General features: G+C 44.3%; 8 protein-coding genes across 10 annotated transcripts; 3 read left to right on the forward strand and 5 right to left on the reverse strand.

The window, feature by feature from the left end:
• Positions 1 to 13171: 13171 nt before the first annotated feature.
• On the forward strand, positions 13172 to 19221 carry med27 (mediator complex subunit 27). The gene is made up of 8 exons (XM_079565018.1): positions 13172 to 13389; positions 14973 to 15117; positions 15702 to 15832; positions 15970 to 16063; positions 18091 to 18198; positions 18532 to 18573; positions 18649 to 18726; positions 18927 to 19221. The coding sequence occupies exons 1-8, from the start codon at positions 13187 to 13189 to the stop codon at positions 19059 to 19061; spliced, it is 936 nt and encodes a 311-aa protein (XP_079421144.1). The 5' UTR covers positions 13172 to 13186; the 3' UTR covers positions 19062 to 19221.
• A 1147-nt stretch (positions 19222 to 20368) lies between these two features.
• On the forward strand, positions 20369 to 22692 carry pierce1 (piercer of microtubule wall 1). 2 transcript variants are annotated; one of them, XM_079572978.1, is made up of 4 exons: positions 20369 to 20450; positions 21865 to 21938; positions 22012 to 22090; positions 22375 to 22692. In XM_079572978.1, exons 1-4 carry the CDS (start codon positions 20370 to 20372, stop codon positions 22537 to 22539), a joined length of 399 nt encoding a protein of 132 aa, XP_079429104.1. In that variant the 5' UTR covers position 20369; the 3' UTR covers positions 22540 to 22692. The 2 variants fall into 2 exon arrangements, with proteins under 2 accessions (XP_079429104.1, XP_079429105.1); XM_079572979.1 differs by having other exon boundaries at positions 21865 to 21929.
• A 1634-nt stretch (positions 22693 to 24326) lies between these two features.
• Positions 24327 to 35687, reverse strand: LOC306972032 (transcription termination factor 1-like). Its single transcript, XM_079568475.1, has 9 exons — positions 35532 to 35687; positions 35278 to 35463; positions 34669 to 34747; positions 33490 to 33614; positions 33210 to 33402; positions 29967 to 30053; positions 27080 to 27145; positions 24911 to 24996; positions 24327 to 24758 (listed from the first exon to the last, which is right to left on the reverse strand). Exons 1-9 carry the CDS (start codon positions 35650 to 35652, stop codon positions 24583 to 24585), a joined length of 1119 nt encoding a protein of 372 aa, XP_079424601.1. The 5' UTR covers positions 35653 to 35687; the 3' UTR covers positions 24327 to 24582.
• A 329-nt stretch (positions 35688 to 36016) lies between these two features.
• LOC306973760 (uncharacterized protein) lies at positions 36017 to 38265 on the reverse strand (the record flags this gene model as incomplete). Its single annotated transcript, XM_079570757.1, has 3 exons — positions 38179 to 38265; positions 36235 to 36651; positions 36017 to 36154 (listed from the first exon to the last, which is right to left on the reverse strand). Exons 2-3 carry the CDS (start codon positions 36640 to 36642, stop codon positions 36017 to 36019), a joined length of 546 nt encoding a protein of 181 aa, XP_079426883.1. The 5' UTR covers positions 36643 to 36651; positions 38179 to 38265.
• Positions 38266 to 39831: 1566 nt separating this feature from the next.
• On the reverse strand, positions 39832 to 46128 carry LOC306972846 (uncharacterized protein). The gene is made up of 4 exons (XM_079569553.1): positions 45954 to 46128; positions 41064 to 41198; positions 40099 to 40236; positions 39832 to 39953 (listed from the first exon to the last, which is right to left on the reverse strand). The coding sequence occupies exons 2-4, from the start codon at positions 41187 to 41189 to the stop codon at positions 39873 to 39875; spliced, it is 345 nt and encodes a 114-aa protein (XP_079425679.1). The 5' UTR covers positions 41190 to 41198; positions 45954 to 46128; the 3' UTR covers positions 39832 to 39872.
• Positions 46129 to 49965: 3837 nt separating this feature from the next.
• dab2ipa (DAB2 interacting protein a) lies at positions 49966 to 75998 on the forward strand. 2 transcript variants are annotated; one of them, XM_079580421.1, is made up of 20 exons: positions 49966 to 50205; positions 52984 to 53119; positions 55167 to 55339; positions 57116 to 57300; positions 58184 to 58270; positions 60279 to 60484; positions 61003 to 61147; positions 61510 to 61654; positions 64020 to 64256; positions 65100 to 65289; positions 65372 to 65604; positions 67114 to 67205; positions 67694 to 68161; positions 68942 to 69159; positions 71224 to 71331; positions 74458 to 74580; positions 74693 to 74772; positions 74999 to 75086; positions 75598 to 75779; positions 75868 to 75998. In XM_079580421.1, exons 2-19 carry the CDS (start codon positions 52991 to 52993, stop codon positions 75772 to 75774), a joined length of 3084 nt encoding a protein of 1027 aa, XP_079436547.1. In that variant the 5' UTR covers positions 49966 to 50205; positions 52984 to 52990; the 3' UTR covers positions 75775 to 75779; positions 75868 to 75998. The 2 variants fall into 2 exon arrangements, with proteins under 2 accessions (XP_079436547.1, XP_079436546.1); XM_079580420.1 differs by having other exon boundaries at positions 75598 to 75998.
• Positions 75999 to 79909: 3911 nt separating this feature from the next.
• ppm1f (protein phosphatase, Mg2+/Mn2+ dependent, 1F) lies at positions 79910 to 89290 on the reverse strand. Its single transcript, XM_079570596.1, has 7 exons — positions 89097 to 89290; positions 84705 to 84814; positions 84444 to 84640; positions 83838 to 84026; positions 82245 to 82388; positions 80410 to 80503; positions 79910 to 80314 (listed from the first exon to the last, which is right to left on the reverse strand). The coding sequence occupies exons 1-7, from the start codon at positions 89285 to 89287 to the stop codon at positions 79965 to 79967; spliced, it is 1275 nt and encodes a 424-aa protein (XP_079426722.1). The 5' UTR covers positions 89288 to 89290; the 3' UTR covers positions 79910 to 79964.
• Positions 89291 to 94695: 5405 nt separating this feature from the next.
• LOC306973771 (uncharacterized protein) lies at positions 94696 to 96707 on the reverse strand (the record flags this gene model as incomplete). Its single annotated transcript, XM_079570764.1, has 4 exons — positions 96417 to 96707; positions 95470 to 95667; positions 95003 to 95088; positions 94696 to 94752 (listed from the first exon to the last, which is right to left on the reverse strand). Exons 1-4 carry the CDS (start codon positions 96667 to 96669, stop codon positions 94696 to 94698), a joined length of 594 nt encoding a protein of 197 aa, XP_079426890.1. The 5' UTR covers positions 96670 to 96707.
• Between the last annotated feature and the right edge of the window lie 38643 nt (positions 96708 to 135350).

Below are 135350 nucleotides of genomic sequence, written 5' to 3' on the forward strand. Positions count from 1 at the left end.
ATTTTCTGCCAGACAAATACATCAGATTAATAGAACAGCTGCTACAAAGCAGCAGACAGGTATTTGAAGCTGCTGGTGCCTCTGGAGTCTCCCCAACATTAAGGTGTAGGACCCTCCAGAGGCTGCAGTTGTGCATAAACCTTCTATCCGGGCCTCCCCTAAACTGTTAATTGAAGCTGATGAACAGAAACGGCTGCAGTGGCTCAGAAATACATGAGGACTCATTTTCAAACAGTCTTGTTCACTGATGAGGCCGTGTAACCCTGGATGGTCAGATGGATGGAGTAGTGGATAGTTGGTGAATGACCACCATGTCCCAACAAGGCTGCGATGTCAGTGAGGAGAGAGCTGGTCGGCCCCTTTAGGCTCCCTGAAAGTGTAAAAATTATCACTGAAAAATATGTGGAGTTTCTGACTGACCACTGTCTTCTATGCTACAAAAAGAAGAGCCATGTTTTCCCGAACAAAATCATCTTCATCATGACAACGCACCATGTCCTGCTGTAAAGAAAACCTCTGCATCATTGGCTGCGATGGGCATAAAAGGAGAGAAACTCATGATGTGGACCCCCTCCTCCCCTGTATTTTACCAATGAATGTTTGGTAAACAATCACTTATTGAATGGAGGAAAAATTCACAGTTTGTGTCAATCTTGATGCAGCCCCAAGATACATAGGACGCTGCTCCAGAGCCTGCAGTGGTGTGCAACTACTACGGCAAAATGGTTCCATTTGGGTAATGCAATGTGCATCGAGAGGCGAGAAGCTCCAGAAACTACTTCTCATAATACACTGTAAATTAGGGATGTCCCGATCAGGTTTTTTTGCCCCCGATCCGAGTCATTTGATTTTGAGAATTGCCCGATACCGAGTCCCGATCCGATATCTAGTCCCGATCCGATACCTAATACATTGTTTTAAAAATTAAGAAAAAAAAAAATATTATTCCACTTGTTTACATTAATGGTTTTGGATGTAGAGAGTAACTCTACTTTGTCCGTTTTTTCTCAAGTAAGCAAGACTATTAGTCTTTACAGTGTAATATAGTTTTACACAGAGAGGCTGATCTAAAATCCCATTTGTTATTAAATGTGTTTGTTGATTGGCAATGAAAACAAAACTTGGGCAATACATTTTTTATGCACTGCAATGTAAAAAACTGTCTGGCAGCACAGAAAAAAACACTGCAGTAATGTGGCAACAGTTAAATAACACATATTTGGCCAAAAGCTAAATGTGACATGTTAACTTGATTACAGTCTCTTTAATAAGTAGATATACGGTGACTACATTTCCCAGCCTGAAAACCGGGACAGGGTCGAGGTCCGCGCGCGCAGTGCACCATCCACCGAGCTGTGCACGTGCACCGTTCACCGAGCTGTGCACGTGCACCGTCCACCGAACTGTGCACGTGCACCGTCCACCGAACTGTGCACGCGCGCCGTTCACCGTGGCTTGAGCGCGTGTCATCTACTGTGGGCGTGCACAGGGTGCGTGTGTTTTACTAAAGGCTTAAGACAACCAGGAGTGACAACAAGTGCTTCTTCCTCCGTTCACCTCCTGAACATAGCGCGGGGATAAGCGAAGTGAGGAGGCAGCGGTTATCAGGTTATAGAGACGAAGATTCCCCTCGTCTTTCAGCGTTTGCGCACGTATGAGCGCAGCGGGCCGCGCTCTCGTCTCTGTCCACTCACTTTTAAACATCTCCGCGGAAATGCGAGGAGGGTTTCTCTGCTCAGTGCGGGTCTGAGTAGGCCTGGTTTAATCACATGTAGCGGTGTAATAGCGATAAAAACAGCTGTTTGCTACTTCTTACCGCTCTCCCCGTCCTGTCTTCCCGTCCGTTCTCACTCCTCTCTCCTCTTAGCCCACAGTAAACTCTGCACGGGTTATCGGAGATGTTGTTATTGTTCTCCTGGCACTTGTGTGGATTTGGGGATTTCTCAGATGAAGGGGGGACACGGACTGAGCGATGGTGCGAGCGGTTTGACGCAGCAGGTGGAGTGAGTGACAGAGGCGCTGGGCCAGGTGAGGGACAGAGGCGCTGGGCCAGGTGAGTGACAGAGGCGCTGGGCCAGGTGAGTGACAGAGGCGCTGGGCCAGGTGAGTGACAGAGGCGCTGGGCCAGGTGAGGGACAGAGGCGCTGGGCCAGGTGAGTGACAGAGGCGCTGGGCCAGGTGAGGGACAGAGGCGCTGGGCCAGGTGAGTGACAGAGGCGCTGGGCCAGGTGAGGGACAGAGGCGCTGGGCCAGGTGAGTGACAGAGGTGCTGGGCCAGGTGAGGGACAGAGGCGCTGGGCCAGGTGAGTGACAGAGGTGCTGGGCCAGGTGAGTGACAGAGGTGCTGGGCCAGGTGAGGGACAGAGGCGCTGGGCCAGGTGAGTGACAGAGGTGCTGGGCCAGGTGAGTGACAGAGGCGCTGGGCCAGGGGGAGAGGACAGAGGCGCTGGGCCAGGTGAGTGACAGAGGCGCTGGGCCAGGTGAGTGACAGAGGCGCTGGGCCAGGGGGAGAGGACAGAGGCGCTGGGCCAGGGGGAGGGGACAGAAAGTGGTTCGCGGTAGCTCGAAATCTGATCAAAAGTAACGAGAATGGACACGCATAAATATCCGAGTCCTGATCGGGAGGTGTTGTCCGATTCCGATCGAGTCTGTAACCACGTGATTGGGCCCGATTTCCGATCACGTGATCGGATCGGGACATCCCTACTGTAAATACACTAAACCTGACTGTGACACTAACGCTACACGTCTCAGAAAAAACACCATCGCTACAAAACTCTCCTCATGAAACAGGGCAGTGCTTTATTCTCCATCATATGTTTTCTTCATGTTGAACATTCACTGCCTGTGCCATGGATTCTTGGTGGTTTGGTTTGGGAGAGATGTTGTGTGCAGTGCAGTTGTCGTCTCTTTTTTGCCTGTTGTTTGTAGATTTTTGTCTTATTCTTTTTTGTGTGTGTGTTTTTTTGTCTGCTTTTGTGTCGCTTTTTAATTGTCTAACTGTTGTTTTTCCGGCACGTTTTTGCTCCTTCTTTGACGCTTTTTTGTTTCTTTTTTGTGGCTCATTTTTTTTTGCTTTTTCATAACTTTTTATTCGTGTTTTTGTCACTCTTTTGTTGCTTTCCCCACTTTTTGGTTATATTTTCCTCCTCGTTTTTGTTGCTTTTTTCAAGAAGCTTTTAGATTTGGGTAAAGCCAAACTGGAGAAAACATGCTCCGTTCAGGTGGGGGTGAAGAGGTTGAGGGCAGGTCTGAATGTTTAAAGTGCTGAATGCTGACGTGTGTGTTGGCGCATACCTCGGTCCAGAGACTTGTCGAGCACCAGGGCCGACGGCCGCCCGGACTCGAAGGTGACGACGATGTCATCGGTCGCCTCGAGCGTTTTGTTCCACGACAGAGTGACGTTGGCCAACAGCGGCTCAGGGAAGCGCGACCATGTGATCGTCTGCCAATAGGAGACGAGCCCGCCCCGCTCGCGGTCGCCCATCAGCTGAGGGGGGTGAGAGAGGTCCGGGCTGGAGGCGTCGCACTCGTCGCTGCACAGGTATGGGTTGTCCTGCGGAATCAGGAGGGTCAGAGGTCACAAAGCGCGGCTCACTGACACAGATCAACACACTCACTGCCTGGAGGAACGAGAGCCCAGTTTACACGGACAGTAATCTGATTATCACGGACAGTAATCTGATTACCACCGACAGTAATCTGATTATCCCCAACTTCTGTGGAGAAATGAGTGTCATGACTGCTTGGATCAACTTCTGTTTACAATGGGCAGCAGGAGTTGTAAGTAGGAGTGTGGTTATGGTTAATGTCTCTGTAACGGCTGGACCTAACCACATGAAACAAAAACACATGAACTAAGGTCACATGACTGTCTCATGTTCCAAATGGACGAATGTGGCAGTCACTTCCAATAATGATCAGGGAAAACATTTGGACATTGAGCTGTATCGGCCCCTGCTCTGACTCACATTATCAAGTCTGGGATGGCGTTAATGCGACCTTGGAGAAGATATTTACATTTTATTATGAATCAATTTGGTTTGTTTCCTTCTGAAATTATGACTCAGTTTGATGGATATTATCTGGGAAGTTTGAATCATGATAATATTTCAGGGAAGAGGTGATTTAATGAGGAAAAATCGGGAAAGGGTTGTGTCTAATTTGTCATATGCACTTTATGATGAATGTATTTTGGCAGAAGCTAAAGGTCCAGTACCAGGTTGCAGAAGCTAAAGGTCCAGTACCAGATTGCAGAAGCTAAAGGTCCAGTACCAGTCTGTAGAAGCTAAAGGTCCAGTACCAGGTTGCAGAAGCTAAAGGTCCAGTACAAGGCTGCAGAAGCTAAAGGTCCAGGACCAGTCTGTAGAAGCTAAAAGTCCAGTACAAGGCTGTAGAAGCTAAAGGTCCAGTACAAGGCTGCAGAAGCTAAAGGTCCAGTACAAGGCTGCAGAAGCTAAAGGTCCAGTACAAGGCTGCAGAAGCTAAAGGTCCAGGACCAGTCTGTAGAAGCTAAAAGTCCAGTACAAGGCTGTAGAAGCTAAAGGTCCAGCGCCAGGTTGAAGAAGCTAAAGGTCCAGGACCAGTCTGTAGAAGCTAAAAGTCCAGTGCCAGGCTGCAGAAGCTATAGGTCCAGTATCAGTCTGTAGAAGCTAAAAGTCCAGTGCCAGGCTGCAGAAGCTAAAAGTCCAGTACAAGGCTGTAGAAGCTAAAGGTCCAGCGCCAGGTTGAAGAAGCTAAAGGTCCAGTACAAGGCTGTAGAAGCTAAAAGTCCAGTGCCAGGCTGTAGAAGCTAAAGGTCCAGCGCCAGGTTGAAGAAGCTAAAGGTCCAGTACAAGGCTGTAGAAGCTAAAGGTCCAGCGCCAGGTTGAAGAAGCTAAAGGTCCAGTACAAGGCTGTAGAAGCTAAAGGTCCAGGACCAGTCTGTAGAAGCTAAAAGTCCAGTGCCAGGCTGCAGAAGCTATAGGTCCAGTATCAGTCTGTAGAAGCTAAAAGTCCAGTGCCAGGCTGCAGAAGCTAAAAGTCCAGTACAAGGCTGTAGAAGCTAAAGGTCCAGCGCCAGGTTGAAGAAGCTAAAGGTCCAGTACAAGGCTGTAGAAGCTAAAGGTCCAGTACCAGGTTGAAGAAGCTAAAGGTCCAGTACAAGGCTGTAGAAGCTAAAAGTCCAGTGCCAGGCTGTAGAAGCTAAAGGTCCAGCGCCAGGTTGAAGAAGCTAAAGGTCCAGTACAAGGCTGTAGAAGCTAAAGGTCCAGTACCAGTCTGTAGAAGCTAAAGGTCCAGTACCAGGCTGCAGAAGCTAAAGGTCCAGCGCCAGGTTGCAGAAGCTAAAGGTCCAGTACAAGGCTGCAGAAGCTAAAGGTCCAGTACCAGGCTGCAGAAGCTAAAGGTCCAGGACCAGTCTGTAGAAGCTAAAAGTTCAGTGCCAGGCTGCAGAAGCTAAAAGTCCAGTACAAGGCTGTAGAAGCTAAAAGTCCAGTGCCAGGTTGCAGAAGCTAAAGGTCCAGTACAAGGCTGCAGAAGCTAAAGGTCCTGTACAAGGCTGCAGAAGCTAAAGGTCCTGTACAAGGCTGCAGAAGCTAAAGGTCCTGTACAAGGCTGCAGAAGCTAAAGGTCCTGTACAAGGCTGCAGAAGCTAAAGGTCCTGTACAAGGCTGCAGAAGCTAAAGGTCCAGTACAAGGCTGCAGAAGCTAAAGGTCCAGTACAAGGCTGCAGAAGCTAAAGGTCCAGTACCAGGCTGCAGAAGCTAAAGGTCCAGTACAAGGCTGCAGAAGCTAAAGGTCCAGTACCAGGCTGTAGAAGCTAAAGGTCCAGTACAAGGCTGCAGAAGCTAAAGGTCCAGTACAAGGCTGCAGAAGCTAAAGGTCCAGTACCAGGCTGTAGAAGCTAAAGGTCCAGTACCAGGTTGCAGAAGCTAAAGGTCCAGTACCAGGCTGCAGAAGATAAAGGTCCAGTACCAGGCTGTAGAAGCTAAAGGTCCAGTACCAGGCTGCAGAAGCTAAAGGTCCAGTACCAGGCTGTAGAAGCTAAAGGTCCAGTACCAGGCTGCAGAAGCTAAAGGTCCAGTACAAGGCTGTAGAAGCTAAAGGTCCAGTACTAGGCTGTAGAAGCTAAAGGTCCAGTACCAGGCTGTAGAAGCTAAAGGTCCAGGCTGTAGAAGCTAAAGGTCCAGTACAAGGCTGTAGAAGCTAAAGGTCCAGTACAAGGCTGTAGAAGCTAAAGGTCCAGCGCCAGGTTGCAGAAGCTAAAGGTCCAGTACCAGGCTGCAGAAGCTAAAGGTCCAGTACCAGGCTGCAGAAGCTAAAGGTCCAGCGCCAGGTTGCAGAACCTAAAGGTCCAGTACAAGGCTGCAGAAGCTAAAGGTCCAGTACCAGGCTGTAGAAGCTAAAGGTCCAGGCTGCAGAAGCTAAAGGTCCAGGCTGCAGAAGCTAAAGGTCCAGGCTGCAGAAGCTAAAGGTCCAGTCTGTAGAAGCTAAAAGTCCAGTGCCAGGTTGCAGAACCTAAAGGTCCAGTACAAGGCTGCAGAAGCTAAAGGTCCAGTACAAGGCTGCAGAAGCTAAAGGTCCAGTACCAGGCTGTAGAAGCTAAAGGTCCAGTACCAGGTTGCAGAAGCTAAAGGTCCAGTACCAGGCTGCAGAAGATAAAGGTCCAGTACCAGGCTGTAGAAGCTAAAGGTCCAGTACCAGGCTGCAGAAGCTAAAGGTCCAGTACCAGGCTGTAGAAGCTAAAGGTCCAGTACCAGGCTGCAGAAGCTAAAGGTCCAGTACAAGGCTGTAGAAGCTAAAGGTCCAGTACTAGGCTGTAGAAGCTAAAGGTCCAGTACCAGGCTGTAGAAGCTAAAGGTCCAGGCTGTAGAAGCTAAAGGTCCAGTACAAGGCTGTAGAAGCTAAAGGTCCAGTACAAGGCTGTAGAAGCTAAAGGTCCAGCGCCAGGTTGCAGAAGCTAAAGGTCCAGTACCAGGCTGCAGAAGCTAAAGGTCCAGTACCAGGCTGCAGAAGCTAAAGGTCCAGCGCCAGGTTGCAGAACCTAAAGGTCCAGTACAAGGCTGCAGAAGCTAAAGGTCCAGTACCAGGCTGTAGAAGCTAAAGGTCCAGGCTGCAGAAGCTAAAGGTCCAGGCTGCAGAAGCTAAAGGTCCAGGCTGCAGAAGCTAAAGGTCCAGTCTGTAGAAGCTAAAAGTCCAGTGCCAGGTTGCAGAACCTAAAGGTCCAGTACAAGGCTGCAGAAGCTAAAGGTCCAGGACCAGTCTGTAGAAGCTAAAAGTCCAGTGCCAGGCTGCAGAAGCTAAAGGTCCAGTAAAAGGCTGTAGAAGATAAAGGTCCAGTACCAGGCTGTAGAAGCTAAAGGTCCAGTACCAGGCTGCAGAAGGTAAAGGTCCTGTACCAGGCTGTAGAAGCTAAAGGTCCAGTACCAGGTTGCAGAAGCTAAAGGTCCTGTACAAGGTTGCAGAAGCTAAAGGTCCAGTACCAGGCTGTAGAAGCTAAAGGTCCAGTACCAGGTTGCAGAAGCTAAAGGTCCAGTGCCAGGCTGTAGAAGCTAAAGGTCCAGTACCAGGTTGCAGAAGCTAAAGGTCCAGTGCCAGGCTGTAGAAGCTAAAGGTCCAGTACCAGGCTGCAGAAGCTAAAGGTCCAGTACCAGGCTGTGGAAGCTAAAGGTCCAGTACCAGGCTGTAGAGGCTAAAGGTCCAGTACCAGGCTGCAGAAGCTAAAGGTCCAGTACAAGGCTGTAGAAGCTAAAAGTCCAGTACAAGGCTGCAGAAGCTAAAGGTCCAGTACCAGGCTGTAGAAGCTAAAGGTCCAGTACCAGGCTGCAGAAGCTAAAGGTCCAGTACCAGGCTGTAGAAGCTAAAGGTCCAGTACCAGGCTGCAGAAGCTAAAGGTCCAGTACCAGGCTGCAGAAGCTAAAGGTCCAGTACCAGGCTGCAGAAGCGTTCTGGCGGGTCTCCACAGGTGATCCCAGGAGGCTCCACTCGGATTTTCATCAGCTCCTTCATGTTGCGGCTCGGAGGTTCACAGGGTCCAAACTCCACCCAGGGCCCGGACTCTGATGAGCGGAGTGCGCTGCACCACGAGAACGGACCTGCGCCTCAGCAGAGAGTTTGTGTTAGGACGTTTTTTATAATATCAGTTACAATTACCGAGATGCAGGTAAGGACCTAACATGTAACACACAATTCTGCGTTTGAGGGGTTTAATAGTACAAATACTCAGAGCCCAATACAGACACACTTTTCCAAAACAGCTGAAACTAAATACTCAGGAGTTTAACTTCCTGGTTTTCAAGCAATCTCCCGTTAAGCCCCTCCTTCTCCTCTGCTTACCCCCTTCACTGCGCAGCTGTTTCATTGTATATATTAAAAAAAATAGCCCACTTGGCCCGTATGGCGATGAAGGGATGAAGCTTATCCAGAGATGGAGAGGTGATGAAAGCATTTCCTGGATTCATAGGAGCTCAGGAAGAGCTTTCTCTGAGCTGTCATCGTGTTGCACAGAACAGAAACTGGGAAGATTTAACAATCGCTCACAGAAACACAGCTCCAGGTTTGTTTTGAGGAGAACAAGTTTGGGACATGGAAAAAGCTGAGGTGACTTAGCAGGATACCCCCCATTTAAGGGTGTCTAGTTTTCTAAAACACTTTCCAAAGCAGCCCATGACACATCGCTCTGCTCCAACAGATCACACATGGTGCTAAATAGGTGCAGCCATCTTTTTAATGCATACAAAAAAGTTTATTTATTTATTTGTCCTTCAAATAAATAAATAAAACTAGCTAAACTAAACTAAACCTTTGCTTAATTAAGAGTAGAAGCTAATGGCTAATGGCAACACCAAAACACTTAAACAGCAGCATGATTCGAACAAATTGACATAACAGTAATAAGTCAGACTTGATGCTCAAACTGCAAACTCAGAGATGATCAGAGTGGTCCGAGTTCAGACACCAACTCCAGTGAAGAAGTGCAGCTAGTGATAAAACTGTAACACAACCACTGCATCAGTGAACATAAACATGAAATGATTCAGCATGTTGTTAATTATATCTGCTGTGAAGAAACGTTTATACAATGTTAGCATCTCATTCGCTAACTGTTGCAGCATTAGCCGTTTGTTCACATACGACTTATTCCGCTGAACGCTCTGAGGTCGTAATGTTCACGTGGGAAAAATCACTGTTGCCTAATTACTTTTTTTCCCCCAAAGTTTTTCATTCACTAGTGTTAGCCGTTAGCTTCATGACTTGCAGTAAATATTTATGCTTATCGGTTTGTAGCACATACCCGGCGTTTGGGCAGATACTGGTGAAAGGGGGAGGAGCCAGATGCCAAGAGGGAGGAGCCAGAGCATTGTGACGTCACAGGCTGAGATGTTCCAATGGTAGCGCGGAGCTGAGCCACATGATCACAGTCTGCAAAACAAGGGTTTACAATACAATAAAGGAGAAGGCACTTCAGTGAAAGTCTGATCCTACACCTGAACCATGAATACTACGGAGAATAATTACACGACGAATGAAAGATCAGGAGGTTCTGTCTCTCCTGATCTTGTCCCTGTTGTACTTGTTACAACAGCTCTGAAGAAACAGTCGGCACAGTCAAGATAGCTGCAAGTTACAGCGGCTCCATCCCTTCTTTTACTACTTTTTTGATTTATTATTACTGGACGTCTTTTTATATTTTCTCTTGAACCAGGGGAGTCATTCTGCAATTGTGTGCGCATTGGACGTCTACTTTTGTTACACTTTTGATATTTTATTCTCTATTTCTATTTCTATTCTATTTTATTCTTTTTAAAGTTGTTTATTCATTCAACATAAGAAATCTATTTATCATTACTCGTTTGCACATTATCCTGTTCTACTATCTGCACCCCCTGAGTGTTTCTTGAGAGCTGATGTAACAGGTGAATTACTCCAATGTGAGACCAATAAAGTCCTAATAATAATAACATTTTCTCTAAATGATGGTACAATATCTTATGTACAATGGCGGGACAGCAAAAAAATCAATAATCAAATCTGAACAGAAAATAAAATATGTCAAAGTTGTCAATACAACAGTATTTGCAGAAGTTATTGCACATGATTTTGAGTTGACGTTATTTCACATCAATTACTGTTAGGGTTTAGCCACCAGTTCATTTTCTCGTTGGAGAGGTGTGGTTTACGATCGTCCATAGCCGTTTATTGGGCGATACGAATGTCTATCATGCGTCTGCACGAGGCCACAGCCAATCGTATCATCGTATCCGATGACGTATGACGCACCTGCTGTAAACTTTCGAGCTAAACTATTTAGAACACGGCCTAAAGCTTGATCGAAGAATAGCGTCGCGTCTGCTGCTGTCATGTTCAATCCGTAAATAAACTTTTTTATTTTTTTATCCGTAAACAAACTACAAGCTTCCGTATATCGAATAGCTCGTCATCATCTTGCCGTCCCTCCTCGTTCTGTGATTGGTCCCAAATCCATGCGAAAATTTCGACCATGGTCCCCAGGCTGCTGTGCAGTTCCAAATGATTCGAGCGCACACAGCAGTCTGGCGTTAGCCAGGTTAGTTAGGGTCGCAAAATTCTAGGAATTTTCAACGTGAGAAATTTTCCAATGGAGTTAACGCAAATTAATGGGAATAAACAGAGAATGAACACAACTGAAGGATGATTCTTTACAGACAGATATAAACTGAAGCATAAAATTTGATTTCAAATATCTATCACAGGGAGATGAAAAGTGAAGAGGACATTGTTTTACGTTGTGGCCGATACAAAGAAGAGCTTTTGGAAACGGAACAGGTTCATTCCTCGATAGTACCCATCTCTTCATCAAGTGTGCACAGTATAATATATTATAACTTAGGTCTGTCCTATTGGGAAGAGGCCTCGTGGAAGGCCCAGGGCACACTGGTGGGACTATGTCTCCGAGTCCGAGCTGGTCTGGTGTCGCCTAGGGGTCCCCCCAGAACAGCTGAAGGAGGTCGGGGTCCCCCCAGAGCAGCTGGAGGAGGTGTGTGTGGATCGGGAAGTCTGGGCGTCTCTGCTGAGACTGCTCAGATGGATGGATGGATGGATGGAAATGAGGTCTGTTCTGTAAATGCAGCTCGGTGTAAAACACAGGCCCCGCCCACTCCTCATACAGTAGCCTATTGGTCACCGTCTGTCATGATCTGAGTAAATGACAGGTGAATTTAACCAATCATAGTGGGTGGGACGGTAACGCAGCAGTTAGTGCTTGTGCTTCACAGCTAGGAGGTCCTGGGTTTCGATTCCCACCAGGGAAGTAGCCTTTCTGTGTGGAGTTTGCATGTTCTCCACGTGTCTGCTTAGGTTTCCTCTGGGTACTCCGGTTTCCCCTACCACCAAAAACATGTACAATCGGCCAGGATGACTGAGGTTTGAGAGTGTGCATGGGGGACGATGGATTGAAATTAGCCCAAGGCATCCTGTGTGGCGTGTTTACATGTATGTTCATTAACAAGCACTGTCCCGACCAAATAAACCAATAAAAAAATTGTGTGATAAAATAACATATAACTTTGCCGTTTGTCCCACCTCTCATTAGAAAGAGGATTAAGCAGAAATTTGGTTGTTATGTTTTCACGAAATGGTCCTCACCTCTGAAGTGTGACATCACTCCAGTGCATGTTTTATGGTAAGTAAAAAACATCATTAATGAGGAGCTCATTGTTCATCAATTGCGTATTCAACAAGAAAACATTTTCATTTAAGCATTTTTTATTTTATTTTCGAGAATTCCCAAAATTCCCCAGCTAAAGTTACCAGTGAAAGTTTCCGGTAAGTTTCTGGAAATTGATCATGAATTTTCCGCCCGTCTGCAACCTTCATTTCTGTACATTAGAGTTGTACAGTCAGTGCATTTGGCAAGTGTTTAATCATACATAACAAGTAACACATGCTAAAGGATCAGCAAACGAGTCATTTATGCATTTGTCCATTCGATTTGTCCATCATAACAGATTTAGAGCCCTAATACAACAACACATGCAATTTCAAATGGTGATTCAGGTGCAATATCCCCCTACACAACTACAAACCATTTTCCAGCCCGCACTGGCTATTTAGCACCTATGTGGATAAATGATCCCCTCTGACACTCTGGAATCAAGCCTTTCAAACTCACCTCTGACGGGCACTGGTCATCTCCTCGTCTCCTCTGTCTTTGTCTCCTCGTCTCCTCCGGCCTCGGTTTGAACCATCAGAGCTGCGACTCTCCTCTGAACCTATCCATGGGTTTCAAACAGTAGTTTAAATGACTGTGAGTCCCTGGTTGCCTGTGTGACACTTCAGCCTAATCTTTATCCTCTGTCCTGCTGTCACTCCTCCTCCACCTCCTCCTCCGCAGTAACAGTAGTGCGGACAGTACAGTAGTAGTAGTAGCAGTAGTAGTAGCAGTAGTACATGTTGTACACAGTAGAGAGCAGAGAACAACTTATTAGCTTCATATAGCTTCTGGAAGAGTCCCTTTTCACACAAAAAGAAGTCTGAAATGTAAACAATACACATTTTGTAGCCATGTTTCGTACAATAAATGAATACATAAAAAATGGTTTTGGACACAGATTCTTGTTTCTACCTTTAGTTATAAAAGTTGTTCCTGTCCTGGTCCACTTTTTTTTAAATGTGCTATAAATACATTTGATTTCAAGAGGTACTGCCTGGGATTTGCTATTGTCAGATTATTATACTAATGAATGCATTGATTTAACCTATGACCCCCCCGCCTTAACCCAGCACACCTTCTCCAGTTCAGCATTACCCAAATCTAAAAGCTTCTTAACAGGAGCTTACAGCCTCTTGAAAGCTAAGACCTACAAAACTGATATATAACTTTTTTTGTTGCATTGTTTGTCGGCGCATTTTGCAACATTTTCCCAGTGCGTTTTCATCTCTTTTGACGCTCTTTTAAAGAAACTTTTAGATTTGGGTAAAGCCAAATGTGCTCGGGTTTAGGCGGGGGTTATTCCGTTTTTGCCTTGTAATTAATATAAACTTTTTTTTTTTTTTTTTAAGAAATGTAGTTAATAGAATTTGACATATATGACATACCAACATAAATCACACCAACATAAATAAAACATACTAACCATTCATATTGGACTTTGATCCACGTGACACCTTTATGAACCCGTGCCGTCACTTCCTGTAGCACCGGAAGAGAAGCCCGCGGAGAGCGAAGATGGCGGACGCGGTGAACGTCGGCGTGAATCTGGACGCTTTTTCTCACGCGATCAGCGGAGTGCACGCGCTCCGGTCCAGTGTCACGCGGGTGTTCGAGTGTCTCCGGGACGGACTCAAGTACCGGGACTCTATCGAGACCCGCGAGAAGCAGTTTCTTCACGAGTTTCAGGAGCATCTGCAGGCGGTCAACCGGGACCTCAAGTAAGCTAATGCTAACGGCTAACAACCAAAACAATAACATCAAACTGTCCAATAAGCTAACGTCAGACCCGATAATGGCAGTTTATTCATGGGTTTCAGGGGCATTGAGCGATAGAATAAATGTCAGTATTTATTCCCAAGTAGACCTCACCCTAACTAAACCTATTTCCTAACCAAATCCAAACCGTTTTCCTGACCTCAACCTTAAAGGAACAGGCCACCGTTTTTCCATACTGAGATATGTTCTTACCTTAGCTTAGACGAGTTCTTTAGGACCTGTCAGATCTTCCCCCGTGCCTTCAGTCACGTAAAAACAGCGCAGACGGCGTTAGCATTTAGCCTCTCCCTCTCTCCTCTATAGCTCCAAAACAGGTCAAGATAGAAGCTACCAAGCTCTTCCACGTTTTCCCTATTTAAATATGGTTACGTGAAGTGTTCCACTACAAAGTATATTTACACAAAATTAAACAATGTGGATTTTCTAAGCGGATAAAAGGGGGAACTATATTGTAAGGTGTAATAATACCAGGAGTAGTTAGGCATCCGCACAGTAAAGTGAAGATTACTGCGCCGTAAAGTGAAGATTACTGCGCGGTATTATTACGCCTTACAATATAGTTCCCCCTTTTATCCGCTTAGAAAATCCACATTGTTTAATTTTGTGTAATTATACTTTGTAGTGTAACACTTCACGTAACCATATTTAAATAGGGAAAACGTGGAAGAGCTTGGTAGCTTCTATCTTGACCTGTTTTGGAGCTATAGAGGAGAGAGGGAGAGGCTAAATGCTAACGCCGTCTGCGCTGTGTTTACGTGACTGAAGGCACGGGGGAAGATCAGACAGGTCCTAAAGAACTCATCAAAGCTAAGGTAAGAACATATCTCAGTGTGGAAAAACGGTGGCCTGTTCCTTTAATTATCCATATCCAACATGTGACGGGAAAATAGCCGGAAACTGTCCGAGAGCATCGTAGACACTTTGTTTATTGTAAACATAACTCTAAAAAATACTATTGTTACTAATTTGTGACTTTTACAAGAAACCTTTTTTTTTATGAATGCCATTTTACAGGAGTCAGACAAGCCATTATTTCTTGTTTCTTACAAAAACTTAGAATAATTCTTTTTCTGTTGCCTCAATAAGAAGTCTTAGAGCTGTCAAAACTATCTAGCAACAAACGGCTAACATGGCATTACTTCTGATTACACCAAGTCACTGTCAGACTAACTAATGTTAGGAGAATTGAAACCTTTCTTGACCTGAGAGAAGCAGCTTATTCATGGGTTTCAGGAGTTGGAGTTAGGGATACAGAGAAAACCTGCTCCATGATCTTTAAACGACAAGTTAAAATAAAAAAATCCTTGTCAAACTAGGAGGAGGAATCTTCAAGAAACGTTACTCTGGTAGATTGAAAAATCGACTGTAAACATGATGTTTGGGACTATTTCATATTTTTCTTTTAAATATTCACACTGTGGTCTATGGGAAAACAAATATTTTAACTTCCTGAACTGGCGGGGGTTTATAGGTGGACGGGACTGATGTTTTTTTAACCGCAGTGTTCTCTCCTCTGATTGGTCAGTGAGCTGGAGCGGCTCAGCGGCTTGGTCGGCCGGCCCTCGGAGTCCCACCCCCTTCACAACAGCGGCCTCCTGAGCCTTGACCCGGTCCAAGACAAGACGCCGCTGTACTCCCAGCTCCTGCAGGCCTACAAGTGGTCTAATAAGGTAAACGTAGGCTTATAAGTGATCAAATGATCACGATTATTGTGAGAGAAAATATTACGGTTTTATGATTATTCAGGATTATTGACCGAATGAAAAGAAAACGACAAATATATTATTTGATATTAAATGCCTTTTCAAAGGCCCTATATCATGCTAAATCGACTTTTTGGAGCTTTTAACCATGTTTTTATGCTATTTCTTTATAAAAACACCTCAGAGTTTTTTTTCCCTTTAACGGGACTTGCTTGAACAGCTGATTCTCACGTGTGTGTTTGCACTTTCACGTTCCTTTTTGTTTATTTCGCTAAAGCCGAGTGGAGCGAGTTAGCTTTTTGTTTGCACCCAGAGCCAGTTGTGGCTATTCCCAAACATTTGGACAAGCTTTATTGGGAATCATGCAGTTTGTTACATTGATTTGGACATTTACAGCAAAGGATTATCTCCAAGATGTTGTTTCAGCGCCTTTTACTGCAAGTTTCCGACGACAGGATTTGCATGACAGATGTCCATCAGCAACAACAACAACCAATTCAACTATTTTGTCAACATTGGAAATAAAGATTTTATTCCCCTCTCTCTCTCAGCTCCAGTTCCACGCCGGCTTGGCCTCCAGTTTGTTGAACCAGCAGTCACTCAAGCGATCGGCCAATCAGATGGGAGCATCAGCCAAGAGGCGGCCGAAAGTCCAGCCCTCCACCTTAGTCCTGCCCCCACAGTGAGTTACATGACTGCAGCATGGCCTCAGCACGGCCTCAGCACGGCCTCGGCGTGGCCTCGGCGTGGCCTCAGCACGGCCTCAGCATGGCCTCAGCGAGTCCACATGACCAGTCTGTTCTTAATCATGTGTTGTAGATACGTGGACGATGTGATCTCCAGAATCGGCCGCATGTTTCCGGACCTGTCCATAGAACTGTTCAGACCCAACGGCACCTCTGCAGTTCTCCTGGTAACTACCCCTTAGCCAGGCCCAACCCTACCAAACCAGACCAAACCAGGTCAAACTAGACCACACCACGTACATCACACTTCTGCCGTCCTACTCTGAACTACCTAGCTCCACACACAGTGGTTAGCACTCTCCTCACATCAGGAGGTCCCTGGTTCGATTCCCAGACTGTGAGGTTTTGAGTTTTCTACAGGTCATCCATGTTTGATGTGACCCTCAGACTCTTTTGGTGATTGTTGGGTGGTGTTTTGGTTGTGATTGTGGTTGGGTGGTGTTTTGGTTTTGATTGTGGACGGGTGATGTTTTGGTTGTGATTGTGATTGGGTGGTGTTTTGGTTTTGATTGTGGACGGGTGGTGTTTTGGTTGTGATTGTGGTTGGGTGGTGTTTTGGTTTTGATTGTGGACGGGTGGTGTTTTGGTTGTGATTGTGGACGGGTGGTGTTTTGGTTGTGATTGTGATTGGGTGGTGTTTTGGTTTTGATTGTGGACGGGTGATGTTTTGGTTGTGATTGGGTGATGTTTTGATTGTGGACGGGTGATGTTTTGGTTGTGGTTGGGTGATGTTTTGGTTGTGGTTGGGTGATGTTTTGGTTGTGATTGGGTGATGTTTTGGTTGTGGTTGGGTGATGTTTTGGTTGTGGTTGGGTGATGTTGTGGTTGGGTGGTGTTGTGGTTGGGTGGTGTTTTGGTTGTGATTGGGTGGTGTTTTGGGTGGTGTTTTGGTTGTGATTGGGTGATGTTTTGGTTGTGATTGGGTGATGTTTTGGTTGTGATTGGGTGATGTTTTGGTTGTGATTGGGTGATGTTTTGGTTGTGATTGGGTGGTGTTTTGGTTGTGATTGGGTGATGTTTTGGTTGTGATTGGGTGATGTTTTGGTTGTGATTGGGTGATGTTTTGGTTGTGATTGGGTGATGTTTTGGTTGTGATTGGGTGATGTTTTGGTTGTGATTGGGTGATGTTTTGGTTGTGATTGGGTGATGTTTTGGTTGTGATTGGGTGATGTTTTGGTTGTGATTGGGTGATGTTTTGGTTGTGATTGGGTGATGTTTTGGTTGTGATTGGGCGACGTATTGGTTGTGATTGGGTGATGTTTTGGTTGTGATTGGGTGATGTTTTGGTTGTGATTGGGTGATGTTTTGGTTGTGATTGGGCGACGTATTGGTTGTGATTGGGTGATGTTTTGGTTGTGATTGGGCGACGTATTGGTTGTGATTGGGTGATGTTTTGGTTGTGATTGGGTGATGTTTTGGTTGTGATTGGGTGATGTTTTGGTTGTGATTGGGTGATGTTTTGGTTGTGATTGGGTGATGTTTTGGTTGTGATTGGGTGATGTTTTGGTTGTGATTGGGCGACGTATTGGTTGTGATTGGGTGATGTTTTGGTTGTGATTGGGTGATGTTTTGGTTGTGATTGGGTGATGTTTTGGTTGTGATTGGGTGATGTTTTGGTTGTGATTGGGTGATGTTTTGGTTGTGATTGGGCGACGTATTGGTTGTGATTGGGTGATGTTTTGGTTGTGATTGGGTGATGTTTTGGTTGTGATTGGGTGATGTTTTGGTTGTGATTGGGTGATGTTTTGGTTGTGATTGGGTGATGTTTTGGTTGTGATTGGGCGACGTATTGGTTGTGATTGGGTGATGTTTTGGTTGTGATTGGGTGATGTTTTGGTTGTGGTTGTGATTGGGTGATGTTTTGGTTGTGATTGGGTGATGTTTTGGTTGTGGTTGTGATTGGGCGACGTATTGGTTGTGATTGGGTGATGTTTTGGTTGTGGTTGTGATTGGGTGATGTTTTGGTTGTGATTGGGTGATGTTTTGGTGGTGAATTTGCAGGTGACTGGGGAAGGGCTGTTTTGGTCATGGTTTTGTGATATCTTGACAGGTGACTCTGGGGAAAGTGCTCAGGGGGGTGTTTTGGTGATGTTTTGGTCATGGTTTTCTGATATCTTGACCGGTGACTCTGGGGAAATTGCTAAGGGGGGTGTTTTGGTGATGTTTTGGTCATGGTTTTCTGATATCTTGACAGGTGACTCTGGGGAAAGTGCTGAAGGCTGTGGTGGTGATGCGGTCACTGTTCATCGACAGAACCATCGTCAGAGGCTTCAATGAGAACCACTACAGCCAGGACGGGAAGGTAGCCATGGCACCCGCACATGCACAGCCCTAACACCGGCCAAACACAAAGAGAATCACCAATCTACAATCCTGTCAAAAATAATCAATACCTTGTTTAAAGGATGGTTTGGACAACCTACTTCACAAAAGACGTAGCTGACACATTTATAATCATCGGATCATGTTTTGTGGCCCACATCACCTGTAACTAACTCCACATAATTAAAACCATAAAAGCTAATTGTTTATTAGAGCGGCATTAAAATTCAAGTCTAAGTAAATGTGAGAGCGCCTTAAAGGAACAGGCCAGCGTTTTTCCATCTCACACCAGTCTCTCACCCTTCTGTTTTAGCTGGACATTTGGACCAAGTCCCAGTACCAGGTGTTTCAGAAGGTAAGGCCCGCCCCCTCCTCTCTGCTGATTGGCCCTCACTCCTCTCCTCTGATTGGCCATGTGTGTGACTGACAGGTGACGGACCACGCGACCACGGCCCTGCTGCACTATCAGCTCCCACAGATGCCCGACGTGGTGGTGCGCTCCTTCATGGTCAGTGTCCTTCAACACTCATGGTAGCAGGAGCAGCTCTTAAGTGAAACAGCTGCATAGCAAAGGTTCAGCTCCGTCTGTTTTGGATCAGTAGAGTGATAAAGATGTGTTTGAGATGATTCAAAATACTCGCAGAATACACCTCTCTAAAGGTTTTCATCGTTTTCACACAGTTTGATCGGAGTCCTTGTTGTTTTCAGACGTGGCTGCGCAGTTACGTGAAGCTGTTCCAGTCGCCGTGCCAACGCTGTGGGCGGTTCCTCCAGGAGGGACTGCCCCCGACCTGGAGGGACTTCAGGACGTTAGAGGCTTTCCACGACACCTGCCGAATGTAGCGCCGCCCCCTGCACCTGTGACTCCACCCTTTTCCCTGACCACTCCCGAAGCTCCGCCCTCTCTCTCCCAGATGAACAGTTGTTTTTCATATTTGATGGTTTTGTTTGTTTGAAGTTTGTAAAATAATGTGAATAAACGGTTTTGTACTTTGGACTAACTGCTGTTTATTTCCACAGTGAGGGAATATGTAAAATGCCTCGATCCCTTAGACTTATTTTCATAACCACCTGTTCATTGATAGGCGGGTCGCTTGTTTCTGTTTTAAATTACATCATTTATACAAAACTAGTGTTTAGTGCTCTTTAGCCGGTCTTAAATGTTGTAATTCCTAAAAAGTGAGACCTGAATGTGGGAAATGCCTTTACGTCTGCAGAAACAGTTGGGCTTCGTTCAGTGTTAATTTTGAAAACACATTTTATTTTAGTTTTAGTCTTAGTCTTTTGACTAAAATGTAATGTAATTTTAGTCGAGATTTAGTCAAAAAAAAACTTTTCAATTTTAGTCTAGTTTTAGTTGACTAAAATTGCATGTCAATTTAGTCGACTAAATTCAAGACTAATTTAGTGGACTTTGCATTTATAGTATTCATTATAATCATATTTAATCAAGGCCCTCGACTTAATGGAGCTGCTCCACATGAACAAAGCTCAGAGCTGTTCATTTGGCAGTGAATCTATATGATATGAGGCTTTTTCAGACGGTCAATAGACGTTTGGATGATTTTAGTCTCTCCTTTTCATTTTTATTTAGTCTTATTTTAGTCGACTAAAATATCTGGACATTTTAGTCACAGTTTTAGTCTCATGAGAAACTTTTCATTTAGTTTTAGTCCAATTTTAGTCGTCAAAAATATCACTTTGACTAAAATTAAGACTAAATATTTTAGTCGACGAAATGAACACTGGCTTCGTTTTTATCTGAATCTGACACCCACAAATATGTGTTAGTGTTGTTTTATGACGAAACAAAAACGCAACAATGATCAGACAAACATGTCATAAAAAAAACTCTTTTAAACGTTTATATGTGGTTTCATTTAAAATAATCCATTGGACAATGAATAGCTGCACAGTCTTACACTGCAGCGCCCTCTGCTGTCCACTCACGGCGAGTCATCGAAAATACAATCTTGTTTGGAAAATATCAAGTATAAAATAAAATAAGTTATTGTTGTAAAGATGGAATTAAGGGCAAAACAAAACTCCCAGTAAATAATAATAATAAAAAAAAAAAAGAAACTCTGGGATATTTGCACTTTTGCCTTTGCAGACATTCTGGTCATGTGATCTATCTGTTGCCCCGTCTCCATGACAACGGCTTTCGTCCACAGTCGTGGTCTGACTCGAGACAAAACCAAAAGCGTCACAATAAAGTCAACAAAAACAACGGTGAGTACTGCACTTCATCACAGTATTTTTTTCTTCACTTCTACTGCATTAATATCTGAAGTAACAGAACAGTATCAAGTCTTATGTAAAGTACCAGTATATGGAGTCATATTTAAAGTACCAGTATATGGAGTCATATTTAAAGTACCAGTATATGGAGTCATATTTAAAGTACCAGTATATGGAGTCATATTTAAAGTACCAGTATATGGAGTCATATTTAAAGTACCAGTATATGGAGTCATATTTAAAGTGCCAGTATATGGAGTCATATTTAAAGTGCCAGTATATGGAGTCATATTTAAAGTACCAGTATATGGAGTCATATTTAAAGTGCCAGTATATGGAGTCATATTTAAAGTGCCAGTATATGGAGTCATATTTAAAGTACCAGTAATACAGTGTGGAGTCATATTTAAAGTACCAGTATATGGAGTCATATTTAAAGTACCAGTATATGGAGTCATATTTAAAGTACCAGTATATGGAGTCATATTTAAAGTACCAGTATATGGAGTCATATTTAAAGTACCAGTATATGGAGTCATATTTAAAGTACCAGTATATGGAGTCATATATAAAGTAACTGACTTTTTATACTGTTTTTAGCAAATATTAGTCTGCGGAATATTCCATGGTAACAGTGAATTTTCCCAAACTCTTTTGCGATCTGATATTTTGTGTAAAAAAGGAGATCACCTGTAGGCTCTGTGCTCAGCAGTTTCTTCAGCCTGAAGCAGCCGACACACCTGCACATACAGGATCTCCTGTTTTCCACTGCATTGTTTTGGTTGAGAACTGTGGATGTGCGTGTCTATTAGGGCTGGGACGATCCACTTTTGTCACGATCCAATACGTATCACGATACTCAGGGGCCGATCCGATACGTATTGCGATACAATAAGTAATTATGATTTGTAATATGTTAACCTTAAACATTGTAAAAAGAAAAGTCATGTGTCCAAAGTTTAAAAAACCCAATGCCATTTGACAGGTTTTGAAATGTTAAGATTGAAAAGCACATTAGCATAAAATGTAACAAAGTGCTGGAAAACAGAGGAGTGTAGAAAATGCCTCCAAACACAAGTATTGAAAGTATTGAAAGTATTGCGATACTTGAAAAACTATCAATACTTGGTATTGTGATCCAAGTCCGATCGGATATTTTGTACCAGCTCTTTTATAGACTTTAAGTTACAAAAACATTTGTAGATCTGAGTTGAATATCAATATAAGGCTTCCAATACGATACACATATCACAACAGACATATTGCAATATATTACCAAACATGATTGTGTCCCAGCTCTAATGTTTATGTTTGTCCACAATGTTCTGCAGCGTCTTTAATGTTATGATATCTGAGATACTTCAAGTACTGACAGTGAAGTGATCCCTTCTGTTTCCTGTCTGAGCTGATGGAGGGAGAGACTGACCCCGCCCTCCCGGAGCGAGTCACCCGCCCGGACTGTGGGCGCGGGTACGGAAGGTACTAGGACCAGGACCATACCGGTTCTAAAACAGGACTAAAAAAATCGACTAAACTGACGTCTGTGTTGCAGCTCGGCTCAGGTCCATCCTCTCTATAGGACGAGCAACCAGATCTACGGAAGCTCCGCCCCCACGCCCCACCACCTGCCTGTGAGTACCTCCTCCTAACTGTTAATTCATGTGTAATTATGCGTCACCTGTTAATTCATGCTTAATTATGCATCACCTGTTAATTCATGCGTAATTATGCGTCACCTGTTAATTTATGCGTAATTATGCGTCACCTGTTAATTCATGCGTAATTATGCGTCACCTGTTAATTTATGCGTAATTATGCGTCACCTGTTAATTTATGCGTAATTATGCGTCACCTGTTAATTCATGCGTGATTATGCGTCACCTGTTAATTCATGCTTAATTACATGTACTTTCAGACTCGCCTCGCGCTCTCCTCGCGTTTCTCCGAGGCGCAGTCTCATGGAGGGATGTTCGTTGACAGTGGCCTCAACACCTCATTGGACAAGAGCCGCGCCGCCATGGCGACGGCCCGCCCCCGGGCACACGCCCACCTGTTGTATCGCCATGGAAACGACGAATAACCAACATAAGGACTACAATTATGGCCGACTTTATTCACCAATGAAAACTACAAACATGGCCGTCTTCATTCTCTGACAAATGCAACATTCAGCTGAACTTTAATTACAAATATTACAGAGATATTAACAGTAGAAAATAACCAAAACCGACAAATAAAAAATACAAATATTGCATGTTTTCTTCCATCTGTAATTAAGGCATTTTAGGAGGAAAACAAACAACAAAAACAGGTTGAATGTCATGTGTGGAGGAGATGAATTACTATATATTATATATTATTGTGGAGTGTCGGACAGTTTGTGGCTGATTATGACGCACACTGATTCCAGCGGTACAGGGCTGATGTCACTGGAGGAAAAATAACATTTTTCAGCCTGTAGGGGGTGCAGTAACAGGCGTCCTCGGTTTGTTCAGTATTTTTTTTTTTTTAAAGAGAACCAGTTTAGAGACCAAATTAGTGAAATGACTTTAAAGAAACTCGAAATGTAATATATTAATAAAACATTTGAGTTTCTACATAAAAATAATAAAAAAATATCAAAACAATAAAATCACATCACGTGTCCAGCGGGGGGCCTCGGCTGTAACCGACTGTGTCCAGCAGGGGGCCTCGGCTGTAGCTCAGACTGTGTCCAGCAGGGGGCCTCGGCTGTAGCTCAGACTGTGTCCAGCAGGGGCCTCGGCTGTAGCTCAGACTGTGTCCAGCAGGGGCCTCGGCTGTAGCTCAGACTGTGTCCAGCAGGGGCCTCGGCTGTAACAGAGTGTGTCCAGCAGGGGGCCTCGGCTGTAGCTCAGAGTGTGTCCAGCAGGGGCCTCGGCTGTAGCTCAGACTGTGTCCAGCAGGGGGCCTCGGCTGTAGCTCAGACTGTGTCCAGCAGGGGGCCTCGGCTGTAGCTCAGACTGTGTCCAGCAGGGGGCCTCGGCTGTAACAGACTGTGTCCAGCAGGGGGCCTCGGCTGTAGCTCAGACTGTGTCCAGCAGGGGGCCTCGGCTGTAGCTCAGACTGTGTCCAGCAGGGGGCCTCGGCTGTAGCTCAGACTGTGTCCAGCAGGGGCCTCGGCTGTAGCTCAGACTGTGTCCAGCAGGGGGCCTCGGCTGTAGCTCAGAGTGTGTCCAGCAGGGGGCCTCGGCTGTAGCTCAGAGTGTGTCCAGCAGGGGGCCTCGGCTGTAGCTCAGACTGTGTCCAGCAGGGGGCCTCGGCTGTAGCTCAGACTGTGTCCAGCAGGGGGCCTCGGCTGTAGCTCAGACTGTGTCCAGCAGGGGGCCTCGGCTGTAGCAGAGTGTGTCCAGCAGGGGGCCTCGGCTGTAGCTCAGACTGTGTCCAGCAGGGGCCTTGGCTGTAGCTCAGACTGTGTCCAGCAGGGGGCCTCGGCTGTAGCTCAGACTGTGTCCAGCAGGGGGCCTCGGCTGTAGCTCAGACTGTGTCCAGCAGGGGGCCTCGGCTGTAGCAGAGTGTGTCCAGCAGGGGGCCTCGGCTGTAACAGACTGTGTCCAGCAGGGGGCCTCGGCTGTAACAGACTGTGTCCAGCAGGGGGCCTCGGCTGTAGCTCAGACTGTGTCCAGCAGGGGCCTCGGCTGTAACAGACTGTGTCCAGCAGGGGGCCTCGGCTGTAACAGACTGTGTCCAGCAGGGGGCCTCGGCTGTAACAGACTGTGTCCAGCAGGGGGCCTCGGCTGTAGCTCAGACTGTGTCCAGCAGGGGCCTCGGCTGTAACAGACTGTGTCCAGCAGGGGGCCTCGGCTGTAACAGAGTGTGTCCAGCAGGGGGCCTCGGCTGTAACAGACTGTGTCCAGCAGGGGGCCTCGGCTGTAGCTCAGAGTGTGTCCAGCAGGGGGCCTCGGCTGTAGCTCAGACTGTGTCCAGCAGGGGGCCTCGGCTGTAACAGAGTGTGTCCAGCAGGGGGCCTCGGCTGTAGCTCAGACTGTGTCCAGCAGGGGGCCTCGGCTGTAACAGAGTGTGTCCAGCAGGGGGCCTCGGCTGTAGCTCAGACTGTGTCCAGCAGGGGGCCTCGGCTGTAGCAGAGTATGTCCAGCATTGAGCCTCAGCTATTGTCCAGCTCTGTGAACTCCTCCTCGTTCTTTGGGAAGATCTGGTCCAGACTGAAGTTTTCTGGTGTTGGTTCTTGTTCGGGGGCGGGGTTGTGGGCGTGGTTCTTGTTGGACGCGAGTTTCATCTGAAGCCCCGGAATCTCGTTCTGAAACAGATCGTCCACGATTTCTGAGACGAAGACAAAAACATCGTCAGAAAAACACCTTAGTTTAAAGTGACACTTTTAAGCTACTAAAGCTGGAAAAGTGGAATGAAAACCATGAAGAGTTTAGGACACAGCCTTTGTCTAAACTAAATGTAACTTTGTAAAAATGTCCAACCTGCGAAAGACAGCGTGTTCCATCCCGCGACACGAGACACTTTTAACCTGTGGAACAACCTCTGCGCACACATCGGAGTCAGGCCCCTGAAGGCAACACATAAACAGAAAAACATCAACACATAAACAGACAGTCTCTTTCCATCTGCACTGGATTATCTACATGACAGTTTATTCAGATTTACCACGTTGTTCAAAAATCATTGTAGGTCTAATTTAGCAGTGTCTATAGAGCCGTCCGCCGGCTACAAACTCTGCTATTTTATTCCGTATGATTTTTGCAGAGAAAACGGTTTGATATCCAATGCTAATGCTGCTATGCTAAACTACACCATAGTCCAGGGGTTGGCAAGTTTGCGTTGTGGAGGGCCAATTTTCATCATTGCCAAAACACCCAAGGGCCAAAGCTCAACATTGTAGCCTAAAGTAAAGAACTATTATCTGCAAATGCCAATGTTTTCATCAGCTGTTCCGAAGTGGCAGGGCTTTGGAACCCACCATTACCCTTGGATAACAAATAAAACTGTAATTTGTCATATTTCGTATAAAATATTGTATTTTCCACACAGGTTTTTGTTGAACAAGCAGTAGATATCCCTTTAAGACTGAAATTATGATCAAAACAACCCAATAACATTCATATTAACAGACACAGTTAGTGTTTCCGTGCAGTTTCAATTGGAAAATATTGAATAAAATATAGCCTATAGACGCCGTGATCCACTTTTGGGTCCTGACCCACCAGTAGAGAATCACTATTTAACATTATATGACCAAGAGGGACGTTCTGACAGGACATTTTAAAAATACTGACACTATTTGTCACATTTTTAGACTACTTTAACAGGTATTTGTTTTTTTATCCGCACAATATTATTTCTCGAAATCATCTTGGGGGCCAGAGGTTCTGTGCTTGATGGCCGGATTTGGCCCCCGGGCCTGACGTTGCCTACCCCTGCCATAGTCGAATACGAGCGCTCCTGATGTCGTCACATCTGGGGGCCGTGATAAGCATTTTACGATTTTTTAAACAAATGAAAAGAATTCTATGATGGGTAAAAAAGCGATGTTCATAAACAGGGCATTGCTTCTGATGCGCTGTAACAGATCTATCATTTTATATATTTTTTATTTATTTTAACCCCGTTAGAGGCCTGGATGTATCAGCTGTTGCCGACCATTCACCAAAACATCCGGCCAAAATTGCTGAAGTAAACAATAACAGAGATCGCTCGTATGGGCGCTAAGCTGACTTCTAAATTCTAGTTAATTTCAAAAAGCAGTAATCCCACCCTGCACTTCAACAATGAATGCATTTACTTTAAAGGGATATTTCAGGATTTTTGACATAGGGCCTCATTTCCTAGTTATCCAGAGTGTTGCTGATTTCTGGAGATTTTTTTTTCTAATTCATGCAGTTCTTATATTTGAAGAGTTTCGTGGCGCTAGGCTAGTGCTAGGCTAGCGCATTTCTATGGTATCAGCTAGCCTGCATTAAAAACAGTGTGACCCGCTCCACAGAGCACCTGAGGCAAATCACTTATAACACCAGACTAACCATATAAATGTCTGTGTCCATAGAATCATTTTAACCATTTTGTATTAAAAAGAACTTATATTTGAGCATCAGCTTCGTGGTTGTATAAGCTACGCGGCGGCGGAGTGATCTGCTAGAAAATAGTCCCTCAAAATGCGATCTTTCATGTGATGCAAGGTCAGTTATATTCCAAACATGATTCTACGGACACAGACATTTATATGGTTAGTCTCTCTCTCTCTCTGCTGCTGTGTCATGTTTTTGTCCATGTCTGGTTTGTTGTTATGGATGTTCTCCTGCCGGTGTACAATCGAAACGGACGGCTTTTCGTTGCTGCGCATGTACTATCGAGTCACTTTACATTCAGCAAATAACATGATTTCATTAATTTTACTGTTGAATTAGGCAGTCTATTCTACATGTAATTAGTAAATGACGTAGCTGCTAAAACAATTTGCCTTTAAATATCCGTCTGTTGTAAATATAGGCTTTAAAAACAAACAAAAAAGTACAAGTTTTGTCAATAATCATAAAGCAAGACCATTCAGTGCATCTCGACGTTACACCGGTTCCCGACGATTAGTTCTCAAACATTTGACCCGGTTAAATAAAGGTGAATTAAACAGGACTGACCCGACAGATTTGGAGATTTCGATCCAGTCGATGTCACATACCTCCTCGACCTGCTGCTGGAACAGACTGGACAACAGCACAGGGTTACGGCAGCAAGAGTACCATGGTACAAGCAGTTAGCCAGAGGTCGACCGATAGGGGTTTTGCTGAGGCTCATTCCAATATGCACGTGCAATATTTTTGTAAAACGCCTCGGGCTGGGTCTACTGGTATAGAAAAATCAAAAAGGAGGTACTGAATAAAATGTGTACTGTACTATATTGTACGCACTTCGACATCAAAGTGCTCCAAAGGTGTTATTACGCCTTACAATATAGTTCCCCTTTTTATCCGCTTAGAAAATCCACATGTTTAATTTTGTGTGACTATACTTGGATCGTGGAACTACTCATGTAACTGTATTTACAAAGGGAAAACGTGGAAGAGCTTGGTCGCTTCTAACTTTACCCCGTTTGACACTATAGAGGAGAGGCTAGATGCGAACATCATCTTTGGTCTACTTGTGTGACTGAGCGCACGCACAAAAAACAGACAGGCACACATCAACTCGTCTAAGGTAAGAACATATCTCAGTATGGAAAAACGGTGGCCTGTTCCTTTAAAGACACACCAGCGGTGAGGAACAGTTTCTACCACCAAGCTGTTAGCTCCATCACACCTTAAAGGGATATTTCAGGATTTTTGACATAGGGCCTCATTTCCAAGTTATCCAGTGTTGCTGATTTCTGGAGATCTTTTTTTTTTGTAATTCATGCAGTTCTTATATTTGAAGAGTTTCGTGGCACTAGGCTAGTGCATTTCTATGGTATCAGCTAGCCTGCATTAAAAACAGTGTGACCCGCTCCACAGTGCACCTGAGGCAAATCACTTATAACACCAGACTAACCATATAAATGTCTGTGTCCATAAGAGTAATTTTTGGAATATAACTGACCTTGAATCACATGAATGATCGCATTTTGAGGGACTATTTTTCAGCAGATCACTCCACCGCTGCGGAGCTTATACAACCACGAAGCTGATGCTGCGCAAATATAAGGTCTTTTAAATACAAAATGGCTAAAATTATTCTATTGACACAGACTGTTTTTTAATGCAGGCTAGCTCATACCATAGAAATGCACTAGCCTTGCACTAGCCTAGCGCCACGTAACTCTTCAAACATAAGAACTGCTTGAATTACAAAAAAAATATCTCCAGAAATCAGCAACACTCTGGACAACTAGGAAATGAGGCCCTATGTCAAATATCCTGAAATATCCCTTTAATAGCACTTTAGCACCACATTGTAGCCGCTACTACTGTTTTAGTCTGTGAGTGCTTCTGTTATTATTCATTATTGAGACTTTGAATAGAAGAAGAGCCTTATTTGTAGAGCATCTTTCACAGACATGGTCACAAAGCCACAAGACAATTTTACATTCACTCCATACTCAGTGGTGGTAAGTTGTTTATGCCATACAGGTTTCATTATACTTGTGTATAATGACAATTAAAGCATTCTATTCTATTCTAAATAGAATAGAATGCCTCTCTCTGAAGCTAACACCAGTTAACTAACAACAGTAGCTATAACTTAGTGTTTGTATGAAAACTAAGGCTGCACCTCCTTAACCTTTGAGGCCGACGTCATGAGGTCGACCTTGAGGAGCCATTTGCAGTTAAGGCAAGGCATGTTTATTTGTTCCTGCACAGGGCAACTCAATGTGCAGGATCAGGAGCTTCAGCTGCTCTTTCTGTGAGGACAATCCGGACAATCTGAACCTTCTTAACACAGAACAACCAGGAAGTTACGTCGTACAATATACGCTCCATATCCTCTAGCAACGAATTTAAACATCACTGTCCAATTATCACAGACTCAACATGAACCACGGTGATATGAAACAACACAGACTGATGATGAATAAAGTGCTTCATCCTAATGTCTGCTGCTACTGCTGTCACAGAAATAAGACAAAGTCAAATATTTGCTATAATATTATGGAATAATTATCATTGTGTCTTGAATATGTTGAATATAATCATCTAAGTGAACTTTAACACACTAAAGTACTGACCTGAACCCCGACTTCTCCAGGTTGAGACTTTGGATAAACACTGGTGAAGAGATCATGACCTGTCCGATCTGTTTACCTCTTCAGAAACAGAACACTACCGTAAAACTGCCACCTCAAGTACTTTATTATTTCCTTAGGAACGTTGCTAATCTCATTGATGTTCCGTTGTCCATCTGTTGGCATGACTATATACTTGGGGTGAAGAGAAGAACACCTCAGACTTGACTTGAGATTTCGGTGTGATCACACATTGTCTGTCAGTCTCACTCATATGTTTACATGTGTTTGATCATTTATTCATTTGCTTTTCACAAATTATCATTTTTTTTACCGCTCTTAATAAATCACCAAAAGACAACTGTTTGATTTCCGTTTTTGGTAATTTCTGCAACTACACATGTCCTTTAGTTCGGCTACATTAGCATCTGTTCTTTCACAGCGGACTCAATTATTCATGTGGCTTAAGTTTTGTTCTTGTAAAATGTAAACAAAAGTGTGTAATGTTGCCATAAATGTATAGTTTTCCTCTAATAAAACCTTTAGATGCGGCTGTGGCTCTAAGGCTGCATGACAGAGCTCATATTTTCATACTCGTGCAGAGATCGGAAAACTTTGGGAGGCTAAATGCCTGAAGATATAAAATATATCAGACAGATCTATCGGTAGACCTCTAGTGGTAGTAGCAGTAAAAGTACTGTGGTAGTAGTTGTAGTAGCAGTATGAGCAGTAAACGTACTGTGATAGTAGTGGTATGGGCAGTAATAGCAGTACTCTGATAGTGTTGTAGTAGCAGTAATAGCAGTAAAAGTACTGTGGTAGTGACTCACATTTGGATGAGCCTGATCCTCGTCTGAATGGCAACTCCAGGAATAGGTTTCTGATTCCCATTGAGCCTCCTCTTCAGATACGAGAACCTGAAACACAGGTAGGGCATCTGACTCACTCTGACACAGGGAACAGGGCTGTGGTCAATAGATCACAGTTAGGAATTTGAGCTCTACAGGAAGGGCATCCGACTCTGACACAGGGAGGATCATAGATATAGAAAGGAGAAGCGGCGTTCGATCCTAACGTATTTAAATATTTAGCAAGTCGCTCTCTCCAGCATTAGATTGTTCAATGGATTTTTCCAATAGCAGTTTGCATTAGCCCGCTCAATGTACTTTTCCTATAGCTGTTAGCAATAGCCCGTTCAGTGTACTTTTCCTATAGCTGTTAGCAATAGCCCGTTCAGTGTACTTTTCCTATAGCTGTTACCAATAGCCCGTTCAATGTACTTTTCCTATAGCTGTTAGCAATAGCCCGTTCAGTGTACTTTTCCTATAGCTGTTACCAATAGCCCGTTCAATGTACTTTTCCTATAGCTGTTAGCAATAGCCCGTTCAATGTACTTTTCCTATAGCTGTTACCAATAGCCCGTTCAATGTACTTTTCCTATAGCTGTTAGCAATAGCCCGTTCAATGTACTTTTCCTATAGCTGTTACCAATAGCCCGTTCAATGTACTTTTCCTATAGCTGTTAGCAATAGCCCGTTCAATGTACTTTTCCTATAGCTGTTACCAATAGCCCGTTCAATGTACTTTTCCTATAGCTGTTAGCAATAGCCCGTTCAATGTACTTTTCCTATAGCTGTTACCAATAGCCCGTTCAATGTACTTTTCCTATAGCTGTTAGCATTAGCCCGCTCAATGTACTTTTCCTATAGCTGTTAGCAATAGCCCGTTCAATGTACTTTTCCTATAGCTGTTAGCATTAGCCCGCTCAATGTACTTTTCCTATAGCTGTTAGCATTAGCCCGTTCAATGTACTTTTCCTATAGCTGTTAGCAATAGCCCGTTCAATGTACTTTTCCTATAGCTATTAGCAATAGCCCGTTCAATGTACTTTTCCTATTGCTGTTAGAAATAGCCCGTTCATTCATTCATTTTTTCCTGTACGTTGGCATTAGCCTGGTCCAAAATATTTTTCTGTAGCCATTAGCATTAGCCTGTTCAACATATTGTTACTATAGCCGATAGCATTACCCTGTCTGATATATTTTTCCTGCAGCCATTAGCATTGTTATTATGCTTCTGACTGATCCAGATGTTTTAAGCTGTTGTCCACATTAAGGTGACGTCAAAGCCTTGTTAGAAATCATGAATGAACGTACAGACCTTTGGAGTTATGACTTTAAATAAGCATATTAAAGTGTCCTCTGATCTAAATGCTAAATCACCTTCAGTTGTGGGTCCGATCCAGTGGCCACTAAACCTCCTCTAATAATATGTTAATGATGGAGAAAGCACAGAAATGATAGACATGTCATAAACGGACATGTCATACCTATGGGGCCTGGAAACATTATTATGGAGAACAGGCTCAGGGCAGAGGTTAGATTTGTCATTATAATCTCTAATAAAAATCTATGCTATAGGCTTAGCCTATTGGACACAAAATGTGGTTATACTCAATATAAAATAGAGGAGTCCGGGAGGGAGGGGGTGCAGGTGCGGGGGGCGGGCGCACGTGCTGCTGTGTTGTCACGTTTAACAGTCCCTCCAGGATTTCGATCGCAACTATTAACGCAACATCAAGCAAACTCCGCGAAATCAGAGGAGTTGCAACTTTTCCAAAATCCCGCAACTTTCCCGCAGCAACTATTCCAACAATCCGCAACTTCCTTCGCAACTTTTTCTTAACTCCGCAACTTATGCGCAACTAAAGTGAGTTTCTGATCATTGAAATATATTTTACTTGTTACATTTTTGTGTATATGCCTCCGCCTCAGACCGAAGGCCTTTGGCTTCTGCTCCGCCTCCTCTCACTCGCCTGGGCCTGAAGCTCCGCCTCCTCTCACTCGCCTGGGCCTGAAGCTCCGCCTCCTCTCACTCGCCTGGGCCTGAAGCTCCGCCTCCTCTCACTCGGGCCTGTACAGCCTGAGCCGCTGTGTGGACCATGGATCTCCTACCGCTCTGTCCAAGTTTATCTGACAGGTAAACGCTGCGTGTGCGTTTAGTCGCGTCTTTCCCCCGTGAGGCGGTGGCGTGTGTCTGAGGGCTGGAGCTTTTACTGCGTGAGCTTTAGGAGTCACCGTTCTGTTGAACCAGAGCTGAAGTTCAATGTGGATGTGTGAAATAAACATTCGTCCTTTGGTCTGTTCTCCGCGGATTCTCATTCGTGGCTGTATCTTATCAGATTTGTGTGGAGTCAGATCCTACACTCGCAGAAACAGGCCTTTTAGCCCCGCCTACTTTCTGTAGCTGAGCGGAGGAGACGAGAGGGGAGGGGCGCACATGGTTCTTTTTTTATTTTATGATACAATTATCTAAAATAACTGATATTTTAAGTCCTTTATTATTCCCCAGAGCCTCTTTGATTAAAACTGATGAAAATACAAAGAAAAGTTATTTTTAATGTAAAAATATATTGTTTTAAGCAGAAAAAAAATTGCAACTTTTCATCGCAACTTTGGGCAAAATGGCCCGCGAAATCAGGCGTTTTACCCCGCAACAATCAGACAAAATGCCCGCGAAATCCTGGAGGGACTGGTTTAAGCAGCATGGTCAGGCTGTGATACCGGCGCCACGCAGAGAACATCGCTCTTCACCCTTTCTCTCAGGACAGCGTTTCATTTACAGTGGATAAATAAGCAGTTTGGTTCCTGTTACCGCGTGAAAAGCAGCTTTTGTAAATGCAGCGCGTTGTTTATGAACAACAAGGCGGAGGAGGAGGAGAGAGAGATGGAAAAGAGGAGACGGCAAAGAGGAGACAGAGACATTGAGCTGCGGCGCTGGCACATGACCTGCTCAGTGCCGTGTACGTCTCTGCCCTACCCAGGTGTGTGCACGACTGCTGTGTCTCTCTCTCAAACAGATGCACCTATCTGAGCCTTCAATAAACAAATATTTACAGCAGGTTTGTTTCAAGTTAATTGCTTGGGCTGGGTCGGGTCAGGCATTATGCCTGCGGGCTCGGGTCGGGTCGGGCTTTAGGCCTGCGGGCTCGGGTCGGGCCCGATCTAACCTGTAGCTCAGGGCTAACATTGTTTCTGTTATTCCTATGGGGAGAACATCGGACTCTGACTGACCATTTGGCGCGACACTGGTTCCAGGAGCGTGTCTGCATTCTATGGCTGATCTTGGACCAGGGCAGTTTGGAGCAGAGCTGAATCCAGGAGGCGTCCGGACTCTGGGACGCTCGGATCTGGCGTCGGACGTGCTTCTTCATCACGCGCTGGAATCTCTGCAGTTCCTCTGGAGTCCAGGGGCCATTTTGGAAGCCTGAGCATACATCAAGAAGCATTGTCAACTCATTGAATAAATTGTGTCAAAATGCAGGGCTTAAATGTCATGAAAAAGTATTCATACCGAGCTCGGCGCAGCGTTTCTCGCAGGCTTGGATGCTGCGCTCCAGTTTGTCTCCGATGGTTCTCCAGTCGTTTCCATGGAGCGTGTGGAGCTTCTCCAGCACCGTCACCTCCTCCTCTGAGAACCTGAGAGAGGACAGTTACACCTCCTCCTCTGAGAACCTGAGAGAGGACAGTTACTCCTCCTCCTCTGAGAGCCTGAGAGGGCAGTTACTCCTCCTCCTCTGAGAGCCTGAGAGGGCAGTTACGCCTCCTCCTCTGAGAGCCTGAGAGGGCAGTTACACCTCCTCCTCTGAGAACCTGAGAGAGGGCAGTTACGCCTCCTCCTCTGAGAGCCTGAGAGAGGACAGTTACACCTCCTCCTCTGAGAGCCTGAGAGGGCAGTTACTCCTCCTCCTCTGAGAACCTGAGAGAGGGCAGTTACGCCTCCTCCTCTGAGAGCCTGAGAGGGCAGTTACTCCTCCTCCTCTGAGAGCCTGAGAGGGCAGTTACACCTCCTCCTCTGAGAACCTGAGAGAGGACAGTTACTCCTCCTCCTCTGAGAGCATGAGAGAGGGCAGTTACGCCTCCTCCTCTGAGAACCTGAGAGAGGACAGTTACTCCTCCTCCTCTGAGAGCCTGAGAGGACAGTTACACCTCCTCCTCTGAGAACCTGAGAGAGGACAGTTACTCCTCCTCCTCTGAGAGCCTGAGAGGACAGTTACACCTCCTCCTCTGAGAACCTGAGAGAGGACAGTTACTCCTCCTCCTCTGAGAGCCTGAGAGAGGACAGTTACACCTCCTCCTCTGAGAGCCTGAGAGAGGACAGTTACGCCTCCTCCTCTGAGAGCCTGAGAGAGGACAGTTACACCTCCTCCTCTGAGAACCTGAGAGAGGACAGTTACTCCTCCTCCTCTGAGAGCCTGAGAGGACAGTTACACCTCCTCCTCTGAGAGCCTGAGAGGACAGTTACACCTCCTCCTCTGAGAGCCTGAGAGGGCAGTTACGCCTCCTCCTCTGAGAGCCTGAGAGGGCAGTTACGCCTCCTCCTCTGAGAGCCTGAGAGGACAGTTACGCCTCTTCCTCTGAGAGCCTGAGAGAGGACTTTGTACCGACTGAACTTCCCATCGTTAGAGTCGTCTGTACTGTAGTAGCAGTAGTAGTGTTTTTTGTAGTAGTGGGTTTCTAGTAGTAATACTACCTGCCCAGGTGGTTGCGTCGGTCGAACATCTTCTTGGCGCGGTTATAAACCTGTTCAGACGTCCTCTGTAAACCGTCCGCTGCAACACAAACACAGTGACGGTTTATGATCTGCCCGAACACTCTCTGAGGGAGGAAACAATGTATCACAGCTTTTTCTCCGAAGTTTCCTCTGGCCTATATCATGACCTGGAACTAATGCACTTAGCTCCTTGCATTTTTCTGTTCAATGGTAGAAGTTAACGTGGATAAGAGCGGCTCAAGCTGAATAAATAACAGTGCGAGTGTCATATACCGCGGAATTTTTTCATAAAGTCTACACTTGGAGCAGACAAGTGTCTGATCAGCCTCTGTCCGCACAGCTGTAAGAGCAAGAGGCTTGTGTTGTTTACGAATCACTGGGTTATCTTGGACCTTGTTCCTTCTGTAGCATTTGTCTTGTTTAGTGCTGCAGTAGACCTGTCTTTGGCTTGTTAAGACCTGATATGGTTTATGGCTATATATATTTACTTCTTAACTTGATCCCATTGTATATACCGAAGTTCGGTAGTAGTAGTAGTAGATATTTTGAGATGTTAGGTGTTTGGGGGAGGTGTATGGTGTTTCATACATAGTCTCTGGTAGAAGCAGTACTGGCTCTTCAGGGTCTTCAGACTCAGCTCTCTGTCTGGATACCTCCTAGGGAAGAGGAGCTCGTCCACCGTCTCGATGCCGGTGAGTTTGAGGAAGTCGTCCACGTTTCTCCTGATCCGAAGGTTCTCCTCATGAGAGTATCTGCCCCAGCGGATCTTCAGCCCTGAGACAGAAGACTCAGGTTAGTCCTGGTTCAGGCCAAGTTCAGACTGGGTTTAGTTCTGTCCAGACCTTGGCGTTTGAACTCTCGGAATCTGGGCAGGTCGTATCGCTTAATCTTGAAGATCACGTCGGCAGCTTTGGTCCGAATATCAGGAATATACTCCTCCAATTCTGCCAGCTCTGCCTCCATCGCCCTGAGGAGAAGAAACAGAACATCAGGAATAAACTCCTGGAAGAAAAAACTTTTTAAAGTGTTTTATTTCCCCATGGCCTCATTGGGGAATATCTTTATGTGCAGTTAAATCAATACAATAGGACACATCAAGTCAAAAGACCTGCAAGTACTTCGTTGCAATATTCCACACATGTCTTTGGACGATCGCAAAACTATCGTCTGAATATCGATATCGAGATATTGAAAAGAAAATGTGAGATATTCATTTTTGTCAATATTGCCCACCTCTACTTCAAGTTGTATTGTGGCTTTGATACAGACATTAATCTGCTGATATTGCGATTTATTGTGCAGCCCCACTACTTTTCATTTAATTTATTCAAAAGCAGACTAGACAAAACCCAAAACTTAAGTACAAAAATAGTGTGAACGGCGTGTCTGGGACCGACCTGTGGTGGGGGGAGTTTGGAAGCTCCTCGTCTTCGTCGAGCAGCTCTTCTGTTTGGATTCTTCTCTGCTGTAGGAAAAAAACAGAATAAACTTTATTTCCCTGTGTCACACCCTGAAACATAGACCCGCTACCAACTTCACCCTCACCGGTGTCTGCTCTTCAGGAGGCGCTCTCTCCCCACTTTTCTTCTGTTTCCTTGCCTTGCTTGGGGTCTGTTTCTCCTCCTCCTTCTCGGTGGTCCCTTTCTTCTTCTTCTTCTTTGTCATTTCCCCGTCGTCTCCTCGTTTCATTTTCTCGCCTCCACATTTCCTCTCGTCAGCTCCTCGTGTTGTTTCCTCGGGGTCAGTGCTCTCCCCGTTCAGTTTCCTTTTCTTCTTGACCCCATCGCTTCCTTCCGTCCTCTCCTCGTCTCCTTGTCTGCCCTCCTCAGCGCCTTGCTCGGTGACCGTTTCTTCTTCTACTGCTGTGTCGTCGTGCGCATGTTTGCTCTTCCTCTTCTTCTTCTTGAGTTTGTGGGCAGTGACGGGGTCTGTGGTGTCAGGGGGTGGATCCATTAGGAACGCCTGGGGGTTAAAGGTGACACTTTTAATTCTCAAAACAACTTCTGCTGCTCCAGCTGCACCTGACCCTGTCATTGTAGAGATGGCTGTTCAAGGCTAGGGCTGGGGACCGTTAAACCATAGTAGTATGGTATCAGAAATAAAGTTTAGTATTATTGTATTGTAAAAACAATGATCTTTACCGCAGTGGCCAATGTTGACATTTTTAGATACCGTAATTTCTGGACAGTATGTCGCTCCGGAGTATAACACGCACTAGTCAAACATTGCCTAGTGAAAAAAACAACAGGCTGAATACGTTTGTTAAGCGTGACGTCACCACTTCGGCTTCCGCGTACTAGCAGACTAGCAAATATGTGAGAAAAAACATTTAAAAAACTCTTAAAAACAGCCATCAATATTAATGAAACTCAACGGAGAGTTACTGAACCTACTCATTTCTCAGACTAAGTAACCAAAAATGCCTCACCTACAGCTAAAAAGTAATATTTACTAAAGTCGCTACTTCCGGGGTTAGCGTAGCTGCTGCACCGTTAGCATTTTTCTCCCCTAACCCGGATGTACCGATTTTGGTAGATGTTGCTTTTATAGCAGTAGGTTCAGCAAGGCTCATGTTTGTTTCTACATTTATGAGGTGTTTTTCAATGATGAAAATATATACGCCTTAAAACAAATGCTTGTATTTCAATTTCATTAATTGGCTAAATTCTACGCAATGTGGCTTAAAGGAACAGGACACAATTTTTACACACCGAGATATGTTCTTAAATGAGCTTAGACGAGTTCATATGTACCTGTCTGTCTGGCAAAATGACCAAAGATGTTGTTAGCATTTGGCCTCTCCCAATGTATTCCTACAACGACCAGACAGGTACGTATCAACTCGTCTAAGCTCAGGTAAGAACATATCACAGTATGGAAGAACTGTGTGCCCTCAGTCACGCAAAAAGACCAAAGATGTTGTTAGTATTTGGCCTCTCCCAGTATGTTCCTATAGCTCCAAAAGGGTTGAAGTTAGAAGCTCTTCCACGGGCACGCACAAAGGCCAGACAGGTACGGATCAACTCGTCTGAGCTCTAGAACTTATCTCAATATGGTGGCCTGTTCCTTTAAAATTGCCTACCATAGCCCCCTGACATGTCGACCATGCGATCGCAAGTATATTAAGCTTTGAACCCAAAAAACAAGGAGAAACATGAATTTTTCAGAATACATTTTCTTCAAAACATTTACGCAAGTTTCAAAATCCCCCTGAGCAAATTGTGTTGCCTAACTGTCACAAAATAAAACCAAACATTTAAACTGGCTACCTGAATAGATGATCTAATTACATTCATCTCTACATTCAGCTCATTCCTCATCTCAGGCCAAAGCGGAGTGAAACAAAACAAAACAAACCTGACCGCTCTCAGCTGCACAAGTATCCACGCAAGCTAACACGGCGGGGAAACAGTTTGACAGGCTGTGAAGTCTCCTCTCGGAAAATCACGGCTCTGTTCGGCAATTTCACAGAAAACGAAACGAACTCACCGTTAAGTTCGGGGCCGAATTCACGTGAAATCCTAGAACCGCGTGTCGCACAAAACTACAGCGACGCTTCCTGATTCCAATGTTTACTTCCGGGAGCAAAACTGCGCATGCGCGAACCAGCTCCAATGAGCCTCACGGAAAAATAAAATAAAAGAGAAAAATATAGATAAATACAATAATAATAATAATAATAATAATGATAATAATAATAATAATAATAATAATAATAATAATAATAATAATAATAATAATAATAATAATAATAATAATAATAATAAACACATTAAAATGGTGAATTAAGTTTATTGAGTAAAAAACATTATTATTCACATTTTCTCAACAGATATTTTAGTTTATTTACATATTTTTCACAGTAAAAAATAGATCGTTAGTTTGTTATTTTACACATTCAAAACGATATAAGACATAGCCTATATTTAGTAAAATGTATCTCTCAAATATTTAAAAATGAGGAGATTTATGATTTGTGCAAGAGAACTAAAGCAGGTCTAAATGTGGGAGTGGAAGACTAAGGTCGGACTGACACCTGATAGTCAACTGGACTTGGTTGGATTGGGACCGAAATCATCAATGTTTTTATTTGTTTATCAACTGGTGTTGTTCACGTTCATTAAGAACTTTGGGGGAAACCTTTGATTGTGTATTCTCACACCTCACCAGTAGGGGTGCAGCGGTACGATTTAGAAATAATAAGGAAAGTGAACAAGACCTAGTTAACCTGTCACCACAAACATGGAGTGGGGTTTGATGCAGTTTGGATTTCTGTTTTAGAACTGTCCTCAGTGGCAGAAGCAGGTACTCAGACAGTGTCCTTTGAAAAGGAGAAGAGCACAAGCTGGGCTGAATGCTGCTGTTTTGGTGATAGACCTCAGTCCCATTATAAACCACTGGTGTCTGTGTCCGGGAATGTCCAGAGAGACACTAAAAAAAGTGTCTCTCTTCGGTGAAATCCATTATTACTGTAGTTTAGTGAACTTATAGCAGATGTAGTCACTCATTCTGTTGGATATTCACAGCTTACCCAAGCGTGATCTGCAGCGAGGAGAAGGAGCTGTGAATCAACGACTGAATGAGTGACTATAATCTACTATAGTGAGGCATGTAGTAAATGTGGGCCGAGGGGCAGAGGACACAGCCTACGTGTGGTTCTATAAAGACTACATTAAGGGCCCAATCTTCCGCCTGGCGCAAGGACAGCATTGGTGGAGGTGAGGCTGCTATCTTGCGCACAGAGAACGGTGCGCGAGATAGCTTTTGCTAGTAGCCTGAGGGAGTCGCTTAGGGAAAAAATGGGTCACCTGAGGCGTGTGCTACAAGCAGCACTGACTGCCCTGACAGCGCTTACTGCATCCCCTTCGCTCGATCTCTTCTTACATTAACATTGCACGCAGCTTCGCACTTGTTTTTAAGCTTTTGTAGGACAAACTACAAACCATTATTCCCACTGTGAGTTAAACACTGTCCATGTCTAGCGCAAGTAAAGAGCGGGGGGGTAAACTCCATGCTGTAGAAACATGATCGTGACGTGACCCCCCACCGTACAAAGCGCCATCCGTCTGCGCAAACGTCTAGTCTACAGTCTGCATTTAGAAACGCAAGATCTGGTTCTGGAAGGCTAAGTGTGGTTCTATAGGTTCTAGAAGACTGAGTGTGATTCTATAGGTTCTAGAAGACTAAGTGTGATTATGGAACAGGACTCGTTGTTCGTCGATTCTCTTGGACTGGACTCTGTAGATCAGACTCAGCAGCGTCTCCTGATAAAAGAAAGCAGCACAGTTTTATTCACATGTTTGGAGAAGCTCTGACGTCCACAGACATGCTGCGGTAGTCCTCACAGACCTGCTGTGGACCCAGGTGGTCCTCACAGACCTGCTGTGGACTCAGCTGGTTATCACAGACCTGTTGTGGGTCCAGGTGGTTCTCCTCTGCAGGCTCAGGTCCTGGTGCGGGCTCCTGCAGCAGACTGACCGGAGCTCGCTGGTTCTCCAGACGCTGACTCTGACTCTTTAGGACGAGGTCGATCAGACTGTCCTCTTCCTAAGACACATGAATAAAGTCAGTTTTTGACCTCATTTTCCTCCACAAGCCATTATCTCCCAGTGCTGCCATTTTCAGCAGCTTTAATTGACCTGAGGTGTCCAGAAGTACAAGCAGTTCAGAGACAATTGCCAGCATGAGACAGGTGTAACACTTTTCACTGAACACCTTGCACTTCTCGGCACTTCAGTTCTATTACAGCTGCTGAAAATGGCAGCAGTGTGAGACTATGGATTCCTGAAGCCTCCATGCTTGATTTTTGTTCAGTCTGTGATAGTGACTTTGTGTTTTCTCCTGTAAACTTTTTTCTTGCGACCCTGTTGGCTATTGGTAACCAAAAAAAACGGTTTTGTTCTGGTCCCATCCCAATGTTATTGAAGTTTCCAGACGGCTGCATCTCTCTTTTAACAGATTTGGACTTTTCAGTGTCTGACAGATGTATTTCCTTTCCCATTATGATTGAGAGCTTTGGCCACGCCCCATTATTAAAGATGTCGCCTTCACATCCATCCATCTCATGCTCCCTCAACCACTTTATCACAATGTGCCCAATGAATCCCGGCCTTGTCATCTTGGAATATGCCCGTGCCATCAGGAAAGAAGAGTATCCATCAATGGAATAACCTAGTCATACACGATGTTGAGGTAGTCAGCTGATCTCATTCTTTGGGGACATAGTGTTGCTAAAGCAGCTGCCGCAGCCCCAGATCAGTTAGTTACATCCAGGTAAAGGACACTTGTTTGATCGTGCAGTGTATTTATAACACATGAACATGTACAGACGATGGCTGTCCACATGGATCAGGCCTAACCACTGTGCCACTCACCCTCCTGCGGCTCCGACCGCCCAGGCTCCACCCCCTGAGCCTGAAGGGGGTTGGGCTTCTGCAGGGAGGGGCGGGGGTTCTGCAGGGAGAGGGGTGACGGGAACTGTTCTGATTGGACACTGACATGACTCCGCCCTGAAATAGTGAAATAACAAAACACACTGTCAGATCAAAAGCGTTCAGAGACAGGCCCCAAACTCCGCTTTGAGAACCACTGGTCTGAAGGATATACAGACAGAGGGTATGAACAGAAATAGTAGCCTGGTGAGACCAGAATGATTCCCCTCTATATTTTTTATACATCAGTCTAAATCACAGAATAGCATCGCTAAGTGTGTACTTAGCCGGAGATTTGCTGTGTTTCCGTGATGGAATGGTATTGCCAACAGTGATGTTGCAGCGGAGCCACGGCACAGATGTAAACAGTCAGAATCATGGAGGATTAGCTTCATCGTGTTGTGAACCGGAGCTAATGGAGCTCTGGGACTTTGACAGACACACAACAGTGTTTCTTTTACTCAGTCCCGTCGTCAGACGTCAGTCTTGAGGGGGTCATATGGAAATCCACGAGGGGGCACAGTTAGTGTGGCCTGTGGAACGGAGCAGATGTGCCGTGGTGAGGAGCGAGTGAGAGAAACCTGCTGGTGTGGACGTTCGAGCCCTGGCCGCCCTGTACAGCCCCGTCGCAGGAGGAGAGGAGTCATCGTGGATAATGCCCACCGTTACCTTTATTTTAGATTTAATTTAGTGGCGTTTAGATAAGCCCTGTTTTTGAGTCTATTTTACTAATCATTTTTAACTGTTTTTATTGGCTGCACCTATTCTCTGCTCTCACACTCACCATGTTGCAATAATTGAAACCTATAAACCAGAGGTGGGAGTAAGTCACTAAATGCAAGTCTCGAGTCAAGTCCAAGTCGTGAAGGTCCAAGTCCCAAGTAAGTCCAAGTCAATCGGTCATGGGCTCAAGTCAAGTCAAGTCAAGTCATAGCTTTTGTCAAGTCAAGTCAAGTCAAGTCTTGCTTTAGCCGGCAAGTCACCTCAAGTCACAAATGCCAGCGTGTCGACTTTTCATGTGTTTAATCTTGAAAATAACAAGTGCTTTCTCAAGATACCGTAATTTTGAAAATTTAGGCTAAAATCAAACATTTAAAAATTCATGGATTTGGATTTAAAGTCTAATTAATATTTAAACGCCACAACATTCAAAGTATATATATTATAAATAAACAGTCTATGTACAAAATTGCTGGGACAGCATTTTAAGGAAGGGGGCCCTGGGGGGGCGACTTAAAAAATATGAAATATAGTATTTTAAATATGAGCTGCTTTTCCCTGCAGTCTGAAAGATAAATCTAAAATAATATTTGTATTTTTGTTAGTTTCTGGCAGTTTTTCTGTCAGTGGTGCCCCTGTACTGCCCCAGCCCCTGTATACTCGGATTCACCCCTGCTAAAGTAGATTCCGCGTAGCCTTCAGTCCCGCTGTCACTGGGCTGTGTGCGGATGCGTAAAATAGCCACTAAATGCTGTAAACTTTGTGTGAACGCCTTAAACATCGAAAAGCCCCAAGATTCCTGTTGATTAATCAGCTCTTACGCATCGTCGTTCTCGAGGCGCCCGTCTGCGCTGTAGGTCCAGTCCATTGTTTGAAACATTTTCCTGTCTGTAAATCTCCACCTCTTCACTCTGTTTAGAAAACTTTTAATGCACGTATTTCGACGTCGTATTTCCTCCTGCCTTTTCGCGCTGTATTGATTAGAAGCCTGTGTCGGGAAACCGAACACGCATGTGGCTAATTACCATAATGTAAACATAGATGCGCCGCTTTTACGCAATGAATCCTGATCTTTCAACAGTTTCACTCAGATAAATAATAACTATAAAGTCACAGCGAGTCATTGAGAGTCATTAGCCTCAAGTCCAAGTTAAGTCTCGAGTCACAAACAGCAAGTCCCAAGTCAAGTCAAGTCTTTTGCAGCTTTGGTCAAGTAAGTCTCAAGTCCCGAAAATTGCGACTCGAGTCTGACTCAAGTCAAGTCATGTGACTCGAGTCTCCCACCTCTGCTATAAACTATACATTTCTCGGCCTTGGTCAAAATTTGTCTGTCTTCAATAAGTACAAGCGTCCAACTAGGGGCTACAAAATCAACAAGCCCAGCTCAGAGTAAAAGAAACACTGATGTGTGTCTTTGTAAAAGTCCCAGAGCTGCTGCCAGAGTAGCTCCAGTTCAAAATACGATGAAGCTCCTCCATGATTCTGACTGTTTACATCTGTGCCGCGGCTCTGCTCCAACGTGACGCCCCCTCCCGTTCCAACGTCTATGATCACCGATCTTAAAAACTCGTAATTTCATAGTATGAGATTTAAACACACAATTTCGAGTGTTAAAAGTCGCAATTTCAAAATTAAAACTCGTAATTTTGTGAAAAATGTCGTTTTTAAAACAAAGAATTCTGACTTTGAATCTCGTAATTTCGACTTCCTACTGGGCTTTTATTTTTTAAACATGGCGGAAACGGACTTCCAGACAAACCCTATGAATCAGTCTATAACCTAAGTTTGAAGAAAATGCAATGATGCTAACTCTGGCACGTTTACATAGAGGCTTAATTAGCCATGATGCTAACTCTGGCACGTTTACATAGAGGATTAATTAGCCACGATGCTAACTTTGGCACTTTTACATAGAGGCTTAATTAGCCATGATGCTAACTCTGGCACGTTTACATAGAGGATTAATTAGCCATGATGCTAACTCTGGCACGTTTGCATCGAGGCTTAATTAGCCACGATGCTAACTTTGGCACTTTTACATAGAGGCTTAATTAGCCATGATGCTAACTCTGGCACGTATACATAGAGGATTAATTAGCCATGATGCTAACTCTGGCACGTTTGCATTGAGGCTTAATTAGCCGTGATGGTGACTATGGCACATTTACATAGAGGCTTAAATAGCCATGATGCTAACTTTGGCACTTTTACATAGAGGCTTATTTAGCCATGATGCTAACTATGGCACATTTACATAGAGGCATCTTTAGCTGTGATGCTAACTCTGGCACGTTTACTTAGAGGCTTATTTAGCCATGATGCTAACTCTGGCACATTTACTTAGAGGCTTAGGCCTATTTAGCCGTGATGCTAACTCTGGCACGTTTACTTAGAGGCTTAGGCCTATTTAGCCGTGATGCTAACTCTGGCACATTTACATAGAGGCTTAATTAGCCATGATGCTAACTCTGGCACGTTTACATACTGTAGAGGCTTAATTAGCCTCTACAGTATGATGCTAACTCTGGCACGTTTACATGGAGGATTAATTAGCCGTGATGGTGACTATGGCACATTTACATAGAGGCATCTTTAGCTGTGATGCTAACTCTGGCACATTTACACAGAGGCTTCTTTAGCCGTGATGCTAACTCTGGCACGTTTACTTAGAGGCTTATTTAGCCGTGATGCTAACTCTGGCACATTTACACAGAGGCTTCTTTAGCCGTGATGCTAACTCTGGCACGTTTACTTAGAGGCTTATTTAGCCATGATGCTAACTCTGGCAAATTTACACAGAGGCATCTTTAGCTGTGATGCTAACTTTGGCACATTTACACAGAGGCTTCTTTAGCCGTGATGCTAACTCTGGCACGTTTACTTAGAGGCTTATTTAGCCGTGATGCTAACTCTGGCACATTTACTTAGAGACTTAGGCCTATTTAGCCATGATGCTGACTCTGGCACGTTTACTTAGAGGCTTAGGCCTATTTAGCCATGATGCTAACTCTGGCACGTTTACTTAGAGACTTAGGCCTATTTAGCCATGATGCTAACTCTGGCACGTTTACTTAGAGGCTAAGGCCTATTAAGCCATGATGCTAACTCTGGCACTTTTACATAGAGGCTTCATTAGCCGTGATGCTAACTCTGGCACGTTTACTTAGAGGCTTAGGCCTATTTAGCCGTGATGCTAACTCTGGCACGTTTAGCCTCATTTGATTTTCCAAACTGAGCCATAATCCATGACCTGTGAATTCTTATTGGACGACACACCAAATCGAGCTTTTTCAGTTGGCTTTATTAAGTTTAGTTTTACAAATGTTTAGGGTTAGGGTTAGAGACCAGGTTAAAGTTAGGAAACTGGGTTGAGAGATAGAATGACGTGTTTACATAGAGGCTTATTTAGCAGTGATGCTAACTCTCACACAAGGGAAGGGAATCTTATTTGTATAGCGCTTTTCATATGACACAGGTCACACCCAAAGCGCTTCACACATGAAAGGGAGGGGGTTCATTCAGTCCATGCTGATGGTGGTGAGCACAAGCTGCCTTTCCTAATCAGCTACACTGATACTGAAAATATGGACTACAACCACCTCGCATTTGAATGCCTTCTTCAATGAATGGATCTCGTATTGTAGCGCCTTGTACATTGTTAAAACACTCAGGATACTTGATGACGATAATCTATGTTGAAAGCCTTGACTTTTTTTGGGCGGGGGGTATGGGTTGATAATTGGTAATGTAGCAATCAAGTCTTGGTTCAATAAAAAAACATAAACTTGTTTACGCTGAAACTTATTGCTGAGATGTTGATGAATCACTGTCCAAATTCAAGTAAATAAATCGATTAAGCCACAGTCTGAGGACCAGAGTGAAGCAGCAGAAGTAGGTCACCACCGAGAGGGAAAGGAAACGGGGAGAGAGGGGACGAGGTGGAGATGGGGAGAGGGGAGACAAGAAGAGGAGGCAAGGAGATAGGAGGAAAGGCAAGAAGGACAGGAGAGACTAAAAGACAGGGAGAGGAGAGAGGGGGAAATGAAACGAGGAGAGAGGAGGCGAGGAGAGAGGAGAGAGTAAGGGAAGGAGTTTGTAAAAACCAGGCCGTACCTCATAGACGCTCCCCAGGACTAAACTGGGACCAACCAGGACTAAACCGGGACAAAACCAGGACTGAAGCCGGACTGACCCAGGACTGAAGCTTATCTAATGCGCAGACTTTGGTTTTGTTGTTTAAATAAAGTGGGTTGGACTGAAGCGGGGACTCCACTCTTTTGGTGCCGTTGTCATGGAAACACATTCCTTTATTCAGCTCCATTCACTTCTATTCAGACCGTGGGCCCATGGCCGCACCGCTACACCTCCTCCTCCTCCTCTGCACCTCCTCTTCTGCACCTCCTCCGCTCCCAGTGACCTCCTAAATTGTTGCAAATGCTTTATAATTAGATGCACAGAGGTTTTTTCCACACATGTTTGAGTTTACAATAAAGGAGAACAATTTCGTCCCACCACAAGAAAAACAAATCTGCTAACAACAGTGCCTATGCCCAGTGCATATGACTTTTGAAAATATGAAGTTTCTGACACAGATAGAGGTACAGTTCCATCACAGTTTGACTAATTTCCCATTGACATACATACAGATGGCGACACATCATACAAGGGGGTGTGGCCTGGCCGAGGGGGAAGGAAGTACCTCTTGGGAAACCCAATTTTTCACTCTTTATAGCCGTTTTCTGGTGGAATATAAACGTATTCATCACACACAAAGTCAGGTCTAGATCAGGTCCATATGGATGTTTTTTCACAGCAGAAAAAAAAAACGGCACTTATAGCTAGCATTAGCATGTAGCATCCTCTGTTATTTTGTAGTTATGGGCATGCTCGCCATGTCTGCGTTTTTTTTTTATTGAGTAGAAAACGATATTCATGATACAGCATTTGTTAAAGTAGTTTTGGAGAAATTACATGTTTTTCTCCTCTTTGTTCCCCCCTCAACTGCTTTAAACGGGACCATATATGGGCAATTCCATAGATGCCGTTTGTATCTATAACAGGGTCGGCACGGCAACAGTTTAAAATTGTTTGCCTTCATCTATGTCACTTCCTGTCAGTGTCTAATAAGGACGGGAAACTGTAAACATCACAAAAATGTTCGGACTTAAGAAAGCTGGGTCAAATCTTTAGCAAATATGTTCTTACCTGAGCTTAGACGAGTTGATCCGTACCTGTCTGGTCTTTGTGTGTGCGCTCAGTCACGCACAAAGACCAAAGATGTTGTTCGCATTTGGCCTCTCCCACCATGTTCCTGTAGCTCCAAACGGGGTGAAGTTAGAAGCGACCGTGCTCTTCCGGGCCCAAAGACCAGACAGGTACACATCAACTCGTCTAAGCTCAGGTAAGAACAACAGAAAACAGTGGCCATTGTGTCCAATGTGTCACATATGACATTTACCGTGACGTTCTGTTGAGGCAACCAGCCCTGGACTCCCCAACGGTTTTTGGATTTTCAATCTCAAACTTAAAATATTTTAGTGCAACCATATAGACAAAAAAACAATTGTTGAGACTTAATCTTCAGTGGTGTTTGGTAAAGTAACAGGCGGAGAGCATGACCAAAATACTACAAAAGAATAAAATGGACGTTTAAGCTCAGCCTCAGTCATAAAAGGCTTAAGGGCTTATGGGCTTAAGGAAAGACACTACTGGCAAAACCAGGGTTTGGGTGAATTTTTTGGGTCAAGGTTTGGGCCAGTGTTCAATGGAAGTGAAATTGTTCAAGACACATTTTCTCAAAATGTACTTTTACATGTACAATGTACAGTTTTTTTTTTTAAAGCAAGGCAAGTTTATTTGTATGGCACATGTACTCAATGTGACACCCAGACAATCAAACACAATAAATAAAATGCAATAAAAAGCATTAAAAACACAATGAAATGACATAAAACAGTACTTTAAAAATACATTACAAATATATGTATATTGTATATATTAAAATGTGTTTAAATACAATCAATTGCCATAGACAGTCTTAAAAAGGTGTCCTGTCAGCCTGAGTTGAGGCCTGTCTCACGTCCTCACTGAGGCTGTTCCAGACTTTTGCTGCATGAAATGCAGCCTCTCCGTGTTTGGTGGTGACTCTGGGAACCACCAGGAGGCCCCTCCTGAGGATCTCAGGGCCCGAGGTGGTTCATACGGCTGTAACATGTCAGAGATGGACTTTGGTGCCCGACCATGAAGAGACTTATACACAAGCAGAGTTAATTTGAATTCTGTTCTCTGAAAGCCAGTGCAGAGACCGGAGCACTGGACTAATATGGTCCTATTTCCTGGTTCTGGTCAGGACTCGAGCAGCAGCGTTTTGGATACACTGCAGCTCGTTTAGTGGACACAGCTCGTTTAGTGAGGCCAAGGAACAGGCCGTTACAAACACATGCATTAGGCTAATCTCTCCAAATCAAACATTGTTTTTTTGGCAATGTTTTTAGGTGGTAAAAGACCATTGATGTAATGGACTTAATATGGCTGTTAAGATTCAGGTCTGAGTCCATGATTACCCCAAGATTTTTCTAACTTGACTTTTTGGTCAATGATCTCAGTTTTATCTGTATTTAAAGGGGCTATATCATGCTATTTTAGCCATTCCAAAGTTAAGTATAGGCATTTATATGATATATTATACCTCTACCATTATGGAGCACTCATTTTTGTGATAAATATAAGTGTTTTCTGGAAGTATTTTTCAAACCTGGAAGACACAACGCTTCCATTCAGTTAACTCCGCCCCCTCTCTCCGCACATACAACTTTACCGTAATATAAATAAACAACAATAAGTGAAGTCACTTCACGATGCAGTTATACAGAGTTGACATCTGCAATACAGCTTCATAAATGGCTAACACACGTGCTAATATGCTAACACACAAGCTAACCCGCGTTTGGATTGACTCACCCTCTGCTCCATCGCTGTTTACATGATGGGATTCGCGTTGGTTATAAAAGTTAATCCACTTTGATTCTGGCGAAGGTTCCCCAAACATCAGTGACAGTCACAGAAAAACAATATTTTGGCTGATAGTCGCTGAATCCCGGAGAAAAAAACAGCTGAGTGGCCTCTTCTTGAAAAAGGTTGAATATAAACTCCTCGTCCTCGTTGCCAAACGCGCTTCTTTTTCTCCGTCCGTGACATTATCGTTAGGTAAGAATAAAGAACAGGTGTGTCCAGTTATAACGAGCTCCATCTTCACAGCTGCAGCGCAAACATGACTGATCTGTTCAGACGCGATGTGTTTGTTTTGGCCACAGCTGACCTGGAAGCACCTCGGGCACATCCTTTTTTTTTTTTTTTTTTTTTTCATTTTTTACTCTTTGTTTCTCTCTTACGACCGAAATAATGAAAACGCTGTTTTACAAATTAAAATCAGGCCGTAAGCAAAGAATTAAGACATTACATTACAGACGTCGAGCACTTCCATTCCGCTGTTACGACACAACTGAACACTCAGTCGTTCACCAGGAGAGGGCGGAGCCTCAGAGAGCAGGATTCAGGAGGATTACTGAGAGCTGCGTGAATGAAGCCACAAACCACTCTGGGGGTGTTTTTGATAAGGAAATAGCATAACAACATGGCTAAAAGCTCCAAAAAGTCGATTTTGCATGATATAGGACCTTTAACTGGAGGAAGTTGTTTTGCATCCACACACTAATCTGTTTGATACGGTGACACAGTGAATCCGCAGGCCCATGTTCACCCGCTGTCAGGTAGGACACATTATTACTGGATATCAATTGACCCAGTGGAAGCATGTAGAAGCATGTAGAGATTGAACAAGAGGGGCCCCAGAATCGACCCCTGGGGAACACCACAGGTCAATGCCATCATCATCATCGCGACATTGTAAGTTCGGTCCTCAAGGTAAGATCTGAACCACTGGAGAGCCTTTCCATAGATCCCACCCAGGCATAAGGTGCACTGTTCATGCGTATTTGAGCTTTCAGTGACCCAGCGGATGCACCTTTACTTATATTTACATTTTTAGAGCTTAAACATAAAACGTTTATTTGTGACACATCATTCCCAGGAGTAACAGCTTTATTGTGAAAAACGCTGGGGTCCTGGATGTGCTGTCGCTCCGCTCTGCGGCCTCAGCAGCTCTGAAAGGACGCGCCGCTCTCGAACACAGATCCAGCGCCAAAAACCTGCGCCAAACCGGACTACAAACGGATCCAAACCGGGCCACACCAGGCAAAAGACCAGGACCGGGCCGGAACCGAGCCGGGCACAGACGCACGCACGCGCCTCGCCCACCACGGCCGCGCGCACTGGTCTGGGTCGGTCCGAGAGAGGATGCTCCTTGGTGAGTCCGCGCTTTGTTCTGTGTTTTAGGACGGAGGGATGGAGCGGAGGGGAGAAGGAGCGAGGAGAGGACAGAGGAGGCAGAGGAGAGGGGGGGGGGGGGGGGGGGGGGGGGACACAGGCGGGGGAGACACACGGAGGGGGGGACACAGGAGCAGGTGCCTCGGCTGCAGCTAACGGAGGCTAGCGCGCAGAGCTAACGCAGACGCTCCGTGTGTCTCCCCTCCAGAGCCGCGCCTTTTAAAAGCTGTCCCCCATGTCCCCCTCTTTACCCCACGTCCCCTCTGCCCCCGCCCGTGTCCTCGCGCGCCTCTGTCCACGCACCCGGGCGCGCGCTCAGAGGCAGGTTCATTCATTCTCGTTTGAGGCCGAAGACGCAGCGACCGCAACATTTTGGAGTAAAATCGCGCAGATTCGCCTAAACCCGGTGTGAACCCGTGTGTGAACCCGTGTGGTCCGCGGCCGCAGTCACACCGGGCGGTTACGGTCCTGGTGCAGAAGCAGACCTGAGCCCCCGTTTCCGACGTTTCTCCCCCGAGAGCAGCGCGTTACTGTGGCGTTACTGTTTCTGTCTCGGCCTCGTGTTTGTCCAAATACACGCACCGTCAGTCCGTTTGAACGTCTGCCAGAACCTGCTGCTGGGGCTGGTTACACCTCTGTAATGACTTGTAATGTGTCTATAATTCATTATTCCAGGGTCTGTCCACATCAAACACAAGCTGGTGCAAAGTTCAGCCACTGCTCTGAGGCACACATGAACTTCTCACTGCGGCCCCAGACATGTGTATACATAAAACACTTCTCTGAATGTGCCCTGTGTAGTTATTTTGTGTGCAATCAATCAATCAATCAATCAATCAATCACATTTTATTTGTATAGCGCCCAATAACAACCAGAAGGTGCCCAGAGCGCTTTCCAGGATAAAAACAAGAATCACAGAAGACAGCAATAAATACAAAAACACATAAAAACAGCAGTCGAGTTGGTGGCTATGTATCGAAGGCTTTTCTGAAAAGATGTGTCTTCAACTGTGATTTAAAAACACTCAGCTCTGTGATGTTTCGAAGCTGTACCGGAAGTGCGTTCCACAGCTTTGGGCCTTGCGCGGCAAATGACCGGCCTCCAGACTTTTTGTATTTGAACTTGGGAGTGACCAGGGAGGTGTGTTCAGAGGAGCGCAGAGTTCTTGCTGGTTCGTAGACCGTTACTAATTCGGCGAGGTCGGCCGGGGCCAGACCATTGATGGCCTTGAAAAAGTGTGCAGGGATGACGGATGAAAACTACTTAACTATAATCTGGAGCAGCACATCTCTGTCCCTGTGAGCTTAATCTGTACATCGTCCCTTATACGATATTCTCTATAAATAACTTTATGTAAATAACTATTACATAAAGATGAAAATATGTACCGTAGAATAGAGTGCTGTTGTTAATAGTGTCCTTAGTAGTGGACACTGTGGGATGAATCCACAACTGTGGCCATCACCACCACAGCCCCAATCATTTGACAAGCCCTGCTTTTACAACTGTTACAATTACTTCAATGAATGATGAAAGTACAATCGTTTACAGTTGGTTATTGTCCTTGTTCAGAAAGACCAGATTTTCATCCATTGTTTGGATTAATTGAAGCGTGCATGTTAACTTCCTGTTTACCTGTGCAGGTGTATGAGCCACTTCCTGTTTACCTGTGCAGGTGTGCGAAGCATTTCCTGCTTACCTGCGCAGGTCTGAGACACTTCCTGTTCATCTGTGTAGGTGTGTGACACACTTCCTGTTTACCTGTGCAGGTGTGTGAGGCACTTCCTGTTTACGTGTGTAGGTGTGTGAGGCACTTCCTGTTTACCTGCGCAGGTGTGTGACACACTTCCTGTTTACCTGTGCAGGTGTGTGAGGCACTTCCTGTTTACGTGTGTAGGTGTGTGACACACTTCCTGTTTACCTGCGCAGGTGTGTGACACACTTCCTGTTTACCTGTGCAGGTGTGTGACACACTTCCTGTTTACCTGTGCAGGTGTGTGAGGCACTTCCTGTTTACGTGTGTAGGTGTGTGACACACTTTCTGTTTACCTGCGCAAGTGTGTGACACACTTCCTGTTTACCTGTGCAGGTGTGTGACACACTTCCTGTTTACCTGTGCAGGTGTGTGAGGCACTTCCTGTTTACGTGTGTAGGTGTGTGACACACTTCTTGTTTACCTGCGCAGGTGTGTGACACACTTCCTGTTTACCTGTGCAGGTGTGTGAGGCACTTCCTGTTTACGTGTGCAGGTGTGTGACACACTTCTTGTTTACCTGCGCAGGTGTGTGACACACTTCCTGTTTACCTGTGCAGGTGTGTGACACACTTCCTGTTTACGTGTGTAGGTGTGTGACACACTTCTTGTTTACCTGCGCAGGTGTGTGACACACTTCCTGTTTACCTGTGCAGGTGTGTGACACACTTCCTGTTTACGTGTGTAGGTGTGTGACACACTTCCTGTTTACGTGTGTAGGTGTGTGACACACTTCTTGTTTACCTGCGCAGGTGTGTGACACACTTCCTGTTTACCTGTGCAGGTGTGTGAGGCACTTCCTGTTTACGTGTGTAGGTGTGTGACACACTTCCTGTTTACCTGCGCAGGTGTGTGACACACTTCCTGTTTACCTGTGCAGGTGTGTGACACACTTCCTGTTTACGTGTGTAGGTGTGTGACACTTCCTGTTTACCTGTGCAGGTGTGTGACACACTTCCTGTTTACCTGTGTAGGTGTGTGACACTTCCTGTTTACCTGCGCAGGTGTGTGATGCGAGCGGTGGGTGGAGATTCGTTGCTTAGCGCCGGCTCAGTGTCGTCCCTGGAGCTCAGAATGGACCAATCAGTGATCATCAAACCAGTCCACTCGTCTCTGCTCGGACAGGACTTCTGCTTCGAGGTAAAAGTACTCCCTCACAAATACTGACACATGGTATTCCCCCCGACAACACTCTGTAATCCAAATACGGTCATTCCTTCTCTGGGAGACAGCAGCGGCTGGATACAGGGGAAATATACAGAGTGTGCATGTGCAGACGTTATAAAACTTCAGGCCCGTATCCTCCAAATGAGGTGTTTATTCCACTGTTTAACAATGTCTCCCATGCAAGGCAAGGCAAGTTTATTTGTATGGCACATTGCATGTACATGACAACTCAATGTGCCTCACAGCAAATTGATGTTGAGCAAATCTTTGTAACTAACAAATAAAAAACATTTATGCAAAACAAAACATTTATACCTGGCACTGTCCATAACTTACATTTTATATTATTATTTAAATATTTAAATTTGAAAACATATAGAAACCTTTCAGTGCAGTTTGTTTCATATTAATGTCAGTAGACCGGTCTTTTCCAAGCTGATTAAAGCTACAATGCACTTTCAGGTAACAGGTGGACCACTAGGGACTGAATGACAAATAAACTAATAAAATAGCGTTGGGATTTGAGTTTAGTTAACTGGCGTTACATCAATAACCCCCAAAAGTCTTGAGCATAACCCCATTTACAACAAAACACAAACAATGCACATCATAATAACATGGAATAGAGTCAGATTGATCTAAAATCCCAGCAGCTCCGTGAAGCAATAATCTGCCCGTCAATGGACAATCGTGTAATCCCAATAGGTTAGAATCCACCGAAAGGTTTCCTCCGCGGCACCGGCACTCTGGTCCGTGTCCAAGTTGGCCTGAGACGTCTTATCTCTCTGCGCTTGGTCGTGAGTGTGACCTACTTCCTCTGATATACAGCGAAGACACCCCAACCCATCATTATTAGGGCTGGGACGATGCACTTTTGTCGCGATCCAAATTTATGATTTTTCATTAGAACAAACTGCGATTTTTTACCCCAAATTAATTTAATAAGAAAATGTTGAGTTTCCAAAAGTTATCAATTAAATATAAATCAGTCTGATCTAAATGAAAACATTTTGAAAAGCGCAAATGGCAGAAGGGCTCTTTTAACCAATTAGCATCGAATCTATATTTGTTTATGTTTTTTTCTATAACTTAGTTGAGTTTCAAAAGTTTTGCGATACATAGTTTCTGATACTATAAATGTATCACAACTAGGGCTGCACGATATTGAATGTAACTTGTGACATGCGACCGTGCAATATTGGGATAACGATATTATTGCGATATTTTACCAAGCCAACATTTTTCAGCCAGCAGAAGTCATCAAAAAACACTAAATCAGGAGCAACACAAGGGAAAAATTGAACTAAATTAGAAAATGATCGGCTGCGAGCACCTGCGCAGACAGAAGGGAGGAGCATCTGGCTGACCAGGCACATTTTTAAGTTCTAAATCAAACAAACTGAGGCACTCCAAAAGTACAAATATTAAAAAGCCTTTATTTAAACATGGCTAGATTAGGTAAAATTGCCAACGTGTTTCGGCTCTAGGCCTTAAGCTTTTTAATATTTCTACTTTTGGAGTGCCTCAGTTTGTTTGATTTTTTGCTGAAACGGATCCCTGCACTGAAGAGCACCCAAAAGACTAAACTTATACAACTCTTTACATCCGAGTAGCACTCCAGCCTCCCAATTTTTTTCAACATTTTTAAGCTCTGTTTGTTGTTTTTGTTTTTTGGCTGAGTTAAAAAAATGTTTGTCAATCTCAGTCAGATGAAGACTTTAAATGGCAGCATCATCATTTATTGTGGCTTCTTGCGATGCAGATATTGCATCACCTAATATTGCGATACGATGTTTTTGTGATATCTTGTGCATCCTTAATCTAAATAACTAAGTATTGTGATATATTGTGAAATTATATTTTGTCACAGCCCATACAATTACAATTTTATAATACAGTGATGTTAAACTTGTTTTTTATCCTCTGTGACCATGTTCTGCACAGTAGATGACACCATAGTGGCTTTGTTTGTAAATGTAAGGACCTACATTGCCTTTACTCTGATATTCTCCGGTCATAGGTGACCACGGCGTCTGGGACCAAGTGCTTCTCATGCCGCTCGGCCGCTGAGAGGGACAAGTGGATGGAGAACCTGCGTCGAGCCGTCCTCCCGAACAAAGACAACATCAGGAGGACAGAGAACCTGCTCACCATCTGGGTGTTGGAGGGAAAGGACTTGGCGCCCAAGAAGAGGTCAGCCTCTGAACTGACACACAGGCACAGGGCGCCCCCTTGTGGAGCTGCCAGGATGTGTGTCCTGTCCAGAATCTAATCGTTATTGCTCAACACTGAGTAGGTTTATATTTCACTCCTCCTAAAGAACATGGCTGTTCTAGAACAACTCATGAAACCATTCAATCGACATTTCAGTGGAAACGCTGCTGTAAAAACACTGACTTTTCACACAGTGGTGTAAGTCTAAGGTTTAATGTCAGAGGAAAAAATGACCAAACTCTCTTTACAATGTGTATTATCGCTTCAAAGTTTTCCTGGAAATCACTCGTTTCCCATGCGTAATCATTCACAATTTAATACTGACATGTTTGGTATCCACGTGTAGCAAGCCCACCGAGATTATGCTGTAATCCTGGTTAAATAAAAGTTGAATAAAATAAAATAATCTACATACGTATGTGTCCAAAATGCACAGGGATATACACGCGCATGTGCAGACGTTATAAAATCTTTAGGGCCGTTTTCCCCAAGTAGGTTTCCCAAAGAAATAAAACTTTACATAGGACATGGCCATATTGAACAATGAACGAATGGCAATTCTGGCGGCCATCTTGGGACTGGCCCATCTAGCCCAATGCAATGCAATCAAATGGGAAACACCACTTATTTCCTTGGTAGTGTTTTGATCTATTTTGAGTTATTTCATGGCTCTTTGATAATTGTGACTGACCTTATGTCAGATCTGGCAAGAAAATAATGTTTTGGCAGTTTTTCAAATGTTATTCCAGTTTCATAGGAGGCTTTAGACTTTAGCTCCATTTGTTCATGGATTTTCCTCTGTCAAACACTTCAAATCATTCACTTCTATTTAAAACAGTCTTTCTGTACTTTTTAACACGACATGACCAAAATGTATTGAACAGGGGACAGTGATACAGTAAATGTTAACCACTGAACCCTGGGAATGAATGGAGAAAACAAAGCTAATACGGCTAAACAACACGACGTTTTAAAGAATTATACTGATCCTGACTGAGATACGAGACTTAGAAGTAATAAACCGATCACAAACAATGAGTGTGTCACATTCTGCCCTTGGATCAATGAAAATGCTGCTCCTGGTTTTGCATTGGTATTTTGACCCAGCTCTTTTGTATCACGCGAGAACAGATATTTAGAAATAGCTAAAGCACTCGCTGGAGCTCAAAGTCATCTCAAAGATAAGCCGTTTATTGCCATTGTTCCTAGTTACAAAGAAGTAAAACCAGCGGATGACTCCAGACTCAGAGAGAGAGAAAAAGTGAAGTCCCGACTCCCGAACTCCATTGACAGTTCCCTTTTATCCTAGTTTTGCACTCCTCTGCGCAGAGAGGATGACTGCCTATATGTGAGTCAGTTGTTTGTGGCTGTGTTTTTGTACTTTACCTGTACTTCACGTTATGTTCAGAATGATTATGTGTCAACCATTGTCTATCAGCTAATCTCATGTTCTGTAACGTTTGCCACATCAACAAGAGTCATGTCTGAGCTAGAGTTTTATTAAATATCTTTGGGTAATTTCCTTTGTGGGAGATGTTAGAAACTTCTCCAAGTAGGTTTTCATTCCAATCTTGCAGTCAAGTGAAAGGTTCAAACTGTTACCACTACATTTACTTTTGTTTTCCCAGTTCATCTGCAGCGTCTCATCTTAAAACTCTCGACAAAACTCAGGCCAAAGTTGTTCTCATTGAGAACAGCCTTTAGACAGTTTCAGAATGGATTATTGTTGGCTGAGATGTTTTTGACCCCCCTCAGGTACTTCGTGGAGGTGTGTCTGGACGACTGCCTGTACGCACGGACGTCCTGTAAGGCCCGCACCGATAACGTGTTCTGGGGAGAGCGCTTTGACTTCAGCGGGCTCCCGTCCATCGGCTCCATCACCCTCCACCTGTACAAGGAGACCAACCCCAAGAGGCGCAAGGACAAGTCCAGCTACGTGGGTCAGTCGTCCGGGTCATATATACATCTACACACGCTCCTACTCGTACAAACGCTCTCCAAGTGTTCAGTAGCACAATGGATACATGGGCTTTAAGTGCAGACTCTCAGCTTTACTTTGAGGATATTCACATAGCGGCAAGGTTTGTGTTAAGTGTCAAGTGTCAGAGAAAGGTAGTAAAACTATTCCACTGTCACCAAAGCACAAGAAAAGAACACATGTGAGCGACTAATTGCAACTGTTTCAAGTGATCAATAGAAGTGGTGACGCGATTCGACCGGTTAGGTGTGTACGCACCTTTATGTAGTCACTTTTCTTTAGCATTTTTGTAGATACATAGTTTAATAGTTGGAAACAGAAATCCTACACCGACATGTTACTTTGTTTCTCATCACGACAGCTTTCTTTGTTCTAAATTGACTTATTTATTCGTCCAAACTCTTAATAATAATCTAAATAAAAAACCTCAGTGTTTTCTACTTCAAATGTTCTACTTCAAGTGTTGAGCCTTAATCAGTAAACCTTTCAAATGTCAAATCTTTAGTGGGCCTAATCAGTGTCCAGAATACCCTAACCCCAAACCTAACCCTAACCCATAGATTAGAACAAGGTGAAACAATAAGAAAGTCCAGGCAGAGGTGATGTGTTTCAGCTTCTGTCCCATTACTTTGGAGCATCTGAAAAAGAGACTGATTGATTTTGAGGAGCTGTATTTCCTGAGCTCTTTCTGATTTGAAATTAAAGCTGAGAGTCTGCACTTTAAGTCCATATCCATTATGTGACTGAATATTTGACAAACAGACAAAGGAATCAAAGCTTGGTCGCTGTATATTTATGGACCTGACAGTCCAGGTCATCCGTTCATCTGTGTTTCTCATGGTCAGGTTTGGTGAACATCGGCGTAAGCTCTTTGGCCGGACGCCAGATTCAGGAGCGATGGTTCCCAGTGAGCACACCCAGCTCCAACAGAGGTCAGACCCTGGATTTACTCTAACCATGACCCAACAGAGGTCAGACCTAGGACTAACCTTAACCATGCCCCAACAGAGGTCAGACCTAGGACGAACCTTAACCATGACCCAACAGAGGTCAGACCCTGGACTAACTCTAACCATGACCCAACAGAGGTCAGACCTAGGACGAACCTTAACCATGACCCAACAGAGGTCAGACCTAGGACTAACCTTAACCATGACCCAACAGAGGTCAGACCTAGGACTAACCTTAACCATGACCCAACAGAGGTCAGACCTAGGACTAACTCTAACCATGACCCAACAGAGGTCAGACCTAGGACTAACCTTAACCATGACCCAACAGAGGTCAGACCCTGGACTGACTCTAACCATGACCCAACAGAGGTCAGACCCTGGACTGACTCTAACCATGACCCAACAGAGGTCAGACCCTGGACTAACTCTAACCATGACCCAACAGAGGTCAGACCTAGGACTAACTCTAACCATGACCCAACAGAGGTCAGACCCTGGACTGACTCTAACCATGACCCAACAGAGGTCAGACCCTGGACTGACTCTAACCATGACCCAACAGAGGTCAGACCCTGGACTAACTCTAACCATGACCCAACAGAGGTCAGACCTAGGACTAACTCTAACCATGACCCAACAGAGGTCAGACCTTGGACTAACTCTAACCATGACCCAACAGAGGTCAGACCTAGGACTAACCTTAACCATGACCCAACAGAGGTCAGACCTAGGACTAACTCTAACCATGACCCAACAGAGGTCAGACCCTGGACTAACCTTAACCATGACCCAACAGAGGTCAGACCCTGGACTAACTCTAACCATGACCCAACAGAGGTCAGACCCTGGACTGACTCTAACCATGACCCAACAGAGGTCAGACCCTGGACTAACCTTAACCATGACCCAACAGAGGTCAGACCTAGGACTAACTCTAACCATGACCCAACAGAGGTCAGACCTAGGACTAACCTGAACCATGACCCAACAGAGGTCAGACCCTGGACTAACTCTAACCATGACCCAACAGAGGTCAGACCTAGGACTAACTCTAACCATGACCCAACAGAGGTCAGACCTAGGACTAACTCTAACCATGACCCAACAGAGGTCAGACCTAGGACTAACCTTAACCATGACCCAACAGAGGTCAGACCCTGGACTAACCTTAACCATGACCCAACAGAGGTCAGACCTAGGACTAACCGTAACCATGACCCAACAGAGGTCAGACCTAGGACTAACCTTAACCATGACCCAACAGAGGTCAGACCCTGGACTAACTCTAACCATGACCCAACAGAGGTCAGACCCTGGACTAACCTTAACCATGACCCAACAGAGGTCAGACCTAGGACTAACTCTAACCATGACCCAACAGAGGTCAGACCTAGGACTAACTCTAACCATGACCCAACAGAGGTCAGACCCTGGACTAACTCTAACCATGACCCAACAGAGGTCAGACCTAGGACTAACTCTAACCATGACCCAACAGAGGTCAGACCTAGGACTAACCTTAACCATGACCCAACAGAGGTCAGACTCTGGACTAACCTTAACCATGACCCAACAGAGGTCAGACCCTGGACTAACTTTAACCATGACCCAACAAAGATCAGACCCTGGACTAACTCTAACCATGACCCAACAGAGGTCAGACCTAGGACTAACCTTAACCATGACCCAACAGAGGTCAGACCCTGGACTAACCTTAACCATGACCCAACAGAGGTCAGACCCTGGACTAACCGTAACCATGACCCAACAGAGGTCAGACCTAGGACTAACCTTAACCATGACCCAACAGAGGTGAGACCCAGGCCTAACCCTAACCATGACATGAAGGAAGAAGTATTTCTGTCCACAGAAATCTGCTTTTCCAAACGAGTGAATTCAAACTGAACAAGATCCTCGAGTTTCGGTGTCAGTCAGATGAACCTTCTGGGGTATGCAGATTGTGTCACTATGGTTCTTTGTGGTCCAGGGAAGTCGGGTCCTGCCCTCAGAGTGCGGGCACACTTCCAGTCGGTGGTGGTGCTGCCGATGGAGCAGTACAAAGAGTTTGCCGAGTGGATCAGCGCCAACTACCTTCGTCTGTGTGGAACCTTAGAGTCCAATCTCAGCCTGAGGGCCAAGGATGAGATCTCCGCCGCTTTGGTGCACATCCTGCACAGCACGGGCAAAGCCAAGGTCAGTGACCCCCAACCCTAGCACCAACCTCTGACCCCAAACCCCTAGGCCATGGTCAGTGACCGCCCAACCTAACCCCAACCTCTAACCCCACTCCTAGGACTTGGTCAGTGACCCCCGTACGTAACCCCAACCCTTAACCCTGACTCCCCGACCCCTAACCCAGACTCATTGGACAGTGATCCCCAACCCTAACCCGACTCCTAGGCCATGGTCAGTGACCCCCGTGCGTAACCCCAACCCCTAACCCTGACTCCCCGACCCCTAGCCCAACTCCTAGGCCAAGGTCAGTGACCCCCGACCCTAACCCCAACTCCTTGGTCAAGGTCAGTGACTCCTGAACATAACCCCAAGGCTAAGGCCTGTGACTCTCCTGATTGGGTGTTGTCGTAACGCTCCTCTCCTCTGATTGGTTGTTGTCGTAACGCTCCTCTCCTCTGATTGGTTGTTGTCGTAACACTCCTCTCCTCCGATTGGCTGTTGTTGTAACACTCCTCTCCTCCGATTGGCTGTTGCAGGACTTCCTAACAGACCTGATGATGGCAGAAGTTGACCGTTGCCGTGACAATGATCAGCTGATCTTCAGAGAGAACACTCTGGCCACGAAGAGCATTGAGGAGTACCTCAAACTGATCGGACAGAAGTATCTACAGGACGCTCTAGGTACGCAAAATGATGACCGCCGGCCGATGCGGGTGCCTAGAGGAATGTCGGCTGACCGATACTCGACCCACTATATTCTGTGTTTCCAAAATAGTTCTGTGAAACTTTGTTGTGAATATGATAATGGTCTGTTTTTAATTATATTTTATGCCTTTTTAAATTGTATTTTTATTGTGTACAGCACTTTGGTCAGCTTTGGTTTTCGTAAAGCGCTTTAGAAATACAACTTTATTGATTGGTTGATTAAACTAAGCATGGACCTAAAAGAAACCTAAAGAATAAGCGAATAAGTACTGTGTCGCCCCCTGCAGGTGAATATGTTATGACAAGTAAAGAATAAGCCTGTTTGTCGCCCCCTGCAGGCGAGTTTGTGAAGGCGCTGTATGAGTCGGATGAAAACTGTGAAGTGGATCCGTCTCGCTGTTCGGCATCAGAGCTCCAAGAGCACCAGGCCAACCTCCGCATGTGCTGCGAGCTGGCCTTCTGCAAGATCCTCGACTCCTACAGGTACTCGCACACAACTGACTCACAACACGCACACAACTGACTCACAACACGCACACAACTGACTCACAACACGCACACAACTGACTCACAACACGCACACAACTGACTCACAACACGCACACAACTGACTCACAACACGCACACAACTGACTCACAACACGCACACAACTGACTCACAACACGCACACAACTGACTCACAACACGCACACAACTGACTCACAACACGCACACAACTGACTCACAACACGCACACAACTGACTCACAACACGCACACAACTGACTCACAACACGCACACAACTGACTCACAACACGCACACAACTGACTCACAACACGCACACAACTGACTCACAACACGCACACAACTGACTCACAACACGCACACAACTGACTCACAACACGCACACAACTGACTCACAACACGCACACAACTGACTCACAACACGCACACAACTGACTCACAACATGCACACAACTGACTCACAACACGCACACAACTGACTCACAACACGCACACAACTGACTCACAACACGCACACAACCGACTCACAACACGCACACAACTGACTCACAACACGCACACAACCGACTCACAACACGCACACAACTGACTCACAACACGCACACAACTGACTCACAACATGCACACAACTGACTCACAAGACGCACACAACTGACTCACAACACGCACACAACTGACTCACAACACGCACACAACTGACTCACAACACGCACACAACTGACTCACAACACACACACAAGTGACTCACAACACGCACACAACTGACTCACAACACGCACACAACTGACTCACAACACGCACACAACTGACTCACAACATGCACACAACTGACTCACAAGACGCACACAACTGACTCACAACACGCACACAACTGACTCACAACACACACACAAATGATTCAACACGCACACAACTGACTCACAACACGCACACAACTGACTCACAACATGCACACAACTGACTCACAACACGCACACAACTGACTCACAACACGCACACAACTGACTCACAACACGCACACAACTGACTCACAACACACACACAAATGATTCAACACACACACAACGCAAACGCAGCCCACTCACAACACGCGCACAGCCCAGTTATTACGCATTTATTCTGGCACAAACTTCTCTGTGGGCGAGAGCTGCAACTAAAAACAATTGTTATATATTCCACATAATAACCTATATGATATGTAATTATTTTTTGGAACATTTACAAACAACCCCATGCTCCAAATTCAGGATCAATTGTTCAGAAGGCTTTCACTGCTGGCCGAGCCTCTTACCAGAAAACCTGGAGCGTCCCAGAGATCACTGTGACAGAAAGTAAAGGCGCCATGTTGACCACTCATACAGCTGCTGGATCACTACAAGGTCAAAAAGACCTTTTTTCACATTAAAAGTTACATAATGCACCTTTAAAGGGGCTATGTGGAGTTTGTCAGTTTTGTACTCGTGATTGCCCCCTCACTCAGGCCAAACGCATAACTGCAGCCTCAATGATAAGCTTGTGTATGAGGCACGCAGGCTGTACGAGCACCAGAAATAACCGTCCCGTCCTGGTCAGTTTACAGATTTGCAGGTTTGATTTCAACTGAGGTAACGAACTTGACTGTTTTGTAAGATATTTAGACCAAATCAATTTGAGTGTATATTTTCCAAGATGCCATACTTGAACAAATGCAGCAAAGTGAATTGAGTGAAGAAGCCAAATAATACACATAAACAAATTCAGGATGTTTGAAGGAGGGAAAAAAAATACTTTTATACTTTGTTTGCATAAACATTGTAATGATTGACATTGGTAGAAATGCTACTAGGAAAAGACAAAATCGTCTCTTCAATTCCCTGGCTAGCATAAAGTTAGCATTGCATGAGCAACTTGTGAACTATGCCTGTAAACGGCACATGTCCAGTATTTACTTTTTGTAGTCGTTTCACTACTTATAAATGAATAAACATTAGCAACATCATTTTTGCCATTGTAAACACAGCACCATTACCACTGTTACTACTCAAATGTTTTGTAGGTACAGCACAGTTACTGTTACTACCGACTAGTCTGCTACTAATACTACACAACGTGTCTGTAGGTATAAAACTATTAGATTAACTAGTTGTGTAACTTCAAAATATTATTGTTTTATGACTTGCTTCAGTGAAGTTAGTATAAAACATGCACAGGCACCACTGTGAAAGCATCAACTTTTTCTCAATGTACGTTTCAAGCAAAAATGACACTAACAATCATTATTCTAAACCAAGTATCATTAAAGTACTGGTATCGGAAAAAATGTAGCGACACCCAGCCCTTAAGTTAACTCTGACTGTGTGCAGGGTGTTTCCGCGGGAGCTGAAGGAGGTCTTCTGCTCGTGGAGTGAGGAGTGTCTGTCTCGAGGACGTGGAGACATCTCAGAGCGTCTCATCACCGCGTCCCTGTTCCTGCGTTTCCTGTGTCCCGCCGTCATGTCCCCGTCACTCTTCCAACTGTGCGCCGAATATCCCGACGAGCGCACGGCGCGGACGCTCACGCTCATCGCCAAAGTCATCCAAAACCTGGCCAACTTCAGCAAGTACGTACTGTCCCTGTCTATGTTTGTTAAAGAGACGCTGCAGGTGGAAACATGGATCTTTCCTGCAGTGGTCAATGTTGAGATTGTTAGATATCGATACTAGCGAGCCAGAAATGTCCTGGAAGTAATTGCGGTTCGCCTGCCAGTTTCCCACGTTTATTCATTCACAAATACGGACATGTTTGATATCCACGTGTAGCACGAAAGGCCATGACCGAGATGACGCTGTGATCCAAATATGGTCATTTCCTTTATGTGGGACAGCAGCTGCGAGAGAGAAGGAGAAATATACACAGGGCGCATGTGCAGACAAAGTGACTTAACTTTGGGGCCGTTTTTTATCTCCACTTTCGTAGCTCCTACAGACTCCAAACTTTACAGGCTCGGACTCAACAACATTTGGAAAGTTTTTCAGAGGTATTTTTCATCATTTGTATTATAAAATGTATTTAAAAAAAATGTACACTAATCACTAACTTTATTCAAAAACTAAACAATATTTCTGAGCAAATCTTGGGAATATGAATAAAATAAATAAAACATATGTCACAAAATAAAACTATGCATTTACACCTGGCTCTATGAAGAAAGCGTTTTTTGGAAATTTGTATCCATATGCCTTATATTTGTCGGAAAACCTTTAATGACAGAAAACACATTTTTCCCTCATATTCGCCTGCTGCAGTTGGCCTTAAGATCCCCATAATCATTAGCAGTCTGTGGACATTTCACTAACTCACTCATGTCAGCAAGTACGGACTGCTCTTGCTTGGCCCGGTTCTGCTGTTGGTCTGGACCTGGCCCGGTTTTGCTGTAACCCTCTTCCGCCCTGTCTCGGTGCAGGTTCGGGGTGAAGGAGGACTACATGCTCTTCATGAATGACTTCGTGGAGCGCCAGTGGAGCGCCATGCAGAGGTTTGTTCAGGAGATTTCGAATCACGAGTCGCTGAATCAGAGCCAGGGCTTCGAGGGCTACATGGACCTGGGCCGAGAGCTGTCCACGCTACACAGCTTGCTCAGCGAACTCGACCAGGTAACCATAGCAACACCCTCATGGGTCACCACTCGTCATTGTTTTACTTTATTGTCACTAACCCTTGCTGGATGTCTCTCAGTCCCTTCTGGCCAAGCTGCCCCCACTGCCGCGGATCCTTCGAGAGCTCTCATTGGCCCTGGCAAACCCCGGGGGCGTGGCCTGTCCATCAGGAGGCCCGATCACAACGGGAATGGGTGTGGCAGGCTCAATGGGGGGCATGGTCAGGTCAGAGCCTCAGCGAATGGCATCGCCTCCTCCTCTGTCCCCGCCCCTAACCAACGTCAACCCGTCGGTGGGAGCTCTGGAGGCAGGGTAAGACTTCAGCCACAGGGGGTGTCATGGAGCAAGACTTCAGCCACAGGGGGTGTCATGGAGCAGGGTAAGACTTCAGCCACAAGGGGTGTCATGGAGCAGGGTAAGACTTCAGCCACAAGGGGTGTCATGGAGCAGGGTAAGACTTCAGCCACAGGGGGGTGTTATGGAGCAGGGTAAGACTTCAGCCACAGGGGGTGTCATGGAGCAGGGTAAGACTTCAGCCACAGAGGGTGTCATGGAGCAGGGTAAGACTTCAGCCACAGGGGGGTGTCATGGAGCAGGGTAAGACTTCAGCCACAGGGGGTGTCATGGAGCAGGGTAAGACTTCAGCCACAAGGGGTGTCATGGAGCAGGGTAAGACTTCAGCCACAGGGGGGTGTTATGGAGCAGGGTAAGACTTCAGCCACAGGGGGTGTCATGGAGCAGGGTAAGACTTCAGCCACAGAGGGTGTCATGGAGCAGGGTAAGACTTCAGCCACAGGGGGTGTCATGGAGCAGGGTAAGACTTCAGCCACAAGGGGTGTCATGGAGCAGGATAAGACTTCAGCCACAGGGGGTGTCATGGAGCAGGGTAAGACTTCAGCCACAGAGGGTGTCATGGAGCAGGGTAAGACTTCAGCCACAGGGGGTGTCATGGAGCAGGGTAAGACTTCAGCCACAGAGGGTGTCATGGAGCAGGGTAAGACTTCAGCCACAGGGGGTGTCATGGAGCAGGGTAAGACTTCAGCCACAGGGGGTGTCATGGAGCAGGGTAAGACTTCAGCCACAGGGGGTGTCATGGAGCAGGGTAAGACTTCAGCCACAGAGGGTGTCATGGAACAGGGTAAGACTTCAGCCACAGAGGGTGTCATGGAGCAGGGTAAGACTTCAGCCACAGGGGGTGTCATGCAGCAGGGTAAGACTTCAGCCACAGGGGGTGTCATGGAGCAGGGTAAGACTTCAGCCACAGGGGGTGTCATGCAGCAGGGTAAGACTTCAGCCACAGGGGGTGTCATGGAGCAGGGTAAGACGTCAGCCACAGGGGGCGCCATGGAGCAGGGTAAGACTTCTGCCACAGAGGGACCCATGGAGGCAGGCTAAGACATCAGCCACAGGGGGTGTCATAGAGCAGGTTAAGACTTCAGCCACAGAGGGCGCCATGGCGCAGGGTAAGACTTCAGCCACAGAGGGTGTCATGGAGAAGGGCAAGACTTCAGCCACAGGGGGTGTTATGGAGCAGGGTAAGACTTCAGCCACAGGGGGTGCCATGGAGCAGTGTAAGACCCTAGCCACAGGGGGCGCCATGGAGGCAGACTAGACATCAACCACAGGGGGTACCATGGAGCATGGTAAGACTTTAGCTACATAGCGCCATGGAGCAGCGTAACACTTTAGCAAGGTGCTCCGATTTTTCCCCACCATTAAAACATGTACAGTAGGGTTCCCTCTGTGGCCAGGACTTCTCTGAACGTGAGACCTGTTTGATGTGCGCAGCTCTGTCTCTTACCAAAGTGTGTTGTTTCTCAGGCTGGTGGACTTCACGCGGCTGCCCTCTCCGACTCCTGAAAATAAAGATCTTTTCTTCGTGACGAAAGGTTCCAGTTTGCAACCGGCACCCGGTCAGTCCATACCACACCATCATCAACAGTTAAAGTGTTAATAGCAATACTTTTTATTTCAGTATTTATGTTCAAGGCCCTAAGGCAGAACAACCAAATAGTAGTATGAGACCTGGCATTTTAGTAGCGACTTTATTTTTGGGGACAGTCACTGTTTTTTTAAATATCTGTCAATATTTTTATACTTTTTGCAGCTGGCATTCTGAAAGGGCAAAAAAGGTTTAAAAAGTTGCATAATGCACCTTGGTCCATAATAGTTTTGCTGAGTGAACTCCCCATTATCAGCCCAAAGGCCCCTAAAAGTAGCCGTGTTCCTTTATGGCAGACATCTGTTACTCCCTTCAACTCTAGTCAAAGTATTTAAACATGCCCAGGTCATAGTATTCAAACATACAATGGTCATAGTATTCAAACATATGCTGGTTGTAGTATTCAAACATACCCTTCTCAAAGTATTTAAACAAACCTCTGCTGGCTGTTGTGCCCAGGCCTGAGAATGTCTCCAAGCTCATCCTACTCTGACCCAAATGATGCTAATGAAGCTAATGATGCTAATGACCCAATCGGCGACGACTCTGCCGGCCTGGACTCTGCCCCCGGAGATGGCCTGGATGACGAGGGGGCGTGGCACCGCGCCGGGCTCCTTCCCCTTTCCTTCCAGAACCCAGTATATCACATGACCACGCCCTCGCCACGACAGCCACCTGAAACCACGCCCCCGGAACCTGCCTCCGCACAGGACGGCGCACCCAAACCCGCCTTTCTCACACAGATGTCAGACCCTGTCCATTTCCCGCCCCCTGACTCCGCCCCTTTCCAGAAGCCCCTCCCAGAGCCCGCCCCTTTTCAAAAGCCCCTCCCAGACCCCACCCCTTTCCAGAAGCCGATCCCAGAGCGACTCTCGAGCTCCAGCAGCGGAGATGAGTTCAGGGCCACGGAGGCCCCGCCCCTCACAGGTATGACCCCGCCTCTCACAGGTATCACCCCGCCCCCAGGTGTAGAGATGTGAGCAGCCTCTACGTCTCTGTGAAGGTTAGCGCTCTCTCAGTGAAACAGAAACTCTCATCCATTGAAATGAATGATCGTCATTCAGTTTCATTTTTCGTCAAATCTGAAAAGGCAAAGGAAGTGATGAGTTGAACTCACAGTGATCATTACATTAGTCACATTAATGCGGAACAAAGACTTGTTGGTTTATAACGCTATTATTCTGTCCCTTTTATGTTGTTATTTATTCAAACATCTGTAGCCTATGATATAGTTTTGTGTTCATTCAGCAGCTAATCCTCTGCTGCTGTTGCAGAAGTTAATGTTGTTTGAAGATTCACTGAATCATAAATGAGGCCTAATGCTCAGCATGTTTAATCCGGCAGAACATTTACCGATTTAAGGCCACAAAGGGCTAATGCACGTCCACCAGATGGAGCTATTCCCCAATAATGAGGATTAATAGATGAGCACAATTCATAAACTGGCTCATTGTTTCTTTTTCTATTCATAATAAACAGCTCTCGATCGTCCAGTGCCAGTAAGCTAATGTGTTTGTGAGTGAGACTGGACATTTTCCTTTGGTTCTGACATTGGGGCGGAATATTTTATCCCCAGAACAAGAAAACATCTGACATTTTGTATGAACTGCTATAGAATAAAAGGAGCTGTTTTCACCCAGATGGGGGCGGGGTCTCAGAGGGGGCGGGTCTCAGGTGCTACATCTATAACAGCATTGTTTGTTAAAGGCGGCTCACGTCAGACGGCGCCGCAGCGCCGCATTGACCAACCTCCTCCTGCGGCGCCCCCTCGTGGACGAACTCCCCCCAGCATGCTGACCGGCTCCGCCCACTACCCCCGCCCTGCCTCCGGGAGCATGATGTCATCGAGCCCCGATTGGCCGAGCTCCAGACTGCGACAGACGTCTTCCTCCTCCAAAGGAGACAGCCCCGAGAAGCAGCGCAAGGTATGATTCATGTGTCACGTGTTATGTCCCGGTTATAACCCGGTAATGACCCAGTTATAACCCGGTAATGATCCAGTTATGACCCAGTTATAACCCGGTAATGATCCAGTTATAACCTGGTAATGATCCACTTATGACCCAGTTATAACCTGGTAATGATCCACTTATGACCCAGATATAACCCGGTAATGATCCCGTTATAACCCGGTAATGACCCAGTTATAACCCGGTAATGATCCACTTATGACCCAGTTATAACCCGGTAATGACCCAGTTATAACCCGGTAATGACCCAGTTATAACCCGGTAATGATCCAGTTATAACCCAGTTATAACTCGGTAATGATCCAGTTATGACCCAGTTATAACCCGGTAATGATCCAGTTATAACCTGGTAATGATCCACTTATGACCCAGTTATAACCTGGTAATGATCCACTTATGACCCAGATATAACCCGGTAATGACCCAGTTATAACCCGGTAATGACCCGGTTATAACCCGGTAATGACCCAGTTATAACCCGGTAATGACCCAGTTATAATCCGGTAATGATCCAGTTATAACCCAGTTATAACCCGGTAATGACCCAGTTATAACCTGGTAATGACCCGGTTATAACCCGGTAATGACCCAGTTATAACCCGGTAATGACCCAGTTATAATCCGGTAATGATCCAGTTATAACCCAGTTATAACCCGGTAATGACCCAGTTATAACCCGGTAATGACCCAGTTATAACCCGGTAATGACCCAGTTATAACCCGGTAATGATCAACTTATGACCCAGATATAACCCGGTAATGATCCACTTATAACCCGGTAATGATCCAGTTATAACCCGGTAATGATCCAGTTATAACCTGGTAATAATCCAGTTATGACCCAGTTATAACCCGGTAATGACCCAGTTATAACCCGGTAATGATCCCGTTATAACCCGGTAATGATCTCGTTATAACCCGGTAATGATCCCGTTATAACCCGGTAATGATCCCGTTATAACCCGGTAATGATCCCGTTATAACCCGGTAATGATCCAGTTATGACCCGGTAATGACCCAGTTATGACCCAGTTATGACCCGGTAATGATCCCGTTATGACCCAGTTATAACCCGGTAATGATCCAGTTATAACCCGGTAATGATCCAGTTATAACCCGGTAATGATCCAGTTATGACCCAGTTATAACCCGGTAATGACCCAGTTATAACCCGGTAATGATCCCGTTATAACCCGGTAATGATCTCGTTATAACCCGGTAATGATCCCGTTATAACCCGGTAATGATCCCGTTATGACCCAGTTATAACCCGGTAATGATCCCGTTATAACCCGGTAATGATCTCGTTATAACCCGGTAATGATCCCGTTATAACCCGGTAATGATCCCGTTATGACCCGGTAATGATCCCGTTATGACCCAGTTATAACCCGGTAATGATCCAGTTATAACCTGGTAATGACCCAGTTATAACCCGGTAATGATCCCGTTATAACCCGGTAATGATCTCGTTATAACCCGGTAATGATCCCGTTATAACCCGGTAATGATCCCGTTATAACCCGGTAATGATCCCGTTATAACCCGGTAATGATCCAGTTATGACCCGGTAATGACCCAGTTATGACCCAGTTATGACCCGGTAATGATCCCGTTATGACCCAGTTATAACCCGGTAATGATCCAGTTATAACCCGGTAATGATCCAGTTATAACCCGGTAATGATCCAGTTATGACCCAGTTATAACCCGGTAATGACCCAGTTATAACCCGGTAATGATCCCGTTATAACCCGGTAATGATCTCGTTATAACCCGGTAATGATCCCGTTATAACCCGGTAATGATCCCGTTATGACCCAGTTATAACCCGGTAATGATCCCGTTATAACCCGGTAATGATCTCGTTATAACCCGGTAATGATCCCGTTATAACCTGGTAATGATCCCGTTATGACCCGGTAATGATCCCGTTATGACCCAGTTATAACCCGGTAATGACCCAGTTATGACCCAGTAATATCCCGGTTATGACCCGATGCTGACCCGTCTGTGCAGGCGCCCTCCCCCTGTGCACTGGACCGGACGGCTGCGTGGCTCCTGAACATGAACTCATCGTACGGAGAAACCGAAGAGGAACGACAGGACGACGCCGCTGTTGAGAAGGTTTCACTCTGTCCTCCCTCTCCCCAGACACCTCCCTCTGTCCTCCCTCTCCCCAGACACCTCCCTCTGTCCTCCCTCTCCCCAGACACCTCCCTCTGTCCTCCCTCTCCCCACAGACACCTCCCTCTCCACAGACACCTCCCTCTGTCCTCCCTCTCCCCACAGACACCTCCCTCTGTCCTCCCTCTCCCCCCAGACACCTCCCTCTGTCCTCCCTCTCCCCAGACACCTCCCTCTGTCCTCCCTCTCCCCACAGACACCTCCCTCTGTCCTCCCTCTCCCCCCAGACACCTCCCTCTGTCCTCCCTCTCCCCACATACACCTCCCTCTGTCCTCCCTCTCCCCACAGACACCTCCCTCTCCCCACAGACACCTCCCTCGGTCCTCCCTCTCCCCACAGACACCTCCCTCTGTCCTCCCTCTCCCCACAGACACCTCCCTCTGTCCTCCCTCTCCCCACAGACACCTCCCTCTGTCCTCCCTTTCCCCACAGACGCCTCCCTCTGTCCTCCCTCTCCCCAGACACCTCCCTCTGTCCTCCCTCTCCCCCCAGACACCTCCCTCTGTCCTCCCTCTCCCCCCAGACACCTCCCTCTGTCCTCCCTCTCCCCACATACACCTCCCTCTGTCCTCCCTCTCCCCCCAGACACCTCCCTCTGTCCTCCCTCTCCCCACAGACACCTCCCTCTGTCCTCCCTCTCCCCAGACGCCTCCCTCTGTCCGTCCCTCTCCCCACAGACACCTCCCTCTGCCCTCCCTCTCCCCAGACACCTCCCTCTGTCCTCCCTCTCCCCACAGACACCTCCCTCTGCCCTCCCTCTCCCCAGACACCTCCCTCTGCCCTCCCTCTCCCCACAGACACCTCCCTCTGTCCTCCCTCTCCCCAGACACCTCCCTCTGTCCTCCCTCTCCCCACAGACACCTCCCTCTGTCCTCCCTCTCCTCACAGACACCTTCCTCTGTCCTCCCTCTCCCCACAGACACCTCCCTCTGTCCTCCCTCTCCCCACAGACACCTCCCTCTGCCCTCCCTCTCCCCACAGACACCTCCCTCTGTCCTCCCTCTCCCCACAGACACCTCCCTCTGTCCTCCCTCTCCCCAGACACCTCCCTCTGTCCTCCCTCTCCCCACAGACACCTCCCTCTGTCCTCCCTCTCCCCACAGACACCTCCCTCTGTCCTCCCTCTCCCCACAGACACCTCCCTCTGTCCTCCCTCTCCCCACAGACACCTCCCTCTGTCCTCCCTCTCCCCACAGACACCTCCCTCTGTCCTCCCTCTCCCCAGACACCTCCCTCTGCCTAAACTGGTCACTAAATGTGGTCTGATCTTCAAATTACAAGAATGAGCAAACCGTGTCTGCTTAAACTAGCACCATTAATAACATTTACATACATATTTTTATTGGAAATAACATGTTGACAGGACAGGGAGGAATAAGTGAGTACACTGCCTGGCTAAGGATCCTCCAAGAGCTAATAAGACAAATGTATGCAGACATTTAGAGTCAGTTGTAAAGCCAACCTGAAGTCCCGTCACTGAGGCGTGGCTTAGTTTTGTTTATTTCTTTATTTGAGTAGTATGCATTCTGCTCAAAAGGAGTGGGTTGATGTTCATAAATCCATGGTTAGAAAGATTGTCTACAAATGGAGACAGTTTGGCTGTTGCTTTCAAGGAGTGGCCGTCCTGTAAAGATGACTCCAAGGGCCCAGCGCAGAATACTCAGTGAGGTAAAAAAGAACCCTAGAGTGTCCACAAAAGACTTACAGAAATCACTGGCACAGGCCGACATCTCTGTTGACACGTCTACAATATGTAAAACACTGAACAAGAACGAGGTTTATGGAGGAAAAAAAGAAATCCCTGCACGTTTGAAGTTTGAGAAAGAGCACTGATGAAACCAAAGTTGAATTGTTTGGAGGAACACACAACGTCATGTGTGGAGGAAAAGATGGATCAGCACGCCAACATCTAATCAAACCCTCTCCTCACTGTGCAGTCTGGGGCAGCGAGCTTGATGGTGTGGGGGGTGCTTTGCTGCCTCGGGTCCTGGACATTGCGCTATCATCAATGGAAAAAAACTATTCACAGATTTATCAAGATATTTTGCAGAAAAACTTGACAGTTGAAGCTCAAAAGAGGATGGAGCTGCAGCGAGACAATGACCCAAAGCACAAAAGCAGATTCGTTTCAGAAGAACAAAGTACGCGTCATGGAAGGGCCCAGTCAAAGTCCTGACCTAAACCTGATTGAGATGCTGTGGCCTGACCTCAAGAAAACCATTCACACCTGACATCCCAGGAATCTGTCCAAGATTCATCCTGATCGAGGAAACGTCTGGATGAAGTTGTCGCTGCCAAAGGAGGTTCTACCAGCTCTTGAATCTAAGGGTGTACTCACTTATTCCTCCCTGTCCTGTGAGTGTTTACATGTTATGCTCAATAAAAATATGACCAAATGTTAAAGAGGGGGTATTCTGCTTTTTTCAATCCCATAGCACCAGTCTATATCACACTACAATGATGAGCAAACCTTCTGTTGGTCTGTAAATGCAGTAAATTAGAATAACTGCCTTGTATAAAATGTCTCTCTCAAAATGGCTGTAGTGAATGTCTTGAAATAGGCCTCTGTCTCTTTAAGAACCTCTGACCCTTTCGGACACGCCCCCTCCACACGCTGTCTGTGGCATCAGTGGGGAGGGGGTTCTGCTGAGGAGCAGTGGTTGGTTACTCGGCTGGTGACGAAAGCTCGGAGGCGTCTCCAGGAGGTGGGGGCGTTCCTAGGAGGACTCAGGCAAACCTATCCCTAAAATGGCCGCCATCAGAGTTTTTACAGATTACTCAAAAATACGTGAATGTGCCAAGGCAACACTTCAGGCATGTTTTAAATGAGGGAATGACATAATAACATGATGGAAAGCTTGAAAAAGTTGATTTTGCATAATAATGTTTGGGTGGTATGAGTTTAAGCAGACACCGTTTACTCATTCTTGTGATTTTAAACAAGATCAGACCACATTTTATGAGCAATTTAGGCAGAAATGTAAGAAATTCCAAACGTGTACAGCAGTGTCTTCCCTCCCACTGCACACATACCTTCTCATGTGAGTTTGCTCATACGTGTGCAGTACCAGCAGGAGATCGCGCTGCTGCAGGAGAAGCTGCGTGTGGCGGCCCTGCGTCAGGAGGAGTGTGAGGCTCGACTTCTGGTTCAGGACCAGCAGAACCAGCGCATGCTCCAGGAGTATCAGGTACTACTGCTGCGACCACTGCTACTACAGCATTACTGCTAATATTACTACTACTACTGCTGCTAATAGTTCCACTGTTCCGACCACTTCCTGTGATCCTCTTGTGCTGCAGGTCCGCCTGGAGGACACCGAGGGCCGTCTGAGGAGACTTCAGGACGATAAGGATTTACAGATGAACAGCATCATCACACGGTCCGTCCCTCACACTCATTATTAACAGTTACAGTACCATCATCATGAACCATCACGTCGAGAGGAGGCTTTTCCCAGAGTTCTAGCATCTTTGTTCACACTAGTGTAGCCCTGGTTTAGTCCCTGTTTAGTCTCGGTTTAGCTGAGGTTTAGTCTGTTTAGTCCTGGTTTAGCTCTGGTTTTATCCTTGTTTAGCCCTGATTTGATCTCATGTCTCTGTTTTCAGGCTGATGGCGGTGGAGGAGGAGCTGAAGAAGGACCACTCAGACATGCAGGCCGTGGTGGACTCCAAACAGAAGATCATCGAGGCCCAGGTACAGGACCGACTGACCCGGGACTAAACCAGGACTGACCCGAGATTAAACCGGGACTAAACCAGGACTGACCCGAGATTAAACCAGGACTGACCCGAGATTAAACTATGAATAAACCAGGACTGACCCGGGACTAAAGACTGTAAATTAAGTCTGGACTAATTATTGCCTCCTCCTTCCTGAAGCCTAACAGGAAGTGGCTCCAGAAGTTCCTCGGTCTGATGGACTTCCATGTACATGTTTTCACCTCGTCATTATTGAACACAGGCTTGTCATTCTGTCTGCACATGCTCTTGTTTTCATTTCATGTTCTAAACAAAGAGCTGGCTCCACAAACCAGTAGCATGAAGGAGCTTCAGTTAGCCTGCGCTAACGCTGTGGGGGGAAGTCCATTCTTCATTTACAGTCTCTGCCTGGGACTGACCCCGGGACTAATCCTCGTCAGTCCCGGGTCAGTCCTGGTTTAGTCCTTGGACTAACCCAGATTGACCCGGTCTGGTCTTGTGCTCAGGAAAAGCGGATCTTGAGTCTGGACGCGGCGAACACTCGCCTGATGGCGGCGCTGACGCAGCTGAAGGAGCGATACGCCGTGACATCACGCAACGGACTGTCGCCTAGCAACACTTCCTCCCTGCAGATCACAGAGAACGGAGAGTTCAGGAGCAACCCTGGACTAAACCAGGACTAAATCAGGTCTAAACCGGGACTAATGCAGGACTAAACTGAGACTAAACCAAGGAAAAACCAAGACTGAACTGGGACTACAACAGGGCTAAAGTAGGACTCAACAGGGACTATACCAGGACTAAACTGAGACTAAACCAGGATTAAAGTAGGACTTAACTGGGTCTAAATCGAGTCTAAACCAGGACTAAACCAGAGCAGGCCCACAGCTGACCGTGACTTGTAAATGATATAAATATGATCCTGTTGTGTTCGTACAAGTCTTTTACTGTTATATTTATTGATAATTTATTAATTAGCTTCTGTAACCATGGAGACGTGTTATTGATTAGCTGCTGTAACCATGGAGACGTGTCCCCAGATGTTTAGGCTGAATAAGAGAAATAAAATGCTTTTAAAAACCTTTTCTTTGGTCGTGTGGCTCATTATTTGGTTTGTCTGGGACACAAACAGTAACATGTTCTTTTCTACAATCGTCCCACTCAGAAAACTACGCTCAAATGTGTAATGTTAAAGGGACTAGATGCAAGGTGGCCATTTTACACTCACTGCTGCCACCTCAGGTCTTACGCGTAACTGCAGCTTCTATATTGAGCTCGTGCATGACGGCACTTCAGACCTGAAGTAAAACTTTTCTGAGTGACAGTGCAGGATTTTAGAGGCAGTTGTGGTGAACAGGTCTGAGCTCATTCTACACATTAGGACATGGGGGAAAATACTTTACCTTAACATTTTTAAACTCCATATAGTCCCTTTAAGGTTCGGGATGTCAAGATGAACCGATTGTACAATAACCATGGTTATAAAAGGCCCATGGTAAATGGTCTCATGTTATTTGTGTGCACTCATCACACATGAACTCAACAGCAGGTTCAATAGTCAAATGTGCTAATCGTATTTTCATAACTGTCAAAGGAAGAGTCCCAAAAGAATCACGTGCATTCATGTCACATACAAAGGGACATGAACTGTGTGAGCATGAAAACAAATGGGTCTTCTGAAAACATCCACATAAATTTGCTTTCTTTAGCTAAAAATAATATTCTACTGCCTATTTATGAGTTTACCTTTTGCTTTTAATACATTATTTCACTTTTTTTGATTTAATGACTAAACCCTAAATGAATATGAAAATGTACGTAAAATGCCTTGCTTCTCTTTTGTGGACATTTAGACAGGACTGTAAAAGTTTGGAGAAATGTTCAAGATTTTCCTCCTTGCGTTGAATAATTGAATTATTGCAATATTTCTCCTAACAATAATCGTGACTCAATGTAGTATCGTGACATCCCCAGTTAACCTCTTAACTCCCACCTGAACGGAGCCCATTTTCTCCAGTTTGGCTTCACCCTAATCAGAAAGCCTCTTGGGAAAAAAGCACCAAAACAGCCACAAAAAATGAGAAGAAAACAAGGATGTAAATGCAACAAAAAGTGACAAAAATGTGACAAAAATTCAACAAAAAAAAGACAAAAAATTAACAAAAAATGACAAAAATTCAACAACAAAAATGACAAATATTCCAAAAAAAGTGACAAAAATGTGACAAAAATTCTACAAAAAAATGACAAAAATTCACAAAAAAAAGACAAAAAAAGACAAAAATTCAACAAAAATGTGACAAAAATCCCCCACAAAATGACAAAAATCCAACAAAAAAATGACAAAAATCCAACAAAAAAATGACAAAAATCCAACAAAAAAATGACAAAAATCCAACAAAAATGTGACAAAAATCCAACAAAAATGTGACAAAAATTCAACAAAAAAGTGACAAAAATGCAACAAAAAAATGACAAAAATTCAACAAAAAAATGACAAAAAATCAACAAAAAAATGACAAAAAATCAGCAAAACAATCAACAAAAAAATGACAAAAAATCAACAAAAAAATGACAAAAAATCAGCAAAACAATCAACAAAAAAATGACAAAAAATCAACAAAAAAATGACAAAAAATCAGCAAAAAAATCAACAAAAAAATGACAAAAATTCAACAAAAATGCGATAAAAAAGAAAAAAAAACATACAAAAGGTGACACAACACAGCAATAACGCGAGGAAAAAGATCAGTTTTGTGGGTCTTAGCTTTCAAATGAGGTGTTACACGGGCCTATATAACAGCCAAAGAGGACAGAATGCATTTGGTTCAGGCGGGTGGTAAGAGGTTAAGGTGTCTGTTGGAACAAAGGTGTCAGAACCGGGAGCGGGAGGTGAAAGGGGAGACAAAAAACATGAGCCACAGTGTGAAAAAGGTTAAGCTCCAGGCTCTTCTTTCTCCAAATCAGCACCATGGACAGCTCCGGTCCCAGCAATATTCTCCACAAACGTCTGAAAGTGGGACTTACCGAAACATTCCTGACTGCAGCCCACACGGAATAATACATCACCAAACGCTTTAAACGATTTCTTTATTAGTTTTTTGTCAAAACAAGAGCAGCACGGCAGACTTCAGTGCAGTAACAGTCAGAGCTTTACAGTCAATCAGTACAAAAACAGGAAACACTGAAATGTTTTAGCACCAATAGAAAGTGAAGAGACGCAGACGCAGGGGGCTGTGGGGAAGTGGACGACTCTTTGAGGGAAAGCGAAGGGGTTTTTGGCACTTGGATCAAACCGCTTCGTCTCCTCGTGTAGCGACGGTTAAACTCTGTGGATGAAGAAACATTTTGACCTTTCAGAGCCGTGAAGAGTTCGATTCTGAACTCCAGAGCGGCTCCTGACCTTTGACGACTTTCATCCAAATATATGAAAATCCTCTAAAGTCGGGCTGGGCGATTCATTCCTGCTTTTAAAAACAGACCATGTTTGACGACTGTTTTCGAAAATGACGCCAGTGGAGAACCCAGAAACTCTGCTGCTTTACAAAGTGTCTGGTCTGATCCTCTGACCTCCCCTCACTCTGAGCAGCACCATTTAACTCCGCCCCTTTCCCCTTGAGTCTCCATGGAGACGGTTGTCATGAGGAGGATAAAACTTAAACGCTTCTGAAAACTCCATGGCTTGATAAGAAGTTTTGCTTTTGAGAGCAGACGAGGAATATTTGTAACGGAAATGACCTTTTTAATGGTCCAAACTGAGATCGCCCAGCCCTAATATAAAGTCAATAAATGTGGACTTTGAACTGGAGCAGCTCTGGACGTAAATCTCAGCAGCAGCTTTATCGACATGTGTTATTGTTTTACAGCTAAAATGACATAAAAACAAATTCTAGTGATGACTGTCGGCTAAATACTGATTTAAAGTAGTACATAATAGGCTTTATCTGACTGGTCGATTGGTACGGCACGAAACGATATCATTTTAGACGAGTCCTCTCTCTCTCTGCCTAGTCTAAACATTCATTCATTCAAGGCAAAACCCCTTTTGGAGGGACATTAAACACCGGCAAAAACCACTGACCGCTAGTCGTTAGACATGACACTGACATGGAGTCAACTATGATGCAACTTTGGGACCGAAAGCTCGTTTGCTTCAGACCTTGGATTTACAACAAGGATGATCCTGAACAGCAGAGGGAGGCACCGTGAGACAAAGGAGGACACGGATACGCAGTGACTCTGGAGGCGCAGAGTGTGTTTAACACTGAGCATTGCTTCAAAATCAAGTTAAAGCATAGTGGAAACAAGCCACTAGATTGTATTTTAACTTAGAAAATAAGCTGCATTAGTTGCTTCCATGTTACATGACGGACTTGGACGAGGACTTCATGTAAGTGAGGCGTTTTCCTCGTTAGTCGACTCCACTTCTACTGTTACGACAAATAAGTCGACTTTAAAAATCAGTAGTCGTTAATGCCCTAGTAAATATTAGCAAATCAATGCACGTTTCTTTTCAAATTTCAAATGTTTTTTTTTTCCAATGTTTTGTGGATAAGCTTTGGGGCCCTCCCTGTGATGACTCTGAGGACCCCACTTTGGGAACCACTGGACTAGAGAAATAAACTCAATCAATCAATCAATCAATCAATCAATCAATCAATCAATCAATCAATCAATCAATCAATCAATCAATCACAGGAGTCAGACAGCCTACATCGGCCTGTGCAGATATCAGGCTGATATATGGCCTGGGGGCGGGGACAGACACTCTCCTGGGGGCGGGGTCAGACTGGGGGCGGGGTCAGACGCTCTCCTGGGGGCGGGGTCAGACACTCTCCTGGGGGCGGGGTCAGACGCTCTCCTGGGGGCGGGGTCAGACGCTCTCCTGGAGGATCTGCGAGGGCGGTTTGAGGAATACCAACATGACTGTGATGTTGTCGCTGGACCCTTCGTCTTTGGCCCGAGAGACCAGAGTCTGGGCCGCTGTGAGCGCAGCGCGTTGAGGGTCAGAGGGCGGGGCCTCAGTGGACGGGGTCTCAGAGGGCGGGGCCTCAGAGGGCGGCGGGCTCCTCAGCGCCTCCAGCACCAGCCCGGGCACAGAGCTGGGTCTGACCGAGTCGAAGAAGCCGTCACAGGCCAACAGCAGGTAATCCTCGTCCCCGCGCAGCTCCAGGGACACGGCGTCAGCTTCAGAGGAGACGTACGGGCGCTGCTCAAAGTCTCCTGAAGAGGGAGACGAGGGAGACGGGGGAGACGGGGGGAGGAGAGAGTGTCACAGCACAGAGCAGCACAATGATGTAGTTAAGTTAAGTACTGACCTAATGCGCGGGACACGGCGTATGTCCCGTTGACTCTCCAACAGCCCATGAAGGTCACACAGCCTCCGAGCTGCTCAATCCTCTGCCTCTCGTCCTGAACACAGAGGTCAGAGGTCAGAGAACAGGCAAAACGCACAAACACATCTGTCCCAAGAGAGTGTCGTCTGGACTAGGTACCTGACCCAGGTCCCACCTCTCCCTCCTCCTCTCTTCTCATCTCTCTCTCCTCCTACCTCTCCCTCTCACCTCTCTCTCCTCCTCTCTTCTCATCTCTCTCCACCTCCTCCTCCTCTCACCTCTCTCCTCCTACCTCTCCCTCTCACCTCCTCCCAACTCTTTCCCCGGCTTCTGCGCCTCCATGACCTCTCCCTGCCCCTCCACACCTCTCCCTCCTCCTCTCTCTGCTCCTCCTCTCACCGGGCCTCCATGACCTCCTCCTCCTCCTCCTCCTCCCACCTCTCTCTCCTCCTCTCTTCTCATCTCTCTCCACCTCCTCCTCCTCTCACCTCTCTCCTCCTACCTCTCCCTCTGCCTCTCACCTCCTCCCAACTCTTTCCCCGGCTTCTGTGCCTCCATGACCTCTCCCTGCCCCTCCACTCACCTCTCCCTCCTCCTCTCTCTCCTCCTCCTCCTCCTCCTCCTCCTCCTCCTCCCACCCCTCTCTCCGGGCCTCCATGACCTCTCCCTCTCACCTCTCTCTCCTCCTCCTCCTCCTCCTCCTCTCACCTCTCTCTCCTCCTCCTCCTCCTCCTACCTCCTCTCTCCGGGCCTCCATGACCTTCCCCTCTCACCTCTCTCTCACCTCTCTCTCTCCTCCTCCTCCTCTCACCTCTCTTTCACCTCTCTCTCTCCTCCTCCTCCTCCTCCTCCTCTCACCTCTCTCTCTCCTCCTCCTCCTCTCACCTCTCTCTCCGGGCCTCCATGACCTTCCCCTCTCACCTCTCTCTCACCTCTCTCTCTCCTCCTCCTCCTCTCACCTCTCTCTCACCTCTCTCTCTCCTCCTCCTCCTCTCACCTCTCTCTCACCTCTCTCTCTCCTCCTCCTCCTCCTCCTCCTCTCACCTCTCTCTCTCCTCCTCCTCCTCTCACCTCTCTCTCCGGGCCTCCATGACCTTCCCCTCTCACCTCTCTCTCACCTCTCACCTCTCTCTCTCCTCCTCCTCCTCTCACCTCTCTCTCTCCTCCTCCTCCTCTCACCTCTCTCTCACCTCTCTCTCTCCTCCTCCTCCTCTCACCTCTCTCTCACCTCTCTCTCTCCTCCTCCTCCTCCTCCTCCTCTCACCTCTCTCTCTCCTCCTCCTCCTCTCACCTCTCTCTCACCTCTCTCTCTCCTCCTCCTCCTCTCACCTCTCTCTCTCCTCCTCCTCCTCTCACCTCTCTCTCTCCTCCTCCTCCTCCTCTCACCTCTCTCTCTCCTCCTCCTCCTCTCACCTCTCTCTCACCTCTCTCTCTCCTCCTCCTCTCACCTCTCTCTCACCTCTCTCTCACCTCTCTCTCTCTCCCTCCTCCTCCTCCTCCTCCTCCTCCTCCTCCTCTCACCTCTCTCTCACCTCTCTCTCTCCTCCTCCTCCTCTCACCTCTCCTCCTCCTCCTCTCACCTCTCTCTCTCCTCCTCCTCCTCTCACCTCTCTCTCACCTCTCTCTCTCCTCCTCCTCCTCTCACCTCTCTCTCACCTCTCTCTCTCCTCCTCCTCCTCCTCCTCCTCTCACCTCTCTCTCTCCTCCTCCTCTCTCTCACCTCTCTCTCTCCTCCTCCTCCTCCTCCTCCTCTCACCTCTCTCTCCTCCTCCTCCTCCTCCTCCTCTCTCCGGGCCTCCATGACCTCTCCCTCTCACCTCTCTCTCTGGCTTGTGCGCCTCCATAACCTCCTCCTCTGTCCCGCACCGCACTAACAGAGCTTGGGAGTCTCCGAGCCAGGCCAGCAGGAGGCGCTGTCCCTGGAAGAGCGCGGCCACTGCGGTGGAGCCCCCGCGCAGACGCTGAGCACAGAAGAAGAACAATAGAAACATTAGGGCTGGGACGACCCGCTGGGGTCACCACACAAGACATGCGGAGATACTTCGGGGCTGAATCGATACGTATTACGATACAGGAAGTATCAGGAAACTTTTGGAAAAGAAAACAGAATGAAAGTGCAATATAAATATGTTGGTTCTAAAATAAAATAACTTAAATGTTCATCATTAGACAGTATCTATAGTCTGAGAATAAGGCTGTATCCGAATGTCCACACTATTCCCTAACCCCTCATTCACTACACAGGCCCGCACTATATAGTCACTATATAGTCACTGATTCTGTTGGCGATTCGGACACAAGTCCACTACTTTCTCCGCGCTGTGTGACGTCACGTTTTGTCACGTGTTTTTTTTTATTTTTCTTTATCTGAATTTATTTATTGTTACAAACGTTTATTTTATGAACCAGAGCGACTGTTTTGGCATTTTTACAGGCGTTACTATCATCACAAAAAAGAAAAAGAAAAAAGAAAAAAAAAAGTCACCCCAGCGTGAGCTCAGAGACGCCGAAAGTAGGTCAGAGCCCGGTGTCCGAAGCACCAGCAGAGTGAGTGCTACATCTGATAAAAGTTTGCGAAACTCCGGGAATAAATTATTTCTGAGATAAAGACCAACCAGACTCATGAGACAGTGGAATATTTATGGATAAATACGACAGATACGCTTTTACTTCACATGGATTTTACATGAATGGCTTGGATTATCCGAGAGGAAGCTGTCGGTCATCTAACAGCTCAAGCTAAAGGTTAGCAGCTAACGTTAGCATCTTTTCACTGTAACCGTTTATATTTTGGTCGTTTATTCATGAGAAATCCGCAACACACGACTGAAACAGCTGATTTCATTCAGTCGTGTTGTTTAGTTCAAAGACCTGTCGCTGTCAGGCTCTTCTCCGACTCTCGCAATGCATTGTGGTCTATATTGACCCGTTTAGTGACCATCGATGCTCACTACTTTCGGACACCCCTACAACATGGCGTGAGCACTATATAGTCACTATATAGGGAATAGTGTGGACATTTGGATACAGCCTAAAATTGTTGCTGTCTAATTTTTGAAAGCTTTACAAAATAAAACTACAAAATAAAACTGAAAAGAAAAGGCTAATGTTCTAAAAGAAGACCAATTCACCAAGTGTTGGATTGTTGAAGTCTCTTTCAGACGGTCTCACTGAGGCTCTCACTGAGGTTCTCACTGAGGCTCTCACTGAGGTTCTCACTGAGGCTCTCACTGAGGTGCTCACTGAGGTGCTCACTGAGGTGCTCACTGAGGTGCTCACTGAGGCTCACACTGAGGCTCTCACTGAGGTTCTCACTGAGGCTCACACTGAGGCTCTCACTGAGGTTCTCACTGAGGCTCACACTGAGGCTCTCACTGAGGTTCTCACTGAGGTGCTCATGGTGCTCGTACCTCTCTGCTGGCCTTGCGCTGCAGCATCAGGTCGGTCTCTGCGAGCGCCTGAGTGAGCGCCTCCTCGGGGTTGGTCTGAAGGTTCTCCTGCCGGCTCAGCACCACAGGGAGCTGCACCGCGGCGAAGGCGGCGGCGTCCACTCCTCCGTGACCATCCAAGACGGCGAAGAAGGAGCGCTCCACGCCGTCCTGCAGGGGGGGGGGGCATTACACATCAAACGCCACTGGAGCTTTGGCTCTACCACAAAACATGATACTTCTGCATTTGTCTAATGAATTAACAATTATTAACAACAACAAACCATTATTTAAGCATTGATAATTCTATAAGAGAGAAAAAATTGGGGCAAAAAAAAAAAACATGTAAAGGGGGATTATTTATTTGAGTTGAAACAATGACAAATGTTGACCAATACAATAGGAGGTGTTGTGTTCAGGTGTATGAATTCCCTGTAAATTTCCATTGATTCCCATACATTCCTGTTAATTCCCTTGAGAAATTTCCAACGTTGAAAATTCTCAAAATTTTGCAACCCTAGTAGTAGTAGTAGTAGTAGTAGTAGTAGTAGTAGTAGTAGTAGTAGTAGTAGTAGTAGTAGTACTTACACTGAGTCCGAACATCTCGCTGAAGTGCGGTAAAGCCACATGTCTGTCCTCCATCTTGCGGCGGGAGTTCTTGATGGCGTGGAGCGAGACGAGCCGCGGTGGGACGGCGGGCAGCGCAGGGAGCGAGTCGCGCCAGCGGAGGGCGCTGTTGATCAGGGCGTTCAGGAACAGCAGCTGTACACCCTCAGACTCCAGCACTAAGAGGAGAGACAGGTCACATTCAGCACTGAGCTAACGAGTCACGGGCAGGACTGGACTCACACACGGGCTGCTCGTCCTCCAGGGGGCAGCGCAGCGCCGTCAGATCCTTCTGCAGCAGCTCAGAGGCAGCAGAGTGAATGAGGAGAGCGGCCAGGGCTGAGGGAGCGCCTCTGAAACAGAAACCAAGCATCCTCACACACCAAAAACAGAACTACATACTATTATTTAAGATTTATACTGGTTATTATGAGCTGTGTTCCCCTTTTTCTTAAGTGAATAAATGATCCTTGACTTAATCACTGGAAATAGGTCTATAGATACAGACGGCATCTCTGGAATTGCCCATATATGGTCATTTTTGAAAACAGTTAAGGGGGAAAACAATTTTGAAAAAATGTATATTTTCTCTAATTATTCAAAAACCACTGTAACAAATGCTGAAATATATGAACATAGTTTCTACTAAATAAAGATACAAAGACATGGAGAGGAGCAAAGTGGTTCAACAGCCCATAAATACATGAATAACGGAGAATGCTAACATGATGCTACATGTTAGCATCGGGCTAATGCTAACGGTTAGCTAGGGCCAGCTACAACTGCCGTTTTTTCACTTCTACTGAACAATCTGCTGTGAGAAAATATCCATATGGGCCCGATTTACACTTGACTTTATTTATGTGATAAATAAGTTGATATTCTACCAGAAAATGGCAAAAAAGAGTGAAAAATTGTGTTTCTCTAAAGATTCTATTTTCCCCTCGGCGAAGCCACGCCCCCTCCTATGACGAGATGTCGTCTGTATCTATTGATTTAGTGACATCACTTCATTTATATTTAAAGGTACACTGCGTAACTTTTTGGACTATACTGTTGCCATCAGTACAAAATATGCTCCTAATGACCAGCTCAACCCAGAAAATGCAGTGGATAATCAAAGAGCGGATTAGCATGAGAACAAAACCTGTTTAAATCTCAAATTCTGCCGACTTTAGTCACATCTCCATGGAAACGAGCGGGAGATGTACCCACTCCCAGTAAAGTTACAGCCAGTCTTAGGAGAGATGAGCCACTCACAGCAAAGGCACTTGTTTGTTTGTACATGTATGAGGTGTTTTTCCATGATGAAAATATCTGACGTAAAATAAAGGCTTGTAATTTCAATATTTTTATAGGGTAAAATGTTACGCAGTGTGGCTTTAAATAAACAAGAAACCACTGTCCACAAAATCAACCCCAAATCAATCTTTTGTATAATTATAAAACTATAATTAAAATGATATAATAACATATGTGTTGGGTATGTTTTCCAAGTGCTGGTCCAAGTGCTGCCCTCTGCTGTTCTGCTTGCGATATTTTGCAATGCCGATATAGTGTCACACTCCTGGACATTGTGACCCATTTAGCATCAATCTGGAGGAGATCGTGCTGGTGTATTTCACCAAACAGAGTCACTAACGCACACTTCTCCCTGTTATGAGATGTGTTAAAGTTAAACTCCACTTCCTGACAGAGCTAGCAACAGTAACCAGGGGGCGAGGCTTTGGCAAAAGACATAACTAAACTAAACTAAACTAACCAGAGCTGAATAAGTGCCTTGGAAAACACAACTACTCTATTCTAAATGATTTCCGCAGAAATAATTTAAAGTCCAAAACTCAAAAGTTCACAAGGAAGGTTCACACACAACCAGAAAACACAGGAGGCGCCACAGAACAAAGGCAGGAAGTGGTGCTCCGCCTGAAGGTCCGTCTAATGTGGAGAGCTGCTGAACTAAAGCTGCTTTTACTGAATCACACCTGTGGGTCCGCGGTGCATGAACACACAGGAGAGACTCCACTCTGGAACGACTGGAATGTTCCTCCAGACGCTGCAGAGCGAGTCCAGACCCGGTGAGACCAGAGGCGTTTGTACAGTCTGAGGAGAGCGAGCATCAGCACATCTCCTCCAAAACCCATGTCTCTGTGCTCCTCTCTGTTTGAACCATGGCACTGTGGAGACCTGGCGGGAAGATCCATTTGTTGTGATCTCAAGTCAAAACTGTCATTTAAAGGAGCTCTCCTTGATTTTTTGATTTTCTGTTATTGGAATAACATTTGTTTTGTCCTTTAGTATATGGTAAAAACAGACATTTATCCAAAAAACACTGGTTTTAAAGCCTTTTAAACAGTCATATAATGTCAGGCTAGTAGGCATATTTTACAGTGAAGTGACAGTTTTCCTCCTGAAAGTTGTGAAACCTGGTTTAACAGAACTGAGGAACCTGACCTCACTCCACACTTTTAGAAACTCTGTGAAGAAGTGGCTTTTGGACAATCAGACATGTGAACACAGCATGGTCTAGAGTCACCAACCACTGATACAGGTCTTGCTGTGTGGAAGATTGTGGTGTTTTGTGTATTGTCCCTTTCTGATCGTTTATCTGTGAAAATGTACCTACTTTTTACATATTTAATGTTGTCATTTATCATTCACTGTCATTCATTTATGTCTCTGTGATGGTGTTTTTGCTGTATGTTTGTGCCTGTGTTTGTCCTATCTGTCATGACATCAACCTGCCCTGGGACTACGGATGAAAATGAGCCTATATGGCTAACTCCGGCACATTTACATGTTGAAGAAACACATGTTGATTAATGTGCACTGTCCCAATTCAAATAAAGATATACAAAAAATAAAAAAAACTCAGTCCCTGTGATGAATGTTGATGTTGTGAATGCATCAGGAAAGTTTGAGATGAGCTTGGACCAGAAAATAGCAATTTGAAATGTGACCCTGTTTCTTTGTACAATCAGGTATAGCTCCTTTAAGAGGCTTTTTTTCCCTTTGCAAAAGTGCATTTTTACTCAAACCAACAAAAAGAGCATTACAATACTGCAATCGAGTCGAGTCGTCACAAAGGCATGAACAACAGCTTCAAAATGATGCCTCGACAAGATGTATTTGACTCTTACAAGTCATGTTAAGTAATTAAAACTAGACTTGACCACACCAGTAACATGTCGGTCAAATTTAAGATCGGGTCCATTTTAATACCCAAATTAAACATGGCCGAATTCTCAAATTGGTCAAGCGCCCCTTTAGTGTTTGTCAGATGTTTGGAAGTCAACATTGGGTGAGTCCCATTGAAACTAACGGGACTCACTTGAACAGCTGACAGCCTTTTGTGTGCAGCGACTTTTCATTTCATTTTCCCTTCAGTTCATTTGGACGAAACAGAGAGGAGCGCATTTGCTTGATGTGGCGGCTATTTGGAACATTTGGACAACTTTATATGGATATTATGACATCTGTACTAGCATGCTATATATACTAGCATATTTAAAGAAATAGGCCAGCGTTTTTACATACTGAGATATGTTCTTACCTTAGCTTTGACGAGTTCTGCCTTCAGTCACGTAAACACAGCGCAGACGGCGTTAGCATTTAGCCTCTCCCTCTCTCCTCTATAGCTCCAAAACAGGTCAAGATAGAAGCTACCAAGCTCTTCCACGTTTTCCCTATTTAAATATGGTTACGTGAAGTGTTCCACTGCAAAGTATAATTACACAAAATTAAACAATGTGGATTTTGTGGAATCTTCACTTTACTGCGCGGATGCCAAACTACTCCTAGTATTATTACGCCTTACAATATAGTTCCCCCTTTTATCCGCTTAGAAAATCCACACTGTTTAATTTTGTGTAATTATACTTTGTAGTGGAACACTTCACGTAACCATGTTTAAATAGGGAAAACGTGGAAGAGCTTGGTAGCTTCTATCTTGACCTGTTTTGGAGCTATAGAGGAGAGAGGGAGAGGCTAAATGCTAACGCCGTCTGCGCTGTGTTTACGTGACTGAAGGCACGGGGGAAGATCAGACAGGTCCTAAAGAACTCGTCAAAGCTAAGGTAAGAACATATCTCAGTGTGTAAAAACGATGGCCTATTCCTTTCAGTTTTAGTGTTTTGGCAAAAATGTCATCTAATTTTAGTCCAGATTTAGACGTATAGTTCTCTTCAATCTGAGTCTAGTTTTAGTTTGACTAAATTTAAAACCAATTTAGTCAAACTTTAAATGTATAATATTCATTATAATAGCATTTAATCAGGTCCTCTGCTTCATGGAGCGTCTCCCACGTGAACAAAGCTCAGAGCTGTTCCTTTGGCAGTGAATTTAAATGATATGAGGCTCTTTCAGACGGTCATTGGAAGTTTGGATGATTTTAGTCTCTTTTCATTTTTTTCTAGTCGTATTTTAGTTGACGAAAATATCTGGATATTTTTTTAGTCATAGTTTTAGTCTAGTAAAAAACCTTTAATTTAGCTTCAGCAAAAATATTACTAAAATGATGACTAAACATTTTCGTCAACCAAATGAACACTGCTTGCACGCGGCACTCGCCTCGGCTAAACGTCTGGAGCCTGAAAGTTGCAGCCACAGACTTTTCTTCGTGTTCGGGGAAAGCGGTACCTGTCTGACAGCAGCCTCAGGCCCAGCTCCACACTCTCCCCCTGCAGCTCCTCCTCACTGACCCTCCTGCTGACGGGGCGCAGGGGCAGCGCAGCGCCTTGCTCCAGGGCAGCGGGGAATTCCTCCGTGAACCTGGAGAGGAAGCTGCGCGCCGCCTCCGCCTCCTCCTTCGCTTCCTCCTTGGCCTCCATCAGCTCCTCCTTCAGCTGTAGGAAAATCGCGGTAGGTTAATAACATGGATACGTTTTTGGGACAATACCAAACAAGTAGTAATAATACCTTTACATGATTTAAATTACAAGTTTGTGAAGAAAAGTCCAGGAAATACCAGGAATTCGTCATTCGCAACAACAAAATGCACAGTAGCAGAGATAGAGGCACAAGGAAAAAATGTCACTAGAGCTGGGTACCATTACATTTTATCCGACACCAGTACTTTAACGATACTTGGTTTTCGATACCGATAACTAAACGATATACCTTTTCCGATGCCTATGCTCAGATTTTTGTCGTCTAGGACCAGATCTGCACATTTACTATATCGGGTTCATCTCCAATGTTAAGAAATGTAGGAAAAATGGGGGGAAATTTAGGAAAAAAATTGGACGAAATTGTGGCAAAAACAGGGGAAAATGTGTTAACCTCCCGTCTTAACCGAGTGCATTTTCTCCACTTATTCCATCGCTTTTTGGGGTCATTTTTGGTCACTTTTTTTGGTGGCTTTTTTGTTGCAGTTTCATCCTCGTTTTCATCTAGTTTTTAGTCTCTATTTTGGCGCCGTTTTCAAGAAGCTTTTTGATTTGGTTAATGACAAACTGAAGAAAATGTTGTTGGTTCAGGTGGGTGTTAAGCGGTTACAAAAATGGGGGAAAAATAGGGGGAAAAATGTCGAATATATTGTGTAAAAATTTAGAAAAATTAGGGGGGTATATGGAAAATAAGCAAAAATGAGGGAACATTTTTGGAAAAAGAGAAAAAAAAATTGGGAAAATTTATTTGGGGTAAAAATATTTGAGCTGGAGCAACCAAGTCACTTCCTTTAATTAGCACTGTACCTGGACCAGCAGCATCAAAACTTGGATACTATTTTTTTTCCAGCATCTCCTTTAAATATTTTCATTTTTTAAAAACCTGTATTAAAGAGGATTCCGTGAAATAATAACACGATTTTTTTGGGTGCATATTTGACTTTTCTGTGTCGAAAGTTGAAGCTCGAAATCAAAATAGCGTTTCGCCTTAAACCGTTGATAAACAACCAAAACAAATGAATAATATCCCTGTAACGTGAGGTTTTTACGGAGAGGAAACTGCGGGACACTCCCTTTTCATGGCTCGCACTGAAACACAACCGAACTCCGAATTAAAGGTAGAAACGTGCGAAATAAAGAGGTTTTATGTCAGCGACGTGAATAAAAGCGCATGAATTAAAGTGTAGCGAGTGTAACGGACCGCGCCTCTTTTAGTTTTTACACTTCTGTCGGAAACAGAGGCGTTTCTCCGTAAAACAGGCGTTAAATGAGTGCATATGAAAGTCACCTGCAGGCGCTCAGAGGCAGCTCGGATCCGCAACGAATGACAGACACGGTGAAGCTCGCGGAAATATCCAAAATAAAGTTTAAAAGTGTTTTAAAAAAAAAAAGAAAAAAATGTTGATGGAGGAAACAGTGACGCTTCTTCTGCCGCTTCCTCCGCCTCCGCCGCCGCCGCCTGGACCTGAGCGGACCACAGCGCCGCCGGTGGCCCTGCAGGGAAGTGCTCACCCCGTCTTTTCCTTTTCACCCTTTTTTTTCCCTTAAAAAAAAAATGTAATTACAAAATAATAGTGTAGCAGAAATAAATACACATGTAAACAAATATGCACGTGGTTTAAAGCCCACAGGAAGCACAGAAATAAATAAAATAAATAAAATACATGAAATAAAATTAAATGAAATCATACAAAACAGAAGAAGACAGAAAAGGGGAACATTTGCATCAAGATATTAGGGTACAGGATATTAAAAAAAATTATATAAAAATGAACACAACACCTTTAATATGGTAACAGATTAGCAGAATGCATTATGGTTAGTCTTTTTGATTGGTCACAGTCTATTATTTTGAGGTACTGGTTGTCTTGATAAAGCACCTTAACCTTATTTTGTGCAATTTATATATATTTTTTTTTCTACGTCTTAACCTCCACCTGAACTGAGCCCATTTTCCCCAGTTCGGCTTTACCCGAATCTAAAAGCTTCTGGACTAGATCTTCCAGCCTCAGTGTAACGCCTCATTTGAAAGCTAAGACCTACAAACTGATCGTAACCTTTTTGTCGTGTTTTTCATCACATTGTTGTCACCTTTTGGTCGCTCTTTCGTGGCTCTCTTGTTGATTTTTTTATTGCTTTTTCGTCACTCTTTAGTTGTGTTACTGTCGCTTTTTTGTTGTGTTATTGTTGCTTTTCCAGCACGTTTTTTGTTGCTCTGTGCCACTTTTTTGCTTTAAGAAAATGTGAAAATGTAAGAGAAAAAGTTTTTCCATCACTTTTGTAGGTCTTAGCTTTCAAATGAGGCGTTACATTGTTGTTCTCCAGTCGAGAAGCTTTTAGATTTGGGTAAAGCCCAGTAGAAAAAAACATGAATCTTAAAGGAATTCCATGGAGTATGGTGCGCCACAAGGTTCAATTTTGGGACCATTATTATTTATTATTTACATTAATGATTTTGCTTCTGTTTCTACGACCACCTTTCCCGTTCTTTTTGCTGATGATACCAGTCAAAAAAATAATGATAAAAAGCCGAACTGGGGAAAATGCACTTGTTAATGTTAAGGCGGGGGGTAAGAGGTTAAAATATGTATTTGTGGAAGTGCACAATTAGGCTAATTTGGGCCAGGCTGGTCAGAGTCCAGGGCTGTCTTTCAGTCCCAGTCCACCCCTGGTAAATATGTTCAGTCCCAATTATTTAATTGTAGCTTTTTTCCTGTATAACTGTACATGGTATTATTTGTTATTTTTAAATGACAAATAAAAAAAAATGTACTCCTATACTTCATTTGTTCATTTCAATAAAAAGGATCAAGAGACAGAGACAATTTAATGAACAAAATACATTTTTTATTGTGAATTACAACAGGCCATTGTAATCAGTGCAGAAAAGGAGAGAAATCATTGGGTTAATAATGTTAGGGTTTTAACAAAGTAAAAAATAAAAGCTGTACCTTCAGCTTCTTCCCTGTTTCCTTACCTCCAATCTTTGGGCTGAATTGAGAATTGTGTGTTTGAATTGTAATGTCCAGGGTTACTTGAGGAAAGGGAAAAGAAACTGAGGCAGATGCACCGTGATAGTGCGCCCTCTGCTGGATAAAACTGATCTAGACCAATCAGCTTCTAGTGAGGTTGATGTTGATCTGCTTAAAGGCACACCGCGTAGAATTTTACTTATAAATAAAATTGAAAAATTTGGATTTAGTGATTGTGAGTGAGCTGGAGACTTTGGTCTGTTCTTTATGCTATAGTTTTCTGAACTCTTTATGTGACGTTAACATACCAGACATCTATTTAGTTGTTTATAGAGTTCGGGAATGTGACGTCATATCGTTGAGCATTATGGGATTAGCAGTAAATGTTAAAATACTGGAGTTATTGCTCACATTAAAACACTTGGACACCTCAGTGAGTTAGATGTATTTACCAGCAGTAACTCAGCAGCTAACGGAGCTGTTCCATGGCTATTTTCTCCACTTTATAAACTGTTTTTAGCTAATGTTAGTCAATGGAAATGTATGCTAACAGCTGCAAAGATGGCCGATCTCCATGGTAACTGTAGACTTTCCCGAACTCTATAGCTAACTGTCAATGTGTTAAGTTAGCATACCGTAAGCCTATTCAGCCTGTTGTTTATTTCTTCATTAGGCAATTTTTGGCTGGTGCGATTTATACTCCGGAGTGACGTATAGTCCGGAAAATACGGTAATCTCAACATAGGCATTCATTAATGATTTCTAACCAGGCTATAATATCACCTTGGCTAGATCTAAATTGTTCATAAATTGCGGATTTGATGGCTAGTGCTAATGGCTATAGGAAAAATACATTGAGCAGGCTAACGGACTGGTCGACCTGCTAACCGTTCACATCCGTTAGGATCGAACGCCGCTTCTCCTTTTTATTTCTATGGTTTCAGCTGTTTTCCATCCATATTGTGATAAGAGAGTGATAAAGATGTGCTGGAGATTATCACCAAAAACCTGGATAAAAGCAAAACACCCGCTCTTTAACGTAAATATACAAGAGCCGAACAAAACAATAAAATGTAAAAATATAAAAACATAAAAACACAGCGGTTCAGACATGGTCAGATTATCCGTGACATTATCAGCCATTTTTTATAGATTTCTTTAAAGCCACGCTGCGTAACATCACCTGCTCGCCTCCATGGATATGCAGGTAGCAAAGATAAGGTTTAAATAAAATGCTTTATTTTGACGTTTGTGTTTGGAGTCGTTTAGTTTAGAGACGTATCGCCTGCAATGTTCCGCAATGTGGCTTTAACATTTGTTTATATTGCAAACACGTTTGTTTAACTCCATCAAATTTTCAATACAATTTATAAAAGCGCTTTACAACAACTAGAGATGCACCGATCCAGCTTTTTTCTTCCGATGCGATACTGCCGATATCCGATATTTACCGATACCAAGAGACTTCCTTAAAAGTGTCTTTCTCTAAGTCAGGGGTGTCCACACTTTTTCACTGAGGACCACATACAGAAACATATACAAATAACTGGGCCGCACTCAGTAGATATAGCAGTATATAACTTCACATCTATTGTATTAAAGTTAGCAAATTGAATAAAATGTTAACTATGCTTTTTAATTGAATATGCTTAAAGAAAAATAAATAAATAACAGCCTTCATCACAGCTTTCTATTAATGGATTTTCATTTATTTTATGATGAAAAAAACATATATATATATATCTTTATTAATAAACTGTAATGGATAAACATTTGACAAGAATTACTGGAGTTTTCTATACTACAGTAAATATCCTCGGGTGAGAGCCAAAACAAGTATCAGTTCCATATCGGATATTTGTAGCCGATACCTGATATTGTTTTTTTTTTCAGTAACGGCTCCGATAGCCGATACCAGTATTGGATTGATGCATCTCAAACAACAACCAGAACTGACAATAATACTGTACAAAAAGAAATAAAATACATTTCTGCGATTTGAAAAACAGCATATTTTTATAAATGATATGAATCAAAAAAGTTTAAAAGCACAATGTTACTAAAACTGACCATGACACAATTATTATGAGAAAATGTAGAAAACCTCTTTATCATATATATATATATATATATATATATATATATATATATATATATATATATATATATATATATATATATATATATATATATATATATATATATATATATATATATATGTATAAATATGTATATGTATAAATTCTTATAAACATCAAAATGAAATGTGTTTTATGATCACTAGTTGCCGCGTGGCTCATTAGCTCCATCATTCTTATAAACTCTAATTCTTTTTTTGGGAGTAAAGGTTTTTAAAGAATAATCATCTGGACTGCGTTTTCAGTTGAAGGCGTCATGCGGCGATCTCGTCTGATCGGTTTCCTCTGACGGCGACATCTGTCACAAAACACACCAGAGGGTTAGTCCTAGTTTAGTCCTGGTTTAGTCCTGGTTTAGTCTTGGTTTAGTCCTGGTTTAGTCCTGGTTTAGTCCTGGTTTAGTCCTGGTTTAGTCTTGGTTTAGTCCTGGTTTAGTCCTGGTTTAGTCTTGGTTTAGTCCTGGTTTAGTCCTGGTTTAGTCTTTGTTTAGCCCTTGTTTAGTCTTGGTTTAGTCCTGGTTTAGTCCTGGTTTAGTCCTGGTTTAGTACCTTGTAGTAGATCGTCATGGCAATGGCCCACATTGTCAGGATGACGACATAGACGGTGGCTCTGATCAGCAGAGGTGAGTCTGGAGCTGCAAACACAGGAGACATGACTCTTACACAATGACTATTTATTCACGATGAACCAAGGTTATGACTGTCCTACAGAGATAGTGTGGCCGTACTGCAAATATTTCTGCAGTTCTGGCAAATTTACACTGATGTTTGACTGATGTTTGTCCCAACTCGGTCAATCCTGACTCTCCGTCAGGATTGACCGAGCACGTATTTCGGAAGAGAGGAATAGTATTTGTATCTTTATTTTCACAATGTTTACTTCACTGTATTATTGTTGGGTCATCAGTGATTTTGTTTTCCAATTGAAATGAAATGTATGTAATTTTACTAACAGACCACTGCATAATAGAAGAATGAAAACATAAAACTGGAATCTCTCTGAACCCAAACTGTACCTCCAGGAGTAACGTACAGAATTGTGCTCTTCAAGCATTTTCTAAAGTCGACAGTGCCACAGAAAACACAGGTGTAGTTCCCGATGTGGGCAGGGCTGAAGTCCTGGATCAGGAAGTGGGCGGAGTGATTGACAGATGGCAGGGTGTAGTTTCCAGTTGGAGACAAAAGGAGGAATTGTCCTGGTAGGAAGGGTTCATCTAAAGAGCAGGACACACACAAGTTTGTCCCCAGCATCAGGAGGACCCTCTGCACCCAGGACGCCCCCTCAGAGGAGAGATAGGCCCCCTCAGAGAAGACGGACGCCCCCTCAGAGGAGAGATAGGCCCCCTCAGAGAAGACAGCCGCCCCCTCAGGGGAGAGGGACGCCCCCTCAGAGGAGACAGCCGCCCCCTCAGGGGAGAGGGACGCCCCCTCAGAGGAGACAGCCGCCCCCTCAGGGGAGAGGGACGCCCCCTCAGAGGAGACAGCCGCCCCCTCAGAGGAGAGATAGGCCCCCTCAGAGAAGACAGCCGCCCCCTCAGGGGAGAGGGACGTCCCCTCAGAGGAGACAGCCGCCCCCTCAGGGGAGAGGGACGCCCCCTCAGAGGAGACAGCCGCCCCCTCAGAGGAGACGGATGCTCGGACAGTAGGAACAAACTCTGTGGAGAGAGAGAACAGGGGTCACACCCATCTGTGGTGTAAAGGAGGTGGAGGCAGATAAAATGCCTGTTGTAAATCTGCACAATCTTTTCCCATTGATTCTCTATAAAAATGAATACAATTAAAATGCATTACGTCTAAAAATAACACAAAGGACAGAGAAACAACGTTGTTTCATCAGAATCAACAGGTGAAGTGAAAATTGTTAGCTACAGGTGAGCGAAGATATAAAGAAAGAGGAAATGTATTCAGTATTCACAACTGATACAACAGGTGACATGTTTAACTCACTGTCGGTGTTACAGACCTGAACAGATCAGATGCAGACGGCCTTTGGTCTCGATCATGTGTGAGTCCAGGTCCAGGCAGTTTGTGAGGCCAGACCTCTGCTTCACACACTCAGGCTGAAGCCACCAGAACGGCCCATAGTAAACCCTCTCATACTTCACTTCAAGAGCAGATCCACAGCCCATCTGCTCACACAGCACTGAGCCAAAGTCCAAGTCCGGGCCTTCACTGGTCATCACTGGTCTCCACGGGTCACTGAGTCTCAGCTCCATGTTACCAGCACAGCTGAATTCATCTGACCTCAGCACTTCATCTGGATCAAACATGGACAGTTTACAAATAGAGTGTGAAACCATAAAGGTTGATGAGTTTCTCTGCAGTGGAGGCGGGGCCTTAGACCAACAGAGAGTTACCCTCAGTGAACAGCGCCCCCTGGTGGAGCTCAGACACAGCGCCACAGTCCAGCTCCGCACAGACCACTGCAGCTTCAGTCAGACCAAAGTCCCTCCCACACACACTGCTCCAAGACCCGTCCATCAGCAGCTCCACAGAACCAGAGCAGCGTCCGGGACCCGCACTGAGGCGCACCCCGTCTGAAAACACTAAACACTTCAGTCACAGAAAACACTAAACACTTCAGTCACAGAAAACACTAAAGACTCCTTCCCTTCCTCACAAATATTGATCAGGTTCAACATTTGTAGATTTTCTTGTTGTAGATTCCTTTAATTACAGTGTTATCCCATGAGTTGTTTTGATCCCTGCTCCATCTGAAACTGTGACTTCATCATATTCCAGGAATGTACCTTCATACAGGACCTTTAACTCTGATGTGAAGAAGAGGGGAGAGGGAGGAGTGTTGGGACTGTACCATTGGGTGAGGAAAGCCCTTCTCGTTGGTCCTCATGGCAGGGAGCTGACATTGCTGTAATACCACCCCCTGGTGGCCAGGGACGACTCCAAAAGACACAGGATTGCAGTGGTGACTTCACACCTCCCTAGCACTGCTTAAAAGCCTGGCTCCAAAAACTCCTGTACGACTGAGAGCCTACACAGACATCTGGCTCCAAAGATTTTTATTTTTTTCCAAAAATTGCTATGACCCATGTGACAATGTATATGTTTAACCATGCTGGTTATTGTACATCAGCTCTAAAAACTGGAGCTCTGTGGAGGCTAGTAGCTGGTCCGCTGCCCCGCAAGGCTTCTCACCTTTTTGCCCTTTTAAGGAACAGGCTTTGTAGAAAGAGATTGAGCAGCCCTGTTAATTTCACAGACCACTCGGGATCATTACTATGAATGGAGCTGAACGGATCTCTTGTATATTATATTTATGGACTGTACCTTGTGGCGTGGTCAGAACTCCAGTCTCTGGAGTACTGTATCCAATGCTATACCCTGCATAGACAGCGATCCTGTAGGAGGTGTTCGGGAGGAGGTGAAGGATCTCTGCGCTGCATTTGTGTCCCAGGACATAGATCCTCTGAAGATAAGACTCAGGATCAGCCAGATGACTCAGGTACACAAACAGACCAAATCTCAGGACCCGGTGGTTACACTCCCATGAGGCTCGCAGTTTCCTGGGCTGGACGTCTGTGAACCTCAGAGACTCAGGCTGTGCTCGACCTGGACACATGCTTTATGATCAGCAATAAACAAACTCAGTATAAAGTAACATTACTTCTACTCAGTAGAGGAAGTACTGAAGAGATTATTTAAAGGCACACTGCGTAACATTAAAACAAAAAATGCTCCTAATGAGCAGCAGACACAGAAAATGTTCAGTGGGTCATCAAAGAGTGGATTTGGATGAGAACCTGACCTGTTTAATCTCTTATTACTGCCTTTAGTCACATCTTATTGATTTTTTTTATAAATAAAAATCTGAAAAGTGACATGTGCATAAGTACAGGCCCCCCATTCCTCTTAGCGCAACCAAGTGCCTTCGGAAGTTTCCTGATGATTTCTGAATGATCACATGTTGACCTAATGACTACATAGAGTCTACCTGTGTGTAATCTAATGTCAGTTCAAACACAGCTGCTCTGTGATGGTCTCAGGTCTGTTAGAAACTATTGTGGGGCAGAAGCATCATGAAGTCCAAGAACACACCAGACAGGTCCAGAATAAAGTTATTGAGAAGAAGCTTTGAACATCTCTCAAAGTACAGTTAAATCCACCATCCAGGAATGGAAAGAGTCTGGCATCACTGCAAACCTACCAAGACCCGGCCGTCCTCCTAAACTTACTGACCGAACAAGGACAGCACTGACCAGAGCTGTTACCAAGAAGCCCATGCTGACCCTGGATGAACTGCAGAGAGACACAGCTCAGGTGGGGGAAACTGTCCACAGGACAACTATTAGTCGTGTTTGCTGTTTGCCAGAAGCAATCACGTGTCCTCCATGTGGCTTCTGACAAACAGCAAACAGGACTTCTTATGGTTGCTTCTTATGAGATTAGATTACGCACAGGTAGACTCTATTTAGTCATTGGTCAACATATGATCATTCAGAAATCATCAGGCAACTTCTGAAGGCACTAAAAGGAAAGGGGGCTTATACATATGCACATCCCACTTTTCAGTTTTTAATTTATTAAGAATATAAAAATCATGTATAAATTTCATTTCACGACTGTGTGTCACTTAGTGTGTGTCTTTCATATAACATTTCAATGAAATATATTTATGATTCCCCTCTATATTTGTGTTGAGTCTGGTTCCCAGGCTAGTTGAGTTTATAACTTACTCAGCTTCTGTTTGAGCCAGCGACACATGGACTGAGACAGTTTTTCATAAATGTTGGATATGCTGTTATAATCTTCTACAGTGACGACCTCTGCGTCATCGGCACCTTTCTCGATGACCTGTAGCTCATCAGTGACTTTAACTCTGACCACAAACACTTTCATATCACTATGCCACAGACTGTTCAGCAAGTCTGTGTTGACTCCTGATGAGTTCCTGTCAGTGACGAGGACTAGGATGTCAGGGGCATTCCTTCTGTGTCCTCGATCCGCTTGGGTTATATTTCCCTTAATGAACTGCACAGCGTTGGCAGTGGATCCTCCAGGGAGCGGGGGACTCTGAGACACCCGTGACACCGCATCGACCATCGAGGACAGATCGTGAAACGTGTTCAGGTGAAACTCAGCACCAAACTGACCCGCACCAAATTAGGAGCAATCGGACCGACCATCGGGACCAGCTTCTTCAGGAAGTCTCTCACTCTGAAGAAGTGGTCTGGACTGATGTGGTTGAATCCGTCCAGAAGCAGCATCACGTCGGCTCTGAGCTCCTCCTCACTGAGAGAGCACTCTGCAGAGACACCAGAGCCGTTAGTCTGCTGAAAAGGAGTGGGCTGAAGCAAAAGGCTTATAAGCGCCCATACCCAAAATAAAAACAATAACATTTTCATTTAACAATCAAAGCAAGGAACATAGTGCAAGGCTGCGTCATTGCGATTGACTGCGGAAATGCGGGAAGCGAATGCAGAAATTGCAGAAACTCTTCAAATTGCATAATCAAATTTGCAGAAACAGGTAAAATGCATAAAATGTCATGTTGCATAAACGGTATAAACTGCATAAAGTGGTAAAATGCATGAATGGGATAATTCGCATAAATTATGTAAATTGCATAAACGCTTTAAAATTCATAAATCCTAAATGGCATAAACTCTTAAGTTGCATAAACTGGTTAATTTGCATAAATTGTTAATATTGCATAAACTTTTATATTCCATAAACTGGTCAAACTGTTGAAATGGCCTCAGAGCTTGATTGGCAGAAGCACAAATGGCTGAAAGGCCTGGAGTCTCCCGATTGGCTGGATTCGCACATACACACTAATGCGACAGGTCCACATACACACCAATGCAAAAATTTCAAACTCCTGTATAAAAAAACTGGAAATCTGCAGAAGGCCAATTTTTTCTCAAAACCCACAAGTTGCAGAAGCTGAACATGCACAAAGTGCAGAAATTGCAGAAAATGCAGAAAAAAGTGCAGAAAAGCATGGATTTGCGGGAGCCCCATTATAAGTCAATGGGAAAAATCTCCGACATTTCGGCAATAAAGAACATGAAAACCAATAATCAATAAAGAAACAACAGCAAAAGAATGGACTACAACACTCACAATATCTCGTCTATATCCAGTCAAATCGGCTATTTTAACACAGACCAAACTTACAGGGCACAATTTTAACTGATCCAGTAATGGATAGAAACGAGTAGATACAAAACACAACAGCAGCTGTCTCGTTCATGTACGATGTCTAGTACAAAGCAAATAACAAATGGTGACCATGAATATATTTCTTTCAAACTGTTACCAATGCCAAACATTAGTACATTAGTGAAATCACTAGTGTGAAGTCAAAGGCACAATAATATCCGTATTATACTCAATGATCTTGCTACTTCTCATTACCATCCTCCGTGTACATACATTTATATTTTTAATAATTAATTTGTGTACAATTATTTCGTATTCGTTGAACAGGTTTATTTTTGGACATTGTTTCATCTCCATCTCCAATTTATTCCACAATTGTACACCATTAACTGTCGGGCTGAAACTTCAAAGTTGTGCTGTGTTTCCTAAAGTTTAATTCATCACATAATTTATAACGACCTGGTAACAGTTTGTATCTTGCTTTGTATAACATCTGTACTGATTGGAACTCAACAATGTCACAAAAGTTTATGATCTTTGATTTTAAAAATAATGAGTTTGTGTAGTCCAAAAACCCAACTTTATGAATTAATCGAGCATTGCTATTGATTTTTACTGTGGTTTTATAAGTAGGGGAGATGTACCTATATTGGACCGGTCCCGCAATTGGACCACCACTCGTTCTCCTTTCCATAAACAGTTAGCACATCAATTTGCGATCAAAATGACGGGCGGCGTGATATTACGTCTGCCTGAGATGATTGACGGCGGGAATTATCAAAATGAGCAAATGGTGAGAAAAAGTGTTTTCACACATTTCTTTGTAATTTTAGATCATCTTTGGGAGTGTGGTGTGACCGCAAACTTTAGGAGAACTAGCTAGGATGGCCTGTGCGGGTTGTTATAAATTCATAAATTTAATGAATACAACGAGGAATGATGACTCATATGTACACGGTTGCTAACATATAGTGTACATCCGAGAACTCAAGTGGGTGCCGGCCCGATATTGGACCACCCCATGTGTCCTCATATTGGACCAGTTCGGTCCAATGTAATGCAATGGACTCTCTCCACGCATTAACATGATTAAAACATCTGCACACATTTCAGGGTTATAATGGCATGAATTAATAAATACATAGATTAATTAATAAATAAATCATTAAATTAAGTATATGCTCATTGTACTTGCCATTTAACACAAAACTTTCATACAACACAAACACTGAGGGAACAAAAGGCATAAACAGTTGGTTACAGGTCAGGATTGTGACTGTGTGTGCTGTGAGTAAGTACGGAAGTATTTAATCAATTTTTTATTTGTTTAGGCCAAATTATACACAGTTTTACATGTGTTCCAATATTGGGATCGACCTGGTCCAATATAGGTCACCATGTCCCCAAATTGGACCACTTTCAAAAAAACGATTTTTGGATTTAACTGCAATAATATAATATTTGACAAGCTCATATCTTGTATGCATAGAGCACTTATTGTAACTCATTCACTGAGGCACAAATGCTTTTGATGCACTCAGTTAGAAAGGGGATATACGAATATGTCCTTAGGGGGTCCAATATAGATACACCTCCCCTATTTCACCATACTACAGTACAATAATATAAATAGGACAAAATCAGAGAACAGTATAAGTCATGTAGAGAATTGATGTTTAAAATGTGCTTTGCTTTTGCTATTACTGAAATGCTTCTTGATATTTTAGTAGTTACATATTTAATGTGCAATTTCCAAGTAATTCTATCGTCTATAATAACTCCAAGAAATTTGATTTCATGCACCTGCTCTATAATAACACCCTCTATCTGAATTGTTTCCTGAGCATTAGACTTATGAAATATCATCATTTTGCTTTTACTCAGATTTAGAGATAATTTATTTCGTTTGAACCACTTATTGACTTTTGAGTTCCATGTTAACAATCTGACACAGTTGTTTTAAATCGTCTCCTGAAGCAAAAGTATTTGTATCATCTGCAAACAAGATGAATTTGAGTAGTATTTGAGATGTTTTACAAATGTCCGTACAAATGTACGTATTAAACAATTTTGGACCTAAAATGGACCCTTGAGGTAAACCACACAATTTCTTGACAACTCGACTGATTATCACCTATTTTCACACATTGTTTTCTGTTTTTTAAATAACTGGTAACCCATAGTGCTACTCCCCTAATCCCATAATGTTTTAGCTTTTTATTAATATATAGATGTCTATCTCCAGCCAAGGACATAGGATTTGTGTCTATGAGCTCACAATTATATTTCTCAACGTTTGTAATAGTTTTCACAGGAAGGTTCAGGCCAATATCCACAAAGAATCTATTAAATGTATTAACTAACTCATTCATATTATTCAAAGTGATGAAAAAAAACCTTTAAAAACGTGAAGATCTTTCCTCTCATAGTGGAGAGTGAGGTAAGTTCAACCACATGTTACGTTTGGGGACATTTGACATTTTCATTTGTTGATTGTATCACGTCAGTTAAACTTGCCACTAAAATAAAATAGATAGATTGACCATAAAATAACTCCCTTTCTTCAATAAAATAATTGTTTTTTTCTTCTTTGAGATTGGACGACTTCAGTCCCGTCGTGTATTTTGATTCCGTTTTAACCACATCATTTAATGCCATTTGGATCAAATGTAAACAGAATTTTACCTGAACAGAAGAGAAGGAGCAACAGCAGAACTGGAGGATCCATGACCACGAAAACCGACCGACCGAACCAGACTGAACCAGGTCTAAACTAGGTCTGAACTAGGTCTAAACTAGGTCTGAACCAGGTCTGAACCAAGTCTAAACTAGGTCTAAACGGGCTCTGTCGTTGTATCGTGTTAAAGTCTTATCTGATGTTGCTCCCTGTGTGTGACACTTGAGTCTTATCTGTTGGAAAGTTTTCAAAATTGATAACATCGAAAATGTACTGGAACATTTGCCACCGCTGTTTATCTCACATTAAGATGCATCTTAAAGCTTCAAGTTTAATTGTATTCATGTGTTATGCAGCACGGTCACTTTGAACGTCTTAAAAGACGGCGGGACAGAGTGCAGGACAACGGATGCAAATTAGCTTAAGGCTACAATCCGGCGTGGTGTGTTTACATGTATGTGTCCCATTTATGTTCATTAGAATGCACTGTCCTGACCAAATAAACAAATAAATAATAAATGCTATAACTTCTTGTCATGCTACCGTTACAAATTCCGTACCATACACCGTTCATTTGCCACCCTTCTCTCTAAACATGAATACTCTCCATAGCCTTCCCTCTTTCTCTCCTCTGTCACCAAACTTCTCACAACCTTGAAATTTCCCAGTTGCCAGCTTGACCCGATCCCATCTCCCCTCCTCAAAACCTGCATACCCACTCTCATCCCACTCTCATCCCTCATCACCAGCATCATCAACACTTCCCTTACCTCTGGATCTGTCCCATCCCCGCTCAAATTCCCTTCCATCACACCCCTCCTGAAAAAACCCGGCCTCAACCCGACAATCAGGACAACTTCAGACCCATCTTCAATCTCCAGCTACTTTCAAAAATTCTGGAACGCACCGTCATCACCCAACTCCACCAACATCTCCACTTCTTTCAGCTCTTCGAAACATTTCAATCCAGATTCCGTTCACACCACAGCACAGAAACGGCACTTCTCAAAGTCACTAAAGAGCTCCTCGTCGTTGCTGACTCTGGTTCCATATCCATCTTCTCCCCTTCACCGTCTGCAATCCATAGGCATCTCCGGCACAGCACTCCTTTGGTTCACCTCCTATCTCTCCGACCGTCACCACTTCGTCTCCATCAACACCTGCAACTCCCACACTTTTCCCCGTCAACCCCAAGGTTCTGTGCTTGGCCCCCTCCTCTTCACCATCTACATGCTTCCCCTCGGTCAGATCATCCGCCACCATGGACTCCACTTTCACTGCTACGCCTCACTCCCATCACCCGCACTAACCTCCTCACTCCCATCACCCGCACTCACCTCTTCACTCCCATCACCCGCACTAACCTCCTCACTCCCATCACCCGCACTAACCTCCTCACTCCCATCACCCGCACTAACCTCCTCACTCCCATTACCCACACTAACGTCTTCACTCCCATTACCCACACTAACCTCTTCACTCCCATCACCCGCGCTAACCTCCTCACTCCCATCACCCGCACTAACCTCCTCACTCCCATTACCCACACTAACGTCTTCACTCCCATCACCCGCGCTAACCTCCTCACTCCCATCACCCGCACTAACCTCCTCACTCCCATTACCCACACTAACCTCTTCACTCCCATCACCCGCGCTAACCTCCTCACTCCCATCACCCGCACTAACCTCCTCACTCCCATCACCCGCACTAACCTCCTCACTCCCATTACCCACACTAACCTCCTCACTCCCATCACCCGCACTAACCTCCTCACTCCCATCACCCGCACTAACCTCCTCACTCCCATCACCCGCACTAACCTCCTCACTCCCATCACCCGCACAAATCGCCTCACTCCCATCACCCGCACTAACCTCCTCACTCCCATCACCCGCACTAACCTCCTCACTCCCATCACCCGCACTAAACTCCTCACTCCCATCACCCGCACAAACCTCTTCACTCCCATCACCCGCACTAACCTCCTCACTCCCATCACCCGCACAAATCGCCTCACTCCCATCACCCGCACTAACCTCCTCACTCCCATCACCCGCACAAACCTCTTCACTCCCATCACCCGCACTAACCTCCTCACTCCCATCACCCGCACAAATCGCCTCACTCCCATCACCCGCACTAACCTCCTCACTCCCATCACCCGCACTAACCTCCTCACTCCCATCACCCGCACTAACCTCCTCACTCCCATCACCGACACTAACCTCCTTACTCCCATCACCAACACTAACCTCTTCACTCCCATCACCCTCACTAACCTCCTCACTCCCATCACCCGCACTAACCTCCTCACTCCCATCACCCGCACTAACCTCCTCACTCCCATCACCCGCACAAATCGCCTCACTCCCATCACCCGCACTAACCTCCTCACTCCCATCACCTGCACAAATCGCCTCACTCCCATCACCCGCACTAACCTCCTCACTCCCATCACCCGCACTAACCTCCTCACTCCCATCACCCGCACTAACCTCCTCACTCCCATCACCCGCACTCACCTCTTCACTCCCATCACCCGCACTAACCTCCTCACTCCCATCACCCGCACTAACCTCCTCACTCCCATCACCCGCACTAACCTCTTCACTCCCATCACCCACGCTAACCTCCTCACTCCCATCACCCACACTAACCTCCTCACTCCCATCACCAGCACGAACCTCTTCACTCCCATCACCCGCACTAACCTCCTCACTCCCATCACCTGCACTAACCTCCTCACTCCCATCACCTGCACTAACCTCCTCACTCCCATCACCCGCACTCACCTCTTCACTCCCATCACCCGCACTAGCCTCTTCACTCCCATCACCAACACTAACCTCCTCACTCCCATCACCCTCACTAACCTCCTCACTCCCATCACCCGCACTAACCTCCTCACTCCCATCACCCACACTAACCTCCTCACTCCCATCACCCGCACTAACCTCCTCACTCCCATCACCGACACTAACCTCCTTACTCCCATCACCAACACTAACCTCCTCACTCCCATCACCCGTACTAACCTCCTCACTCCCATCACCAACACTAACCTCTTCACTCCCATCACCTGCACTCACCTCCTCACTCCCATCACCCGCACTAACCTCCTCACTCCCATCACCCGCACTAACCTCCTCACTCCCATCACCCGCACTAACCTCTTCACTCCCATTCCCCGCACAAACCTCCGCACTCCCATCACCCGCACTAACCTCCTCACTCCCATCACCCGCACTAACCTCCTCACTCCCATCACCCACACTAACCTCCTCACTCCCATCACCCGCACTAACCTCCTCACTCCCATCACCCGCACTCACCTCCTCACTCCCATCACCCGCACTAACCTCCTCACTCCCATCACCCGCACTAACCTCCTCACTCCCATCACCCGCACTAACCTCCTCACTCCCATAACCCGCACTAACCTCCTCACTCCCATCACCCGCACTAACCTCCTCACTCCCATCACTGCACTAAAGATTAACACCACATAATAGTAAAGTATATACACCGCGTTCCAAATTATTATGCAAATGACATTTTTCAAGATTTTCTAAATTGTCAACTCAAATGAGAGTCAGCATATTTGTCAAGTCTTTAACTGGTAGAGGATCATTTAAATGTGGTTGAAAAAATCTCCCAGTGATAACAGTATTTTTTTCAAAAATAATTATAGTAAAAACCTCAAAATCTACTGTTCCAAATGATTATGCAACTCATCGTTTCAATACATTTTAAAGCTTGTAATTAACTGAAAATGGTCATTTGTTGAATTTGTAGCATTAGGAGGTCATATTTACTGAAATCAAAAGCTATTTCAATCAAAAAAATAATAACAGGTCAAGTTATATTTTACCATAGGAGCCCTTCTGTGATAGCAGCTTCAAAATTCTTAAATCCATTAAACTTGTGAGTTTTTGGAGAGTTTCTGCTTGGATTTCTTTGCAGGATGTTAGAATAACCTCCCAGAGCTGCTGTTTGGATGAAAACTGCCTCCCACCCTCATAGAAGTTTTTTTTGTTGAGGCTCCAAAGGTTCTCAATAGGGTTGAGGTCAGGGGAGGAGGGGGTCCACATCATGAGTTTCTCTCCTTTTATGGCCATAGCAGCCAGTGATGCAGAGGTGTTCTTTACAGCAGGACATGGTGCGTTGTCATGATGAAGATGATCTTGTTCGGGAAAGCTCGGCTCTTCTTTTTGTAGCATAGAAGAAAGTGGTCATTTTCACACCTTCAGGGAGCCTAAAAGGGCCTAATGGGGCCGACCAGCTCTCTCCCCATGATTCTGGCCCAAAACATGACTCCGCCACCTCCTTACTGACGTCACAGCCTTGTTGGGACATGGTGGCCATTCACCAACCATCCACTTCTCCATCCATCTGACCATCCAGGGTTACACGGCCTCATCAGTGAACAAGACTGTTTGAAAATGAGTCCTCATGTATTTCTGAGCCACTGCAGCCGTTTCTGTTCATCAGCTTCAATGAGCAGTTTAGGGGAGGCCTGGATAGAAGGTTTATGCACAACTGCAGCCTCTGGAGGGTCCTACACCTTGATGTTCGGGAGACTCCAGAGGTACCAGCAGCTTCAAATACCTGCATGCTGCTTTGTAGCTTCTGTTCTATTAATCTGATGTGTTTGTCTGGCAAAAACCGTCCATATTGTGCCTTATCTGCACAAACCTGTGTGTGTCTGAATCATCCACAAATCTCTTAACAGTACGATGATTATGCTTAATCTTACATGAAATATTGAAGGTTTTCATCCCTAGACCAAGGCATTCAACTATTCAAAGCTTTTCATCAGCAGACAGATCCTTTTTCTTTCCCATTTTGCTTGAAAATGATAATCTGCTTAATAAAGTGGAACACCCTTTTTCAGTAGTTTTTCCTTTAACTGGGCTTAACCTGGAAACCAATCATCCCAGGTCTCTGAGATTCATGTCAGTGATTCAAGGAGCCCCGAGACACAATACCATCCATGAGTTTCATAAAAGATATATATATATTTTTTACCTTTTTGACACAAAAATACAATTTGCATAATAATTTGGAACGCAGTGCACAGTAGAGATCCTTTTGAAGCAAAACAAATACAGAGAAGTAAACAAGAGTTCAGTGGTTTCAGATGTTTCAGTCTGTAGATAAGACGAATCAGCTGAAATGAGTCAATAATTGCGTTGAAGATTATATTTAGTTTATGTGGTGCAGGAAGTAAAGGTATGATCCACATTTGATGCACCAAAAACAGTTTCATACACAAAACAACTAAACCGGGTCTAAACTATACCGCTGTATCGTGGTCAAGTCTTATCTGATGTTGCTTCCTGTGTGCGACACTCCAGTCTAATCTGTCGGAAAGTTTTCAAAATTGACAACATCGAAAATTAACTAAAATAAGACACAAAAAAGAAACAAACGGTTTTCACAGTCTGCAGTTCTTGAGCTGAATATTGGTGACATTCTGAGCTCAGTCAGTATCTAGAAAAAGCCACAAAATGAGCACATTTCTTGAAAAGATTCAGGAAACTATAGTTAGTGGTGTTTCCTGTTGTTCACGTGGCACTTGGTTCAAAAGAGTCCATGTATTTCTTTATTTCAAGGAAATGTAATGTAAATATTGTAAAAAATAAAAAAAGAAAAGCGAAGAGGGGAAAATCCTGGAAGAAAACACCAGGCTGATTTGTGCTTTCATTCCTAAATGATGAACTTCTGCTTGTTTTTGTGGCAATTTATTATTATGGTAAATGGATTCAACTTATGTAGCGCTTTTCTACCTATCACACCGGTCTCATGATTTGGCTTTACAGTAAGGAACCAGTCACCCACTCACTCTCTCAGTCATACACCAGTGTACCCAGACACTGGAGGCAAGGAGGGTGAAGTGTCTTGCCCAAGGGCCGAAATCTTCCCATGGATTTGGGGACCAATCACAGAACGAGGAGGGACAGCAGGATGATGACGCCTATTCCCCGTACGGAAGCTTGTAGTTTGTTTACGGATAAAAAAAATTGCAGATCCAACATGACAGCAGCAGACACGACGCCACCTTTCCATCACGCTTTAGACCGTGTTCTAAATAGTTTAGCTGAAAGTTTACAGCGGGTACGTCATACGTCATCTGATGCGATGATACGATTGGCTATGACTATGTGCAGACACATATGAGAGACATTCAGCCCAATAAATGGCAAGAAAAGAAAATGAAATAGTGGTCCATCCACCTATTTTCTTCCACTTGTCCGTTGCCAGGTGTTGGAGCTGCCCAAATCACATTGCACCAGCCCCCTTATGGCTCCTCCTGCAAGTGGGGGGTCCACAGAAGGACGGTCTCATGATTTCTAAAGGGCCTGTTGGTCTCTCAAAAGGAGCTTCTGAACCGCTCTTTGTCTGACCCCTGACCTAGTACCTGTTTGACTACCAGGGGCACGAAGCCCCTGACAACAGAGCTCCAGGATCATTTGGCTCAAAGCCCTCCACCACGTTAAGGTGGAGGTTCCAGGAGGTGACCCAAGGTGACCCACTCTACCACCTGCGCCACCGTTGCCACATTATCATCACCACTCGCATTTGGAACGAGAACGCTCTGAGGTCGTAGAAAACAGGCTCCTAAACCAGAGCCAACTGCATTTCGGAAAAAAATGTAGGAAATCCCTCCATTAAAGCAGTACTAAGTAACTCTTGCCCCAAGAGGCCATAAGCGCAACTGCAGGTGTTGAATCATGTTGTGTTTTTTACTCATTACTTGTCCGTGAGAGTAAATACTACGCTGACAGAAAAGACAAAGGGACAGAGGGATATTGTACATCCAATTACACAATGGAGATCATTTTTTTCGCTCAAACCTCCATTACTGTGTATTGGTGACTCAGACCCGGTGGCAGGAAAGTTGCAATTGTGTTTTTTTTTGTGTCACCAGGGGGAGATGAAAGACCCTCAAATCATCCCATTAACACTTGTATTACCTCCAGAGGGACAACGGAAAGGATTTATTAAGGTAAACAAGTTACTTCTGCTTTAAGCTTCTGTTTCACTGATCATATTGGATTATATATTCATATATATATTGGATTATATATTATATATATCATATTGGAAGGGAATTGTTAAAATGTTTGCCATGTAGAAAGATGAACTAAGGAAAATAGACAGTTAGCTAATGACAAAATATAAGCATGCATTTATCCCTGGCTCGATGCATGACTAATAATTGATGGTCAAGAATTTTGCCACTTTTTACTCATGAAATGAAAGAAATCTCCAATCGATTCGGGTGAGTTTTATATTCATTACATTTCATCACTTTTATTATTGTATTGTGATGTAGTGATCTTGGCTATTAAACTTTTGATGCCAGTTCTGATCAGAATAACCTGCCAAAGCGTCAGAGAAAAGTCATGTTTCACACCTCCTCTGTGCTGTTGAAGGTGTTGCAGCTCAGCTCTCACACTGATCAGGCCAAACGATAAGAAGCTCGTGTTTCTGAGCTGATACGATCGTCCCGAGGTGTGAACTTACAGATGCACTATTAGAACACAAACATCCTCCAACTTTCCTATAATGACTCTTCTCACTTTGCAGACCGTGTCAAAATATCACTAATGACATGAATGATCAAACTAATCATATGAAAAGCTGACGCTGGTGAAGCAATACGGAGTTTATGATATTCTGTAAACTAATAACATCATGTATTAAGTCTATTTTCAAACCATGACTTATTTTATGACAAATGTCTTTATTAATGTTAACTCATCTCAGTCCATACCATTGAATTGTTTTATAAATAACAGATTTAAACTCTTTTTTGTGACTTAAAGGCAGAGAGGAATGATATGGACCAAAACTATCACTATTATTATTATTTTAATTTGGTGGCTTGCTCATTTATTGTTTGTAATTTAATATATAAAAAAAAAAAAAATTCAGGTATAGCCCTCCTGGAACCGCCATGGTGGAGGGGTTTGAGCACCCAAATGATCCTGGAGCTCTGTTGTCGGGGGCTAGGTCCTTCTGTGGACCCACCACCTGCAGGAGGAGCCATAAGGGGCTGGTGCAGTGTGATTTGGGCAACTCCAACAGCTGCTCCCACGACCTGGAAACGGACAAGTGGAAGAAAATGGATGGATGGACAATCAGGTTCAGGGCTTTTAACTATTGGCTCTAAGTGTGTTTTACAAGTATTTACCCAAATGTGTGAACCAGATCAGCACAGAGTGTGCAGACACGTTGTATTCAGTAAAGGTTTAGCTTCATCACTGTCGGGCTGTGGGGTCTCAGACAGGGCCTTCAAGAGGGTTCACACACTCAAACACATATAAACTGTTGTATTAACAACACAAACCAAAGCAGCGGTGCCTTCACCCCCAAACACCCCCAACCTTCAGGAGCACAAGTAACACAGAACTCACTAAATAATAGCAAAGAATGATAAATACCACACACCTTCTTTGTGATCAACAGCTGTTGTTCTCAATACAATCCTTAACTGCTAATGATGTTATTGAACTTATTGAAACACATACTGTTCATCATTGCATATACTGTAATAGTCTATAAAGTTTTTTCTAATATTTCTAATTTTTTAATTTTAATTTGCAAATATTCCATTAAACAAGGTTGAGATTTTTTATATTTTATACTTTTCTATAGTTTGAACAATAAATTCAGTATTTTACCTTTGAAATCTCCATTGCTTCACAATACAATTATGTAATGTCACTCTCCTAAAGGTTTATAGATCCTGCAGCCGACAGGACGATGACACAGACGGTGCAGGAGCCCGACGTCCGAACGCACCGTGACTTAACCACTCATCCTCATCCTCATCCTCATCCTCATCCTCATCCTCATCCTCATCCTCATCCTCATCCTCACCCTCACTTAACTTTATAGATGTTCACATTTGTCTCCTTGACGACGTGGCGACACCAGCCCCCATGATTGAAGTTGTGAGCAGCTGTACTTGAATGATCTCCAACCCATTTGAATGAAAGACTTTCAGAATCAGAATTGTTTTTGTTGCCATGGTCATGAACAGGTTCGCAACTACGATAACTACGATTTTATTTTTCCGTCGATCGTGCTGCATGAAACATATAACACATAACTTGAAACTATGAAAACTTGAAACTGTAAGACTATAAGGGCATGTGTACGAAGATTACATTTAAACTAAGTGGTTTATGGTGTCAATATTTCAGCGGGAAAGATGTCAGAGAGTTTGCCCCGATCAAAAGTTAAGATCATTTGAGAAATGGCAAAGATTCATATTTTGCATGGTTGGATCTGAACAAGGAGCCTGATAAACCACACCCACCTCTTTTCTGCGTGAAAGAAGGTGGGTGTGGCCATGCACGGTAAACAAGTGTCTGATTGGCGGCGAAGGCTGAACCAATCACGACCGTCACAGAGAAACAAGGTGACGTCACTCGCTGCACCACCATGTTGTCAGTTTTTGCCTCCGCGTGAGTTTATATTCACTTCATATTTTTGTGAATTGGACTAACTGCTGATTGGTTTATTTCACTGACCATCTGTGCACGTTAGGCCCGCCCCTTCAAACTGCTCCAGTTGCTCCGTGACCAGACTGACTCCTGTGTGGAATGGACAGGGGATAGTATGGCAGATCCAGGCAAGTCCAAGTAGAACTTCAATATGCAACAGACAAAACATTTATTGAAAACAGCAAATAAACTGAAATATCCTAAAAAGGTTTAGGACCACATGCCTTTAAAAGTCAAGTCTGTGCAAAAATGTGGATTCAGTGTCATTTTCTGTCAGGTTTTCACACTGTCATGACTTTGTCCCGATGGCAAAGGCAATAAGAAACATGGCGGGTTGCAGAGCCTCTCACAGTTAAACAGTGTGAAGGTGAATCAGACATCACATTTGGACTTTACTAACTTTATGTTTTGTAACCCTGTGCCTCCACCCTAGGTAAATGCAGTTCTTAGTTTTAGTCCGAAAAGCCCCAGAAGATGAAGCTGATAAGAAAGTGTATGAAACAGGAAGCTCAGACACTTCTGCTTCATTCGTCCTTCACACGTCTGTCTTTGAAACATGTGTCTCCTCGTCCTCCTCATCACCTGGCTCCTCTGTGGTGAGTACTTATTACAGAGACACAGATGTTCTCTGTGCATTTTAACAGCTGACAGTGGTGAGAGTTTTGTCAGGCTTCAGGAGATATAACCTCTGATGATGATGATGATGATGATGATGATTGTTGTGGTTATTTTTATTTGATTATTATTATAAGAGGACCTATAACTAACTACAACTATAATGCTGGTTATTCATTATTTATTGTGACTTTATTAGTTTATTGATGATGCATCGTTATCATTGCTATTACTGTTGTTGCTGTTGTTGTTATTATATCATTAAATTGATGTATAGCAGTTCATGTCTTCCTAGAAACAAACTAAATGGATAGGAAATAAATACATCCATTTTTAGAAGCTATAACATGTACAGTACACATAGCCATGTATTCCACATTCAACTGTACTGTATATGTACTGTACTGTAGTGCGGGGCAGGCGGGCTCTTAACTCTTGTCTCTTTTAATGCACAGCATAGACAGTAAAGGGGGGGCCGGTTGCTCGGGGGCTGCTCCCCTCTGGCATCAGGTCCTTTTGATACACATCATTCAAATAAAATCTATTTACCATGAGCATCAATCAGTGAATCACTCTGTTATTACTATACTCCTCATGAATAGATGATGTTATGTTATGTTATTATGGCGTCGTCGCCATGGCGACGTGAAAACAGGAAGTGACCTCCCTCTCTCCTGGTGCAGCTGAATTGTTTGCCTTTTTCAGTGAATTGTTTGCCTTTTTCAGCGAACCACGTTGTTTTTCTGGATACTTTTGAACGTCTTTACCGTGTTTTTGTGGAGGTTTGGTGGATTTGTTTACTTTGAGAGTCCAAAATGCTCCTGAAGAAAGCAGCTTTTTGAAGGTAAACAAACTGCTAGCTTATCAGCTAAACCCATTTGAGATCTACAAACATCTTCTGAGACACTGAACAGTGAAGAGGCACCAAGAGCCCCCACACCTGCAGCACGGAGGAGGCGTCACAAGAGGAGCTACAGGAAACAACAAAAGGGACCAACGAGGAGATGGTGAAAGACTGTGGAGGGAGCTGTGCAGGAGGAAGAGGAAGGACGAGGTGGAGCTGACCAGTGCAGGACACCACGCTCTGAGACGGGGACAAGCCCAGGAGGCGGTGCACCGTTTCAGATGATCAGAGGAGACAGAGGGCAGCTACAGTTTCTCCATCCTCCAAGGTCATGCGGGTGGAGTGGCTGAAGGACAACGAGATCATCGACCCGGCCGAGGACAGGAACTTCTACATCACCGTGGACACAACCTGATCATCAAGCAGGCGCGTCTGTCCCACACGGCCAACTACACCTGTGTGGCCAAGAACATCGTGGCCAAGCGCAAGAGCTCCACCGCCGTGGTCATCGTCTACGGATTTCCCATCAACCAGTGCTCCTCCTGTGACCAAAACAGTGAAGATGGCGGCCGCGACACGACGATCTCTCACCAAAGAAAAAAAAAAAAAAAGAGTGGTGCGCACTGAATGGGTGCTGCTGCCGGATGCTCTCTCATCAAATGCAATTTCTCCATCTGTGAGATCAATAAAGTATCTTATCTTATCTTATCTTATATATCTAAAAAAAACACTTATATACAGTATAAATACTGTGTGGGTTGTGTTGCTGATGACTTTGTACACTTTGTTAGTGCAGCAACCACAGTATTTACATTATTTAGAATATATGAATGGGGGCGGGAGTAAATAAGTTTGTCTTCTTCCCACTTCATTTCGAGCTAAATTGTTATTTATTTTATTTTGTTGGCCAATAATAAGGAAGTATGTTGTGTAAAGGTCTTGGACAGATGTGGCATGTTCATGGCATGTTAATCAAATCTGATTTTGAAAATGTTCCAAATGTTTTTTATTCTTTAATGTACGGTTTATGCAGAGGCTGCATATTTCTGTATCACATGTATTATACATAGTGCATATATTACATATATCACAGAGATTATTCACCACAGAACTAGACACGACTATTTGAGAGCAATAGAATGGATCCACAGTTGTTGTATAAAGTCTGAACATAAAAACCACGGTCACGATCATTTTTCACATGTTCAGTTAAAATCTATTGTTGAAAATAGAAAATGAGCGCTGCTTTGGGTTCCATAGGTGTAACAAGTTGTAGTGAACTCACGGGTGCTCTTCCAAGGAGCCGATAGTGCATGAGAACAGAAAAAAGACTGGCTGTGAGTGTCGAAAGCAGTCAAAGAGGTTTGGAGGCAGAGATTGTCACAAAAGTCGTCCTGATGAAAACACAGCTGTCGAAACGTGTTGGCGGTTTTTAATCTTTTTGTTCATGCCACAATAAAAGATTTTTAATTTTCACAACTCCGGAGTGCCTCCAAACCTCTCTGACCACTTTCAACACTCACAGCCAGTCTTTTTTCTGTTTTCATAAAATGTATTATTGTTGGGTAAAGTGTAGAGCTTTATTATGAACAGAAGAAAAAGTGAATGATGCTGCCACATAAAAAACAGAAATGATGAGGCTATAAAAGGTTTCAAAACGGTCAGAAGCTGCAGCATACACAAACACTAAAATAATAAATCATTAAAACAATAAGAAATCAATTTGTGTTTTGATGAATAAAACAAACAGAAAATACATATAAAAACTAAAAACTAAAGTAGTCAAATAAAAAGAGGACCACACGGCGTTGAAAGGAGACTTAAAGCACGTCACTGTGAGGCCGTTCAGACGTGAGGACTGTTTTAGAGCTGTTTGACAGATGGATTTCTCTCTTGTGAGATCAGTGATGTTCTATCTTAAATCTACAATATATGAACTTTATTAGTGTCAGTTAAGGCAATCAGTTTCATTACATCGCTGTATTAATTTACTGTAACTTACAGCATGTTACAGTAATACTGTTGCAGTAACTGTAGTTCACATTACTGCGTCACTACTGTAGTAGACTTACAGTGTTGCTGTATTACTGGAACCCTGTTGCCAGTCGGTTACTGTAAGATCTACGATAAACCTTTTACAGTGAAAATACTACAAGGAGTAATCAGTCGTTATTTGAGGTGGTAGAGAAGAAGAGCAGTGTTTATAAAAGTCCACAGCCAGAGCGATTGCCATAGAAACGATACAAATGCCTGTAGCTCTGAGCACACATTATTTTAGCCGTCGAATCCCAGACCCGATTTAAATTGGGTAAACATTCTCTCCCCATACTAATGCATATGGGAAGAAATATCTCCTCATGTGCATCTTTATTATGCAATGAATATCACCAGTGATATTTAGTCTGGGACCACCCGTTCATTTTCTCATAGGAGGGGCATGGTTTACGATCGTCCATAGCCGTTTATTGGGCGCTACAAATGTCTATGTGTCTGCATGTTGTAACACCATCTAAAGTTTGATGGAAAGATGGCTTTACGTCTGCTGCTGTCATGTTGGATCCGTAAATAAACTACAAGCGTCCGTCTGTGGAAAGTGCGTCATGTCTTTGGAAACATTTGTGTTGGTTAAATGTGCTGTACAAATAAAGTGGATTAGGCTGAAGCCGAGCTTATGTTTGCCCACTCCTCGTTCATCATTATTAATCACCCTCGTGCTGTACATATTCAGTTGTAACTTTGATTTTTTTGTTCAACAGCAAGATTATTTTTGTTTCCATATGCAAGTATCCACACAGTAACACTGACACATCTGTTTGGAGGGGCCCCTCTATCCAACAGGTCCATTCACCCCGTCGGTCCTGATTCTCTTTGTGTCTTGTGTGGCAGGAGTAATGACCATGTCCAGGGCAACAACAGAGCAGCAGCACCATTGCTGAATCGTTTCCTTTCTATTCTTAATTCAGTATGACCGGAACCTTTAAAGATATGTTTTGTTTTGCTTGTCAGTACACTGACTAGTGGTTGTAGCAGTAAAATGTTGGTATGTGCATGTCGAACTTTCTTCAGCAGCTTTCTGTGATCTCATTTGTGATATATTCAGTGATTTTTTTATATGTATTAAACCACTTTAAGTTTATCTAATTCTTCTGTGATCTGTTATGAGCAGCTGGAGATCTTAATTTGAGCACAGTTTTGTGGTGTCAGAGAATAGCATACATTTCAGTTTTGATGATAGATTACATAAATCATTTATGTATATCAGGAACATTATTGGACCTAATATTGAACCTTGTGGGACTCCACAAATGATTCTCCTCAATCTTGACCTGTGCTCTCCCGTCTGTACGTATTGCTGACGGTCAGTTAAATAAGACTTCATCCAGTTGTATCCGATTCCTCTTATCCCAAGTTGTAGTAATTTCCTAGTATTCAGTGATCAATTGCATGAAAAGGCTTTTTGAGGTCTATGAATATTCCTACAGAATACATTTTATCTTCAGTTGCATCGGTTATATTTTCTATAAGATCAACCAGAGCAAGAGCAGTTGATCTATTGTTCTTTTGAGAGGCACTGTATATAACAGCTATAGGAAAAATACATTGAGCTCAGACCTATTCACCACAAATGCCGCTAAAGTCCTGCACTGTCACCCAAAAAGTTGTTACTTCAGGCTCGAAGAAATATGTCATTTGTGCCAAAACTGCAGCGGACATGTTTTAGACCAAAATGTTGGTGTTTTCCATGAACTGATACATTTACAGTAAAAGCAATGTGTTTATGTATTGATGTATTTAATCATTGTATTTAGATTTAACACCTTTTTGTATTCTGAAAAGTCTCCTGGACCAGACGACTCGCTGACTCTTCGCACACGCTAGCATCGAACGCCGCTTCTCCTTTTTATTTCTACAGCGATTGCAGCCAGAGAAAACATCCACCATTTTAAATCTGCATCATGTGATCAACAGCAGCCATTTGACACGACTTTTCTGTTTCAGGAGCCACGGCTGAGAACAGGAACTCTAGAGGTATTTACACCACACAGCTAACCACTCTGCCACTGACACACTAACCACTCTGTTATGACACAGCTAACCACTCTGTTACTGACACAGCTAACCACTCTGTTACTGACACAGCTAACCACTCTGTTACTGACACAGCTAACCACTCTGTTACTGACACAGCTAACCACTCTGTTACTGACACAGCTAACCACTCTGTTACTGACACACTAACCACTCTGCCACAGCTAACCACTCTGTTACTGACACACTAACCACTCTGCCACAGCTAACCACTCTGTTACTGACACAGCTAACCACTCTGTTACTGACACAGCTAACCACTCTGTTACTGACACAGCTAACCACTCTGTTACTGACACACTAACCACTCTGCCACAGCTAACCACTCTGTTACTGACACAGCTAACCACTCTGTTATGACACAGCTAACCACTCTGTTACTGACACAGCTAACCACTCTGTTACTGACACAGCTAACCACTCTGTTACTGACACACTAACCACTCTGCCACAGCTAACCACTCTGTTACTGACACACTAACCACTCTGCCACAGCTAACCACTCTGTTACTGACACAGCTAACCACTCTGTTACTGACACAGCTAACCACTCTGTTACTGACACACTAACCACTCTGTTACTGACACAGCTAACCACTCTGTTACTGACACAGCTAACCACTCTGTTACTGACACAGCTAACCACTCTGTTACTGACACAGCTAACCACTCTGTTACTGACACAGCTAACCACTCTGTTACTGACACAGCTAACCACTCTGTTACTGACACACTAACCACTCTGTTACTGACACAGCTAACCACTCTGTTACTGACACAGCTAACCACTCTGTTACTGACACACTAACCACTCTGCCACAGCTAACCACTCTGTTACTGACACACTAACCACTCTGTTATGACACAGCTAACCACTCTGTTACTGACACAGCTAACCACTCTGTTATGACACAGCTAACCACTCTGCCACAGCTAACCACTCTGTTACTGACACAGCTAACCACTCTGTTATGACACAGCTAACCACTCTGTTACTGGCACACTAACCACTCTGTTACTGACACAGCTAACCACTCTGTTACTGACACAGCTAACCACTCTGTTACTGACACAGCTAACCACTCTGTTACTGACACAGCTAACCACTCTGTTACTGACACACTAACCACTCTGTTACTGACACAGCTAACCACTCTGTTACTGACACAGCTAACCACTCTGTTACTGACACAGCTAACCACTCTGTTACTGACACACTAACCACTCTGTTACTGACACAGCTAACCACTCTGTTACTGACACAGCTAACCACTCTGTTACTGACACAGCTAACCACTCTGTTACTGACACACTAACCACTCTGTTACTGACACAGCTAACCACTCTGTTACTGACACAGCTAACCACTCTGTTACTGACACAGCTAACCACTCTGTTACTGACACACTAACCACTCTGCCACAGCTAACCACTCTGTTACTGACACAGCTAACCACTCTGTTATGACACAGCTAACCACTCTGTTACTGACACACTAACCACTCTGTTATGACACAGCTAACCACTCTGTTACTGACACACTAACCACTCTGTTATGACACAGCTAACCACTCTGTTACTGACACAGCTAACCACTCTGTTATGACACAGCTAACCACTCTGTTACTGACACACTAACCACTCTGTTATGACACAGCTAACCACTCTGTTACTGACACACTAACCACTCTGTTACTGACACAGCTAACCACTCTGTTACTGACACAGCTAACCACTCTGTTACTGACACAGCTAACCACTCTGTTACTGACACAGCTAACCACTCTGTTACTGACACAGCTAACCACTCTGTTACTGACACACTAACCACTCTGTTACTGACACAGCTAACCACTCTGTTACTGACACAGCTAACCACTCTGTTACTGACACACTAACCACTCTGTTATGACACAGCTAACCACTCTGTTACTGACACACTAACCACTCTGTTATGACACAGCTAACCACTCTGTTACTGACACACTAACCACTCTGTTATGACACAGCTAACCACTCTGTTACTGACACAGCTAACCACTCTGTTATGACACAGCTAACCACTCTGTTACTGACACAGCTAACCACTCTGTTACTGACACAGCTAACCACTCTGTTACTGACACACTAACCACTCTGTTACTGACACACTAACCACTCTGTTACTGACACACTAACCACTCTGCCACAGACACACTAACCACTCTGTTACTGACACAGCTAACCACTCTGTCACTGACACACTAACCACTCTGTTATGGCACAGCTAACCACTCTGCCACACTGACTTGTTTCAGAGCCGTATCTGCGGTTGGTGGATGGTGACAGTCGGTGTCAGGGGTGGCTGCAGGTGGAGATGCTGCAGGTGCAGAGGGCGGGGCTGCAGGTGCAGGGGGCGGGACAGAACTGGACTGCTGTGTATCCATGGGGCGCCCCTCTGTCGTTAGGAAACAGACTGTGTGCTGAGCTCAACTGTGGCTCTGTTCTGAGTGCGGAGAGCAAAAAAGTTTCATTCAGACCAACAGTTGGCCTCGAGCCTCGCGACTGTGTCGACTCTTCACTGATCGACTGTTTTGACTATTACACATATCCCTCTGACCACAGTCTGGAGCTGACCTGTTCAGGTGAGTCTGAAATACTACAATAATAAATAATCCCATTCATAGTTTTCAGTGACGTCACTTAAAGGGCAGCAACCATGTGCTGGAAGAAAAACTCTGATAGTTTCAATAAAAGTACAGACAAATTAATTCACAAGTTTATCAACATTCAATGAACAGTTTAGGGGAGGCCGGATAGAAGGTTTATGCACAACCGCAGCCTTGATGTTCGGGAGACTCCAGAGGCACCAGAAGCTTCAAATACCTGTCTGCTGCTTTGTATCAGCTGTTCTCTTAATCTGATGTATTTGTGGAACGTCCTTTGTCAGTAGTTTCTCCCACAACTGGACTTAACTGACAACTAATCATCCCAGGTCTCTGATAGGGCTTTTCCACCAAGGTGCTGGTTCTGGGCTGGTTCAGAGCTGGTTCTGGTGCCGGGTTGGTTCCATACTGACTTGGTTTTCCACCAAAATGAGAGCTGTGCCTATTGTCATGGCAACGCTTGGGGAAGTCAACATCAAAAATGGATAGTAACATCTTACTAAAGCCACTTCTGGTTATAAAATACAGAAAAATAAGTTTATGTTCCAGTCATAGCAGCCGTTAACATTTTGATTTCTTCTTTCTAACTCTTGTTTTAGCTAAAGAGCATAAAGCAAAGCAACAGTTTCCTCCACAGAGACTGTTTTGGCTTCTCCAGGAAGTTCTAAGCACAAACTAACTAATATTGATTGTTTGTGGGAGGAGAGAGCCACGCCCGCAGCTGCTGACATCACTGGTGCTCGTTTCTTGGTCCAGCTTTTAATTGGTTCCCAACCGGCACCAGATTTTGGTACCAAGAGCCAGCGTATTTTCAGTGGAAAACGAAAGAACCGGTTCTGAAACTGGAACTGGCCCAGAACCAGCACCGGCACCAGCTTGGTGGAAAAGGGCTCTGAGATCCAAAGAGCCCTGAGACACAATACCATCCAAAAGTTTCATTGAAAAACGTTTTTTATTTTACCTTTATGGCACTGAAATACATTTTGCATAATAATTTGGAACGCATAAAGGAGAGACTCAGACTGTGATCTCATCTTCATACGCAGACTCAGTACGGCTGGTCGGGGGGCGGAGCCGGTGTTCAGGATCTCTGCAGATCCAGGACCAGTCCTTGGCCCAGTCCTGGGCCGGGGTGTGTGAGGGGGCCTTGGGCGATCGCGGAGCAGAGGTGCTGTGCAGGGAGCTGGGCTGTGGGGCTCCTCTCCTCCAGGGGGCGCTCTCTCCTCTGGGGCAGACGTTCCACTGTGAGGGCAACGAGTCTAAGCTGATAGACTGTCCCCGGACCAGGACCGGCCGTGAGACTTGTCCCAGTCTCTACCTCACCTGTGCAGGTAAAGGGGCGAGGCCAGGGGCGGGGCCTGTAGAGGGGCGGGGCTCACCTGTGTTTGTGTCCAGAGCCGCTGAGGCTGGTGGGAGGGGCCAGTCGCTGTGAGGGGACGGTGGAGCTGGAGCACAGAGGAGAGTGGAGACCAGTACGGCCCTTTGAACCCTTTCTCCACCATAACCTCTGGGACCTGGAGACAGCGGGCGCGGTGTGTCGGGACATGGCCTGTGGCTTTGCTGTTTCTGCAGAAGAGAGGGGCGGGTTCAACAGGAGTGAGGTGTGGCACATCCGCACTGACTGTGTGAACATGAGCTCTGCTGTCAGAGACTGTGTTGAAGGTGATCTCTCAGGTGTTTCCAGCCACTTCCTGGTGATTTGTTCAGGTTTGTTTAAACCTGAATCTCTTCTTCTCCAGAGCTACTCACAATCTCTTCTTCTTTTTGTCTTGTCCCATAAACATGAAACTGAAACATGAATCAAACTTTACAACAGTTGCTCAAGTATTTCATCAAGTTTACTCGAGTTTACTTTGAGTAAAATGATTTTAAAGCAGCCTGACTCTTATTTCAGTGAATACTGTGGCCACGGCCCATTGGTCGGTTTAGTCACATGACCATAAGGTCTGCTCTGGACAGATCCACAGTCTGTTTGTCTCCACAGCAGTCGTTTCACTCAGGATCATTTCTCTGTCATTTTGAAGGACAGGGTCATTTTGTAGGTGTTTTTTAGGTGTGTCATGTCAGGACATAGTATGAGACTGCAGCATAAATGAAGCTAAACTAAACCTGATCTGAACAGAATCATGGAACAGAAATGTGTTCAAACACGTGCGTAAAGTCTCAAGATGACTTATTCAGAGCGTCATCTGCTCTTCAACATCAATTCTATTTAACTTTATACGGACTCGGGGTCAAAAGAGACAGAGGGACACAACAAAACAATAACACAAACAAAAACAAAAAACAAAAAACAACTACACCATGACTTTAGAAAGACAGCTATGCCAGACGACATTAACCAGTGACCCAACTACTGCATTCACTGATTTATTTAATCTTAAGCGTCCGCAGTGTGGCTTGCAGCGCGTTTATTCCAGCAGTGACAAACATCTGACTCACTAGAGCATTATTAGAGGCCACCTGCAGCCTTTGCAAAGTTCCTCTTTTATAGTTTGATCAAAGCTGTGCAGTGTACAGAGTCTACAGTAGGATTTGAACAACAGTATTGTCATTTTTTCTGTGAAAAATCCAAATCTACGCGCCAGCATATGTTCTACATTGTCTGCCATGTTGGCCGTAGCTTTTGAGTCGCTGTGAGAAATGCAAAGAGGAACTACGCTGCTTGGTATCTGCTTTAAAGAGAGCTCAATGTAACCTCTGCTCCTCAGATCTGCTGAACGTCCCGGAGGTGTCCGTGTCTGAGGGGGTGTGGGCGCCGCGGGCAGAGGGCGGGGTCTGGGCGCCGCGGGCACAGGAGGGTGACTGGGCGTCGCCGGGAGAGGGCGGGGTCTGGGTGCAGATGGGGGCACATTTCCGGGTCACATGCTCCGTGGAGCCGCAGTACCCGGGAGGCTCCTTCCAGCTGCTCTCTCCCACTCTCAACCTCACCCTGCCGGCCGTCAATCACTCCGCCCACTTCCTGTTTACTGACATAGGCCCCGCCCACAAAGGGAGCTACACCTGTGTTTACCTCCTGCAGATGTTCAACCACAGCTTCTCCTCCAACAGCTCCCTCTACATCCATCCAGGAGGTAAGGCCACAAAGGGAAGTATCTGTGTTTAATCTGTGTTTATTCTAAACTATATTTCAATATATTTCAAATATTAAGACACAGACTAGTGTATCATGGCCCTTTGACTTTTCGACATTTTTTTAAGACTAGACATTTTAAACGTGCTAAGCGCTAGGCCTAATTAATGATCCTCTGGGTCTTTAAGTGCACATTAACCTCAGTAGGGCTGAGTGATTTTTGAAAAAAAAATCACGATTATTTCCCCCATATTGATCGATCTCGATTAGATTATTTATTATTAAAAACAATAAATGTGGCAGTTCCTGGACTAGCAAATAAACAGCTGCTACGGCCAGGCTGAAAACTGAAGAAATGTAGTTCAGTCGACACCGTAGAAAAGGTTAAATCATCAACTGGACTGGGTTTTGGTAAAACTTCTAGTCACAGAAGCTTCTTCTTAGCTCTTTAGGTCATAAAAGACACTAAAAAGACACAGGAGGAGGGAACCAAAACTGCCAAACTTCCCTACCCAATATAGGGAAGGGATTTTGCCTGGAGCCTGGGTCTTATTTAGTCCACTCCAGTTTGGGTAACAGTGTCTTTTATGACAATAAGAGCTAAGAAGAAGCGAAACGTCCTCAACTTTACCAAAACCCAGTCCAGGTGATGATTTAACCTTTTCTACGGTGAACACTCCCTGGGTATGAGAGCCTTCACAAACAGTTCAGTAGAAAGTAACAAGTTCTCAGCCCAAATACTACTCAAGTTAAGTACAGCTCCTGAGTACAGATCCTTGCAGTGCTTAAAGGACAGTCCACTGTTTTTCCATTACCTTCCATTACCTGAGCTTAGACGAGTTGATGTGTACCTGTCTTTGTGCGTGCGCTCAGTCACGCAAATGTTGTTAGCATTTAGCCTCTCCTAGCAAAGGTATAGCTCCAAACTGGGGTGACGTTTTCCCTATTTAAACACAGTTACAGGAGCCTTTACATGATCCAAGTCTAGTTTCACAAAATTAAACATGTCGATTTTCTAAGCGGATAAAAAGAGGCACTATATTGTGAGGCGTAATAACACGTAATACTCTGACATCCGCGCAGTAATATTGTCAAAGTACTTCAGGTGTTATTACGCCTCACAATATAGTGCCTCTTTTTATCCGCTTAGAAAATCGACATGTTTAATCTTGTGTAACTAGACTTGAACGTGTTCAGGCTCACGTATCTCAGGGTCTGGAGCTATACCTTTGCTGGGAGAGGCTAAATGCTAACAACATTTGTGTGACTGAGCGCACGCACAAAGATCAGACAGGTACACATCAACTCGTCTGAGCTAAAGTAAGAACATATATCAGTATGGAAAAGCGGTGGCCTGTTCCTTTAAGTGAAAATAATTTATTTCTGACTGTGATTAATATACCGGTATGTAGTTCTGCATGAGTGACTGCCATGTGTGTGTGATGTTCCGGTTCACCCTGGTTTGACCCGGTTCACCCTGGTTTGACCCGGTTCACCCTGGTTTGACCCGGTTCACCCTGGTTCGTCCCGGTTTAGTGACGTCTGTCCGATGTGTTCCAGAGTCTGACTCCGAGCTCGTGGCCCGAGCGCTGGTCCTCCTCCTGCTGCTGATGCTGAACTTCATCCCGTACTTCTTCTACCGCCAGGTACCAGCTCACGTCCTCACTCCTGAACCTGTGTCCTCGTTTCCTTGTTGCCGTGGTTACACGCTGGGCCGTGCACCGCGAGTTGGGAAACAGTGACCGTGATTTTAAACTGAACCCTAATTCTTTTGCGCCGTGTCGTTTCAGGCCATGGGGGGGCGCGAGAGAGCACAGAGAGCCCGGAGACGCAGAGCCCGCCCTGAAGAAGAACGCACTGACGTCGTCCTCGACCAGATGTGATCGAAGAACCTCTCCTGCTCGCGTGATCACAGCAGATCAATAATCATTACGCTTTTTACTGTTTCATAACGTGATAAAGGGGTTTTCCTCTTCTATGTTTCAGACTTTGGCTTATAATTTCTGAACCATAAGAGACAGAGACTTTTGGAATCTGCTGAGTTTAGTCTTTAAAACGAGCTCCCTCTGAAGCACCTAATAGTAAAAAGGAATATTTTTAAATAAATCAGACCTATGCCCCAAAAAAGCGCCCCCTGCTGTCACAGCTCAACACTGACACATTATACAGTTTAGAAGCTTCATACACAGGATTATAGACCTACTGTATACAGAACAGTGCAGAAAGTTAAAATAACAATAGGAAAAATATCGGAGACAAACACGTGGAGGTCAGAATGACAAGCCTGTGTTCAATAATGACTTAAATTAAAGCAGTACTAAGTAACTCTTCCCCTAGAGGACATAAGCGCCACTGCAGGTGTAGTAGCAAGTTACGATTTTTGAACTTATTAATTGTCTTGGAGAGTAAATACTACACTGACAGAAAAGGCGAAGGGAGAGAGGGATATTGTGCATCCAATTATACAATGGAAATACTTTTTTTCACTCAAACTTGGCTGTAAATACTGTTTAAAGTGACGTTAGCCCGCAGTTAGCTTTGCCCGTTAGCATGTTAGCTTCTTCTTTGTGATTCCATTAGTGTGTATTGGTGGCTCTGGTCCGGTGGCAGTCAAGTTGCAAACATGGTTTTCTGGCCAGAGACACCAGGGGGAGATGAAAGACCCTCCAATCATCCCATAAACACTTGTATTACCCCCACAGGGACTACGGAAAGGATTTATTAAGGTAAACACGTTACTTAGTACTGCTTTAAAGAGAGGCCCAAACGCTCAATGTTAACGCCTGAATGTTTTTCCGATCATGCAAAAAATATATATTATCAGTGTTTTTGCTTTCAAGCTGATGGTAAATTAAGTGGCGAAAATATCTACAATTTTTATGACTAATTATCAGATTTTGCTCCCTTTCCTGAGGTGTTATTATACATTGTACATCAGATACCTCTATTTACCATTACTTATTTGCAAATTATATTATGATTGCACATTATTTTTGGACGTGGAACTCTTGTTTTTGGTCCAATAGGTCCACCTTGTGGTCGCTTTGCAAACAACACCTACGGTTTCATTTTGGTCTGTGTAAAAAAGGGATTTTTTTTATTTTTTATATCCTTGTATGTTATTGTTACAATGATTATAGAAATTCACTAAAATGGCATGTTCTAAAAAACTGTAATAAATCTAAATCCTACTAAAATGCGGTCACTGTGGCCACCAGATGGAGCTACTGCAGTTTTCCTTTATGGCCTGATGTTGCTAATTCATGACGTACTGAAATCTTCAAATAACAAAAAAATAAATCCATCACACGAAGTTCATTCCAATCAATAACGATGGAAACAAGGAGCTGCTACATCATTTTATTTTAGTACAACTCAACTTACATTAGAAGATTTCATCAAAGTTGCTGACCCGGTTGTGGTTCTGACCGGTCCTATGAGAAACTAGTGCTTGCAAAACGTTCCTAGATACAGCATGGATGTGCAAACAGACATCAAGGGAAAACATGCCTTATTTTAGCCACAGTCTTGCAAGAAGAGGTGTGGTACTAATTAGTACCAATAGTACCACTAATTAGACCAGTCGGCCACAATAAGTCCATTCTTCATTGTACAGTCTATGATAGACAGCACTCCTAGTCAGGATGAACTTTATTGTCAGGATAAACTTTATTGTCTGTCAAGGGAATATTTTTTTTCACTCAAACTTGGCTGTAAATACTGTTTAAAGTGACGTTAGCCCGCAGTTAGCTTTGCCTGTTAGCCTGTTAGCTTCTTCTTTGTGATTCCATTAGTGTGTATTGGTGACTCTGGTCCGGTGGCAGTCAAGTTGCAAACATGGTTTTCTGTCCAGAGACACCAGGGGGCGATGAAAGACCCTCCAATCATCCCATAAACACTTGTATTACCCCCACAGGGACTACGGAGAGGATTTATTAAGGTAAACACGTTACTTAGTACTGCTTTAAAGAGAGGCTCAAACGCTCAATGTTAACGCCTGAATGTTTTTCCAATCATGCAAAAAATATATATTATCAGTGTTTTTGCTTTCAAGCTGATGGTAAATTAAGTGGAGATTGTTAATTCATCTGTAACACATAGTACAGATATAGTTTCAGGTATGGCGCAAATTAGCAACAACAGGCAAAAATTATAATTGTATTTAAGCAGCAGCACTGGTAACAGGAAGAGCATCATGATTTTCAGGAGCATCTTCATTCCTGCTGTTCCTGATCATCAGTGCCCTCCCTGCTGCTGCTTCATCACCTTTAGAAAGGTGCAAACAATTTATCCAGAAAAGATCTACAGTTTGTATGACTAATTATCAGATTTTACTCCCTTTCCTGAGGTTTTATAATACATTGTACATCAGATACCTCTATTTACCATTACTTATTTGCAAATTATATTATAATTGCACATTATTTTTGGACGTGGAACTCTTGTTTTTGGTCCAATAGGTCCACCTTGTGGTCGCTTTGCAAACAACACCAACGGTTTCATTTTGGTCAGTGTAAAAAAGGGATTTTTTTTTTTAAATATATATCCTTGTATGTTATTGTTACAATGATTATAGAAATTCACTAAAATGGCATGTTCTAAAAAACTGTAATAAATCTAAATCCTACTAAAATGCGGTCACTGTGGCCACCAGATGGAGCTACTGCAGTTTTCCTTTATGGCCTGATGTTGCTAATTCATGACGTACTGAAATCTTCAAATAACAAAAAAATAAATCCATCACACGAAGTTCATTCCAATCAATAACGATGGAAACAAGGAGCTGCTACATCATTTTATTTTAGTACAACTCAACTTACATTAGAAGATTTCATCAAAGTTGCTGACCCGGTTGTGGTTCTGACCGGTCCTATGAGAAACTAGTGCTTGCAAAACGTTCCTAGATACAGCATGGATGTGCAAACAGACATCAAGGGAAAACATGCCTTATTTTAGCCACAGTCTTGCAAGAAGAGGTGTGGTACTAATTAGTACCAATAGTACCACTAATTAGACCAGTCGGCCACAATAAGTCCATTCTTCATTGTACAGTCTATGATAGACAGCACTCCTAGTCAGGATGAACTTTATTGTCAGGATAAACTTTATTGTCTGTCAAGGGAATATTTTTTTTCACTCAAACTTGGCTGTAAATACTGTTTAAAGTGACGTTAGCCCGCAGTTAGCTTTGCCTGTTAGCCTGTTAGCTTCTTCTTTGTGATTCCATTAGTGTGTATTGGTGACTCTGGTCCGGTGGCAGTCAAGTTGCAAACATGGTTTTCTGTCCAGAGACACCAGGGGGCGATGAAAGACCCTCCAATCATCCCATAAACACTTGTATTACCCCCACAGGGACTACGGAGAGGATTTATTAAGGTAAACACGTTACTTAGTACTGCTTTAAAGAGAGGCTCAAACGCTCAATGTTAACGCCTGAATGTTTTTCCAATCATGCAAAAAATATATATTATCAGTGTTTTTGCTTTCAAGCTGATGGTAAATTAAGTGGAGATTGTTAATTCATCTGTAACACATAGTACAGATATAGTTTCAGGTATGGCGCAAATTAGCAACAACAGGCAAAAATTATAATTGTATTTAAGCAGCAGCACTGGTAACAGGAAGAGCATCATGATTTTCAGGAGCATCTTCATTCCTGCTGTTCCTGATCATCAGTGCCCTCCCTGCTGCTGCTTCATCACCTTTAGAAAGGTGCAAACAATTTATCCAGAAAAGATCTACAGTTTGTATGACTAATTATCAGATTTTACTCCCTTTCCTGAGGTTTTATAATACATTGTACATCAGATACCTCTATTTACCATTACTTATTTGCAAATTATATTATAATTGCACATTATTTTTGGACGTGGAACTCTTGTTTTTGGTCCAATAGGTCCACCTTGTGGTCGCTTTGCAAACAACACCAACGGTTTCATTTTGGTCAGTGTAAAAAAGGGATTTTTTTTTTTAAATATATATCCTTGTATGTTATTGTTACAATGATTATAGAAATTCACTAAAATGGCATGTTCTAAAAAACTGTAATAAATCTAAATCCTACTAAAATGCGGTCACTGTGGCCACCAGATGGAGCTACTGCAGTTTTCCTTTATGGCCTGATGTTGCTAATTCATGACGTACTGAAATCTTCAAATAACAAAAAAATAAATCCATCACACGAAGTTCATTCCAATCAATAACGATGGAAACAAGGAGCTGCTACATCATTTTATTTTAGTACAACTCAACTTACATTAGAAGATTTCATCAAAGTTGCTGACCCGGTTGTGGTTCTGACCGGTCCTATGAGAAACTAGTGCTTGCAAAACGTTCCTAGATACAGCATGGATGTGCAAACAGACATCAAGGGAAAACATGCCTTATTTTAGCCACAGTCTTGCAAGAAGAGGTGTGGTACTAATTAGTACCAATAGTACCACTAATTAGACCAGTCGGCCACAATAAGTCCATTCTTCATTGTACAGTCTATGATAGACAGCACTCCTAGTCAGGATGAACTTTATTGTCAGGATAAACTTTATTGTCTGTCAAGGGAATATTTTTTTTCACTCAAACTTGGCTGTAAATACTGTTTAAAGTGACGTTAGCCCGCAGTTAGCTTTGCCTGTTAGCCTGTTAGCTTCTTCTTTGTGATTCCATTAGTGTGTATTGGTGACTCTGGTCCGGTGGCAGTCAAGTTGCAAACATGGTTTTCTGTCCAGAGACACCAGGGGGCGATGAAAGACCCTCCAATCATCCCATAAACACTTGTATTACCCCCACAGGGACTACGGAGAGGATTTATTAAGGTAAACACGTTACTTAGTACTGCTTTAAAGAGAGGCTCAAACGCTCAATGTTAACGCCTGAATGTTTTTCCAATCATGCAAAAACTATATATTATCAGTGTTTTTGCTTTCAAGCTGATGGTAAATTAAGTGGAGATTGTTAATTCATCTGTAACACATAGTACAGATATAGTTTCAGGTATGGCGCAAATTAGCAACAACAGGCAAAAATTATAATTGTATTTAAGCAGCAGCACTGGTAACAGGAAGAGCATCATGATTTTCAGGAGCATCTTCATTCCTGCTGTTCCTGATCATCAGTGCCCTCCCTGCTGCTGCTTCATCACCTTTAGAAAGGTGCAAACAATTTATCCAGAAAAGATCTACAGTTTGTATGACTAATTATCAGATTTTACTCCCTTTCCTGAGGTTTTATAATACATTGTACATCAGATACCTCTATTTACCATTACTTATTTGCAAATTATATTATAATTGCACATTATTTTTGGACGTGGAACTCTTGTTTTTGGTCCAATAGGTCCACCTTGTGGTCGCTTTGCAAACAACACCAACGGTTTCATTTTGGTCAGTGTAAAAAAGGGATTTTTTTTTTTAAATATATATCCTTGTATGTTATTGTTACAATGATTATAGAAATTCACTAAAATGGCATGTTCTAAAAAACTGTAATAAATCTAAATCCTACTAAAATGCGGTCACTGTGGCCACCAGATGGAGCTACTGCAGTTTTCCTTTATGGCCTGATGTTGCTAATTCATGACGTACTGAAATCTTCAAATAACAAAAAAATAAATCCATCACACGAAGTTCATTCCAATCAATAACGATGGAAACAAGGAGCTGCTACATCATTTTATTTTAGTACAACTCAACTTACATTAGAAGATTTCATCAAAGTTGCTGACCCGGTTGTGGTTCTGACCGGTCCTATGAGAAACTAGTGCTTGCAAAACGTTCCTAGATACAGCATGGATGTGCAAACAGACATCAAGGGAAAACATGCCTTATTTTAGCCACAGTCTTGCAAGAAGAGGTGTGGTACTAATTAGTACCAATAGTACCACTAATTAGACCAGTCGGCCACAATAAGTCCATTCTTCATTGTACAGTCTATGATAGACAGCACTCCTAGTCAGGATGAACTTTATTGTCAGGATAAACTTTATTGTCTGTCAAGGGAATATTTTTTTTCACTCAAACTTGGCTGTAAATACTGTTTAAAGTGACGTTAGCCCGCAGTTAGCTTTGCCTGTTAGCCTGTTAGCTTCTTCTTTGTGATTCCATTAGTGTGTATTGGTGACTCTGGTCCGGTGGCAGTCAAGTTGCAAACATGGTTTTCTGTCCAGAGACACCAGGGGGCGATGAAAGACCCTCCAATCATCCCATAAACACTTGTATTACCCCCACAGGGACTACGGAGAGGATTTATTAAGGTAAACACGTTACTTAGTACTGCTTTAAAGAGAGGCTCAAACGCTCAATGTTAACGCCTGAATGTTTTTCCAATCATGCAAAAAATATATATTATCAGTGTTTTTGCTTTCAAGCTGATGGTAAATTAAGTGGAGATTGTTAATTCATCTGTAACACATAGTACAGATATAGTTTCAGGTATGGCGCAAATTAGCAACAACAGGCAAAAATTATAATTGTATTTAAGCAGCAGCACTGGTAACAGGAAGAGCATCATGATTTTCAGGAGCATCTTCATTCCTGCTGTTCCTGATCATCAGTGCCCTCCCTGCTGCTGCTTCATCACCTTTAGAAAGGTGCAAACAATTTATCCAGAAAAGATCTACAGTTTGTATGACTAATTATCAGATTTTACTCCCTTTCCTGAGGTTTTATAATACATTGTACATCAGATACCTCTATTTACCATTACTTATTTGCAAATTATATTATAATTGCACATTATTTTTGGACGTGGAACTCTTGTTTTTGGTCCAATAGGTCCACCTTGTGGTCGCTTTGCAAACAACACCAACGGTTTCATTTTGGTCAGTGTAAAAAAGGGATTTTTTTTTTTAAATATATATCCTTGTATGTTATTGTTACAATGATTATAGAAATTCACTAAAATGGCATGTTCTAAAAAACTGTAATAAATCTAAATACTACTAAAATGCGGTCACTGTGGCCACCAGATGGAGCTACTGCAGTTTTCCTTTATGGCCTGATGTTGCTAATTCATGACGTACTGAAATCTTCAAATAACAAAAAAATAAATCCATCACACGAAGTTCATTCCAATCAATAAAGATGGAAACAAGGAGCTGCTGCATAATTTTATTTTAGCACAACTCAACTTACATTAGAAGATTTCATCAAAGTTGCTGACCCGGTTGTGGTTCTGACCGGTCCTATGAGAAAACATGCCTTATTTTAGCCACAGTCTTGCAAGAAGAGGTGTGGCACTAATTAGTACCAATAGTACCACTAATTAGACCAGTCGGCCACAATAAGTCTATTCTTCATTGTACAGTCTATGATAGACAGCACTCCTAGTCAGGATAAACTTTATTGTCAGGATAAACTTTATTGTCTGTCAAGTCTATCATATGGACATGCTGTATCTCTTCATTTTACAGTTACATTAATTAAGCCCCTGGGCATAAAGCAGTTAGCTGTTAGTTAGCATCATTAGCCTGTCGTCTTATAAACACTGAGGTAATGACGACAACATGTAGCACTGGTTAAATTCAGCTCAGACTCTGATTTAGGGAGTGTAGTCTGTAATATTGTTAAATCCCTAATAGAAAGATAGACGGATAAATATTGTAATATATATATATTTATATTGTATTTTAATAACTTTCGACGTTTTATGGAGCTTTATGGTGTTTTCGGCGTCTGTTCAGAGACAGATTCCAGTCATCATTATGGTAATCCTAACTCAGTTTTATGGCTTTAATTGTTTTACTTTTATGCTACTGATGCTGATGCTGATGTTGAAGATGCAGCTGTATTTTCTGCTAGAAAATGCTTTGGTGCCACTTTTGTGTCAGACTGAATTGTGCATTAGGGGAGTGGGGCTGGTTGTCACGTTTTGAGTTCACTTCTCGTCCTTTATTACAGTGTGAGGGGCTGGTCGTCTCTTTCAGTCAGAGCAGGTGCCATACAGCTCTATGGGAGAGAAATGAAAGCAAAAGTTTTCCCTGATCATCATTTGATCAGATTCACATTATTCTTATTCTACTGACCGACATCACCCTCGTGCTCTTGAACATTGTCTCCACTTTTGGACGCCTTTATGAGGAAATAACTATGGTGCGTTACTGGTGACTGGTATCTTTCCCACTTGAACAACCTCAGAGCGTTCCAGGTGATTAAACTCGTATGTAAGCAACACGGCTAATGCTACACCTGCTAGCTCATACGATGCTAACGTTATACGACCATATAATTAAAAACGTGCGACATAACGTTATGTAGAAAGCTGTGACCAAAAGTAACGCTCACCTCACTGATGCTCCTCCACTGGGGGGCGCCATCACTGTCTTCATCTTGCATACAAACTCGCATCAGTCTGGAGGTGTCCGAGTTTAAGAGTTGTAATGACCACTTCAAGCGGCGCTCCATCGCATTTTTCCAAGTGGGAGATGGAAAATTTACCAGTTACCTGGTAAAGACCATAGTTCATAAGAGCTGTAAAGACAAAGACACGATTCTAAACGTCCATATATGGGCATGACAAACGCCTGAGCAGAGGCCAAAAGTACTTTTACTACAATAACTTTTTTATGTAATTTTTGAACTGGAGATGTTTTGTAAAGAAGAATGGTCCAAAATGTTTTCTGCCAGAATCCCAGACCCTAAACTTAAGCCACAGAAAGTGTTTAGAGGCTGTTATTTCTGCAAAAGGAGGACGCAGAAAATATCGAGTTCATTTTCTTTTGTGGTGCCTAAGTTCATGCACATGCCTAATTGTGTTTAGATCATTCTTGCACACTTTCCATAAATCATACAAACTTTATTTCACTTCTCAAATATCACTGTTTGTCTCCTATATGATATATTTAACTGAAATGTCTTATCCAGACAACCAATGATTTATAAATCATGAACATTTACAGGGGTGCCCAAACCTTGGCATACCACTGTATCTGCGTAATATCATTTTAAAATATAACAATAATCCACAATGACGAAATCTAAGTAACAAACAGTTAACAAATTCAGTTGAATTAATTAAACCTTTTTTTTTTTTTGGCAATATCAGTATTTTCAAGCTGTTTTATTTTCTCTCCTCTGTTACATCCATCCATTTTCTTCCGCTTTATCCGGGCCCGGGTCGCGGGGGCAGCAGTCTCAGCAGAGATGCCCAAACTTGATGCCCAAACTTCCCGATCCACACACACCTCCTCCACCCCGAGGCGACACCAGCCCAGCTCGGAGACATAGTCCCACCAGCGTGTCCTGGGCCTTCCACGAGGCCTTGTCCCACTGTTACATCATAATTTTAAAAATAATTATCACATTCTCTCAATTTCAT

Source organism: Gobius niger (assembly GCF_951799975.1).
Source record: "Gobius niger genome assembly, chromosome: 1".
Classification (NCBI taxonomy): Eukaryota; Metazoa; Chordata; class Actinopteri; order Gobiiformes; family Gobiidae; genus Gobius; species Gobius niger.

Coding starts and splice junctions, on each gene's coding strand:
- pierce1 (XM_079572978.1), top strand. CDS start 20,370: ATGACAACGGCTTTCGTCCACAGTCGTGGTCTGACTCGAGACAAAACC. Junction 21,939..22,011: donor TGTGGGCGCGGGTACGGAAG/GTACTAGGACCA, acceptor TCTGTGTTGCAG/CTCGGCTCAGGTCCATCCTC. Junction 22,091..22,374: donor CCACGCCCCACCACCTGCCT/GTGAGTACCTCC, acceptor ATGTACTTTCAG/ACTCGCCTCGCGCTCTCCTC.
- LOC306972032 (XM_079568475.1), bottom strand. CDS start 35,652: ATGGAGGCAGAGCTGGCAGAATTGGAGGAGTATATTCCTGATATTCGG. Junction 33,403..33,489: donor GAAACGCTGCGCCGAGCTCG/GTATGAATACTT, acceptor ATGTATGCTCAG/GCTTCCAAAATGGCCCCTGG. Junction 24,997..27,079: donor GAAATCTCCAAATCTGTCGG/GTCAGTCCTGTT, acceptor TGTTGCCTTCAG/GGGCCTGACTCCGATGTGTG.
- med27 (XM_079565018.1), top strand. CDS start 13,187: ATGGCGGACGCGGTGAACGTCGGCGTGAATCTGGACGCTTTTTCTCAC. Junction 13,390..14,972: donor GCGGTCAACCGGGACCTCAA/GTAAGCTAATGC, acceptor CTGATTGGTCAG/TGAGCTGGAGCGGCTCAGCG. Junction 18,199..18,531: donor ACTACAGCCAGGACGGGAAG/GTAGCCATGGCA, acceptor CTTCTGTTTTAG/CTGGACATTTGGACCAAGTC.
- ppm1f (XM_079570596.1), bottom strand. CDS start 89,287: ATGGAGGCCAAGGAGGAAGCGAAGGAGGAGGCGGAGGCGGCGCGCAGC. Junction 80,504..82,244: donor CGCACAAGCCAGAGAGAGAG/GTGAGAGGGAGA, acceptor CTCTGTGTTCAG/GACGAGAGGCAGAGGATTGA. Junction 80,315..80,409: donor CGCCGTGTCCCGCGCATTAG/GTCAGTACTTAA, acceptor CTCCCTCTTCAG/GAGACTTTGAGCAGCGCCCG.
- dab2ipa (XM_079580420.1), top strand. CDS start 52,991: ATGCGAGCGGTGGGTGGAGATTCGTTGCTTAGCGCCGGCTCAGTGTCG. Junction 55,340..57,115: donor GACTTGGCGCCCAAGAAGAG/GTCAGCCTCTGA, acceptor GACCCCCCTCAG/GTACTTCGTGGAGGTGTGTC. Junction 68,162..68,941: donor GGAGGCCCCGCCCCTCACAG/GTATGACCCCGC, acceptor TGTTTGTTAAAG/GCGGCTCACGTCAGACGGCG.
- LOC306972846 (XM_079569553.1), bottom strand. CDS start 41,189: ATGTCAGTGTCCAATCAGAACAGTTCCCGTCACCCCTCTCCCTGCAGA. Junction 40,237..41,063: donor GCGGTCGGAGCCGCAGGAGG/GTGAGTGGCACA, acceptor CATGTGTCTTAG/GAAGAGGACAGTCTGATCGA. Junction 39,954..40,098: donor ACCACCTGGACCCACAACAG/GTCTGTGATAAC, acceptor TTCTTTTATCAG/GAGACGCTGCTGAGTCTGAT.